Genomic DNA, 144,179 nt, shown 5'->3' on the forward strand with positions numbered 1-144,179 from the left:
TGAGCGAGCATGACTGTACCCATCCTGCTTCCCAAACAGACTCAAAAATCAAGGGTCTTACTCACTGCGGTTAGAAAGAATCTATTTTTTTCCTTTGGCAGCATCAAACCTCACAACCCCACTGAAAATAATATTGTACCTAATGTGTTCTACTTAAAGTCCAACAAATACATTAAGAGCAGAAAATTGTGGGATACAAGATTCTCAAATTTTCAGTAACACAGCTCAGTATCAGTACACAAGGTGAGGCCTTATGGACTGAATATTTGTGTCCACCCAAAATTCGTACGTTGAAGCCCTAACCCCCACTGTGATGGCAGGAGGAGGAGAAGCCCCTGGAAGATGATTAGGTCATGAGAGAGAAGCCCTTGTCAATGGGAGTAGTGACCTTGCCAAAGGGATCCTAAAGAGCTCTGGTGCCCTCCTTCCTCTTGTGAGTGCACAATTAGCTGGAAAGCCCGAAGAGGACCCTCATCAGAACCTAACATTGCTGCCTCCCGATCTCAGAATTCCAGTCTCCAAAATCGGAGAAATAAATTTCTATTGTTTATAAACTATGCAATCTGTGGTACTTTGTTATAGCAGCCGAAACTGACTAAGATGTGAGGTCAAAAAAGGTGCTTTCCCTATTCACAGCACAACTCTGCCTGTGCTTACAAAGAACTGTGGTTGAAATGGATTCAGCTTCACAACATCTGCAGAAGGCCAAGTGATGTGCGGCAGTAGTGGTAGAAATGTTGAACTAGGAACTGTATTAAGGGGTTGAAAATAAAGGGATGAGCCATAATTTATTCAGGAAAATGCAAATAAAAGTAGTAGAAATAGCAATCTTCATGAAAAGATAATATGGCATTTAATTTAAAACATCAGAGTGACTTGGTAATGATAAAAAAAAAAGCCATGAAAAAAATATTACAGTGATGAACCTTTAGGTACTAAATAGCATAGTGGTAAATATATATGACCAAAACTTTGGTCTGGCCTGGTGGCTCACGCCTGTAATCCTAGCACTTTGGGAGGCCGAGGCAGGTGGATCACTTGAGGACAGGAGTTTGAGAACAGCCTGGCCAATATAGTGAAACCCCATCTCTACTAAAAATCAGCCAGGGGTGGTGGCACACACCTGTAATCCCAGCTACTTGGGAGGTTGAGGTGGGAAAATCGCTTGAATCTGGGAGGCAGAGGTTGCAGTAAGCTGAGACCATGCCACTGCACTCCAGCCTGGGCAACAGAGTGAAACCATGTCTCAAAAAAAAAGAAAAAAAAAACCTCTAAGAATACACAGATAATTTAGTGTAACTGTGATCACTGCAGACTGGTAGTTCCTACTTTGAGCAATTTTGTCCTCCCATGAGACATTGGTGAAAACTGGAGACATTTTTGGTCATCACAAATTGGACAAGGTGGAGGAAGGTGCTACTGGCATCTGGTGAGTAGAAGCCAGGGATGCTGCTAAACACTTGCAATGCCAGGACAGCACCCGCAACAGAGAGATACATGGGGCAAAATGCCAACAGTGCCAAGACTGAGAAGCCCTGGTCTACAGTATTGTATTATATACTTCTCTCAAACTGACAGGTCAAGTAGACTAAGTAGACTCTCTGTATATATTTGTCTGTGTGTGTGTGTGTGTGTATACATCTATATATATGTTTGAATATATATTTGTGTGTGTGTATATATATATATGAAGCTGGACTTAGTATACAAAGATAACTTTCACCCTGCCCAAAATATCATTATAATATGTAAATGTATATAAACATCTATACACATGCACACATAAATATATATTCAAATATATATGAAGCTGGACTTGGTATACAAAGATAACTTTCTATTCTACGAAAGATATGTATTCTCTCTTATATTTAAAACTTTTATGATAATATTTAAGCTTGATAGCATGTTTTCACTTAAAATTTATTGTAAATCAAACACAACTTTATACTGATCAGCATAAATTGGCTAAAAGTTTTTTATTTCTTGAACAATATCAAATTTGATCATTTTGAGTAAGACGAAATGCCCATCTGAACTTTTAAAGGAGGAAACCTAATGAGATATAGGTTCCCATTTCTCCAGACCTGGCATTGTGGAATCTGTCAGGAGTTAAGAACTAGCGCAGGGATGATGGAATCGGTCAGGAGTTAAGAACTAGCGCAGGGATGATGGAATCGGTCAGGAGTTAAGAACTAGCGCAGGGATGATGGAATCTGTCAGAAGTTAAGAACTAGCGCAGGGATGATGGAATCTGTCAGGAGTTAAGAACTAGCGCAGGGATGATGGAATCTGTCAGGAGTTAAGAACTAGCGCAGGGATGATGGAATCTGTCAGGAGTTAAGAACTAGCGCAGGGATGATGGAATCGGTCAGGAGTTAAGAACTAGCGCAGGGATGATGGAATCTGTCAGGAGTTAAGAACTAGCGCAGGGATGATGGAATCTGTCAGGAGTTAAGAACTAGCGCAGGGATGATGGAATCTGTCAGGAGTTAAGAACTAGCGCAGGGATGATGGAATCGGTCAGGAGTTAAGAACTAGCGCAGGGATGATGGAATCGGTCAGGAGTTAAGAACTAGCGCAGGGATGATGGAATCGGTCAGGAGTTAAGAACTAGCGCAGGGATGATGGAATCTGTCAGGAGTTAAGAACTAGCGCAGGGATGATGGAATCGGTCAGGAGTTAAGAACTAGCGCAGGGATGATGGAATCTGTCAGGAGTTAAGAACTAGCGCAGGGATGATGGAATCGGTCAGGAGTTAAGAACTAGCGCAGGGATGATGGAATCTGTCAGGAGTTAAGAACTAGCGCAGGGATGATGGAATCTGTCAGGAGTTAAGAACTAGCGCAGGGATGATGGAATCGGTCAGGAGTTAAGAACTAGCGCAGGGATGATGGAATCTGTCAGGAGTTAAGAACTAGCGCAGGGATGATGGAATCTGTCAGGAGTTAAGAACTAGCGCAGGGATGATGGAATCTGTCAGGAGTTAAGAACTAGCGCAGGGATGATGGAATCGGTCAGGAGTTAAGAACTAGCGCAGGGATGATGGAATCGGTCAGGAGTTAAGAACTAGCGCAGGGATGATGGAATCGGTCAGGAGTTAAGAACTAGCGCAGGGATGATGGAATCTGTCAGGAGTTAAGAACTAGCGCAGGGATGATGGAATCGGTCAGGAGTTAAGAACTAGCGCAGGGATGATGGAATCTGTCAGGAGTTAGCCAAGTTCTCATAGCAGCAGAGGGAAAGGGGGAAATGTCACAGGGTGTGAGCTTAGCCGGGCGTGGTGGCAGGCGCCTGTAATCCCAGCTACTTTGGAGGCTGAGGCAGGATAATCGCTTGAACCCGAGAGGCGGGGGTTGCAGTGAGTCAAGACTGTGCCATTGTACTCCAGCCCAGACAACAAGAGTGAAACTCCATTTCAAAAAATAAATAAATAAATAAAAGGGTGTGAGCCTTGGTCACAGATGCTGTGGGATTGGGACAGTCATTTAACTTGGAGACCATCCTACTTCTTAAACACTGTCTGTTATCTGTTCTCTCCAGAATCGGGCTGACAGGGGCTACAACAGCTGTTCCCTGGATAAGGTGCTACTAACCTTTACATTCAGCTAAACACTTCCAAAGAGCACCGATGCCCAGACGTACATGCACTCAGGGAGCACTGGGGGTTGGAGCATGAAGGCGTGGATTGCTATGGACGTCTTATTGCTATGGCCTGAATGTCTGAATGTTTGGTTCTTCCCATACTGAAATCCTAACCCCCAAAGTGATGGTATTAGGAGGTAGGCCTTTGGGAGGTAATTAGGTCATGGGGGTGAAGCCTTTGTGAATGGGCTTAGCACCCTTATTATAACAGAGCCCCCAGAGAGCTCCTTGCTAGCACCACGTGAGGTTATAATGAAAAGGCACAGTCTATGAACCAGGAAGCAGGCCCTCACCAGGAGCCAGATCTGCCTTGATCTTGGACTTCCCAGCTTCCAGCATTGTGAAAAAAAAGCTTTTGTTGTTGTAAGCCTTCCAGTTTGTGGTACTTTGTTACAGCAGCCTAGTAAACTAACACATGTGGTGAAATCAATTCACCTCCAAGTTGACCTGGCTTGGTGCTTTCTAATCATGAATGGGATCTCTGATTTTCTCCAAACTCGAGGCTATTCTCACTCAGAAGCATTTCATCATGCATCTTCCAGGCTATAACTTAATTGATAGGTATAGATGTATTTCCACTAACAAAACTGCTAACCTTGTGGAAGAAAAATGCTACAGTCACCTTAAGCCTTATGCTTTTATCAGACAGACACATTTATCTGGGTCTGTGTACAAAAATTGCTTCCCAAACACGCTCTAGAGTCTCAGAGGACCAGGGAGGGAATTTGGCAGGAGACAAGCAAAAGGTGATCCACAGTCCACAAAGTGGCACGGGGGTTCTTCCGGCCCTGAGGCCTGTTGAACATTGATCATCCCTACACGCCAGGGCTCTGGCTGGCTATGGAGAATCCTCTGCGAGGGGGAGGATGTTTGCAGGAATAACTTTCCTTTTGAACTCTTTTGACATTAGGACCTTATTCCAGGCTGCCTCATTTACCAAACACTGAAAAGATCAGGACTGAAGCAGTAGAAGGGGCTTCAGTGGGAAGATGTGTCAGCCGCACCGTGCAGCTATGTTGCAGTGTAGTTACATGAGCTGTCTCTCATACCAAGTATGAAAGTTAAATAAATAAATAAATAAAAAGGAACAAATCAAAAGGAGTAGCTGTGGTGGGGAGTGGGGAAGAGCAAGCACATGGATCATGCACTTTGGGAAGAGAAAATAAAAGAGGAATGAGTTTTCTTTTATCAAGGAGATCTAAATGACATGTTCAAGACCGTAGCAACCATTCTAAGTGTTTCCATTCTCCAAACACACAGCTGGACCCGGGAGTGAGAGGGTGGAGACAGCAGTAAGTGTGTTTTTCTGTCCCATTGGAAATGTTTTTCCCGTTGATCTAGCAACACTGTTACATCAGTACAAATGCCCACAACCTTAGGAGAGTTAGGTTCAGGCCCAAAGTCCATTTTTTCGGTTAATCATTATCCAAGACTGTTTAAAACAGGCCATTAAGCTATAATATAACATGCAGCCACCTAATATGCTTGGATATCTGTGTAGTCTGAAGTGCTGTTTCCTTTGCATTTCCTTAAATACCGAATTCATTTGCCTTTAGAGAATGAATTTATATATTTAAGTCTATTTGATTGTTGGATTTTTACTTAAAAATAGTCTTCATTAGAATAGTTTTATGAAAAAACATAGTGGCAAAATTTCAAATTATTTCAAAACGTTTCGCCGGGCGCGGTGGCTCACGCTTGTAATCCCAGCACTTTGGGAGGCCGAGGCAGGTGGATCACCTGAGGTCGGGAGTTCAAGACCAGCCTGACCAACATGGAGAAACCCCGTCTCTACTAAAAATACAAAATTAGCCGGGGTGGTGGCACATGCCTGTAATCCCAGCTACTCGGGAGGCTGAGGCGGGAGAATCGCTTGAACCCGGCAGGCGGAGGTTGCGGTGAGCCGAGATCGCGCCACTGCACTCCAGCCTGGGCAAAAAGAGCGAAACTCTGTCTCAAAAAAAAAAAAAAAAACCAGTTTCATGCTCTACGTCTCTGTTCCCAGCTCTGCTCCAGTCACCTCAAAAAGACTCAATTTGACTTCACATTTTTTGTAGGCAGATGTATCCACCAGCTGACACTGGATAAAAGAGCCCTTTCAGTTACTGTCCCTCTGGGCCAAATGCTAAAGTCACCAGTCCCATGAACTGGTCACCTCCCTAGTGAAGCAGCTACGTTGTCTGGGGTCTATACCCTGAGGTTCGTCGTTGCACAACAGGAAAATTTAGGACATGGACACACACAAGGAGTTTAGAAGCAGATGTTTAAATAGGCAGAAGAGAAAGAAAACCAGATCTCTCCATAGCGAAGGCAGTCTCCCAGTGGAAAGGACCAGTCAGGTTTGAGGAAGCCATGTCTGATTTACATAGAGCTCACAGATTGGTTGGATCAGGTATGACGTTTAGATAGCGTGCGTGGAAGGCTGGTGGCCCCACCCTAATTTTATTATGTAAATGGTTTTTCCAGTTGATGGCTGCCATCTTATCTGCTCTTTACTGCGCCTGTGACTGACAAAGGGCAGGGAGGATGGCGCCGCCATCTTGAACATGTCTAGTCCTAGTTCCTGCAGGCATTCACTTGTCTATGTCTGCAGCTCGACTCTATAGGCTGCTCTTTGTTAGAAAATGAGCTGGGGCTGCTTTTCATGAAAAGAAAACAAAGCCTTACTGAGGACCTTTGTTACCTTTGTTACCTGCCTAAGTGATTTCTTCTTAACCCCTGTATCATTAGCAAGGAAAATGTCAGCAAAGAGGAAACAGAAATACGCAGCGGAGTGACAATTTGCACTGAGAGCAAAGTTTAACCAAATGGAAAAGCCAAATCATTGGTTACAACTTTACTTTACAGTGGAGATTACAAGTTCTTTTCATTTATCCAATTAACCAAGTGCCAAGAGGGTTTTCATAAAATTACGTTGAATTATTCTGAAGGGTACAGAGTTGTACTCTCCAGTACAACTTTTCCTAGATGCCTAGGTTTACAACCAATTTAGACTAAAACTAAATTTTTTTTTACTTGCCCTTTACTTGATTCAGCACCTAAATAGGATGTACATTTGCTACTTAAGAAATACCAGAGGTCAGACGTGGGGGCTCACACCTGTAATTCCAGCACTTTAGGAGACCAACGTGGGCAGATCACTGGAGGTCAGGAGTTTGAGACCAGCCTGACCAACATGGCGAAACCCCGTCTCTACTAAAAATACAAATATTAGCCAGGCATGGTGGCGCGTGCCTGTAATCTCAGCTACTGGGGAGGCTGAGGCAGAAGAATTCCTTGAACCTGGGAGGCAGAGGTTGCAGTGAGCCAAGATCACACCATTGCACTCCAGCCTGGGAGACAGAGCGAAACTCCATCACACACAAAAGGAAAGGTAAAATAAGATAAAATGGGTTGGGGAGGATATGGAATACTAGCTTCTCTAATAAACTTAAAACCTTTAGCTGGGCGCGGTGGCTCACGCCTGTAATCCCAGCACTTTTGGTCGGCTGGGCAGGCGGATCACGAGGTCAGGAAATCTAGACCACGGTGAAACCCCGTTTCTAATAAAAATACAAAAAAAAAAAATTGGCCGGGCGTGGTGGCGGGCGCCTGTAGTCCCAGCTACTCGGGAGGCTGAGGCAGGAGAATGGCGTGAACCCGGGAGGCGGAGCTTGCAGTGAGCCGAGATCGCGCCACTGCACTCCAGCCTGGGCCACAGAGTGAGACTCCGTCTCAAAAAAAAAAAAAAAAAAATTAAAACTTTTTTTTTTTTTTTAAATCATTGCCTCTGACCCCTGGAGAATTCCACTGTAAATTAGTATCTCCTTTTTACTTTTTCTGTTTTCAAGCAGAAAAAAAAAAGAAAATGTAAAACGAACTTATTGTTTTCATTGGTTTGATGTATGAACCCTGAATGTGTACAATTATTGATTATTTATAAATGTTTAAAGGAGAATAAAAATTACCCTCATAGCCCAAGCATAACAGTATTTTTATTTTCCATGTTTTCCCATCTTCTTGTCCATGGTTAGTTTCAAGAGTCATATAAATGCAAGTTTGTATTCTGCTTTTTTTCATTTGAAATCATAACAAATATTTTCACAAATATCCACAGATATAATTTTTACCTCTTGTATAATGGTTACTTATTTCTCTACTAGATATTTTGGTTACTCCTGAGGTTTTGGTATCGCACATGGGGCTGTAATTATTATAATCTCTTCATGCTTACAGAACAGAAATATTTTGTTGCATTTGCTGTTGTTTTTTCGAGATGGAGTCTTGTCTTGCTGGCACCCAGGCTGGAGTGCAGTGGCGTGATCTTGGCTCACTGCAACCTCTGCCTCCCAGGTTCAAGCGATTCTCCTGCCTCAGCCTCCATAATAGCTGGGATTACAGGCACGTGCCACCACACCCAGCTAATTTTTGTATTTTTAGTAGAAACAGGGTTTCACCATGTTGGCCAGGCTGGCCTCGAACTCCTGCCTCAGCCTCCCACTAAAGTGCTGGAATTACAGGCATGAGCCACCTCGCCTGGCCAGAACAGAAATGTTTAACTAGAGATTAACCTTTTCACAAAGCTGTCACTCCAGTAATTGCGTGTGTGTGTGTGTGTGTGTGTGTGTGTGTGTGTGATGTTACTCTGAAAAAAACTTTAATATCCCTTCCATCCTTAAATTCCATGATTCCCTGCATCATCAGAAAAACCTCAAGTGATCTCACTTAGGTACCAGTCAGACAACTGATGTTCAAGCCAGGGATATTTACAATAGAATTGTTCAAAATCAGGGATAGCAAGGATTTCAGGATCATGAAGACAAAATCAGAGCACAAGCTGCTCTCACTATCAAAAAAGACAGAAAAAAAAAAAAAAAAAGACACCTCTACTAGGCATTTAAGACAAAACATCATAGATGATGAATTAAGTTGATGTCTAAGCTTCATAGGTCCAATATTGACCTGCACTATCTCTGGGCAAAATAGGACATTTTGAAAAGGCCATCTTGATTGTTTATCTCCAGTGAATCAGGAAGAAAGAAGGAAAAGAAAAGCCTCAGTATCGGATGGAACTTAGGGTACTAAAGCTTCAAGGTGGATGAGTACATATACAAAAGTTCCTCTGGACGTCATTAGGGCGAGATTCTACTTTTCTGTGTGACCCAAACAGCACTGGGTTTGAATCTACCAGGAGGCAAAAACCAGGCTGTGTTTGTTCTACTGACCAACTGTCTTATTCTAGAGAAGCTATAAATAATAAAAGATATAATTTATAGAATCCCATTATGTTATCATGTCACTTCAATTTATTTAATCCTCGCAATTACCCTAACAAGGAGTTTGTTAACCTGTTTTTTGTGACATCCATCTACACTCATCATGTTGACAATGAACTAAATTCATCTTCTCTGATAAACCTGCAGCCTATCTGGATTAGGGGGAAAAGGAAAACAAGCTCAGGCTCATCCATACTGCGACTTGCAGGGAACTGCCAGTAATCCACCAAAGAAACGAAGCCAGATAGATTAGTACATGTTCTAGATAAACACAGGTGTCACCTGACCAGATTGGTGATTTACAAAGATGAGGCTGGAGGCAACATAGAGAATAAACTAGAAAGGAGAAGGAACTGTTAAGAGACTGCTATCTCCTCTATTCTCTCCCTTCCAATCTAGTTTCTTATTGCACAACGACCCCAGGCCATTTGTACTACCCACCTGAATTTCATACTTAACATATCTAGAAGCAAGCTTGTCATTATCCTCAGGGAATCATTTGTCCCTTGGACTTCCTAATCTGCATCAGTGGCCACATGTATCATGTTCTTAGTCACAAAGGCTCAAAACCTCAAAATCACTCTTGGCTCTCGGCTCTTCCTTGCTTCATCTTCTTTCAGTCTCTCGTCAAAGCCTGGCTGGCTGTTGTTTCATAATAAGGTTCTTTATTTCAACTCCTACTGTTACCAAAACTTCTCTAAGTTTTAAACAAATTTGAAGGGGTGGCTGCTTCTATATAATGACTCTGGAAGTCAGAAAGAGGCAATTATTGCAGAGAACTCCAAAATAGACACAGCTCACAACCCGGCCCTCGCCTTTGCACAGCCTCCTCTTTTGCTCATCTGAGTCTGCATTTTGCCTGATACTTATTTTAACTGGCTCCATGAGAAGACAAGGGGAGAAGAGGGAAGGAAAATGAGAGGGGGAAAATGAGAAAAACTCCCTTGTAAATTGACTGGGACCAAATTGATCCTGGAACTTTCTGTCTGAAGCAGGATAGTTTGTCTCCATCGTGCTTTTGCGCAACATAAATTGTCTTTTTTTAAGCAATTTTTTTTTAGTGTTTACAATGTGTTTGGCATTGTTCTAAATTTGTTATATATTAGCTCATTAATCCTCAAAAAGCCCCTATAAGGAAGGCACTGTTACTATTCTTATTTCACAGATGAGGAAACCAAGGAGCAAGAAGCTTAAAAGGGCACCTGTGATCACACAGCTGATAAAAATAAAACCAGAATTTGAGCCAGAAACCTGCAGTTCAACTCCTGAGCCCAGCACCCAAGTATCATTCTATTGTTGCACTAGTTCCTGAAATTTACATGACTCTCCTCCAGCCCCTTCTATTCCTTGTTAAATCAAGTTTAGCCTAAAGCTGCTTCCTTACATATTTTAAATTTGGCCTAAAGGTTTTTCTGTACATCGCAAACTGTAACAAGTGGAGGTGTAAACAGACAGACAGCTGGGCGCGGTGGCTCAAGCCTGTAATCCCAGCACTTTGTGAGGCCGAGACGGGTGGATCACGAGGTCAGGAGATGGAGACCATTCTGGCTAACACGGTGAAACCCCGTCTCTACTAAAAAAATACAAAAAAACTAGCCGGGCGAGGTGGCGAGCGCCTGTGGTCCCAGCTACTCGGGAGGCTGAGGCAGGAGAATGGCGTGAACCCGGGAGGCGGAGCTTGCAGCGAGCTGAGATCCGGCCACTGCACTCCAGCCTGGGCGACAAAGCGAGACTCCGTCTCAAAAAATAAAAAAATAGACAGACAGTAGCCTACTCTTGTGCCAATCTCCGAGTTTTGGCTAATCAAATGTGGCCAACTGTTGAAAACCATCTTCAAATAAGGCAAACATCAAGCTGTAACCAATCCCACTGTTTCTGTTCCTCACTTCCATTTTCTGTATGTCACTTTCCTTTTTCTGTCCCTAAGTCTTCTGCCATGTGGTTGTGCTGGAGACCCTGAGCCTACTCTGGCTCAGGAGGCTGCCTGATTTACAAATTGTTTTTTGCTCAATTAAACTCTGTTAAATTTAATTTGGCTGAAGGTTTTCTTTTCTTTTCTTTTCTTTTCTTTTTTTTTGAGACAAGAGTTTCACTCTTGTTGCCCAGGCTGCAGTGCAATGGCACAATCTCAGCTCACTGCAACCTCCGCCTCCCAGATTCAAGCAATTCTCCTGCCTCAGCCTCCTGAGTAGTTGGGATTACAGGCATGTGCCACCATGCTCAGCTAATTTTTTGTATTTTTAGTAAAGAAGGGGTTTCTCCATGTTGGTCAGGCTGGTCTCGAACTCCTGACCTCAGGGGATCCACCTGCCTCAGCCTCCCAAAATGCTGGGATTACGGGCGTGAGCCACTGCGCCCGGCTGAAGCTTTTATTTTTTTAACATCCTCCATCTCCCCTACTTCTGGGCTTCCTTGTTCACCTGCCTCCACATCCAGACATCATTCAGAAGTGATGACTCACTCTCTCTTTGATCATCTGAACTCCTGTAGCAATTTATCTCTTCGAGTGCTTCTTTCAGTCTGGTGTAACCTCCTATCCTCCAGCCCTGGAGGTACCTCCAGTTATTTCTAGGTGTTGCCAAAAAAGGAACCACTTGTACTTACAATGGAGCCTACTGTCAGCAGCTCCCTCAAGCAAGGCACCCCCTCCCCACCTAAAGCAGGACTCTGCTTGGCTCAGGGGTTCCCTGCTTTGTCCGCAGGCAGCTGCATCAAAGTGGCCAGAAGTAGCACTTCCCCTTTGATCCATGCATCCAGGGGCCAACCCTGTACCACTTGCTACTCTGGCCCTGGGGATATTTGTGATCACAACCAGAAGAAAATTCCTTCCTGAAGGTTTTCATTTAGTAAAGAGTCAGGTAATAAATATAAGAATAAAGAAAATACACAGTATGTTAAAAGATGTAAGTGCTGTGAAGAGTAGTAAACTAGGGTAAGAGGATGGAAATGCCTTTGGGGGTAGGGGGAGTTGCAATTTTAAGTGAGTGGTCAGGGTGAACCTCTCTGAGATATTTAAGCAAGAGTGGCAGGAAGTGAGAGAGCTGACCAAGTGGATATGCTCCATGGAAAGGGAAGAGCTGATGCCAAGCCCTGCAAGGGAGCCCCTGGGTGTGGTGGAGGCCAGGGACATAGGGAGAGTAGAGAACAAGTATGGCCATGCACGCCCTGTAAGAACTGCTGCTCCAAGTTAACTAGGTAGTCATTGTAGGGTTTCAAGGACAGGAGTAACAGGACCTAAGTTTTAAAAGGAATCCCAGCTCTTTGGGAGGCTGAGGAGGGTGGATCAGTTGAGGTCAGGAGTTCGAGACCAGCCCAGCCAACATGGTGAAACCCTGTTTCTACTAAAAATACAAAAAGTAGCTACGTGTGATGGCGGGTGCCTGTAATCCCATCTATTCAGGAGGCTGAGGCACAAGAATCACTTGAACCTGGGAGGCGGAGGTTTCACTGAGCTGAGATGGCGCCACTGCACTCCAGCCTGGGTGACAGAGTGAGACACTGTCTCCTAAATAAATAAATAAATAAATAAAAGGATGACTTTCCAGGCAGGAGTGCAATACCACTTTCAGTGTGTGCTCAAGAATGTTAAATAAGACCCATCAACTGGTTGCAGGTTTTTCTTCAGCCATGGCCAGCTGTAAAAGTGTAGGTAGAAGTAAGTGGAGGTTTGGATTTGCTAAGATGGAACAAAGAAGGGAGAGGAGTAAGGAGTTTGAGGGTGTTAAGATCCTGCAGAGCACTCAGAGAATATTTTTTGGACCCCAGTGTGGGCTGTTAGGGCAATAGTTCTTCCCACTTCTATTTTGATTCCTCTTTTTCCCCCTAGACCCCGACAAGTACCTTGACCCAGAGATGAAGTCTATCAGATTTCAAAGTGGTACTCAGAATCTCAATCTTCCTCTAATTATTAAATTTTGTTGCAGGTAATATGTTCACGTTTCTGCACATGATTAATTTTCCCTACAAGACTGCAGGTTTTAAAGGGAAGAAGCACTAATTCTTATTCATCTGTTTCTTCTCAGCAGAGGGTCTCTCTGCACTGGAATCACTTGGCAACTTTTACAAATCATGATGTCTGGGTCCACCCCTAGAGAATTGGCCTTGAGTGCAGCCTGGGGTACTGGGCTCTTAAGAAACCTCAGATGATTCTGATGGGCACCAAGGATGGAAGCCTCGAGACTATATTATAAAGCAATGTCTCACATATAGAAGGTAATTCATAAATAATTAATAATGTATTTAAAAAATAATTAATAAATAATGGTTGGGAAATATTAATGAACGGGCCCGGGAAACAGCTTTTCAGCTAGCCTCCTGAACTCAGGTATATTTTTCCCCAGTAAGTCATCTTAGACACTCCCTTCTGCAAAACTAAGCTTCTTGGAATTCACATTAAAACTTCTCCCTCAAAAACTTCCTGCATTTCTTTATCATCTGCAATAGTGGCTCCCACACTTTGGTCCACAGGCTGGACCAGCTGAAGAACTTTAAAATATGGCAGGTTCTAGGGCTTCAAACCTCATCGAGTTTCTGATGCAGTCATTGAAAAGCCCAGAAGTCTGCATTCCTATGGAGCTCCCTTCAGGATCCTCAGAAATACTACTAGGGTGAGAATTCTCCATCTACAAGATAAAACCCAATCTCCTTCCCCAGTTGTCAGATTTCTCCACCATACATTCCTATCCGATTTGCAATCCTTTATTTCTGTATCATTCCAACCCAAATCTTCTGCCACAGGAAAGAAAATTAACCCAATGTTCATTATGGTGCCACTACTTCCTAATTTTGTTCATGTTGTGCCTTCACCTCAGCTGACCCTTCATCCCTCTATGCCTGTCTCAAACTCATTCATTTTCCTGGACCTGGTTCAAATCCTACTACTTCCTCCACAAAGCCATCCAGTTCATTACAGCCCAGTGATGTAACCCGTCTTGCCTAACCAAAGCATCGCTTATTGGCGTAATTACTGCCTTTGATTTAACTTGTTATGAAATCATGTGCTGTGTGTCTAATGAAGCTATTAGCTTCTGTAAGATGAGGGTAATTCTTCCATACCTCTTGCAATCCTAACTATAGTAAGACAATGAATGGATGAAGGAGTCTATAGCATGTACAAAAATTTCCTTAGCATTTCCTCAAGTCTTTTTCTAACTGTCACAACTGAATTATCATAAAATGACTTCAGCTATCTTTTAGGAAAGGCATAGCTATCATAAAATGAAGCTGTGAAGATAAGTTGTGTTTTGTTTGTTGTGTTTTTAATGTCTCCCTTGTGATAATCACTATGTATGAAGTACCACAGATAAGCTAACACACCGTAGCTATTGCAATACAATTTTTTTAATAAACAGTAAATGTGCATTGGGTCACATATGCTTTCTGGAGCTTTTATTTTATATTCTCCTTGAGCAGTATTAGTCATTTTACATATTTTATTTCCACTAATTACACTTTCTGGTTCCTATAATCCAAAGAATGCTGCTAATATTTTTCATTTCTGATTCTATGAAAATTGTAAAATAATTGTAAGGTTTTTATTGACCTAATAACTCTGCAGGGTTCCACTGTAATAATAAACCCTCATTTAGGGGCTTAGCAGGATTTATACATGTCTAACTTTTTAGCTGTGATAGAATAAAAAACACCCATTTTAAAGGCTTTTAGTGTCATAATGGGAAAAACACACTCCACATCACTATTTTCCCAGGGGCTACTAGGGGACCAAATCTCTATTTTATAGGAAGAATTCTGGAGGAAGTTTTTATTGTATTAAAGGCTACTGTGCTCAAAATGCTGTACATGTTTCTATTCTAGTTTTACACAAAGGTGATACTTGTAATCTATTATACATTATTACCTATGTCGATGAAAAGAGTCAAACTCTGTAAAATGCCAGAAGAGATTTATTCTGAGCCAAATATAAGTGGCCATGGCCCCTGACATAGCCCTCAGGAGGTCCTGAGAACATGTGCCCAAGGTGGTTGGGGTGCAGCTTGGTTTTATACATTTGAGGGAGGCACGAGACATCAATCAAATACATTTGGGAAATACTCTGGTTTGGTCCAGAAAGGCAGAACAATTTGAGGGAAGTGGGGGCTCCCAGGCTATAGGTAAATTTAATAAATATTTTCTGGTTGACAATTGGTTGAGTTTGTCTAAAGACCTGGGATTAATGGAAAGGAAAAGTTCAGGTTAACATGGGGAGACAGGTTGGGCACGTTGGCTCACGCCTGTAATCCCAGCACTTTGGGAGGCTGAGGCAGGCAGATCATGAGGTCAGGAGTTCGAGACCAGCCTGGCCAACATGGTGAAACCCCATCTCTACTAAAAAAAATACAAAAACTAGCCGGGCGTGGTGGCAGGCGCCTGTAATCCCAGCTACTCAGGAGGCTGAGGCAGGAGAATCCCTTGAACCCAGGAGGCTGAGATCATTTCAACTATCTTTTAGGAAAGGCATAGCTATCATAAAATGAAGCTGTGAAGATAAGCTGTGTTTTGTTTGTTGTGTTTTTAATGACTCCCTTGTGATAATCACTATGTATGAAGTACCACAGATAAGCTAACACACCATAGCTATTGGCTATAGCCAATAGTGCAATATGACATTGCACTCCAGCCTGGGCAACACAGTAAGACTCCATCTCAAAACAAAACAAACAAAAAAAAAGATTGTGGAGATCAAGGTTCTTTTGAAGTCTCATAGTGGCTGCCCTTAGAGAACAGATGACAAAGATTTCCTAATCAGACCTTTAAAAGGTGTTAGAATCTCAGTTAATCTCTTCAGGATTGGAAGGGCCTGGAAGAAAAAGATCTAGCTATGTTAACAGAGATTCTTTACAGGTGCAAATTTTCCCTCACAAAGGATGGCTTTGCAGTACCATTTCAAAATATGGCAAAGCAACAGGTTTTGAGGTAAAATAATTTTGTTTTCTTCTTTGTCACATAATGTTATGCCAGAGACAGATTGAAAAGTTAAGTCATGATATATCGGGTTAAATAAAACCCATCTGATGAGAATTTATGGTTTGGAGGGCATGAGTCTCCAGACCCCTTAAATAGAAATTTGGGCAAAATAAAAAAATCAGAGTTTAGTCCTCACCTATAAACTTCCTGAAAACAGAAGTCATAATTTTCTTGTTTAGTGTTTTATCTTATTCAGTGCTGAACATAGGGCCTGGTCATAGTAGGTATGCGATGAACACTGGTTGGCTCACTGTTAGGCATTGGTGGGTAAGAGCCAGAGAAGAGAGGGACAAGACAAGGAGGCAGCGTGTGAGTGGAGACTGTGATTATCTCAAGTCCAGCTACTTGCATTTTACAGGCAACCAATTACAAATTGGCTTGACCATGGCAGCTGGAATGTACCTATATCTTTGTGTGAGCTTTGAAAGCAGAATATTACATGTAAATCAAGGAAGCTGGATTCTAAGCACTTACCAATTAGCTATACAATAAAGCAAACTCTGTGTGTGTGTGTATATATGTGCATGTGTATGTGTGTGTGCATGTGTCTGTGCATGTGTGCGTGTGTGTGTGTGTGTGTGAGAGAGAGAGACAGACAGAGAGAGACAGAGATAAATCACTAGTCACAGAGTACTATCTTTGCTGAATATAAACAAATTTAGGGTGTGAAAGGTGGGCCCAGATAGCTGGGTTAAAACAAAGAAAGAGAAACAAATGGGTAGCCAACTTGTTCTGCTCAAGAAAGAAAGAGGCATGTGGATAAATAGAAGAGAATGAGGACAGAGAAAGGAAGAGAGAGGAAAGTCTAGCCAACATGCGGGAGGCTGGAGGGAGCTTCCTGTGAGAAATTCCAAACAGCAGGAAGGCTGAAAGCCCTTGGAAAGAATGTCTACTATTCAGCTTTAATCCCCATGTTTTGCTGTGGCATAAGCCTCCCCCACTGCATCCCCAAACCTTCAGTGGTCAGCTGCAAAGAAATTTGCCTGCCTTGGGTCATATACCCTCAAGGAAATGAACTACCAAATGCAGGATGATGGAGTTAAAAAATAAATCAAAGAATACAGACAGGGGCTTAGTTCTATAGGTGGGGTGGTAGAAAAAGAGAACAGCCAAGGCATTGAAAAATGAGTCGTGAATGTAAAATAATCCACAATCAGGTGAGCAGGACCTGTGAGGCAGAGTGGTCTCGATAATGTAAACATCCAGGATTTGGCAGAAAACTTGGTCCTTTTAATAAATTGGGATATGGAATCTCAGCTTATTTTATCAACATCTGGAAGGCAGAGTGACCTCAAATGCCATCTGGGTTCCAATTCTTTAGCTTCCCCCTCAAATGCCTGGTTGCTGAGGATGTCCAAGTGCCAACCCTCAGAGCCCTGATTTTAGAAATAAAAGGCCAGTATTTCTCATGCATATGATGAGGCATAAATATTTAAGAGGGAGGTTTTTGTGATTTTGTGGAATGTTTTCAAGTTCTTTGCAACGCTGAACAAATGCTTTCCGCTCATTTTATATCCAGTTTGTTAGTGAACAAAATAGAAGGACTTCTCCGGAGTTTTAGATCTTTCTATCATAATCCTCAATATGCTAATGTTTCATTCATTTATTTAATAAGTACACATTTAGCATCCACTATGGACTGGAAATTGTTCTAGATATGAGTAATGAGCAGAAAACACTGCTTGCCCCAAGGGAGCTTAAGTCCAGAGCAATAGTTCCAGAACTTGGCTTCTCATCAGAATTGTCACAGAGCTTTACAAAAAGAAAGACTCCAAAGAATCCACACAGACATACTCTACCAGGAATCTCCTTTCCATCCTCATATCTTTTGGTTTTTCACCAAGCAAGAGTAGGTTGAGGAATGAAAACAGGCCAGATGGGGGAAACGGAACAGGAAGAATGCCATGACCAGTTTCCTGGAGCTGTGATTCCAGCACATTATCTGAGGATTGGCTGAGTTCAGGCTAGGTCTTCTCAAAATCCTGCCCATTAACCACAGCGAGATAACGTTTCATACCCACAGGATGGCCTAACTAACATGATGGATAATAATGGGTATTGGCAAAGATGTGGAGAAATTGGATACCTCAAACATTGGTAGTAGGGATGCAAAATAGTGTAGCTACTTTGGAAAACATTCTAGCAGTTCCTCAATAAGTTAAATACGGAGTTTTCTTTTTTTTTTTTTTTTTTTGAGACGGAGTCTCGCTCTGTCGCCCAGGCTGGAGTGCAGTGGCGCAATCTCGGCTCACTGCAAGCTCCGCCTCCCGGGTTCACGCCATTCTCCTGCCTCAGCCTCCCGAGTAGCTGGGACTACAGGCGCCCGCCACTGCGCCCGGCTAATTTTTTCTATTTTTAGTAGAGACGGAGTTTCACCATGGTCTTGATCTCCTGACCTTGTGATCTGCCCGCCTCGGCCTCCCAAAGTGCTGGGATTACAGGCGTGAGCCACCGTGCCCGGCCAAATACGGAGTTTTCATATGACCTAGCAATTCCACTCACAGCATACACCTAAGAAGAATAAAAACACATGTCCACACAAAACTTTGGTTATAAATGTTCATATCAGCATCATTCATAACCAAAAAGAGGAAAGAACTCAAGTGTTCCTCAACTGTTGAATCAGTCAAGAAAGTATTGGATATCCACGCAATGGAATATTATTCCACCATAAGAAGGTACCGATAGATGCTATAACATGGATGAACCTTGAAATACTACGTTAAGTAAAAGAAGAAAGTCACAAAAACCCACATATTAATGATTCCACTTATATGGAGTGTCCAGAAGGGGCAAATCCATTAGAAAAAAATGGAGATTAGTGGTTACTAGGGGTTGTGGGGAAGACAGAATGGGTAATGACTGCTCATAGCTATGAGGTTTCTTTTTGGGGTGATAAAAAGGTTTTAAAATTAGTGCATATGTTTGTACAATCTTATGATATACTAAAACCACTAAATTGTACACCTTGAAAGGGTAAATATTATGGCATGTGAACATCTCAATTAAACACATGTATTAAAAATTTTTAATGGCATGATAAAAATAATCCTGCCTGCCCATGCTATTGAGGAAGCATTGAATGGGGAAAAGAAAGTTCTTAAATTATGAACTCCTAGATTTTGAGGGCATGGATTATGTGTTATTTGTCTTTGTAGGAACAGTAATTATTATGCTTCCTAGCCCATATACTGCTTCTGTAAGGAAGCTTCATATTATCAATTAAGAAAAAGGAGACTCAGACTCACCTAACTAATAAAGGAATTATTTGGTCCATTTGACTGAAAAAGTGCAGATTTTACTTCAGGTAAAGATTGGTCTGCAAGGACCCAATTTCTTTTCATGCCTCAATTCTGTCCTTATAAAACTGACCCATGGCTTGATTTCTTCTTGTTCCTAAGATGATTTCCAGTAATTTCTAGAGCTACAAACTTCCTTATTTAAGTCCCTGGTAGCCTACTCAAAGTCCAGGAAGTGATAACTGATGACCTTTACTGTGCTGACTTTGGTCTTTCACCATAATAAGATGAATCACTGAATCCAGGAGGAGAATGTAAAACAAACAAACAAACAAAAAAAAGTAAAAGAGCAAAGCTGAATTTATTTTCTTGCCAGGAGAAAGAGAGTCCCTCATTCAAGCATGGCTAAAAGAAAAAAGAATGGATCTACAGAACCAGGCAAGGGGGTATTTACTCTACATTATAAAGGATTCTGGGGCCGGGCGCGGTGGCTCAAGCCTGTAATCCCAGCACTTTGGGAGGCCGAGACGGGCGGATCACGAGGTCAGGAGATCGAGACCATCCTGGCTAACACGGTGAAACCCCGTCTCTACTAAAAAAATACAAAAAACTAGCCGGGCATGGTGGCGGGCGCCTGTAGTCCCAGCTACTCGGGAGGCTGAGGCAGGAGAATGGCGGGAACCCGGGAGACGGAGCTTGCAGTGAGCTGAGATCCGTCCACTGCACCCCAGCCTGGGTGACAGAGCGAGACTCCGTCTCAAAAAAAAAAAAAAAAAAAAAAAAAGAAAGGATTCTGGGCTTTACGTACCAATCGTTTTTCGGAAGGGTAGAGGAGAAAATTGAAAACTCCTCTTTTTGATGTGATCCATTTTTAAAACTGATGTGACAAAGTGCCACATCAAAGAGACTGGTTTTCAGAGATCTCAGGTGAGACATTTCCGGCTCTGTTTGGCTCATGTGGCACTTTTCCATGTGCAAGCTTAGGGCTTAGCAGTTTTCTTTTTTAACAATGATAAACACATATTGTTCTAAACCAGTGAGGGTCCATCCCTGGGTACTGGGTGGGGCCAATCCCACCATCATGGCTCTCTGTGAGAAAAAAGAATGAAGAGATGATTGTTGGAGAGGTGGTCACGTGCACCGCACTCTCCGTGAGGGCTTTGCAGCATTTAGTCAGAAAGACAGTAAGACAATAAGGACCATCTTGACAACAGGTTCAAAGGAAGACAAGTACTAAAGATACTAGAAGTTTGTGAAAACCCCCAGATCTCTTGCAGAGGGTTTTCTTGGCAAAAGAAAACCATAAAATGTGCCAGGTTTTTTTTTTTTTTTTAAACTACTTCTTCTCTTTTTCCAGACAGTTTAGCTTTGTTGCCCAGGCTGGAGTGCAGTGGTATGATCTCTGCTCACTGCAACCTCTGCCTCCCGGGTTCAAGCCATTCTCCTGCCTCAGCCTCCTGAGTAGCTGGGATTACAGGCACCCGCCACCACGCCTAGCTAATTTTTGTACTTTTAGTAGAGATGGGGTTCCACCATGTTGGTCAGGCTGGCCTCGAACTCCTGATCTCAAGTGATCTGCCTGACTCGGCCTCCCAAAATGCTGGGATTACAGGCGTGAGCCACTGTGCCCAGCTAAAATGTGCCAGTTTTATCTGAAATAATTTATTCAGTAATATATTCACCCCCCCCCCCACCACAAGCACTTTACTTTTTACATGAACAGATCAGCAACTTAAAAAATATATATATTGAAATGCTGTCAAGTCAAGAAGAAATTCTTTATTTGTTAAATCAGGATAATCAGGAGTTCATTTTCTCAGGAAAAATTCTTTGTGTTGGCAACAGCATAAGACATCCTAAAGCAAGAGACTTTCTCAGGGAAAATTGTCCAGAGCAAATTCCAAATGAATAGAGTTTCACCACCAAAGAGAGTATTAACAACCCAAATTTTCTATCTCCAGATTCTACAACAGCTATCTTGCCTCCTGTTTCCAAATTGTTCCAAGTTTAAAACTGATTTCTCAATTATTAAATTTTTGTAGCATGTGGCAGACATGCTGAGAGTTAACAAGTATGTTCTCATACTGTGAGAGAAGGCCATTCATCAAGCTTCAGAATCAGATAACCAATCCTGTCTTTGCTGCTTATTGGCTATAAGGCTGGAGCTAACTGCCTAACTCTGTCCTGTTCCCTTAAAATGCTGGTGACAGGGCCAGGCACCGTGGCTCATGCCTGTAATCCCAGCACTTTGGGAGGCCGAGGCGGGCGGATCACGAGGTCAGGAGATCGAGACCATCCTGGCTAACATGGTGAAACCCCGTCTCTATTAAAAATAAAAAAAAAATTAGCCAGGCGTGGTGGCAGGTGCCTGTAATCCCACCTACTCAGGAGGCTGAGGCAGGAGAATGGCGTGAACCCGGGAGGTGGAGCTTGCAGTGAGCCGAGATCGCGCCACTGCACTCCAGCCTGGGCAACAGAGCAAGACTCTGTCTCAAAAAAAAAAAAAAAAAAAATTCTGGTGACAATATCTTCCTAAAAGGGTTCCCATGAAGATCAACTGAAATAGCAATACTGGTAACACACTTAGTCCAGTGTCTGGAAAAATCATTCAATAAATATTTGTTCCAGCTTGGCCAACATAGTGAAACCCCGTCTCTACTAAAAATACAAAAATTAGCCAGGCATGGTGGCACATGCCTGTAATCTCAGCTACTCAGGAGGCTGAGGCAGGAGAATTGCTTAAACCCAGGAGGTGAAGGCTGCAGTGAGCTGAGATCGCACCACTGTACTTCAGCCTGGGTGACAGAGTAAGACTCCATCTCAAAAAAAAAAAAAATGTTGCTATTGTTATAACAATTAATAGAAAATGTGTTCCAAATATTTGAAATGCAGCCATTAGCTATTGAATACCCCCACATGACTCTAAATGTACATAGCTGAGAACTGAGGTAGAACCTTCCTCCTTCAACAAATGCAAAAACTGAGGACCAAGGACAACATACCAAGAGAGAGAACACTATGGCAGAAGAAAATCCAAATTCCCGCCAGGCGCGGTGGCTCACGCCTATAATCCCAGCACTTAGGGAGGCTGAGGCGGGTGAATCACCTGAGGTCAGGAGTTCGAGACCAGCCTGGTCAACATGATGAAACCCTGTCTCTATTAAAAATATTTAAAAAATTAGACGGGCATGGGGGTGGGCTCCTGTAATCCCAGCTACTCTTCATAAAAGCAATAATAATAGCAAGCATGTATATACATTGAGAAACAAAAATATAATCCTAAGTCCCCTGACTTACTGAACAGACCCGTCTTGGACAATGGGACTCCAGAAAAAATTTAAAAACTGAGTTCTCATGCCTGTAATCCCACCATTTTGGGAGGCCGAGGTGGGCGGATCACAAGGTCAGGAGATCAAGACCATCCTGGCTAACAAGGTGAAACCCCGTCTCTACTAAAAATACAAAAATTAGCCGGGCGTGGTGGCAGGAGCCTGTAGTCCCAGCTACTCGGGAGGCTGAGGCAGGAGAATGGCGTGAACCTGGGAGGTGGAGCTTGCAGTGAGCCGAGATCGCGCCACTGCACTCCAGCCTGGGCAACAGAGCGAGATTCCATCTCAAAAAAAAAAAAAAAAACAAAAACAAACAAACAAAAAAAAACTGAGTTCCCAGCTATGACTGGGTAGGAGGTAGGACATGCCGCTATATCCAGTCCCTCACTAACTGCCATTATCCTTTCTTTCCTAAGGGTTAAACAGAAACCAGCCCTTTCTAAAGACTTCCTGAACTCTGGCCCAGCAAGTGACCAGCATTCTTTCCTGATCACAGACCAGTGAATGCACTAAGTGCCTTCATGTACCTGCTTCACCTTTGGACACATAGGGCCTAATCATAATACATTTAAGTGTTAAGTCTCCACCCCAAAGTGAACATGGGACGCATGTAACATGCATATTTGCTTACTACACATGTGTATACCCCCTTCATGAATATTCATAGCTTCCCCAGTAACCCGTTGAATATGTACACTTGGCCAGCCCATTCAGCATAAAGTCCTGTCTCATTTTTCCCTTCTTTAAAGTGCTCGCTTTTGGCTTCTGTGGGAGACTTCACTTCCCAGACTGTGGGATGGTCAGCCTGCAAGTTACAACACCTTATAAGAATAAAGCTCTCAGCTGGGTGCAGTGGCTCATGCCTGTAATCCCAGCACTTTGGGAGGCCAAGGCAGGTGGATCACCTGAGGTCAGGAGTTTGAGACCAGCCTGGCAAACATGGTGAAACCTCGTCTCTACTAAAATACAAAAATTAGCCAGGTATGGTGGCGCACGCCTGTAATCCCAGCTACTCAGAGGCTGAGGCAGGAGAATTGCTTGAACCCAGGAGGCGGAGGTTGCTGTAAGCTGAGATCACACCACTGCACCCCAGCCTGGGTGACAGAGTGAGACTCCGTCTCAAAAAAAAAGAAAAAAAGAAAAAAAGGTCTCCTTTCCAAATTTATAACTCTCATGATTCTTCAGTTGACAACATGTACATTATATATATATGTGTTTGTGTATATGTGTGTATATACATATATACACACACGTTAGGTTAGTGCACAAGTAATTGTGGGTTTTGCTACTTAAATGTGATTGCAATTTTTGCCATTAAAAGTTATATATATTTTCCAGGCACTGCTCTAAGTACTTTCCATATAGTGATTCTCTTTTCCGTGTATTTACTTATTCCACATATTGGCTCGATATATGAATTTCCATCTACAGACTCCATATATTGACTCATGGTATTGATGACAGCTGTTACAGAGGATGGCACCATGCAATGAGCAGTTAAGAGGAGCAACATGGAGTCCAGTCGCACCATGTTTGTGGTCTTCTACACCTAGCCAAAGCCAATAAACCCCAGAAGTAAACGGAAATCTTGATGACCATCAGTTTCTTTCCATCAGCATTTTATCTTTCTACTCCTCTTCTTTCCATCTTCCATTCTTCTATTTTGTTTCTTCTTTTTTTCTAACTTCATCATCATTTTAGACCTGAACATAGTACCATGATCTTTTCAGGATTCAAGCTTTTCATGATCTATTATGAAAATTAGGGAAAGTATTCTTCCTTTAACATTCCTTTCCTGGAGGCCGGGCGCGGTGGCTCAAGCCTGTAATCCCAGCACTTTGGGAGGCTGAGACGGGCGGATCACGAGGTCAGGAGATCGAGACCATCCTGGCGAACACAGTGAAACCCCGTCTCTACTAAAAAATACAAAAAACTAGCCGGGCGAGGTGGCTGGCCCTGTAGTCCCAGCTACTCGGGAGGCTGAGGCAGGAGAATAGCGTAAACCCGGGAGGCGGAGCTTGCAGTGAGCTGAGATCCGGCCACTGCACTCCAGTCTGGGCGACAGAGCGAGACTCCGTCTCAAAAAAAAAAAAAAAAAAATTCCTTTCCTGTCTCCTTCTCCACCTCCTTTTCCTATCTTATTAAGAGTAGCTACCATAATGGGAATGGGGAACTTACATGCTGCAGCATTATGTACTATGTTTTATTCTTATCATCTCATTCAATCTTAGAACAACTCAGCTGAATAGGATTATAAGACACTCAACAGTAATAATGTGAAAATATATTAACACTCAAGAAAAAAATGAAAAAAACAAGCAAGATTTTTCATTTATTTATTTTTTTGAGAAGGAGTCTTGCTCTGTCACCCAGGCTGGAGTGCAGTGGCACGATCTCTGCTCACAGCAACCTCCGCCTGCCAGGTTCAAGTGATTCTCTGACCTTAGCCTCCCAAGTAGGTGGGATTACAGGTGCGCTCCACCACACCCAGCTAATTTTTGTATTTTTAGTAGAGATGGGGTTTCAGCATGTTGGCTGGGCTGGTCTCCAACTCCTGACCTTAAGTGATCCACCCACCTCGGCCTCCCAAAGTGCTAGGATTACAAGCCTGAGCCACCACGCCCGGCCAAGCAAAAATATTCTGATGACTAATCTCGTAAATAGTTTCTGATGCAGCAGGCATAGTCATTCAACTTTTTTTTTTTTTTTTTTTTTTTTTTGAGACAGAGTCTTTCTCTGTCCCCTAGGCTGGAGTGCAGTGGCACAATCTCAGTTCACTGCAACCTCTGCCTCCCAGGTTCAAGCAATTCTCCTGCCTCAGTCTCCCGAGTAGCTGGGATTACAGGCATGCACCACCACACCCAGCTAATTTTTGTATTTTTAACAGAGATGGGGTTTCACCATGTTGGCCAGGCTGGTCTCAAACTCCTGACCTCAAGTGATCCGCCCACCTCGGCCTCCCAAAGTGCTGATATTACAAGCATGTGCCACCACACCCGGCCAAGCAAAGATATTCTGATGACTAATCTCTTAAATAGTTTCTGATGCAGCAGGCATATTCATTCAACTTTAACTTGCCTCATTTCACCTACAGGATTGACTTTCATCTGTGAATGAAGATGACTTCCACTGAATCTTTCAAAAAATCATATTATAAACACTGATTATTGTAGCTCTGTTAAGCTTAAACTTCCTACAGTTCTCCTTAAAAGTTTAATAATGTATTTTTAAAAGGTATGAGTAAATCCAGTCTCTATAACAATATCTACAAATGAACCTTTAGTATATCCATACTTCAGCTGCCTACAGTCCTTGGATGCTAACAGCCTCAGACAGAATCTGAGTCCCACCTATGTTTGCCAAACAATCCTGGTTTATAGGGTAATTGAGAAATCTCCGGAACTATTTTCATTTTTCCTTTGGACTAAATCTGTCCTCATGTAGGTAGTAAGGCTATAAATAGTTTAATTTTTTTTATTAGCTTAATCAAATGTGCCATATGAAAATTATTCCTGTGGGATGAACAGATATTTGATAAAGCACATATAGTAATATTTTAATTGTAGATCTAAGTGATAGGCATATGAATATTCACTGTACAGTTCTTTCAACTTTTTTAATATGAACGTTTTTAAAGTAAAATGTTTAAAGTCTCCTTTGTAAAATATTTATCATATATTCTACAGATATTTATTAACTCCTGCTATATATATACCAGGCACTGGTATATGATGGGAAAGGAGCTTACAGTCTAAGGCAACAAGCTTGCAGAATTGGCTTATGTTGGACTTGGAACCCAAAGCTGAGGACCAGATATTCTTTTTTTTTTTTTCTTTAAGATGGAGTTTTGCTCTTGTTGCCCAGGCTGGAGTGCAATGGCATGATCTTGGCTCACTGCAATCTCTGCTTCCCGGGTTCAAGCAATTCTCCTGCCTCCGCTTCCCGAGTAGCTGGGATTACAGGCATGCAACCCCGCACCTAGCTAATTTTGTATTTTTAGTAGAGATGGAGTTTCTCCAAGTTGGTCATGCTGGTCTCACACTCCCAACCTCAGGTGATCCGCCCACCTCGGCCTTCCAAAGTGCTGGGATTACAGGCGTGAGCCACTGCACCCAGCCCAGATATTGTTTTAGCTGAAACAGGAAAACCCCTCTTAGCCTACCCAGCTTAGGGGTTAGGGGGGTGAGGGTCTCCAGTCATGTGGAGATTGTTTCCAATCAAAGACTTTGAACAACTGATTGGAAAGCCAATCAGAAAGCTCCACTACCCACCCCCATATCCTCCACATCACTTCCGCATGCCACCCAATAGAACACTGACCAACCCAATATTGTCCTAAGACTTCCTCCTTTTATTCTGCAAAACCCACTGTCCTTTCAAATCCCTTTGAGTCTCTACCAGATTCCTTCCTTGAAATAGTAACTCACTTCTTTGCTATAGTAAGCTCTGAATTAAGTAGCCATTGATGAACTCAACAGGCATCTTCGTCCTTTTGATATTCCTCAACTATAGTCATCTACATGTTGAACTGAAATCAGTTGTGACAACTCTTCAAAAACAAATACAGTGCTTACATTTGTTTTCTCTATAATTCCACACTCCTTTGTACTGCAGTCTGCTTCTAAGAGAGAAGGGGATCAAGTTCCAGGTAGCTTGCCTAGAATGGCGTATAACCCACTGTGCCTCCTTGTTCAAGAAGGTCATCTATACTGTGATTTTCTGGGTGAAAAATGTTGAGGGCCACTAAGTATTCAACTTGACGCCATCTATGGGTTGGGGCCTATATTTGTGAGCAAAATAAAATCAATTGTTCTGCAATAAACTGAGTTTCTCCTGGAATCTAGTTAGTGAGATCAACAGATGAAACGAGAGAGCTGGATTTTACACCATTTGTCGGTTAACAATGACAGCAAATACATGAACTGTGCTTAATATATGCCACTGACACCTAACAAAAATAACTCACAAATTCAGAACAGCCCCATGCAAAGCGGGCACCATTATCCTCATTTTATAGATAGGAAAACAGAGGCACAAAGGTGAACTTCCCCCAAGGTCACAAAGACAAGTGACAGAACCAGGTTACAAACTCAAACAGTCTGCTTCCAAAATCTATGCTCTTATCCAATATGCTACATTTCCTCTATTTAGGGTTTTATATTATTTAGGGCATTTATTTCTATGAATGTCAGGGGAAAAACATTAGCATAAAAAATTACCAGCTACTCTCTCCTCAATGGGACTATTCTATAGCTTTAAAAAAAAAAAAAAAAAAGATACCCTACATAAGCAATGACAAGGTAACCATTTATGAATGCCTGACTGGTAGCCTGGCTGTGGGGCTTCATCTTTTATTGATATGGAAGGCGAACACTGTTTTCCTTTGTATGGCCTTATAAAGATTTACTTAAAAAGAAAACTGCTTCATATACTAATATGGGAATGAGATTTGGTAAAGTTCAATCATAACTCTTGGGAGACCGACTTCTCCACGATTGGCACAGAAGGAAAAGTGCCAATTCTGCTTTTTTGCTAATGTATTTGGTCAATTCCTCAGACAGCCATTGTGCTCTGTTTCACGAGGAGCAAAGGTTTTATGTTTTATAGCAGATCAAAGACTCTACCCTTTTCCTCTCACTTTCCTGCTCAGCCAATTATTTTCCACTTGCTCTCATTTAGTGGTAAGCACACGCTGAGCAGGAACGTCCTTCTAGAAGCAGGCCTAGCTGCACTAGATACACTGGATGTTCTGGCTTCTCGACCTACACCTAAAGGGGTAGAAAAGCTCACCTGTATTCATATGGCTAGTTGTTATAATGAATCTAAAGGAAATTTCCCTCCCCATTTCTATTCTGGAAAATGGCTGTTTATTTTATACCTAGCTCAACATCATTAAAACAGAAGAAATCATTTTATTAGGAACTTTGAAATAGATGTCTTAAGCCCTTACTAGCACATGTGATAGGCCTGGACAGCTTTAGGGAATTAGGGCAATTAAGGAAAACTGAAGGTATCTAACTACTACTTAAAATACCTTTTAATGTTTCTTATAATGCAAGTCTGAGGATAAATAAATTTTCTCGCCTTTTGTTTAGCTGTTTTACCCTCTTTTTGAAAGTTATTTTTAATGGATATAGAATTCTGGGTTGACTTTCTTTTTCTCTTTAAGCTCACTAAAGATAGTCCATTGTCAGCTGGGCACGGTGGCTCACGCCTGTAATCCCAGCACTTTGGGAGGCCGAGGCAGGAGGATCACCTGAGGTCAGGAGTTTGAGACCAGCCTGGCTAACATGGCGAAACCCCATCTCTACTAAAAATACAAAAATTAGCCAGGCCTGGTGGTGCCCACCTATAATTCCAGCTACTCGGGAGGCTGAGGCAGGAGAAGCTCTTAAACCAGGGAGGTGCAGGTTGCAGTGAGCCGATGTCATGCCATTGCATTCCAGCCTGGGCGACAAGAGTGAGACTCCATCCCAAAAAAAAAAAAAAAAAATATATAGTCCATCGTCTTTTGGACTCTATTGTTTCTGATGAGAAGTTAGCTGTCATTGTGTTGTTGTTCCTCTGGAAATTATGTGTCATCCTTTCATTCCCAGAAGCTTATAAGGTTTTTCTCCTTATTTTAAATAGTCTGATTACGATGTCCCTAGGTATAGTTCTCCTGCTTGGGGTTTGTTTGGTGTCTGGGATTTGTAAATTATGATTTCACCAATTGTAGGTAATTTTTAAAATCATTTCTTCAAATATTTTATCCTTTTCTTGCTCTCCTCCTCCTGTAGGACTCCAATTTCAGTTATGTTAGACTGATACCTTCCTAAGTATTACTGAGGCTACTAATTTTTTCCATCCATTTCTTCTCTAGGTCTTCAGAATATAATTTCTATTGATCTAGCTTCAAGTTGACCAACTCTGACAGTTTCAAGTCTCCAATTTGCTGTTATGCAATCAATTTTTAAATTTCAGATATAGTATTTTTTGGTTGTAGAGTTTCCACTTGATTCTTTTTGGGAGTTTCCATTTCTCAGCTGAGATTTCCCATCTGGGCACATTTCTAGTTTTTTTTTTTTTTTTTTTTTGGTTTTTTTTTTTTCCTACTGTCTGGCCTGGGGTCTCTTGTTCCAGCTTTTTAGCATGACTGATAATTTTTGACTGGATGCTGAACATTGTGGATGAAAAATTTTAGAAGCTCTGAACTATTATTGCCTTCCTTCAAAGAGGGTTAAGTTTTCTTGTTGAAGAAAGGCTAGGTAACGGATTCCTTTGAAACTTGGTCGTAGGCATTGTTAAGTCTGGCCTATTTAAGTTTTCCTTACTCTTCTGGCACAGCCACCCTGAGGTCTTGATTTAAAGCTTGAGTGCTTACCAAACCCACTCTACTTGAACTCCAGCAACTGTCTCCCCAGCATTTCATAGCTGCTAACATCTCTGTTTGGCTCTTCAGCCTCCCTGCTGTTGTTTTCTTCCAGGATTCTTTTTTTAGGCTTTTTTTCCTTCTAAGGTTCTTGAAGTTTTACTCTTTGCATGAACATTTTAAGCATCCAACAATTACAATAAAATACCACGGACTGGGCACCTTACATAACAGGAATTTATTTCTCACAGTTGCCAGCAGGGTTGGTGTCTGGTGAAGTCTCTCTCTTGGGTTCCAGATGACCGTCTTCTCGCCATGTCTTCACATGGCCTTTCCTTAGTGTATGCAGATAGAGAGAGAGAGAGAAAGCACGCGACAGAGAGAACACCCATGCACAAACATGAGTGCACTCTGGTGTCTTTTCTTATTACTATTATAATTATTATTATTATTTTTAAAGATAGGGTCTTGCTCTAAAACCCAGGCTGGAACACAGTGACATGACCATCGCTCACTGCAGCCTTGACCTCCTGGGCTCAAGCAATCCTCTCACCTCAGCCTCCCAAGTAGCTGGGACTACAGGCACACACTACTATGCCCGGCTATTTTTTTTTTTTTACTATTATTTTTAATAGAGATGGGGTCTCACTATGTTGCCCAGGCTGGTCTTGAACTCCTGGCCTCAAGTGATACTCCTGTCTTGGCCTGGGATCCCAAAGGGCTGGGATTACAAGTGTGAGCCACCGCACCCGGCCCGTGCCTCTTCTTGTAAGGGCACTAATCCTATTAGGGGGGCCCTACCCTCATGACCTCATCAAACCCTAATTACCCCCGAAAGGCCCCAGCCCCAAATACCAGACACATGGATGTGTTAGAGCTTCAATATATGAATTTTAGAGGGACACAAACATTCAGTTCATAACAGTGAGGGTGGCTCAGATCCCAGCTGGTGGTTGGGTGGGCCACCTCAGCTTTTTAACCTGAGGTCTCTTGTCCTATTTGTGTAGCCCCAGATTCCTCTCTTTCTTCCCATTCAGTTATATGTTTAGTTGTAATATTTCTGCATGGTGTATATGATGTTTTAGTGGTTTAAAAATTGTGCACACTTTCAGAGGCCAAGGTGGGCGGATTACCTAAGGTCAGGAGTTCAAGATTAGCCTGACCAACATGGTGAAACCCTATCTCTACTAAAAATACAAAAAATTAGTCAGGTGCCTTGGCACGCACCTGTAATCCCAGCTACTCAGGAGACTGAGGCAGGAGAATTGCTTGAACCCGGGAGACCGAGGTTGCAGTGAGCTGAGATTGTGTCACTGCACTCCAGCCTGGGGGACAGAGAAAGACTCTGTCTCATAAAAAAAAAAAAAAAAAAAAAAAAAAAAAAAGGAAGTTAGATCGCACCACTGTGCTCCAGTCTGGGCGACAGAGCGAGACTCCATCTCAACAACAACAACAACAACAAAATGTGCACAAACCCAACCATAACCAAGAGGGTTTTGGTTGTCTTTTATTATCTGAGCAGGCAGATTTACTCTGGAATGGAAAACATTCCTGCAGTTACCTTGTTTTTGCTCTGCTCTTGCCACCTTAACCTAGCACAGCATTTTTCTATCTCCAGAAATAGCATTTTTAACAATTCTGTGTTGCATTTGTTCAGGTTGTTCCAGTATCTAACAAAATTTTCTTTCATAAACAAGACTCTTGCAGTTGTTAAAGATTCAATTCCAACGTATTGCCTACAGCCATCACATTCAAATAGATTAAAAGTAAAAAATACATATAAGTTGCTGAAACAATTCTATTAAAGTTTAAAACCTACAAGCTCTTTTTCTTCCTCTGGTTCAGCAGTGCTTTTTCTTATGGGTTTCCAAATGAAGCCATTTTAATGAAAAAAATATGCCAGGGCACAAGGCAGAAATGTACACCAATACCTTGCTTTGCTGTGACCTTGGAGCTCTCAATAAGTGTGTCTGCATGTCCCTGAATAATTTACAAAATGGGTTTTTCATGGCTTTGATCACTGTCTAAGCTGGTCTCTTAATTGACCTAGGCAATGGCCTCTTTTTCACATGAGAATGCCTCTTCAGAAGGCAACAAGACTGTGAAGCCAAACTTTGATCTATATCTTTTGATTATGGGAAAAATATGAATGTAATTTACTTATTAGAAACCATTAATTTTTGAAGCCTCAGTTGGCAAGTACAGCTAAGGTGTGGTGTGTAGTTTATATTTATGCCTTCAGCATCCCACTCAAAGAGCTCTTATTTCCCAATCCTAAACATATTTCCCTAGTAATCATAGTTGATGGTTGGTTTGTGATTGCCTTAAAAAGTGATTTAATTTTCATCAGTTTTTTTTCCTTACTCCTAAGGAAGTAGTTTTTCCCTGTTTAGAATTTAAAGACAATTGGTGGATTCCAGAAATTCAGCAAATGTCAACTAGAAAGGGAAATTTGAACTTGAGCTTTAGAACAATTTGAACCAAATATTTTTTTCCTTTGTGACATATACTGAAATACCTACACATTTATATTGTTTCAAGTCATTTGTGACTTTTCAAGCTATCTACATTTGCCATGTAATGGGAAGATTAAGTGTGAAATCTGCATTTAATTTAATTAATATGTGTTATTAGCTCAAGGGCATGAAAGAGTTAATCTACAGACATCAAATATGTAATATTTATCAACTACTAAATTGTTATCCTTCATCATTAATTGATAGAGCCGTAAACTGTAACACTGTTGTTAAACTATTTGAGTTGAAAGGATTTCCCTCTCTATAGGAACTGGGTGGTAAGCCCTTAGCAGGGTGGGAATATATTTCTATTGTTCCCTACGGAAGTTAAAATGCAAGACATATAAAAGTTCACATAACTAAAATCTCTTAGGAAGCTCTGTGTAAAAGCAATAGATGTATTTTTTTTTAAAATTTCATTTCCATATTAGCCTTAGGGTGAAAATTCAATTTTAATATCTTAATGTTTACTTCTATTCAGAACTTGTGGTAGAAATGAATATGTCTGGACCCAGAAGTTGAGAATATAACTAAGGTAATTCTGAATTTTAGTATGAAATTTTCTATTGCATTTCTTACTACCTGATAGTTTATGATTTTCTTTTTAATCTAAATAGATTATAAAATAAAGTTCTGGGGCAAATTCCCTAACAGCCCTGGTCTTTCCTGATAGTGAATCGGAGATTATATCTTTCTAGCACTCATTTTGGCAATTAATCATAGACTGCTTAACTGTTCACTATATAACTGTCTTGCCTTCCCAAGAAGATTATAAAAATTTAGAGCATAAGGTTATAAGAATGCCATAATACCTAGTCTCTAGGACTTGATGACTTCCTTTAAAATGTTTCTAAAATTAATCATAATTTTTAGTATGATGTTAGCAGGCACATATGCCAAAATTGCTCACAATATACAGGTGATTAGAAAATTCTTGAAGTCTTTCTTTTCCTTCTTAACTTGAATCCTTAAAAATGATGTCTTTTGGCTGGGTGTGGTCGTTCACGCCTGTAATCCCAGCACTTTGGGAGGCCGAGGCGGATGGATCACCTGAGGTCAGGAGTTCAAGACCAGCCTGACCAACACGGCGAAACTCTGTCTCTACTAAAAATACAAAAAGTAGCCAGGCATGGTGGCACATGCCTGTAATCCCAGCTACTTGGGAGGCTGAGGCCGAATTGCTTGAACCCGGGAGGCAGAGGTTGCAGTGAACTGAGATTGTGCCATTGCACTCCAGGTTGGGTGACAAGAGCAAAACTGTCTCAAAAAAAAAAAAAAAAAAAAAAAAAAAAAAGATGTCTTTTTAAAAATCTAAAATGCATATATATCTTAAATTCATATCTTCCAAAGGGAACCATGCAAGTTTCTAATATAATTTTTTTTTTTTTTTGAGACAAGGTCTCGCTTTGTCACCCAGGCTGGAATGCAATGGTGTGATCTGGCTCACTGTAGCCTCAACCTCCCAGGCTCAAGCAATCCTCCCATCTCAGCCTCCCAAGCAGCTGGGACTACAGGCATGTACCACCAAACCTGGCTATTTTTTATATTTTTTTATGAAGTTGGGGTCTGGCCATATTGCCCAGGCTGGTCTCGAACTCCTGGGCTCAAGTGAACCTTCTGCCTCGGCCTCCCAAAGTACTGGGATTATAGGCATGAGCTACTGCACCCGACCTCTAATATAAATTTTAAAATGAAAAATAATAAAGGACAATTGTCATCACTGATGGCCATATTTGAGTATTCCGGATTCTATAATCTAGAGAAATTTAGGTTACTGAACATTAAAATCACAAAGAGGCCACCAAACCACTTTTACTGGTGTTCTATAGGGTGGAAAAAGGATGTGAAACAGAAGAAAGAAATAGCTAAAGCTCTTTGTCTCTGGTTTTGGGAGATAAGTAAAGAAGAGAGGCAGCCTGGTATTTATGTCTCTCTACCTGTTGGTTCCCACATTTCCAGGAAGATCTGATATTTTAGAATAGCAGTATGCAAACTGGGGTAAGTACATGAAAGTCTAGAGGTTAAGTACATGTAAACTTCTCTTCAGTAAGCAGGTATGGATAGTTTAAAAGAATTAGTTCCCAGATCCTCAAGTACCATGTCTATTCTCTTCTAAAAGTGATCTTCCTGAGAATGTGCTTGGGGAGACATCATTCTGGTTAATTCTCTCTTCACAAGTATCCTTCTCTGTCATTCCATTGCTATAAGATGCCATGTAGGCCACTGGCCACACCATACCCCCACAAATCTCAGCTTTGTTTTGGAGACAGAGGGAGACAGATTTCCAACCCAGAATACTACACAGAACCTAACCAGTAAACAAATAGACATACAAATGAGTGGAATAAAGAGATTTTAAGGCATTCAAACTAAAAAAGAAAAAACAATCATGTACTTTTTCTCAGGGAGCTATTGGAGGATGTCCTCCAACAAAAAGAGGGAGTAAACCCAGAGACAGGTGATCCCCAACAGAGAAGAAATATGAAGGGAATCCTGGGAGTGATAATAAGATAACTCAGTAGTATCACTGGGAGTGACATTAAACGTAGCTTAAGGATATCTTAAGGTTAGCAGCTATAGTAGACTAGAGAGCAATCCATCCAAGTTCAAGGGAAAAAGCATGAGGGCAAGTAGGGATGTTTCAAGAAGAAAGAAAAGTGGATAGATTATCTGTTGTGTTCCAATGTATTGAGAAATAATTTCCAATTCTGAGGAAAACTTCAAAGATGACCAACACATAGAAAATTAAGTGAATGAAAAAAATGTGACGAATAATGAGACTGCAGTTGTACAAGAAAAGTTATACAGGAAAAAATAATCATAGCACAATATATGTTTTAGTTATAAAAATATTTACTGGCTTATAATAATTTGAATACCTCCAAAAATTGGGATATAACACGTTTGGGAGAATGAGGAAAGAAACAATATGTATGTGTGTGAGTGTGTGGGTATATAAAAGAATTACAGCATTATATTTATGAAAGTAAGTCAACAGTTAATGCCCTAATGCTAAGGTCTAACCTAAACAAGAAAATCCAGAAACAGTAGTATACACTAGTAATAGAGCAAAAAGATTTTAGAAATCAGATGGGGAACTTTGAGTGTGATAGACAGAATAATGGCCCCCAAAGATATCCACATCTTAATCCCCAGAAACTGTGAGTATATTGCCTTTTGTAACAAAAGGAACTTTGCAGATGTGATTAAGTTAAGGATCTTGAGATGGGGAGATTATCCTGAATTTATCTAAATGCAGACAATCTAATCACCTGAATCTTTCACAGCAGGTTATCTTTTCTGGCTGAAGTCAGGAAGAGGGAGAAAGATGCAAAGCCTGACAAGAGTTGGACCTGCCATTGCTGGCTTTGAAGATGAAGGAGAGGCCCTGAGCCAAAGAATGTGGATGGCCTTTGGAACTTAGGAATGGGGAAATGAGGATCTCAGTTCTACAACCTCAAGTAACTAAATTCTGCCAGCAACCTAAATGAGCAAGTAAACAGATTCTCCGCAAGAGTCTCTAGGAAGGAACCCAGCCCCTTGAACACGTAGATTTAAGCTCAATGAGACCTATGCTGGACTTACCATCTCCAGCCTGTCAGATGATACATCTGTGTTATTTGAAGCCACTAAGTGTGTGATATTTGCCACAGCAGCCAACAGAAATCTGTTGAGGTACAGTAAAGAAGAGATATTTTAAATTCTGTGGTACTTTTTACATGAATACATTTGTTTTCAATATGTAACAATTTTAAAACTTTAGTAAACTAAGAATTTATGGATGTTTTCTTGATGTGATTAAAAATATTTAATTAAAACCATCAGCCTCCTTCTGGCTTCTCTTCCATTAGGTACATTTACACATGAATTCTGGTGGCTTATGAAGTCCACGAAATGGGAGAAAGGACCCTGATTCCCAGTTCATTTTGATGTTCCCCTAAGCTTATACTGACATAGCTGTGGTGGTTTAAAGTTGTGGCTGCAAAGTTTTTGGCCTCCCTACTACTAAGGGGGTTATGAACCCTTCCCTTTTATCTGGGCTGGCCTGTGACTGAGTTGACCAGTAAATAGTACCTGTGACAGTAGAGGACTTCTGGTGTGGGTTATAAAAGACCATGGTGCTCTGTCTCATTCACTCTTGGAGTCCTGAGCCACCATCTACAATGTCTGGTTGCACTGAGATCGTCATGCTGCACAAGCCACACGTAGGTGCCCTGATCAACCAACCCTGCTAAGCGGATTCTTCAGCCATCTTTGAACAGACACATGCACAAAGCCTTCCTGTGTAGGAAACTATCTTAGAGCCCTCCAGCCCAGCCCATCTGTCAGCTGAAAAACACTGAGTGCTGCCAACCCTTCTTAGGATAGAAGAACCACCCAGCTGATCCCTACCCAAATTCCAAACCCACGAAATCAGGAGCTGTAATAAATTGTTCTAAGTCAACAATTTAAAGTTTTGGGATAGTTTACTTTGTAACAATAGATGCCTACAATATAATTTTATTAGAAGACAGGTTCTGATCATGGCTTTCACACCCTTAACATCAAATATGGCCTTGGGGATCTTGGCTGAGCTCCAAAAGCCATGGTGTTTGGTTCTGTGTTGGATGACAGGAGCCAGTCCCCAACCAAGGTCCTGTACCTGAAGACACTCCCAACTCTTGGTCTCATAAAATCCAACTATCTCCCCAGGAAGGGCCACTTTGTTTTCGCACCCCCAGAACAAAACTTTTTTCCCCTAATGTGCCTCATAAAACAAAATGAGCTTTCCTCTAGGTCAGGGATATCCAGAACTCAAGGACTTCAAGACCAGCTATCTCGTTTAACAAAGAAAAAGGGGAAATTTCTCATGATTCCATGGTAGGAAAAATGCCACCACCTACAACCAACTTCTCACCCCTATAAAACAACATGCCTTATTCAGTGGTGGTGGGTTGAGGCAAAGAGGGAGTGTTTAAATGTTACCGTTAACAAAATAATTATTGGTTACTTATTGTAATGTAGTCAGACAATGTGGGTTTCATATTTTGTAATTTTTAGAATCTGCTGAGATATTCTTTCTTTTTGAGACAGAATTTCTCTCGTTGCCCAGGCTGGAGTGCAATGGTGCAATCTCGGCTCACTGCAACCTCTGCCTCCCAGGTTCAAGCAATTCTCCTGCCTCAGTCTCCCGAGTAGCTGGGATTACAGGCATGCGCCACCATGCCCGGCTAATTTTTTTGTATTTTTAGTAGATACTGGGTTTCTCCATGTTAGACAGGCTGGTCTTGAACTCCCGACCTCAGGTGATCTGCCCGCCTTGGCCTCCGAAAGTGCTGGGATTACAGGCGTGAGCCACCACACTCGGCCTGAGATATTCTTAAAGTCCTAAGATATGATCAGTTCTTTACATCTTCCAAATGTTTATATTAAATATATATATGAATATGTTTTAAAATACCTGTTAATTACATTATTCAATTCTTGTAATAATAAACGCTTGCATAGTATTCACTCTGGGCCAGGTGCTGTTTCAGAAATTTTAGATAAAGTAACTCTTAAGTGAGAGCCCTCTGAGGTTGGAGCTGTTATTACTACCGCAATAAACTTAATCAGTAAAGTTAAGGCAGGGAGAAGCTAAATGGCACTGCTAGTATGTGGCTAGGCAAGGGTTTCCACTCAGGCTGTGTTATTTATATTTTAAAGGTCATGTGGCTTATATAGACTTTATTTCAAGCCACTTATGTTATTTTGAAAGAGTTATAGCATGCCTTATTAATAAGCAAAAAGTTTTATTTGCTGACAACCCTAGTTAACTCTCAACACTTAACATATTTATATTTCTCTCACCTCTGTTACTTCTAGTTACTCCATTTTTGCTTACTTTGTAGAAGTTGTTTGACAATATTGCTGACATTTAAGTATTCTTGTATATTTCTTTATACTGGTGATTTCCTTATTTTTTTTTTCTCCTTGGCTGCTTTTTATTCTAAAGGTTTAAGAGTCAAAAAGTGACTAGGTGGCCTTACTTACAATGGTTTGAATGAGTTAGTTTGGTTTTCCTTTTTAATCTGCGTTCTCTTTATATCCTAGCCTAGTTTCTGGGAGGTGCAAGGCACTGAGTGACTCATTGGGACCTGCTGAGTCATTAGAGAGAGTGCCTGAGGGACAGAGGCCAGACTACAACTTAAGCTATCTGGAATCTTCCCTCTGCTGTCTTACTGGCTGTCTACATGGGGCTACATTTTAACTATGGCTTACAGGTAATCATTTCATGTCATGTTCTTTCTATCTTTTCCCCTCTAACGTGGTAGTAATCATCCTTTATCTCTCCATCTCCCCACCAGGATATTGCAAAGATTATTATTAAAAACAAAATGAAATTATCAATCCCTTCAGGAATATGTTTGCTGTATTAATATAAGAAACCATTCTCATGGTTTCCTTGATTTTTATAGCTGTGCTTATTGTATCCCTTCTCAATGAAGAAGATATGCCAAATTTCTCCCAGAGGCATCTGGCATTGATTTAAAATCGATTCAGTGGCTGAAGAACCCTGAAATTGTCCCAGCGGGTTCTTATCTCTGCCAGGTAAATATTTCTAAGAACTAACATGCTAAGTCTGAGACTGGTTATTCATGATTTAACTTTTAGAGTTGTATTGTTCTTGAGTTTCTTTGGGGTTACCTTTCTTGAACCCCTATGATTTTGTGCATCCCACTCGTCTGTGTCAGTGTATGTTCTTCAAGACTGAGGGATACTAGAGCTGGGAGGAACAACCTACTTGCTAAGAAAGGACATTCAATGTGTACTTAATAAGATGTTCAGAGATAGATTTTTCCCAGACTGGTCATGGGGTCCCATGCTCTTTCTTTCCTTCCACTCCAACAACTGCAGCATGTTTAGTTTTTGTCTTTAAGTGTGATGACTCACGGCCACCCAGTCATTGCCACACTTCCAGACAGCAAGTCTTTACTTGACCCTGTTCACGTCAGAAGTGGAGAGATCACAAAGATGGCAAGAGAAAACTCTTCTCCCAGGCCTGTCTCCTTTCATTCAGGAATGAAAGTCTTTCTCAACCTTACATCTATTGAATGTCATGGGCTCTCTGACTCTGCACGGGTGGCTGGAAAAATGAGTATCTTGCTTTTTCAGCATCTACATTGAGAGGCCGGCAAGGAAAAGTGGATGAAGAACAATTAACCGAAGTGTCTGTCACAACTAACACATTCTTTTTCTCTTTTGCTCTCTTCTACTCCACAGAAATCATTGCCTGTCAACAGTCCCCCCTGACCCCGCCACCCCACTCTTGGGAATGGACTCTGACAAACTCACCATCAGGAAAGTTGATGTTACCCATCTAGGATGGAAGAATGGGATTCTGAACTTTGTCACTGTTTCTGAAAGGTCATCAGCTCCTGTAATTGCATGGTTGGGACAGATCTATTTAAACTGCTTTGAAGTTTTCCCAGAAAATTCCCACAAAATTGTGCAACCCAAGGAAATGAGGTGGAAAAAATGGCACTGGCTTCAATTTGCTTCTCACCACGACCCTGTGAAGAAGGCACGTAGCCACTCATATTTGTGATTTAAAAAATGAGGGATCAACAATTAAAGGGTTAACAGTTCTAGGTGCTTGGACTATTAGTTTTGTCAAAAACACAGTCGGTATAGGTTCATTGATAGTTGGCATTCATCATCTGAAATTAGATCCCCCTTTTAAATTATTGTTTCTCTCATTTTCCTTGCTTTTACATAGAAGTTTTTTTTTCTGTAAATAGAGAATGGCATGGGATGACATTGCAAATAGGCAATATGCCATACGATCAATTCTATGTATTAATTCCAGAATAGTTTCCTCATTAATAGAAATACAGGATGCATTCTGGTATCATTATCGTTGACATTTCTCTGTTTTTATTATGTTCAACAAAATATTGTATTCAACAGCTTACCTCAGAAGAGAAGTTTGATGAGGTCTGATTGTCCTTTAGTTTTACCTTTATCACCAAGACAGGACCCAAACCTGTCTTCCTCCTAGTGTGGCAGGGCTGTTGCAATGAAGCATGCAAACAACAAACACATCTTTCTAAAGCTCTCCTTCATCTGAAAATAAAGAAGACAACTTGATATGAATAAAACCCATAGAATTTTGGAAAATTTTGATGTTTCTCAATCTGCACTCTCTAGTTGGGATTGATTTAACTGAGAGTAACAGAAACTTTGACACTGCTTAAACAAATAAGAGGTTTATTTGTCTTGCAAACAGTAGGAAAGTATTCATTTCAGGGCCCAGTGCAACTGCTCCAGGGCCAGCTCATTTGACCTTTCGGCTTTTCCATCCTGCATGTGTAACTGCTGAGCATCTGAGAGTTACATTAGCAAGCCAGGAGAAGAAGAAGAAAGATGAAGAAGGGAGGATAAGTGGCTATAGCAGGAAGTGGAACATTTCCAGAACCCCAATAAATGTATATCTTGCCTAAACTACGTCTCACAACCACCTTTAGCTGCAAGAGAGTCTGGTAACTGTAGTTTTTTCACTGGGCACACTGCCATTCCTGTAAAAATTAAAATTTTCTTAATGAGGATGAAATAGAGATATGATGTTGCCTCAGCAACTAGCAGTGTACACCACACCCATCATCGCCAGGCAAAGTGTAGTGTCTATGATTTCATTTGTTAGTTATCACTTTCAACATCTATTGAAATAGTAAACATAAGCCAAAATGGTATCAAAAACTGATCTACCATATTATTTTGTTTTTCCAATAAGTAATAGTAGCCTTACTCACCTTTGAGAAGTGTAGTTTATTTTATAGGCACAATTTTACATGTATTTCTATTTTGGGGTGTGGGAGTAAGTAAAGATTTGTATCTTGTTTGGGCTGCTGTAACCCAATGCCATACATTGGGTAGCTTATAAACAACAGAAATTTCTTTCTAATGGTTCTGGAGGCTGGGAAGTCCAAGATCAAGGCATCAGCAAATCTGGTGTCCATTGAGGACCCACTTCTTGCTTCATAGATAGCACCTTCTCCAGGGGCCAATGAGCTCTCAGGGGCCTCTTTCATAAGGGTGCTAATCCCATTCATGAAAGCAAAGCCCTCATGAACTGATTACTTCTCAAAGGCCCCATTTCCGAATACCATCACTTTGGGGATTAGGATTTCATCTTCTGAATTTTGGAAGGACCTAAACATTCAGTTCATTTGAATAGTAAAGTGAGCTTGAAAGGGACAAAATTCACTGGATTGTCAAAGGTGTCTGGGATTCATCTTGGGACTGCTGTTTCCCTGCTACACTGTTTGAGCACCTTGGCTTTACCCTTTAAAACCAGGGCCCCTCAACCCTGACTAAACCTGGAAACAATTTGAACTCAAGGCTGAAAAACAGCTTCTGAGTCAATGGGTGGCCCATTTTGGGCTGTGCCTGACCAAGCTGTCTGACTGGGTCTGTAGGAACACTCTTGATGGTGTCATGGGCAACAAGTCAATGGTGCATTTAAACAGAGAAGTGCTCCATGCACTGCCTGGTTACATCTTGACTCCAAGGATCTTATCCCAGGAACTTAAATGAAATGGGCATACCAAACTGATGGGCTCATTGTGGACTCAGCCTATTGCAACTATGTTACAAGTTTTTTTTTTTTCCTTTTAGCTTTTTTTTTTTCTCCAAATCTTTTATTCTTTTTCTCTATTTAGGTTTTGTCTTAGAAACCTTATTAGAAATTTCAAGTTGGAAAGACTTTAAAAAGTCACCTTATCCAGCTCCCTACCTGCAGGAATCCTAGAGCACCACATCCAAGTTTTTCAAATGCGGACACCTAAAGCTGAGACAATCATTATCTCACAAATCTGCCAGTTTTGAGTAACATGTAAGAAAGGTATTTCTTATTACTACACTGATAGCTTCAACTGGAAGATTTCATAATCTCATACCCACAGGGAAACTCTAAAATCTTATTTAACAAAATGACCAAAAAGCTGATGCACTGAGTGGCTGTTACATTGCTAGCTCATCCCTTTTGCATAAGCTTTGTTGATTCAGAATTACGTGATAGCTTAAGAGTCTCCATTAGAAAATTTGGAGAAGTATGAATGAAGCATAGCAACAATTCTGTGTAAAAGCTGAAGGTTTTGATGGGGTGTGAAAAAGAAAAAACTGAACAGTGTCATGTGCCATTCTGTCATCTTTAAAATTAAAATGTCATGTAAGGACATACACCCTTATAAGGATCATTGAACATATTCGTCTTCATTTTCAACAGTGAAACAGGTTGTATCTTCTCCCTTCCTTTTTTCTTTCTAAGGCTTAGGAGAGTTTCAAGGAGAAGAGGTTAATCAATTTGATTTGGGATAATGAGAGAAGACATTGTGAGATAAGGCTTGAATTACCTTTGGAGAATGAGTATTGATTGTCTGGTTGGGTGGGATGGGAAAGATTGAAATAAAGACAGATGAATAAATGCAATAATTTTTATTGACTCTGCTTGGGTGGCTAAGTCATTGGATTACTCAAGCCACTATTATGCCCACAGGCAGCCATTACTGTTCATACTTATCTCTTACTTTGGGGAAGGCAAAGCATTTGTTACTCTTGACCCTCTGTATCTGCTGGTTTGAATCCACAGAGCTAAAGGCCTTTTCAGGGGCTTGAACATTGGTAGATTTTGGTATCCACAGGTGGTGGAGGAGAGCGGGGAGGGTAGAGGGTGGTCCTAGAACCAATCCCATGCAGATACCCAGTGACACCTGTATATTCACCTTGTGACCTAGTGTAATTAAATCCTACTGTCCCTGGATGCCACCATTTTAGACCCATGAAACCAAGTGAGAGATCCGGAAAAACCCTTATATCCATATCTGTGCCTCCTAGGGCTTTCTTGGTGTGGGGAAATCCATTGCTTATGATTACAAAGGGAATTCTTCCTTTTCAATGTATACATATATATATTTTTTTGAGATGGAGTCTCGCTCTTTTGCCCAGGTTGGAGTGCAGTGGTGCAGTCTCAGCTCACTGCAACGTCTGCCTCCTGGGTTCAAGTGATTCTCCTGCCTCAGCCTCCTGAGTAGCTGGGATTACAGGTGCATGCCATCATGCCTGGCTAGTTTTTGTATTTTTAGTAGAGATGGGGTTTCATCATGTTGCTCAGGCTGGTCTCGAACTCCTGACCTTGTGATTTGCCCACCTCAGCCTCCCAAAGTGCTGGGATTACAGGCGTGAGCCACCATGCCCTGCTCAATTTAATATTTACCCTGTTTGTAAGCCAAAGTTAACCAAGGACAAGATTTGACAGCCCACAATTCTCTCTAGGCAAGACAGTTGGCCCTATTTATAAACCTTGATCTAGCCAGCTCTGCTTGGCTCTATGTAAGGGAGCCTTTCCCTCCTATGACTCCTCCAAAAGTGGTGGTGAGACTGCCTGCCTGGTATTGAGGAGGGAAGAATATAGGCTGGTACGAAAGCGTTCTAGGAATCTGGCTACAAAACTCAGCTGTGCCCCGAGATGAATGCCCGCCCAGATATTTATTGGTTCTTTGCCAGCGTCAGGCCTGGGACACTCCTGGGGTCTCTGGATTTGACTTCTGTAATCAGACCTTTTTTTTTTTTTTTGGAGACGGAGTCTCGCTCTGTCGCCCAGGCTGGAGTGCAGTGGCCGGATCTCAGCTCACTGCAAGCTCCGCCTCCCGGGTTCCCGCCATTTTCCAGCCTCAGCCTCCCGAGTAGCTGGGACTACAGGCGCCGCCACCAAGCCCGGCTAGTTTTTTGTATTTTTTGGTAGAGACGGGGTTTCACCGTGTTAGCCAGGATGGTCTCGATCTCCTGACCTCGTGATCCGCCCGTCTCAGCCTCCCAAAGTGCTGGGATGACAGGCGTGAGCCACCGCGCCCGGCCTGTAATCAAATCTTAACAAGCAAAAGGTACTTTTCACTCTCAGATCCATTGGTTTTTTCCTGGGGTTTATGACTGATCTTCCTACTAGGACTGAATTATGTCATAAACTGATACTTCTACTCCATCCAATCTGCCGTTTCCATAAAGGAACACAAAGACCCTATGGAACTGTAAAGTCTGACAGGGGAAGGTCTAGGAAAACTGTTCTGGAAAATTCCAACATGAGGGGGAGCCTGGCTAGAGCCGCAAGGGTCAAAGCAGCTGTAAATCCATCAACAAAACAAGCCATACACGAAGGGAAGGAAGACAAGAGTCACGTTTTGCTAAAAAGAGGATTCAAAAGGTTAGGTAACCCCAAAACTAGAAACTGAAATACAACAAAAGTTAAAAGAATTAAACAACCATTTAAAAAAAAAAAAAAACCAATGAATTGTAAACGAAGCTGAAGATCTGAAAGAAGAAAAGCCACTAGGCCAAAACAGCAGACATGAAAGCTAAATTCAACAGAAATAAGATTAAACTATTTTTGATCCAGAAAGTTGAAAGCCTAGGAAAAGCATAAGTAAAATCTGTGAGGCTTAAAAAAAAAAAAAAAAAAAAAAAAAAAGGAAAAATTTAGAGGTGGTAGTAAAAAAAATTGGCTATAACTAACAAAATGTTATTATGGAAGTTCTGACGCAGACACAGTATTTTCTGTGTTATCTGGCAGCCTAGCAGCAGGTCTTTCATCTTCTGAGAGCGTCCGCCTGCTCTCACCCTTGCCCTCCTCACAGGTGGCCTTTCAGGACAAGCACCTACAAGGAATGCAGCTTGGCCTCAACAAACTTCCCTGTTCCTCTATCTTATTAAATGAATAACCCTAGAGAAGAGGCAGATGAACATGAAAACACTCATTTTCTAAAACAGTTCAAAGTTTGTTTACCTGGTGACGGTGTACATTTGTGAAGTCTGTTCTTTTGCACAATTCTTGATCCCACGATAGTCTTTCGTTAGCACCATCATCAGCAAAGTATAACGTTAACATCAATGCTGTCAACCGACACCAGCTCTGGAAAATGGGGTTAGAGACCGCGCTATTTGTATTCCACTGAATCCAAATTGGGTTTCACTCAAGTGAAAATTTGTGATACATTCCAAACAAGATCAGTCGAAAATTCATCTTTGAATTAGCCATGGTTTTTTAAAAAAAGAATCTGTCTACGAAGTATTCAAACAAAATAAAGTGGGTGTTTAATCCCATGGTTAAGAACTCTGATACAATACAATACAGTGGATATAAGGAGAACTCTTTCTTATCTATGAAAAAATTTCTAAATGACCCCTATATGAACTTTAATGACCTGGTTCTATTTCAATGAAATATTAATAGTGACATGCTTTTTAATATGCCACAACCCAAACATTGTATCATTTAGCCTAGGCTTCTCTCAGTGAGATTTCATTACTGTGTCAGTTTTAATTTAGTCTTCTTGCTTAGTACAAGTTCTTCACTAGCTCCAGCCTTCACGTGGAAGGCTTTCGGAGATTAGCACCACTAGCTGACATCTTCCATTAGGGACATGATTCTGCTTTCCCATTTTTACTAAAATTTGCTGGTTCTCACCCTCCAGCCCCTGTGCAGTTCCTGGGACACCCAGAAGTTATCCAGTTAACCCCATACTAATTAAAATCAGGCACCTCTCAGGGTATTAAGTAGACTACAAGGCAGGTCTTGTGAACGAAATTTTTTATTTACACACTGTATCTAGAAGCAGATACATAAATTCTTATACAATTAATTTCCAAAAATGTGCAAGAAATTACTATAATTTGTTTACAAACCAAAACATGTATTAAAATCAATGGACTTTGGATAATTCATTCTGTGGTGTTCTCAGTACAAATGGTACACACCTGATTTGAAACATACAGAAAAAGTGTAAACTACCGCAATCTGAATTGCAAGTATTAATTTCATGGCACTCCAACAACTATGAAATTTCTTTAACCCAACATGTATATACTTATTACAAAATTCTATAAGAATTTTTCATAATCTCTGGATGTAGAGTTTGGATCACTTTTCAGAAACAGCAACTACACACTTTGCCATGTTATGACTGATTAATAAAAAGAATGTTTATAAAAAACCTTCTTTACAGGATTAAAAAAGTATTCAAAGAAACCAAATTTGTGATTGCTAGTGTACTAACACTTTTAGAATTTTAAAGTTATTCACGGAAGTGGCTATTGTTCCTTATTATTCAAGAGAACTGCCTATTGCTGGTAGTGAGTTCATTTTGAAATTAAGACTTCCTATTGGATGAAAAGCAATTAGGATTTAAATGAAAATGTATTATTCTGATTCATTCGTAAAGCAATATCTCCCATATACAATGTGAAATGTACAGTAGTTAAAATTGGCATTTCTGAAAGCATTGTTACAAGGATTATTTTAGACCTGTAGCACTAGCAGAGACATTGCATTAACCTATGTTAGATTTTAGTAACTTTTATCCTGTTTCAATAATACTGGCTCAAAAATTACAACGTATACTTTGGGTTTTGTTTCCTTTATGCCAATGATTTAGCCTTTTGGAATTTTATTTTCTTCAACAGCAAGATGGTTGCCCCGTGTAGCTGGTTTCCTTAAAAACTATTTTTAGTTCTATGATCATTTCCTGTGACATATTTTGACCTTCTAAATTTTCAGATTATTGCACCAAGTAGAAAGAGTTTTCCTCAGACAGACAGAGAATTAGATATTTTTCAAGTACTTTCTATAGCCTTCTTATTATTTATAAAAATGCATAATAGTGTTATAGTAAGCCTAAAAATAGCTTCTGGCCTCCATCATATTTTGTGATGAAATATTTAATAGAAAACAACTCTGATTCATCTATTATGGCAAATGGATACAGCTTTCCTGTTTTTTCTTGCCTTGAGCTCAGATTTTTAGAAGCACATATTTAAAAAGCACTCATAGGCTGTGTCCATGTCATATATGTTAACTGCCAATAGAATCCTAAAATTTAACCGAATTGTGTCTAGACCAAACTAAATGATGAGTTTTCTCTCTCTCTTTTCCCTGTTTCCACTTTTAACCGGACTGTGTTACTATCATATAAAGCCAATCTTTCACACTGCTGTGCTGCCTACCCCAAATGGTTATTTTTCTACACAAAAGTAGAAAATATCGCAAAACATCTTTCTGCTTGTAAATTTAACTTTTTGGCAAATAGTTTGACTTTATCATTATACTATCAGAATCTGACAATTTCAAACTAGATTAGAATACGGCATACTAAAGTATGTATTATGAACATATAAAAGCGCATCAAAATTTGGCTTTCTGAATTAGAACAGTATCAAGACTGTCCTCCACTAAAACACAAAATACAATTTTAAAAACATTTAGATGAAAATCTGAATAATCTTGACACTAAGCGGGTAGATCTTAAACACATGACATGATAAGAAAACGCAGGGAATAGGTTATGTCCACATAAGACGGGTTCAGGGCAGTCCAAAGACCTCTGTGCACCATGATCTCACAAGGAGGACATGTAAATGCTTCTGGAGACACGGAGAAGCCATTTCAACATTTATTATTAATACACAGTGACTCTGTGACAAAACCTGCCATCTAATATAGATGCACAGGGACTTTTAACTCACCCTAGATATACTTTAAGTTGTTTTAAAAATAAATAGTTTTGCAAAAAAATAGTTTAAATGTCTTGCATTAATTTGATAACAAGCTTACAACTCTGTAATAGTTCTTAATCCAAATAGCTTATAATGAACACTTAAATTATATTATTACAGTATACTCCATATTCCATCTTATTAGGAGAAAACATATGAGAAAATGAGTCTTTGTAACAAGGTACAATCAACATCCCACCAAAATTAAGTACCTTTTCCCCTTTAAGTCAAAATACCATAAGACCATAATATTATGGTATTGTGCCTTTTCTTGGTAATATCTCAGTTCTGACCCTAAAAAATAAAGAGAAAAAAGTGAGGATTCAGATATGTTTGAATGACAAAGCCAGTAAGTTTGACCTAAACCTTTACCCTCATGTTTAAAGTGGGTAAGAGACTTTTCCTATCTCTTCCTTTAAGTGACAAAGGAAGAACCATCCCAAATTACAAGTTTCATCTGAAATAGAAACCTTTTCCTTTAAAGGTGTGTAGCTGAAAATTTTCTGGACAGGGTAATCCCAAAATACTACATCCATTGCAGAACTGTGAAATGAATAAACACTCTGCATTTCAAAATAGCTAAAAATTATTGAATATAACATCCCTCCCCAACAACCGACTCAAGGAGATAAATTAGCAATGGCAAATTACTTAAGACTTAGCTAAATTTTAAAAACCTATTTTTAAATGGCAGTATACATGAAAGACAATATGACTTCCACATCATTATCTAATATGGTTTAAATAATTTCCACGATTTTTAAACTAAAGTCATCAAGGGTTCTCTTTATAGTGGGGGTAAGGATTGGTCAAATCCAGCACACTTTTATAGTAACTACATAGAAGAAAAATATAAGTCCAACTTTAAAACAATGTTTTCTTTCTATTCAAATCAATTTAAAACTTTTTATAAACATTAATGTTGCAAGAGAATCCAGTTCATTTATGAAAATTAGTTGACAATCAAGTTCACCCAAGAAAATGCTGACTAAGCTAAAGAAATCACAGATAAAACATTTTACCAAAAGTATAGGTAACACACAAAAAAATGCTATCACAGGAAGCTATGATCATCTAATATTTCTTTAATAATAATTCTAGTTCCATAGGTTTTCATGTTATACGCCAATTTGTACCCGAGTTCAATTACAGAAAAGGCAACAATTTCTAAATCGGTGGTATACATTTCTTTACAATTTTTTAATGTAAGGCCATTTATTAAAATAGACAAACTGTAAGATGAAAATGAAGGCAACAGAAAAATTCAACTTTTCACAACCAAAAGAATTAGCACAACCTTAGAAATAATTTAGAAAAAAGTGTTGTTAAAAGATAAGTTGCAGATCTCCGTTCCATTACCCAAGATTATGTCAATTCACGATTCTAAATAAATCTTTTTAAAGAGATTAAAAACTCATCTTCAGTGTATAGTAAATTCTGTGTTTTATCACACAGGTATGTTTATTCAACACTATCTTTTGAAAATGGGCCATTTAAAAAGACATAGCAATTTCCATTCTGTAAGTTTCATTCAGCTTTACTTAGGGTTGAATACACATGAAATGTGCTTTTAATGCATAAAAATCACAGTGGATAGCAGCAAAGGACTGGGGGGAGGGGCATTAGGAGAATTTGATAATTCACATTGTGATTATTCTGCACATTGATGAAAGATAATTCACACCTCTAAAACCTCAAGACTTCCCTTTTTAAAGAACCAAAATAAACCCAAGACACCTTGCTGACATTTCCCGACCCCTAAACAAACTGATGACTCTTTTACACATAAAACTGAAATAGTAATGGCAGCAAAATATTTTGATGGCAATGAAAGTCTGTAAACTGTATTTCAATCTTTTGTTCTTATTCCCAAAGTGCAAGATGCAGGGTTCTCATCTTTCAGTAGTGCTTCTCCTGTAAATAATCCTTCATTTTGTTTGGCAAAGGCAGTTTCTGAATTAAGTCTATTCTGGTGTACTGACGTATAACAAAACGACACAGGTACTGCAACGAGCGCACCTGCATGAACCGGGACACTGGGTTGGTCAGTCTGACGGGGTAAGTTGCAGATCCAGGCAGCCGAGACCTTGAATAACAAAAAGCTCCATTTTCAGAGTCCCTGATTGAATGCTCAATTAGATCAACTATGGACGTATGTCCTTCCACATCGGGCTGTTCATAAAAGCTAAACCTACCATTTGAGTGCTCAATTCTAGTGTGAAGTGTTTTACCATGAGAGCGAAAGCTCAAGCTTAAAAGATAACGGTCGTCAGAACTGTCCCGAACAAGAAAAGAACCATCTGGCACGTTTGCTAGCTTCCCTTCTGCCTCCCAACGTGTGATGGGTCCCCAGTACCATCCTTGTTTTGCAAGTTTTTTCAGCTCCTCTGTAAGGCTTGTCACGACCATGGGACCACTACTTTGCACTGAGTCGTACACTCTTGCAACCCCAGGAGCAGAGTTCGGATCAAAATTCAAATGACAGCGCATACTTTCAGCCACGTGGGCTTCTGTGCCAGTGAGTCCACTGAAGTTCCTTTGGATTTGATTATTCTGCATTGGAGGTAGCAATGGTGAGAGTGGAGGGACATCATCGTGACCCGCTCTCGGGCTCTGCAACATGACTCCCGTGGTGCCAATCAACAAGCCGTTCACGGACTGATCCACGAAGATCTCTGGGGCGACAACCAGGTCCTGGTCTACCTGACTCTCATCTTCGGGGAAAGCGCGCCCTCCCCCTGGAGGAGGAACCGCAGAGACTTCCATGGGAGAAGAGCTGTCCAGACAATAGCTCCGCGATCCTTCCAAAGGATACATCCCCTCATCTAAAGGCACAGTATACTGAATGTAGTCCTGAGGCATAAGTCCAATAACGACAGGCACATGTTCATCCAGGTGGAGATGCAGGTCTCCGTTATGAGAAGCCGAGCTCTTCAGTGAATTGGCTTGCTCTTGGCACGCGGTCTCGTTCTGGAGGTCGTGGAAATCCTTCCGCACGCCGTTCAGGGCTGGACTCGGGCTGGAAGAGTGAACCAAGGCCTTGACTCTCACCTCCATCTTGATGCAGGTCTCCTCGGAGTTCGTGGGCCGCAGAGGCCACGGCGTGGGGCTGTAGTGATGGCTGCGGAGCGAGGTGGACCTTATCGGCCTCTGGGCTCTCACGTCTTTAAAGACGATGGGTGCTGAGGAGGAGGAGAAGGTGTCCTCGTCGGCAGAGCTCCCAGAGGGCGTGCCCGCCTTGCCTTTTGGCTTCTGTTTTGCAGAAAGCCGCCTTTTGAGCGTACCCATCAGGCTCTCGCTTTTCGATCTGTTTTTTCCGCCTTTTTCCTCTTCACCGTTGATATCGCAGCTGGCCATATCTTTACCATAGCAGCTACCAAACAAGGAATCATCTTTTCCAAAGTCACTGGCTAGCGATGGTTGTTGTACTACCATGAAATCAGTTTCCTCTTTACTTTTATTCAAGTTAAAAGATTTCCGTAAGGTTTTAAGACTAATTTTCTTCATTATGACTAGTTACCTAATCCAAGGGATCAAAATTTCTATCTGGAATATTATCCCCAAACATCTGGAGAGGCTGCAAGGCTGCATCTATGTATTTTTCCTGCTTCATTTAACCTTTGGAGCCATTTTCTAAAAAATAAAAAGAAGAGTCATATTAAAAAATATTTCCACAAAAGTTTTATTTTAGTCAGTTTTAATCCTTTAGCTTCTGAACAACAATACCCCGGTCTTTCTTTTTTTTTTTTTTTTTTTTTGAGACGGAGTCTCGCTCTGTCACCCAGGCTGGAGTGCAGTGGCCAGATCTCAGCTCACTGCAAGCTCCGCCTGCCGGGTTTACGCCATTCTCCTGCCTCAGTCTCCCGAGTAGCTGGGACTACAGGCGCCGCCACCTCGCCCGGCTAGTTTTTTGTATTTTTAGTAGAGACGGGGTTTCACCGTGTTAGCCAGGATGGTCTCAATCTCCTGACCTTGTGATCCACCCGCCTCGGCCTCCCAAAGTGCTGGGATTACAGGTGTGAGCCACTGCGCCTGGCCCAATCTTTTCTTAATGTCAACTCTGTTAGGACCGGGATTTCTATTGCACCCAGCAGAGCAGATCACTGCCTACTACACATGAGCATTTGGCAAATATTTCATGATGTTTATAAAGAACAAGCCTGTATCTACCTTTATTTCTTTTGGCACCTTGCTTTTTGGTATAATCTCTAACGTGTGGGCCAGTGTTCACGTCCTTCCCAGCTGGGCTCTAGCGGAGTCCACTCCTTCAACACTGACCCCAGTTGCTCCTCTGCTGCCCGCCCATGTCCCAGGACGACAGTAAAGGCGTTCCCTAGAACTGCAGTAACAAGCCTAGTCAACTCAACAACTTATGCATATTTTAAATATTTAAGCATGTGTCAAAATAAACAAAAAGAATTTCATTATCTAGAGATGTTCTTCTATACTCGAGAGTTCCTTCAGAACAAGAATCATTCACCTTCAAGTTCCCAATGCACAGAGGAGGAAGATGCCCAACGCATGTGGGCTGCAAAGCTTCATCTCTTAAGTACACCCATGTGTCTAGCTTTGATCTATTTGGAAGATTATGAAACATATTTCCAGAATTATTCTTTCTTACTCTTCTTTTTTTGCAATTTCCCATGGCAAATTTTTACTTCTATATCCAGAAATATATTTTCTAAACTTTTTTTGTACATTGTTCTACACTGAAATGACAGGATTTCAATTCTGTAAAGGCTTTCTGAAAGTCATTTCACAGGAAAAACTCTTGGTTCCATAAACCACGTTAAGTGATCCTAACACTGCTTTGCAAAGGCCTTGTGTTTAAATCGTGTGGAATGTTTTCTTTCCTCCAAGGCCATGTTCTGCCTTCTCTGCAACCATCAGAGTATGCCTTGACAAGATGACTCGCTTGACTTGAGCGAAATGCTAATAAAGCCCAGAACAAGATTCTAGCCTCCCAAACCAGCAGTTTAGCACCACTCAGTTTCTTGGCACAAGACTAGGGCCCTAGCTTTGATCCCATTCATGAATTCACTCTGCATTTACTAAGCCCCTACTTGGCCTCCGCTGGGTCAGCTTGGCTTAGCCCTGTGTGGCAATACACAGATTAATAAATAACTGATGGTCGCCCAACCCAGTAGGAGAGACAGATGTATGAACAGATAAATTGTAGTATCAATCCTTCTGTAATATAATGGTATACAAGGTGGGAATTGACAGGACAGAGAGAACCCGACGATTGTCTCCTTTTAGTTACAGGTAAGATTTGGGTGGTCTGCAGATGGAATCATTCTTACTAAAAACCATTCAGATCAGAGAACCTATCAGGGGATCAGTAATACCATGTCCCCAAAAGGAAGAACCAATTTTTAAAAGTCTGCTGTCATGTACTACGTTTCGGAGTAAGTTGTAAAAAATAAAAACCAAAATATTTGAAGCACCAGTTACTTTTGAATAGTAAATGAAGTTGTATATTAGGTGAACTCAGTGTCTTAGTAGCATGTCTTCTACCCAAGCATAATGAAATATTATAACTGCTAGAATCAGTAACTGATTAACCCTACTAAATGTGAGATTCAAATAGTCCTGCTTCCCACGATCACGCCCATACCCCAAAACACGAGAGACTAGCAACCACGGTAAAAGCACCTGGCAATTACCTACTTGAAAATTACTCCTTTTTCAACTACCAATCCATATTTGTAAGCTATTAATCAATACTAATATTAAAGAAACAAAATGCAATCCTAGACATTACAAACTGTAAAAGTTCTATTAGGCCATATGGTCTTTTCTCTCTTCCCTTCATATTCTAGGCAAAGATTACTCTAAAATTTTTAAGAGTATCTGTTTTTCTGTTTGCACATCCAAAAATACATGCCATCTTTTTATAGGATTACCATCTGTCTCATGCCTAAGTAAATGTTCTGAATTAGTTTTACTGCTTTTCTAATTGTAAAATTTTAAGTTTACACATATACGTGAAAATGTATATAAAGTTTCAAGGGAAAAAGCTTTACACATTTAAATACTTTATCCATATGGGTAATGGATAACTTCTTCAAATAATTTCAACCTCTTCTTAAAGAAATGACTTGATGTAGTCGTGTCTGTCAGTCATCATAACACATAATGAAAAAATTAAAAAGATCAAACAACTACTTAACCTTCAATAAACAAAACAGCTTTATTAACCCCATTTTATAAAATGAGGAAACTGGTTATTAGAGAGATTGGAATTTGCCCAAAAAAGTTAAAATTTGCTACTAGAAACAGCAGATCCAGAATCTAAACCTGGCTATTTATTTGCAAAGCTCACATTCTTTCTCTACATCAAACTGTCCTACCTGTCATTCTACTGCTTACATCAGTGGTTCTCAAACATTCTGGTCTCAGAACCCCTTTATTCTCTTAAAAATTATTGGAAGACAAGCAGCAGCATTGTTTATGTGGGTTGTGTCTATTGAAATGTACTCTACTAGAAAATAAAACTGAGAGACCAGGCATGGTGGCTCATGTCTGTAATCCCACTCTGGGAGACCAAGGCGGATCACCTGAGGTCAGGAGTTTGAGACCAGCCTGGCCAACATGGTGAACTCCGTCTCTACTAAAAATACAAAAAAAAATTAGCCAGGCATGGTGGCGTGTGCCTGTAATCCCACCTACTCAGAAGGCTGAGGCAGGAGAATTGCTTGAGACTGGGAGGCGGAGGTTGCAGTGAGCCGATATCGCGCCACTGCACTCCAGCCTGGGCAACAAGACTGAAAATTGTCTCAAAAAAAAAAAAAAAGAAAAGAAAAGAAAAGAAAACCTTGAGAAAATTTGTTATTTATTTACTGAAGACACAGAATCAGTCTTGCTGTGTTGACCAGGCTAGAGTGCAGTGGTATGATCTCGGCTCACTGCAGCCTCAACCTCCTGGGTTCAAGAGGATCCTCCCACCTCAGCCTTCCGAGTAGTTGGTACTATAGGCACGCACCACCATGCCTGGCTAATCTTATCTATTTTTTGAAGAGATGAGGTCTAATTTTGTCTACTTTTTGTAGAGATGAGGTCTCTGTTGCCCGGGCTAGTCTTGAACTCCTGGCCTCAAGCAATCCTCCTACCTCTGCTTCCCAAAGTGCTGGGATTACAGTGTAAGCCACTGTGCCCAGCCTAATTTTATATGTATTTTAAAATGACAATATACTCTTTACTTGTTAACATAAATATCATTTTCATGAATAATAAAAATCAGTGAAAGTGGCACCACATGACATTACTGTAAATCTCTTCGGCCTGACTTAAAGGAAGACAGCTGGGCTCTCACGTCTGCTTCTGCACTGGATCTGTTACAGAGCAGTAGCCCTCTCTTATCTGCAGGGGATGCATCCCAAGATCCCCTGTGGATTCCTGAAACCACAGATAGTACAGAACCCTATATAAAGTAGACTTTGCTTTTTTCCTATACACACATACCTATGATAAAGTTTAATTTTTAAGTTAGGTACAGTAAGAGATTAACAACTATAAGTAATAATAAAATTGAACAATTATAGCAACATACTGTAATGAAAGCTATGAGAATGTGGACTCTCTCTCACAAAATATCTTACTGTAGTGCACTCAGCTGTCTTCAGATGACTATTGGCCGTGGGTAATTAAACTGTGCATGGGGGACTCTACCTGTAAGAAGAAAATTCAGCCTCCTCCAGATACGTAGTTGGAAAAAGGAAAAATATATTTTATTTAATAACCTTTTCATATAACTATGGATATCTTTCTTTGATACTATATCAAAGCTCAATGAATGAGTTTCTTAATGTTAAATTGCCCTGTAAAATCTGAAACCATAACATGAAATTTTTTTACTCTATAACATTCAAAGCCATTGGTCGTGCCTATAATGCCAGCACTCTGGGAGGCCAAGGTGGGTGGATCACTTGAGGTCAGGAGGTCGAGACCAGCCTGACCAACATGGTGAAACCCCGTCTCTACTAAAAATACAAAAATTAGCCAGGCATTATGGCTCACGCCTGTAATCCCAGCTACTCGGGAGGCTGAAGGAGAATCACTTGAGCCCAGGAAGCAGAGGCTGCAGTGAGCCGAGATCACAACATTGCACTCCAGCCTGGGCAACAGAGCGTGACTCCATCTCAAAAAAAAAAAAAAAGAAAGAAACTTTGAATTTTATCACTGGCAACAATACTGTCATTTGTTTTTATTGAAGTGACAGACTCATGTTGATCATTTATGGGAAAATATTAAAACTCACATGGAATAATCATGTGTGTCTGTCGATTGTTGTTTTTAGTAAAAATGGTTATTTCACAAAAGAAAGGAGCTAGTTAGCTAGTGTAGCCAGCAATTCAAACAACAAGCACTTCCCCTGGAGACACTCTTCCTTCTTCAGTATGTACTGTAGAGTATCTTTGAAATATTCACATTTCATAAAAAGGATTTTAGAAAGATGTATGCTCAGGGTAAAGATTTCATAAAATTAATAGTTTTTATAGCTTCATCAATGGCATCCATAAGTATAACCTTTTTTTTTTTTTAACTAAAGTGCTTGGTTCTTACTAAAGTAAAAAACATATGACTATTATTACATTTACTATTACAGTTTGGTGCCACTGCCTTGACTCATGGTGAGGCATCATCAGTTTTATCCATCATTGCTTTCAGTACCATCAGTGAAAAACGCAAATGATGTTTCAGCATTATGATGAAAGAGGATCCACAGACCAGAGCCACAGGCTTAAATTATCTGTGAAGGCAATTTAAAAGAATAAAGACTTTAACATAAAGCAAAGAATCCACATAAAAAGTTAATAGCGTTGTAAATATCTCTCTACACCCTAAGTTGCATTGTCAATTTCTGAACCTGCATGGTTCATGTACTTTCATCTCAGTTTCTTAGATTCTACTCCACTGCTCCTGAACCTGTGGGAACACTACTTGCCATTCACTTAGGAAAAAAAGGAAAAATAAGAGATACCAAAGTCTTCCCAGAAAGGGAGAACAGAAAAAGGAAGAACGGAACAGACCATATAATAAAAAAGAATTACAATACAAATATAACATGAAATATAAGATGTAGGCTCCAAAATGTTTGTTATACCAATATATATAAATGGAGTAAATTCAAGTATTAGACTTTTTTTTTTTTTTGTGAGATGGAATCTTGCTCTTGTTGCCCAGGCTGGAGTGCAATGGCACGAAATAGCACGATCTCGGCTCACTGCAACCTCCGTCTCTTGGTTTCAAGCGATTCTCCTGCCTCAGCCTCATGAGTAGTTGGGATGATAAGTGCCCACCACCACACCCGGCTAATTATTGTATTTTTAGTAGAGACAGGGTTTCACCATGTTGGCCAGGCTGGTCTCAAACTCCTGACCTCATGATCCACCCGCCTCGGCCTCCCGAAGTGCTGGGATTACAGGCGTGAGCCACCGTGCCCGGCCTAGAAGAAAAACATTTAAAGATCTGACTAAGAAAAAAAAAAAACAACAATCATATGTTATATATGGAAAGGACACACTAAAACAAATTATCTCAGAAAGTTTCAAAATATCATAAAATCTCTCCAGTATTTCCACTCTTTCCAACTATTCTCTTCTTCGCTGTGCCTGTGATTTTCTTATGCTACCAGCTAGTTGTACTAAGTGTGTTCTACTTGAGATCAGGAATGTTTTCAGTAGTGGTCACTGCTATATCTCCAATACCAAAGATAGTTCCTGGGCATGGCTGATACTCAGATGCAAACTTTTTTTGTATTTAAATTCATTATGCAATTTAAACACATGAACAAATAAGTACATTTTTGAAAATTATTTATATAAAAATAGTGCTAATTGATTTAGAAATAATAAATGCAAGTGGCTAAAAATGTTTTCTGCAGAATCAGGTACAGGCAAAAAGACTAGGGAAACATTCCTTTTTTTAAAAAAAAAAAAAAAACTATATTATAATAAATAATAGGCCAGGTACAGTAGCTCATACCTGTTATCCCAGCACTTTGGGATGCTGAGGCAGGTGGATCACTTGAGGTCAGGCATTCGAGGGCCAGTCCGGCCAACATGGTGAAACTCCGTCTCTACCAAAAATTACAAAACTTAGCGGGTCGTGATGGTGTGTGCTTGCAGTCGCAGCTACTCAGGAGGCTGAGGTGGGAGGATTGCTTGAACCCAGAGGCAGAGGTTGCAGTGAGCCAAGATCACACCATGCACACCCACACACCAACCTGGGCAACAGAGTAGGGTCCTGTCTCAAAAAACAAACAAACAAACAAATAAAAAGAATGTGGTAAAAAGGGAACACTTCTCCACTGTTAGTGGGAATGTAAACTAGAACCACTATGGAAAACAGTGTGGAAATTCCGTAAAGAACTAAAAGTAGATTTCCCATTTGATCCAGCAATCCCACTGCTAGGTATCTACCCAGAGGGAAAAAAAAAATTATATGAAAAAGATACTTGCACACACATAGCAGCACAACTCACAACTGCAAAAATATGGAAACAACCCAACGTCCATCAACCAATGAGTGGATAAAGAAAATGTGGGGGGGGTGTGTGTGTGTGTGTGTGTGTGTGTAATACTACTGAGCTATAAAAAGGAATGAAAGAATGGCATTCACAGCAACCCGGATGGAACTGGAGACCATTATTCTAAGTGAAGTAACTAACTCCGGAATGGAAAATCAAACATCGTAGGTTCTCACTTACAAGTGCGAGCTAAGTTATGAGGATGCAAAGGCATAAGAATGATACAATGGACTTTGCAGACTCAGGGGAAAGGGTGGGAGGGGGTGAGGGATAAAAGACTACGCATTAGGTACAATGTACACTGCTCAGGTGATGGGTATACCCAAATCTCAGAAATCACCACTGAAGAACTTATCCATGTAACTAAAAACCACCTGTTCCCCCAAAACTTACTGCAACCAAAAATACATTATAAAAAATACATTCCATTATGCTACCTTGAAAAAAATAACTGGGCCTTTGTACAAAAATTGTTTTGCAAAGGCAATTAAACTTCTAATTCTAATACTTAAAAGAAGTACTAAACTAGAAATCCTAGACACATTACGTGAGGATATAGATTGTATCATTTAGGCTGATACAGAGTTCGGTCAATAGATGTTTAAAGAAAACACATTGGTCCTACATTTAGAAATTAATGAAAGAGTGCATTTACTTGTTTTAATTTAAAATAAAATGTTTAAAGTACACGAGTCCTAGTTTAGTGAAGTTTTTCAATTAACTGACAAACACCAATTCTGAAAAATTTTGAAGAAAAAAAATAGTCCTCTTACAGAAAAGAATGGAAAAAGGCATAGGCAAGCAACGGGGAAGCTAGAGTAACAAGATGGCATTGCATTCAAGAAAAACTGGTCAAACAAAATGAAAAGGGGCACATTATGAAAAGTATAAGCCATAATACAATGATGAAAAAATCTGCCAAAAATTTTTGAACATAAAATGGAACAGCATTAAAATGTCTCTTTCAGCCGAGGAAAATGAAGTAAACAAAAATGAAGAATATAGCAAATTTAAATTACAAAATTAATTTTCCTTTTAGACATATGGGATTCTATACCCTAAAAAATGAGAACACATCTCCTTTTCAAGAACGTATGCAACAGTTACTAAAGGCCCCAATTAAAACCTTCATAAATTTTAAAAGTCCAAGACATCTCCTTAATTAACCACAAGGCAATAATAAAAGTAAATAGGACAAGCAAAAAAAAAAAAAAATTAAGTAAATTAAATTAAAATCGAACATCTTTAAATAAGTCAGAGACAAAATCTCAAAGTGAACAAAAATGGTATACGAACATAATGAAAACGCCACATATCAGCCGGGCGACGCGGTGGCTCATGCCTGTAATTCCAGCACTTTGGGAGGTTGAGGCAGGCGGATCACTTGAGGTTAGGAGTTCAAGAGCAGCCTGGCCAACATGCTGAAACCCTGTTTCTACTAAAAATACAAAAATTAGCTGGGCGTGGTGGCAGGTGCCTGTAATCCAAGCTACTCAAGAGGCTGAGGCAAGAGAATAGCTTAAACCCAGGAGACGGAGGTTGCAGTGCCTGGGCAACAAGAGCGAAACTCCATCTCAAAAAAAAAAAAAAAGCTACATATCAAAATCTATGTGATTCTGCAAGACCCTAAAACCGGGTCCACAGAAAATTCAAAGATTTAAACATTTACAAAACTACATGGTAAGGAATTAAAAGAAACAAATTACGCATTCAATTCAAGAAGTCAGTAATTATAAACCCCCAGCCAGCAAAAGAAAAATCAGAAAAAATAATGATAAAAGCACAAATTAATGAATTAGAAAATAAAAAGTAACAGCATTAAACATTACAAGACTTGATTCTTTGATTATACAAGAGAAAACTCAATTGGTAAACAACTAGCTGGCATAACCAAGACAGGGAAATGTGCTTATACATTAGAAACAGAGCAATAACCACACATTCGTGAGGAACCAAAATGTGTAAAACTACTTTGAAAATTCTATGAAAATGAATTTGAAACTCAGATGAAAAGGGTAATTTTATAGCAAAATATATATCATCAGACTTTGCAGTAGAAGACACAGGAATCCAAAAGAAGCTAACAATTGTCAAAGAAACTGAGAAAGTGATCAAGGAGCTACCACGGCTCTTTTTCCTTCAGGAGAAGAAAGGGAAGGACAATCAAGACAGGTCCAAAATTCAAAACACCACTTCAGAGCACAGAGAAAACACAAAGCTCCCAAATTTATTTTTGAGGTCAAAAGCATACTGATACCAAAATTTGACAAAGATGACAGGAAAAAAAAAAATCAAACTGATCTCACTTAGGAACACTGAAGTACAAACCTTAAATACCAGCAAACATTGGAAGTGGTGGGGGGAAAGCAATTCAACTAGATAAGGTATATCCAGGGATTGCTACCGTGGCTCTAATATGGAGGTTTATTAATATATATTACTTTAGATAAAAGGAGTAAAATAATATGATCATAGCTACGAGTCACAAAAAGGATCTGAAAAAATATTAAACATCAATTCTTGACACCCCAAACCCATTGCAAAACAGAAACAGATGGACATTTAATGATATACACACACACACACACACACACACACACACACACACCATCAGAGCTGTAATGAAGAAATGCTGAAAGCCAGCAACGAGGACATCAATTATCAATATTATTAATTAGCATTATTTCCAACATATTAGCCAGTGAATTAGACAAGAAATAAAAATAAATATTGGAAAGGAGAAGACAAAATTATCCTTATGAAATGATTAAACACCTGAAAATTCAATAGATGCAGCTGAACAACGGGGTGTGTTCTGAGAAATACGTCGTTAGGTGATTTTGTCATTGTGCACACATAGCATGGATTTACACAAATCGTGATTGTATAGCTTACCTAGGCTTTATGGTATAGCCTATTGCTTCTAGGCCACAAACCTGTAAAGCACGTTACTGTTCTAAATATTGTAGGCAATGTAACACAATGGTAAGTATTTGTGTATCTAAACATATCTAAAGAAAGAAAAGGTAGAGTAAAAATATGGTATTATAATCCTATAGGACCACATTACACACTCAATTCATCATAGACTAAACTGTCATTTTGCAGGGCATGACTGTATTGGGGAAAAAAAGGAACTCAGTCAAGTGACCAATTACAAAATTCATATGTAAAAATCACTAGTAATTCTATGACTTTTTTATTTTTAGTTTTGAGATGGGGTCTCGCTCTGTCGCCCAGGCTGGAGTGCAGTGGCGCCATCTCGGCCCACTGCAACCTCTGCCTCCCGGGTCCAAGCGGTTCTCCTGCCTCAGCCTCCTGAGTAGCTGGGATTACAGGCAAGTGCCACCACAACCGGCTAATTTTTGTAGATTCTATAATTTTAAGAAGCAGATAAGAAAACATAATAAAACACTAGATCCTATTTATAACAGCTTCAAAAAAAGTGAATAGGAAATGTAAAACTACATGAAACACTTTAAAACTCCTTAGAGAATCATAATAGATCAAATACACACAGACACATCTTATTCTCAGGTAAAACAATTCAATCCTGTCAAAATATTGACTCAAGATCCCAAGAAAACACCAATAATGCTTTTTCAAGAAAGTCAACAAAATGACAGTGAAGTTAACTTTGTTATGCAAACAACAAAAAGAGAAAACTTCTAAAAGACTAATTGAAGGAGGATGAGCTATATGACATATTAAAAACACGTGACAACAGCTTAACACTGGAGAAGGGGAAAGACAGAATAGAAAGTCAAGAAATAGACCAAGAGACATATGGGAAGAGTATGTCAGTCATTAAGAAGACATCTGAAGACCACCAGGGAAAGGTGAACTATCAATGAATGATGATGAGCAGGTGGGAGAAACTTTTGGGACTAGTGGGTCTAGCAGGGCTCTTACTTAATTTCCTATCTCAAAATGAATTCCAGTAAGATTGAATATGTAAATATTTATATTTTTAAAATATAAAAGTTGGAGAAAAATATTTTTTAAAGCCTTGCACTGCAGAAGTCCTTCTAATACGTAACATAAAACCTTGAATCCATAAAAGATGAATAAAGCTGACAGTGCAAAATGTATAAATTTCTTGATAACTAAAAAATGACATAAAGAAAGCAAAAAACAGAGAAAAACTGCAAACATATATGACAAAGGATTAATTTTATAACATAAACTGTGCTGTTAGAAATCAGTAAGAGAAAGTCTAACAATTCTAAAAGCAAGCAGGCAAAGCACAGAAACAACCCACACAAAAAGAATGATGGAAAGGAAGAAGAAAGGCAAGAATAAGAAAGAAATCATGAAAGCAAGAGGGAGAACACAAATTCAAGTGGCCAATCAATACCCTAAAATATCCTCAATTCATTCATCATTAAAAAATCCATGGGCCGGGCACAGTGGTTCACGCCTGTAATCCCAGCACTTTGGGAGGCCAAGGCAGGCGGATCACGAGGTCAAGAGTTCGAGACCAGTCTGGCCAACATGGTGAAAGCCTGTATCTACTAAGAATACAAAAATTAGCCAGGCATGGTGGTGCGTGGCACTTGCCTGTAATCCCAGCTACTCAGGAGGCTGAGGTAGGAGAATTGCTTGAACCCAGGAGGCAGAGGTTGCAGTGAGCCAAGATCATGCCACTGCCCTCCAGCCTGGGCAACAGAGTGAGACCCTGTCTCAAAAAAAAAAAAAAATCATTTATAAAAACTATATTTTAAAAAAAGGAATGAGGAGGCCAATAAATCTCCTTTCCAGCCGGGCGCGGTGGCTCAAGCCTGTAATCCCAGCACTTTGGGAGGCCGAGACGGGCGGATCACGAGGTCAGGAGATCGAGACCATCCTGGCTAACACGGTGAAACCCCGTCTCTACTAAAAAATACAAAAAACCAGCCGGGCGAGGTGGCGGCGCCTGTAGTCCCAGCTACTCGGGAGGCTGAGGCAAGAGAATGGCGTAAACCCAGGAGGCGGAGCTTGCAGTGAGCTGAGATCTGGCCACTGCACTCCAGCCTGGGCAAGAGTGAGACTCTGCCTCAAAAAAAAAAAAAAAAAAAAAAAAAAAAAATCTCCTTCCCTAAAAGTAAGTATGAAGCTGGACTAAACTGTCAATAGCAACCATTTCAGTACTTTGAATTCATCACATTTGGTGATGACTGGAAATGATAAGTGTGTAGGTTAATTTAAAATACTATATATTCTTTTCATTTCTTCTCTTCTTCAAAGGGCATGAGATTGTATAGGTTAATAACTATTAACAGTACTGTTGAGGTTATAACATACAACATATAGCAATTTATGTAAATAATAGCACAGGCTGGGCGTGGTGGCTCACGCCTGTAATCCCAACATTCTGGGAGGGTGAGGCAGGCAGATCACTTGAGGTCAGGAGTTCGAGACCAGCATGGCCAACATGGTGAAATCCTGTCTCTACTAAAAATACAAAACAATTAGCCTGGCGTGGTAGTACATGCCTGTAATCCCAGCTACTTGGGAGGCTGAGGTAGGAGAATCGCTTGAACCTGGGAGGTGGGAGTTGCGTTGAGCTGAGATCACGCCACTGCACTCCAGCCTCGGCAACAGAGCGAGACTCTGTCTCAAAAATAAAAATAATGGCATAAAGTCAGGGGAGGAAAAGAAGACATGAAGCCAAGTGTCTGTATTTTATCAGTATTAAGGTAGCATTATTTTGAAGTACATTGTGATAAGTAAAGATACATGGAGTGATTTGTGGAGAAACCATGAATAAAATTACGTAGACAATATGATTTAAAAAATAAAATGTCAACAAAGGAATTAAATTGGCACACCAAAAAATATGCACTTAACACAAAATAATGCAGTAACAGAGGAAAAAATAAACAAAAACAAAATTTAAAAAAATAGCAAAATGACGAACATAAATCTAATGGAATCAATAATCACATTAAGTGTGAATGGACTAATAAACCCTTACTCCAGGAGTCAGTAAACTTTAGTTCACAGGCAAAATTCTGCACATCATCCTTTTTGTGTATTTCAAAGCTAAAAAATGTGGGGGTTTTTAATTATTTAATGATAAAAAAACAAAAGTGACACAAAAATTACATGAAATTTGAATTTCAATGTTCATAAATAAAAGCTTGGAATAAAGCCACTCCTACTTTGTTACATATCTTTTCTGGCTGCTTTCTCACTGCAGTCATAAAGCTGCATTGTTAAGGGTTCATAAAGCATGCAAAGCCTAATATTTACAATCTGATCCTTACAGAAAAAGTTTGCTGATGTCACTCTACTCCAAAAGTAGAAATTGTCAGACTAAATCTTTTTTAAAAAAGAAACAACTATGTGCTGGCTACAACAGGCTCCCCTAACACAGAAAGACGCAAACCACTTAAAAAGGACAGGAAAAAGTTTCCATGTAAATAATAATCATGAGAGCTAGAATAGCTACATTAATATCAGACAAAATAGACTTTAAGTATTACTAGGGGCAAAAAGGGACATTTCAAAATGATAAAGGGGTCAATACATAATGAAGACACAGCAACTGTAAACACATATGCACTTAATAAAACCCCAAAATACATCAAGCAAAGCCTGAGAGAATTGAAAGCAGACACGGACAATTCAACAATAATACCTGAAGATTTCAAAAAGCCGATTTCATAAATGATGGAACAAATAAACATGAAATAGCAAGGTATATAATACTTCAACATTATCAACTAACTTGACCTAACTAATATTTTTTCAAGGCTTCATTTTTCAGGATAGATCAAAATAAGCCCCAATAGCCAGGTGTGGTGGCTCACACCTGTAATCCCAGAATTTTGGGAGGCAAAGGTGGGAGGATCACATGAGCCCAGGAATTCAAGACCAGCCTGGGCAGCACAGTGAGACCTAGTTACTGCAAAAAATTTAAAAACACATTAGCCAGGTATGGTGGCACACGCCTGTAGCCCCAGCTACATGGGAAGCTGGCGCAGGAGGATCACTGGAGCCCAGGAGTGTTGGGGCTGCGCCTTGTCCAGGATTAGGCCACTGCACTCCAGTCCGGGGGACAGAGCAAGACTGTCTCAAAAAGCCTCAATAAATGTGAAAAGACTGACACTATAATTACACCAGGTATGTTCTCTGACCACAATGGAAGCAAATTAATTATATATCTACAACAGAAATAAATCTGGAGAAACACCAAGTATTTCTGAATGAAACAAAACACTTCTAAACAACCAGTGGGCCAAAGACTAAAAATCAGAAGAGAAAGTTAAAAAATATTTTGAACAGGATGAAAACAAAACATACACAAATTTATGGGATGTGGCTAAAGCAGTGCTTAGAAAAAAATGTACAGCATTCAATGCCTATATCAGAAAAGGTCTCGAATCAATAACCTAAGCTTTCACCCTTAAGAAATTAGAAAAGAACTAAACCCAACGAAAGCAGAATAAAATAGTAAACGTTAGAGTAGAAATAAAATAGAAAACAGAAAAACAAGAAGGAATAAACAAAACCAAAAGTGGGTCATTTGAAAAGATACAAAACACACAAAGCTTTAGGCTAGACTGACAAAGAAATTAAGAGAGAAGACATAAATTAGCTAAATCAGAAATGAAAGAGAGGCTATCACTATCAAACCTACGGAAATTTAGAGGATTATATGGGAATACTATAAACCACCTTTTACCAACAAATTAGAAAACTTAAGAGAAAATGGACAAAATCCTAGAAAGACACAAATTACCAAATCTGACTCAAAAAGAAACAGAGAATCTAAATAGACTCATAATGAGTAAAGAATGAATTGATAATTAAAAACCTTCCTATAAAGAAAGGTCAGGCTCGGGTGGCTTCACTGGTAAATTCCACTGAAGATTAAAACAATTAATACAAATCTTCACAAATTCTTTCTGCTAATAGAGAAGAAAAGAACACTTCACAAGCCATTCTGTGAGGCCAGTATTACCCTGATACCAAATCCAAAGACATCACAAGAAAACTAAAAATCAATATCATGAACACTGATACAAAAATTCTTTATTATTTTTAGAGACAGGGTCTCACTCTGTTGCCCAGGCTGGAGTGCAGTGGTGCAATCATGGCTCGCTGCAGCCTCCATTTCCAGGCTCAAGTGACCCTCCCATCTTGGCCTCCCAAATAGCTGGGACCATAGGCATGCACCAGCACGACTGGCTAATTTTTTTATTTTTTGTAAAGACAGGGTCTCCCTATGTTGCCCAAGCTGGTCTAGAATTCCTGGCCTCAAACAATCCTCCTGCCTAGACCTCCCAAAGTGTTGGGATTACAGGCGTGAGCCACCATGCTTGGCCAAAACTTACCAGCAAACTGAATTCAGCAACATATAAAAAGCATTATATACTTCGACCAAATGAGATTTATCTAGGTGGGCTTAACATCAATAACCAATTAATGCACTATAGCATACTAACAAAGAAAGAAAAAAACACACATGATCATCTTAATAGTTGCAGAAAGGTGGCCAGGCGCGGTGGCTCACAAGGTCAGGAGATCAAGACCATCCTGGCTAACATGGTGAAACCCCGTCTCTACTAAAAATACAAAAAAAATCAGCTGGGCGTGGTGGCGGGCACCTGTAGTCCCAGCTACTCGGGAGGCTGAAGCAGGAGAATGGCATGAACCCGGAAGGCAGAGCCTGCAGTGAGCCGAGATAGTGCCACTGCACTGCAGCCTGGGTGACAGTGCGAGACTCCATTTCAAAAAAAAAAAAAAAAAAAAAAAAATAGCTGCAGGAAGGCACTGACAACACCTATTGAAGATAAAAACTTTATAAGCTAAGAATAGAAGGAAATTTGCACAAACTAATTACGGGCAACTATGAAAAACCTACAGCTAACATCACACTTAATGGTGAAGGGCTGAATGCTTTGCCACTAAGACTGGGAGAAAGACAAGGACATTTACGCTCACCCCCTCTACTCAATACTGTACTGAAGGTCTGAGCCAGTGGAACAAGAAAAAAAATGCATACAAATTGGAAAGGAAGAAATAAAACCACCTTTATTCATAGTTGATACAATCTTAGTTTTGCCTTTTTTTTTTGAGATGGCGTCTCGCTCTGTCAATAGGCTGGAGTGCAATGGTGTGATCTCGGCTCACTGCAATCTCTGCCTCCCGGGTTCAAGTGATTCTCCTGCCTCAGCCTCCCCAGTAGCTGGGATTACAAGCGCGCGCGCCACCACACCCAGCTAATCTTTTGCATTTTTAGTAGAGACAGGGTTTCACCATGTTGGCCAGGATGGTCTCAATCTCCTGACCTCGTGATCCGTCCACCTCAGCTGCTTTTTTGTGACAGGATCTCAGTCTGTCATCAGGCTGGAGTGCAGTGGCACGATCGCAGCTAACTGCAGCCTCGACCTCCTGAGCTCAACCAATCCTCTTGCCTCAGCCTTCCAAGGAGCTTGTACTACAGATGCATACCACCACAGTTAGCTAACTTTTAATAGAGACAGGGTCTCCCTATGTTTCCCAGGCTGGTCTTGAACTCCTAGGCTCAAGCAATCCTCCAGCCTTGGCCTCCCCAAGTGCTGAGATTATAGACATAAGCCCCTACGCCTGGCTAGCTGACAAAATCTTATACGTAGAAAAACCCAAGGAAATCTCACGCACACGCGCGCACACACACACACACACACACACCCCGCCCCCACAAGCCTACAACAATAAAACTACTGGCACACCAAAAGTCAATTAAGAAAACAATTCTGTTCACAAAATATAAAATTGCTGAGGAATAAATTTAACATGTAGTACAGGATTCATACAGTCAAAACTACAAAACACTGCTAAGAGAATGTAGAGATTCTAAGTAATTAGAGATTTCATGTTTTTGAACTGGAAGATTCATTATTATTAATACGGCAATTCTTCTAAAATTGATCTACAGATTCAAACAATCCCCATCAAAAGCTTAGTAAGCTCTTTTTTATATTAATTGATACAACATTCCTAAACTTTGTATTGAAATGCAATTTGAAAAAGAACAAAGTTATACTATCCGATTTCAAAAGTGCTTATAAAACTATAGGAATCAAGACAGTGTGCTGCTGACATAGAGACTGGCATACACATCAGAGAATAAAGGAGTCTGGAAATAAGTCTTTACACTTATAGTTGGTTGATTTTCAAGAAAAGTCCCAAGACAAGTCAATGAGGAAAGTCTTCTTGACAAATGGTGCTGGGACAACTGAATAACTAAAAACAGAAATGTAAACCCTCACACCACAGGTAAGAATTAAGTTAAAATGGATCATATACCTAAATGTATGAACCAAAACTATAAAACTTCTTTTTTTTTTTTTTTTTTTTGAGACGGAGTCTAGCTCTGTCACCCAGGCTGGAGTGCAGTGGGGCGATCTCAGCTCACTGCAACCTCCGCCTCCCGGGTTCAAGTAATTCTCCTGCCTCAGCCTCCCCAGTAGCTAGGATTACAGGCACATGCCACCATGCCCAGCGAATTTTTGTGTTTTTTAAGTAGAGACTGGGTTTCACCATGTTGGCCAGACTGGTCTCGAACTCCCAACCTTCTGATCCGCCCGCCTCGGCCTCACAGAGTGCTGGGAGTACAGGCGTGAGCCACTGCGCTCAGCCCTGAAACTATAAAACTTCTTTAAAAACGCTTTGTGCCCCTAGTTTGGACACAGAGTTCTTGGACACAATACCAAAAGCACAATATATAAGAGAAAAACTCTGCTAAGTCAGACATCATTAAAATCTAATAACTAAAATTTAAAATGTTTGTGTTTCAAAACAAACCACTAAAAGAAAGATAAGCCACAGGCTTATACAATACCTGTATCATATCTTCTAAGCCACAGGTTAGAATATCTGTGTATCATAACTGACAAGAGATTATACCAAGATACAAATAAAACCTAATTTTTTAAATGAGCAAAAGATGTGAACAGACCTTTGACCAAAGACAACACGCAAATGGCTAATAAGCACACGAAAAGGTGCTTCATAGTATTAATCATTCAAAATGTAAATTAAAGCCACAAAAAGATACCACTGCACAAACACTATCAAGACAATATCATGACAAAGGCAGGGGTGCAGAGCAACCAGAAACCTCACACATGGCTGGTGGAAATGTAAGACGGGTTGGCTTTTAAATCAAGTCTTTCTTTTCTCCCGATTTCGGCAAAGTGATGATTAAAGTGTGTGGCTAAATATAGAGAACAAAAAAATGTATCACAGGGCAGGTAAACTTCAGACCCCTAGAAATCACTCTGTATCAGTTCACACAAATCATCCTGTGTCTTTTCTCTTTTTTCTTTACTGTTGCATTGACCTTGTATCTTGACTTTTTAGTCTTTTTCTAGTACCTGATGATCAGAAGTTTCTCCATTTTATTTTAGTCAAATTTATCAGTTTACCTTTGCCTCTTCTATTGTCTTTAAAAAATTCATCTAACACTGAGATCATAAGTTCTTGTGAATTTGCTGTAAACAAGTTTTGGTTTTCATATTTAAGTCCCTGATTAATCTAGTACTGATTTATGTGTGAGGTAGGTAGGGATTTTTATTTTTCCACGCATATAACCAATTCAATCAACACATTTATGGAAAAATATTAACCTTTACAAGAATCAGAGACATACAAATTAAACTATTAACACTATGATTTTCCAAAAGTCAAATCAGCAAAGATTTTTTCTAAATGGTTGTACTGATTGCCTGAAAGTATCTTTTTTTAAAAATTTATTATTATTATTTATTTTGAGAGTCTCGTTCTGTCACCCAGGCTGGAGTACAGTAGTGCAATCTCAGCTCACAGCAACCTCTGCTTCCCAGGTTCAAGCGATTCTCCTGCCTCAGCCTGCTGTAGCTGGAACAGGAACATACCACCACTCCCAGCTAATTTTTGTATTTTTAGTAGACATGGGTTTCACCACGTTGGCCACACTGGTGTCAAACTCCTGACCTCAGATGATCCACCTGCTTCAGCCTCCCAAAGGGCTGGGATTACAAGCGTGAGCCACCGTGCCCGGCTGAAGGTATCTTAATACAGTCATAAAAATTAATTTGGCAATATGCAACTGAAAAACAATCATACTCCTTGACCCAATAATGCTGTTTTTATCAATCTTAAAAAAATAAGAAATAAAAATATTCCCTGGATCATTATTTATGACAAAAAGTAAATTTAAATTTAAAATATTGGAAACATCCTAATTTCCAACAGTATGAGTAAACAAAATCCTGGCACATTTACACAATGGAACTTTAGAGAACCACTGAAATTGATATTTATACAGAGTTATAAATAACATGAGGGGAAAATTCATATTGTTCATTTGTTAAGTGCAAAAACACAGGAAACAAAATTATATGTATGTGGTTCAATTACACAGAAAGAATAGGGAGGAAAACTGGACCACAAAGTACAGCAGAACTGTTAACTGGATAGCAGAATTTTTGTAAACATTATTTTCAAAACATCCTATAATGAACATGCAGTGTTTTTATAAGAATAAAACCTGTGAGCTTGTTTGTTCTTACTTTTTTAAAGGAAATGGTTGAGTAAATCCATTAAAAATGCAGGGGCTTTTCTTGGCTTTCAGTTATACCATGACTGCCAAACAAAAAATAAATCAAAAGATGAGACTATTGGGTTTTTTTGTAGCTTTTTGTTTTTACTGTTATTCTTTGGCTTTGGTAGAACTTAGACAGCCTCCTCCTCTTTACCTGCTCAAAATAACTTTTTGCAAATCTGACTTAAATTTTTTTTGTACTGGTGTATATATAGTTACGAACTGGCCTTGAATATTCAAAGTCTAAATGACAAGAGTGATACGCCTACCAGCTTTCAAGACCCTCTTCCCTTCCTACTCAGCTTATATTCCACAATCATTTCCTCGTGTACACTTTTTTTTTTTTTCTTTTTGAGACGGAGTCTCGCTCTGTCGCCCAGGCTGGAGTGCAGTGGCCGGATCTCAGCTCACTGCAAGCTCCGCCTCCCGAGTTCCCGCCATTCTCCTGCCTCAGCCTCCCGAGTAGCTGGGACTACAGGCGCCGCCACCACGCCCGGCTAATTTTTTGTATTTTTTTTAGTAGAGACGGGGTTTCACCGTGTTAGCCAGGATGGTCTCAATCTCCTGACCTCGTGATCCACCCGTCTCAGCCACCCAAAGTGCTGGGATTACAGGCGTGAGCCACCGCGCCCGGCCTCCTCGTGTATACTTCTATCCCCTTCTTCTACTCTCCTGAAAAACTCTCTCGGTAAAACCATATCAGCAAATTCAACTCCGCTTATGTCATGCCTGCACCCACAGATCTCAATAAGGCTGGAGGAAAAGAGAGCTGGTCTGACGGGTCTCATTTTGTAGTCAAGGCCAGGACCCTCAGGTGGGTCCTCACCACTGTCTGGAAATCAAACTACTTTTCCCTGGTCCATTCTTCTCCTTCCCTGCCTACCATTTCACACCTGCCCTCTCCTTTCTCCACCCCTGGAACACTCCCTCATTTAATATCTCAGCAGATGGCCCGACTTCCTATTTCACCTAGAAAAGGAACGACATCAGGAGACCTTGGCCTCGGTCCCCATCTACCCACTCAGCACCATGTTTCCATCTACTCTATCCTGCTGCCTTGCTCAAGGGCCCCCACGGTCAGCTGGCACACTTAATCTCCCAACAATTCCCCCACTCCACTGGATCACTCCTGAAAATGTTACTTCTCATATATAAACAAACTTGTGGGGACCCCACTTTCCTTACCAGCTGCAGCCCCATCTCTCTCATTCCCTTTGCAGCAAAACACCTTAGGAGAACTGTCTACCGATGCCTACTATTCCTCTCCAACCTTCTCTGACACCCACACCAAAGGCTTCTCTACCAACCAGCGCACGGAGCAGCTCTTGTCTAGCGTGAGTTCTCAGTCCTAATCTTAGAGGCACTGTGTGACCCTCCTTTTCCTTTCATATAATTTTACCTCTTTGCTAAGCACACCACACTCTCAAGGTCCCTCAGTCTGACTCCTTTGCTAGTTCCCCTCTGAAGTCTTAATAGGAGTGCCCCAACACTCAGACTTTGGTCCCCTCTTCTCCATCCATGATTTCATTCATGCTCGTGACACTGTATAGCATCGATGTGCCCTACACTCCCAAATTCTCTCTCTTCATTTACAGATTAGTTATATTCAGCTCCCTTCGGGACACTGCCACTTTGAAGTCTTGAAGATACCTGAAACTTCACAAGTTCAAAACTAAACTCTGGCTCTTTCCCACCCCACCCCCACACCCTCCCCACCTGCAGGTTTAAATCTTCTCTATCCTACTTCCATTTCCGGCTACTCCACATTCTTCCAATGATCAGATCAGAACATTCAGAATCACCCTTGGCTCCTTTCTTTCCCTCATACCTCATCCAGTATGTCATGAAATCCCAATTGCAGCTACCTCCAAAACATACGCAAAATCCAACTACATTTTGCCACTATACTAGTCCAAGCTACCATCCTCTTTCTCCTGCATTATGGCAATACCTCCTAATTCGTTTCCGTGCTTTCCTTCTCCTGCCCCATTCTGTTCTCAACATGTCTCAGCCAACTGGGACAGATGCTGACACTCTGGCTGCTACTGTAATAAGGTCCTTCATCTCTGACCCAAGAGTCTTATGTCTTCTGCCAGCATCCATGAAACTGCAGCAGGCTGGCTGGCGAGCCTGCCTTTGAGCTTGTGTTGAAGGCAAAAATCTCAGACATTTCACACTTCTTGGCAACTACATGCAAACATAATAAATATTTACAACTACATAAAAACACAATTATATTTACATAATAAATGTAATACAATTGCTTTGACTTCTTTCAGGGCCCTTAGCTCTTACCACACAATAAGCTCTAATTTAAATGCAACAGGAACACTACATGGCTACAAAGGTAGATTAAAAAAATTTAAATTTAGCCAAATTAAGAAAAATGAACTTAAAGTTGCCAAATAATTTAAACTTAAGAATAAACTTATATTTACAGCAAAAGTTCTAATAAATTCTCAAGTGATTCACTCCTACTTTATACGCTATTGACACAAAAATATGTGGTAGCACTAGCTTAAGTTTGCAGGGGGATACTGACTGAATCTCCATATAAAATAGGTGATAATCTCTAAATCATGTCCAGTTCTAACAGCATCTGACTCAATGAAAATAATAAAAATATGTACAGATTTAGATATCTAACCAGCAATGAACTTTCCCAAGAGCATTTCTAAGCATCCTTCATTGTAATTGCATTCAATGCATTCTTCTTCAATTATTAAACTGAGTATGAAACAAATATTCATAACGTCAATCATGTAAAACTGCTAATTGTGTTGGCTTATAAGAATTGATTAATGAGACTGGGCATGGTGGCTCACGCCTGTAATCCCAGCACTTTGGGAGGCTGAGGTGGGTGGATCACTTGAGGTCAGGAGTTCGAGACTAGCCTGGCCAACATGGTGAAACTTTGTCTCTACTAAAAAAAATACAAAAACTAGCCAGGTGTGGTGGTGGGTGCCTGTAGTCCCAGCTACTCGGGAGGCTGAGGCAGGAGAATCACCTGAACCCAGGAGGCAGAGGTTGCAGTGAGCTGAGATGGTGCCACCGCACTGCAGCTTGGGTGACAGAGAGACTTCGTCTCAAGGAAAAACACATAAAGAATTGATTAAATGACTGCACACCTCTCCTTAATTTTTTTTTTTTTTTTTTTTTTTTTTGAGACGCAGTCTCGCTCTGTCGCCCGGGCTGGAGTGCAGTGGCCGGATCTCAGCTCACTGCAAGCTCCGCCTCCTGGGTTTCAGCCATTCTCCTGCCTCAGCCTCCCGAGTAGCTGGGACTACAGGCGCCCGTCTCCTTAATTTTTTAATTCAGATTTTAACAGGTTACATTTAAAAAGTAGTACACCTATACGTCAATTCATCACTGTCTTTGTACATATACAGTCACCCCTCGGTATTCATGCGGGATTGGCTCCAGGACCCCCACCAATAACAAAAGCTATGAATGCTCAAGTCCCTTATGTATCATAGTATTTGCATATAACCTATGCACATCCTCCCTCTAAATCATCTCTAGGTTATTTATAATACCTAACACAAGTGTTATATAAATGGTTAAACTATATTATTTTTCATTGTCTTATTTGCACTTAACCAATTCAAAGAAATGTGATATAAGAAATATTGCATCTTTGTCCCTAGTTCCTGGCACAGTTCCTAAATCTTTGGGATTTCCTGAGATAGAAATGTTTTTTGTTGTTCAAAACAAGCCCCTTTCAATCACAACTGTTAATGCCAATGCTGTGATTAAAAGGAGCCCTCCTAGACAGCCTCAGGATGGGGCTGGTCACCCAGAGACCCAGGGCCTAGAGTGTGGAACTTTTAGCCCTGACCCTCAGTCCCTATCCTGAAGAGAAAAGGAAAGGATTAGAGATTGAGTTCTACAGAAACTCTAACCACGAGATTTGGGGACCTTGTGCACACAAGGGCGAGCTGGGCAGGAGGCCACCCTAGGAGGGCACAGAAGCTCCACGTCCCCCCGTGCTTGTTCCGTGCACCTCTTCTACTGGGCTGTTGCTGAGCTGTGCCCTTTATAATAATGTTTTCCTGAGTTTTATCCCAGCAAATTATCTAATCTGATGAGGTAGTGGGAACTGCTGATTTGTAACCAGTCAGTCAGAAATGTGAGAGGCCTGGGACTTGCGACTGGTATCTGAGGCCGGGGCAGTCTTATGGGACTCAGCCTGTTGCCTATGAGGACTGTACTTACTCTGGGTAGTGTCTGAATTAACTGAAACATTGGACACTCGGTTTTCTTTCTTTCTTTTTTTTTTTTTTTAAGACAAGTTTTGCTCTTGTTGTCCAGGCTGGAGTGCAATGGCATGATCTCGGCTCGCCGCAACCTCTGCCTCCCAGGTTCAAGCGATTCTCCTGCCTCAGCCTCCCAAGTAGGTGGGATTACAGCGTGTGCCACCATGCCCGTCTAATTTTTGTATTTTTAGGAGAGACAGGGTTTTGCCACATTGGTCAGGCTGGTCTTGAACTCCTGACCTCAAGTGATCCACCCACCTCGGCCTCCCAAAATGTTGGGATTATAGGCATGAGCCACCATACCCGGCCAGGACACTCGGTTTTCATGTTGAAAGAAGTCGTTGTTGGTGTTGGAAACACATCACAAGAAATAAATCGGCCTTTTATCTTTACCACTGTGTGTATCAGGCCTGGGTCTCCTATAAAATAACTATGACACTTTTCCACAAATTAATATAAGTATCTTAACTCTAAAATCAGTGGAGACCTGGGCAACACTGATAATGGAAATCATTTGCACACTGAAAATACAGCACCCCGACTTACTAATAGTAAGATCCTTAATAATGTCCACATCTGCAACCTTATTGGCTAAGGTATAATTACAGTTGGTGTTTTAGAAACAGCTATTGTAGGCCGGGCGCGGTGGCTCAAGCCTGTAATCCCAGCACTTTGGGAGGCCAAGACGGGCGGATCACGAGGTCAGGAGATCGAGACCATCCTGGCTAACACGGTGAAACCCCGTCTCTACTAAAAAATACAAAAAACTAGCCGGGCGAAGTGGCGGGCGCCTGTAGTCCCAGCTACTTGGGAGGCTGAGGCAGGAGAATGGCGTGAACCCGGGAGGCGGAGCTTGCAGTGAGCTGAGATCCGGCCACTGCACTCCAGCCTGGGCGACAGAGCATGACTCCGTCTCAAAAAAAAAAAAAAAAAAAGAAAAGAAACAGCTATTGTAATACATTCTGATATAATATATATGTAATACATCCTGACCTCCAGAATGATAAATGTAAAATACTATCTCATATATAGTTCTTTTAATTCCATTCACCTATATATGATCATAGCTGACAATGACAAATCAAAAAACAATTATTTAACATTTTAATGTCAACAAAATTATTTTAACTACAAATATAGCAAATTCCCTAAAAATCTCACCACATTCATTGCCTATGAAAAAGAATGACCTCATGAATTATAAACTACCAAGTAGGTAAGATTCTTTCAGAATTTGACAAACTATGAACAAAGATGTTTTGTTTTTATTCTGTACCGTAGCAAAGTGTTTTAATGAAGTTTCTTCATTGCTTTTTTATTTTTTCAAGATTAAAAGTAATTTGTTTATATATTACAATATCTTAAATGTAATGAACTACTAAAGCAAAAATATCTAACTTCTGAAAGGCAACATGCATATAAAAATAACTGAAAAGTAACACAACTGTTATAACTGCTCTCAGAGCCTTCAGAGCAACACAAAAGCTCTAATTTAAAGAGCAATTTGTCCATTATTCAAATGCTTTCACATAGAACATACAAGATTTTGTCATTCAATTTGCAGTAGAGAACATGAGTTTTCAGTTAAAATACTCTTTTCCTCATTTCTAAAGCACATCCAAATGAAGAATGGAATTTTAAATAGCAGATTTGGGGTACAAAAAGTAATCCACATGAAATTTGCTATTAAATGTACATTAAGAGCCAACGTAAACTTCATTCACTGATCATTAGAGCTGAAGGGAATCTTGGAAAGCAATAATTATTCAATTTAATAATATATCTCTATTAAGCAAATAATATAAAAATCTTACAAAATGAAAAGATTACTTCCATTGTAAAACAATAATTTGATTGCCACAAGTAACCATTTATTATGGGTTCCCAAAGATGTGATCTCTTGATGCTTTTAAAATAGTCCAAATTAAAATAATTATGTTACCCACTACAGATCAGCAAGCATTTCATCAACTAAGTTAATTGAACTCAGTGACACAGATGTGGCTTCATGACAGCACTAAATGAAAACACTACCTTTATTTAAAGAAAAAAATAGATGTGGTTTTTCCCCAAAAACGAAGAGTTTACTATTCATTGATGCTAGCAAAACAAACGAAAACTGTTTAAAAAAAGGAAAAAAAAAAAAAAACCCTCCTGATTAAACATACACTTCTTTATCTCCATCATTCCCCAAAAACACAGGAACGAAGAAAATCACAAAGGGAATTATGGCAGATGACAACAGTGTTAAGTGGCTAAAACAAACTGGGGTAAACCAAAATCTAAGACTGCTGGAAAGGAAGACAATGAAAAACCAGCCTGAGAAAAGGTTTCACAAATATGAACCCCGAGGCGGATGCTATTTGTTTAAAAAAGAAGGGGTGAGGAGAACGGTTAGAAAACAAAACTCCCACAGCCAAAAAGTAAATATCCAATAAAAGAAAAACTGAGGGAACTCGTCTCCAAAGAACAACAACGACAAAAACTGACAAGAAAAATGGAGAAAAAAGCTAAGAAAATAAATAGATGGATTTAGGAGTTCCTATGTCCAATGAAGAAGAGCTTAAGACAGGAAAAAAAAAAAAAGGAATGAGAAAAGGAAAGGGAAGACATTATAAAAGTCATTTAATAGTTTTCCTAGAACTGAAAAACACAAGTTTACAGACTGAAAAGCTCTGTGGAATGCTCGGCACATCCAAAGTAGAAAAGAACAATCACCAGACCCACCATGGTAAAATGTTAGTATTTAGGCGATAACACGAAACTCCCCCCAAAGCTTCCAGCGAGAAAAGAAATGGCTTACAAATGCCCGGCAAACTGGCGGCACGTGACTTAACAGTAACACTGAAAACCGGAAGACAACGGAGCAATGCCTGCAAAATTCCAAGAGGAAACACACTTACAACTGTGACCCCCACTGACAGTTCAATGACTCTCATTGTGCCCCTGCACGTGTCTGGCATTCTTGCAGGGACTAGGCCTGGTTCTGGCCTATGGTCACCAGCGTGCGACCTGCAGATACACCCACATCTGCCATGGGGGCAACAGACAGGAACTGTAGGTGAAAGCAGACTAGACCCAAAGGAAGAGGCCCAGGGAGGTGGCGCCCACCGCAGACTTTGCGAAAGCAAGACACAGACCTCTATTCATGCACTGAGATTTCAGAGTTAATTTGTCACTGCCAAATAACTTATTCTATCTGAACTAAAATATTAACCTGGAATTTTATACAGCCAGGCATACACCCGATACTTAGAACACAGACATTTTCTGACACACAAGGCTCAGAAAAACAGTATCATCCTCCCCATCACCTTTCACAGAAGTCACTAGGAGGATGAGCTTCATCGTATCAAGGAGGTAAACTAAGGAACAGAAAACAAGGAACCCCACTTGGGAAGGAGAGAAGAATTTCTAAGTTGATGGTAGAGTCTCCTGCGATTCGCCCTGTTTCAGATACTGTCCCTGCCTTCTGTATCTTTCTCCAATCACACACACGTCACCCTGCAAGAGCCAGCTCAACTGTAATATCCTCCATGAAGACACAAATCCAAATTCCCCAGCTCCCAGGATTAAATTAAAACCTTCAGCATCAACAGGAAGAAGGGCTGCACACACCAGAGTCCATTCTGAAATCGACTACTAATGTGGTGTGTGACTCTGGGCAGATGACACCCTGCTTAGACCCAATTTCCTCATCTGTGCAAGGACAAAGATAATCTATAATCAGAGGAGTTCCTTCTAGCTCTAAAATGCAGTAATTCTGCTGCAAATGTATAAAATCACTAAAACCCTACTGTAATTCTCTGCTTTGGTATTTGCTTACATTTTCTGCCAGTCTGTGATATTTGGCAATAATGTTATTCCCTAAATATGTCACTTTTTTTTAACTTCAAAAGCAATGTCAACAAACAAAAATGACTATTGTCTGAGGGATGGTAATATGTTACTTAAAACCAAAATTAAGCTTTAAAAACAAACACATTATAAACATCACAACAAACTTTAAACAAGTAACATACAGACACAGTAAAAATCTACCAGTAAGAATTCATCTGACTTTAAAAGCATGCTAACCCAGCTGCTTCAACCATCTAGCATATTACTGATATAGTCAGAACAACGTGTACCACAAAAATCACTAAGTGCCACCGTAAACAGCACCAAATAATTGGCTACCCAGATCGCTGAGTTAAAAACACCTTGTCTAGATAATTCTAAAGATTAACACTGAACTATTGAAATTGTTTCTGATGGAAATCTTATCTAATAGGAGCCATACAGTCCTCTAACTTCAAAAAGGTATTTTAAGCACAAGTGTGTATATTAAGTACAATCCCAGACTGTCACAAACTGCTGTATATAAATGGATGCCTCTCCAGATGACCAAATTTATCTGCTGGAAAATTTCAGGATGGCATAATGACACCATTAGGACTTACTGATGTTCAGGTCACTGCCTGCCTCCCAGGCCCTCAGATATATCCTGTCTTCTTTCTTTTCTTCTCTATATTCAAGAGTCCAATGCTATGGAAAGTGAGATAATGATCACTCCCCAGTCTCCAAGTGTGATGCCCTTTTAATAATTTTAAAGTATTTTAGTGTGTTGGCTGTTAAGAGTGATAAAACAGTATCAGAACAAACATAATCAGAGCAGAAGGCTCTGCAGAGAAGGCAAAGTGTGGCATCCTTTTTGTTCTCAGTCTCCCACCAATGAACTGCAGTGACCCCAGAGCCAAGCCAGGCAATTGCTGCTAACACTGTGACCACCTGTAATCCTTACCAGTCCAGCAGCCTGCACTAGCAATCCTTCGGAAGACGCCCATTCACTCCCTGCTTTCATTTCCATTTCTCTTGCTCCTTTGGTCTCAAACCTTTTTCTCACATTAGGCTTCCTTAACAAAAACACTCAAGTCTAACACAGGTGTGGCTGATTAATCAGAATACTACTTTTGACTAGTCAGATTATGTTTTAAATTGATAGTAAGAATTACTTTAGGAATTATTACTATCATAATATTATATATTATAAAAGAGGGGGTGATGAGAACAGTTAGAAAACAAAACTCCCACAGCCAAAAAAATATCCAATAAAAGAAAAATTGAGGGAATTCCCCTCCAAAGAACAACAATAACAACAACAACAACAAAAAACTGACAAGAAAAAGACTCAGTGGCCAGTCCCCCTGGGATATGTCAGGGACACAGAAAAGAATTAATAGTAATAATATTAATAGTAATAATTACTTTAAATAGGAATTATTACTATTATTTTAAAACACAATCTGACTAGTCAAAAGCAGTCAGATTAAGGAGCAGAATACTAGTGTTAAAGTATTAGCACTTGTTATATTTCAGGCACTTAATTAATACAATAACATGCATTATCTCATTCCATTTTCTTCTTCTTTCTTTCTTTTTTTTTTTTTTTAGACAGAGTCTCACTCTGTTGCCCAGGCTAGAGTGCAGTGGCACGATCTCGGCTCATCGCAACCTCCAACTCCCAGGTTCAAGCTCCTGCCTCAGCCTCCTGAGTAGCTGGGACTACAGGCGCGTGCCACCATGCCCGGCTAATTTTTGTATTTTTAGTAGACACGGGGTTTCACTATGTTGGCCAGGCTGGTCTCAAACTCCTGACCTCCTGATCTGCCCGCCTTGGCCCCCCAAAGTGCTGGGATTACAGGCATGAGCCACCGCGCCCAGCTATCTCATTCCATTATTACACCAGCTCTGAGAGAAACATCATCATTATTATATATGTAAAGGAACAAAAACTTTTAAGTTTGTTTTTTTTTTTAAAAATCTACCCTATAAAATTGAAGTGCTGAAATTCAAACCTAGATCTGCATCCCCATGAGAGACTGCATTCCTTAGCACGGAGGGCTTCTAAGTCTCCGGCTTTTCTAATTCCAAAGGAGTTTTTCCTTCTGGCTTAATTCTACACCAGAAAACTGAGGATACCAGGAGGTTCCAGATAACTGAGGTTTCACTTTACTAAGCTATGTAAGCAGGGGAAATGCGTTTTGGGATGGTGACTTTCTACACACTCTACATGACTATACTTTCAGAAGTGAAGGAGATCTGGGCGTCTACACTGCGAGTCAGTCTGGTACTCGAGTCACTCAGACACACATCATGCCTCTAAGGGCAGTGACAGTTCTCTCTGCAGGGCTGTTGGGGCCATGTAACGATAAGGACTTTGATTTTACTAGTGCTACGATTTCCTCAGCTAGGCAAGCAGTGCGGCTCAGAAAAGGACAAACGACATGAAACACCAACAACTTTCCAACACGCACACAGCGTGTCTCTGCCTTTAAGGTGTAGATCACAACATGAAAACTGCAAGTACTTTCTGTATACCCACAACCCTCCTACTCAGCGGCTAGGCCCCCTGGGATGTGTCAGGCACACAGAAAAGGGGACCGCAGTAGACATTCTGGCCTCATAGAACTTATTTGGGGTGGCAGGGGAACAGCAGAAACAAGTAAACCAAGTAATTACAGGTAACAGCAGAGGTCAGGAAGGAACCATACAATCAATTACTTGGGATTACTGAAGGAGCCGTAAGGTAGTCGAAGAAGCCTTCTCTGAGGTGGTGATGCTCTGAGGCGGTGACACTGGCATTAAGATCTGACAATGAACCCACCACAGGAGCCACCGAAGGACACTGGAGGCAAACAGAACGCCTGTGTCAAAGGTGGTGAAGCAGGAAGCAGCTCAGATTGCTGAGGAACAGAAAGGCTAGGGCAGAACCCTGGTTAAGGCAGAGATGGTTGTTCAAGATGAGAACTAGGGAGAAATGAAAACACATTTCAGAACTCGGCAGAAATGCTACAGTCGATGAGAAAGAGTTTGGATTTTTGGCTGGGCACAGTGGCTCACGTCTGCAATCCCAACAATTTGGGAGGCAAAGGTGGGAGGATCACCTGAGTCCATGACTTCAGGACCAACCTGGGCAACATAAGGAGACCCCCTCTCTACAAAAAATAAAAAAATCCGCTGGGCATGGAGGCATGCACTTGTGGTCCCAGTTACTGGCGGAGGGGGTGCTGAGGTGGGAAGATAGCTTGAACCTGGGAGGTTGAGGCTGTAGTGAGTCCTGATGGTGCCACCGCACTCCAGCCTGGGCATCCAGAGCGAGACCCCCGTCTCAAAACAAAGCAAAACAAGAGTTTGGATTTTACCATAAATACATATTCATTACAACATTGTGAGATAAATTATCCCCACTTTAGCCCCAGTTGAGGAATAAGACTCAGAGGGCATATACAACGTGTTCAAGGTCACAGAGCTGGTAAATGGATGCCCCCAACATGTCCAGAGTGTGCAAGGTGGGAACTGAAATCTTACGTGACTTTATCTAAGTATGTTTGTTCTCAAAACATCAAGACCAATGGCCACCTAAAAGTAACTGCCCCAACTAAGTAAAATTTAATGTTTGTATGGGTGGGTAAAGACCTGAAATCAGTTTAAGTAAACTGTGTTCTCAGTCCTAAAGCCATCACGACTTATTAGCTAAACCAACACGCCAAACAGCATACTTAATTACCCATAAAAACATTAATGACAATTTCACTTCAATATCAAACACGTCTTATGTTATTCCTCTTTTAACAGCTGAAGAATTATTACTATCAATCTATCCATATAAGAAAGTTTCTTTTTATGACATATACTAGTATTAGGAATTTCTCCCTTGTAAAATGAATAATTTTACAAAAGTACTTCGGCACCACAGATGAAAATATAATTTTCAGAATTGGAAGAGGTCAGGGATGAGGCCAGAGAACTATAATAGACAATTCTCACTTCCTACAAAGGATGAAATAAACAGAAAACAGCAAAAGGAGATCTTTTTAGTTTATTTGTTTATCTAACTTTATTAAGCATTAAAATAGAATGTATACACATCCATTAGCTATACTGGATTATAAATGAAGTATTTGACCTCACGCTTCCAAATACATATGCATTTATGTGTGTATTATCCTTTCTCATAGTGCATATTTTCAAGAGAATAACAGTAATTGCATCCCAATAAGCCCACGATAAATTGAAAGTATCTTAAAGTCAAAACTCACAGTGGATTTATCTGGATCTAAGTCGAGATGCATACTGAATGTGTATCGTTTTTGCTCCATCAAAAAGTCAAAAAGTTCAAAATTGGGGACCATCTATATGTTTGGACTTTTAAATGAGATCACATCTCTATGAGCAAAATAAAAGATATGATCAATAACCCAAAAGTTTCCTGAAAACTGGCCACAATGGAGAAAACTAGCAAGGAGTTTTCTGAGGAGTGTAATTACACAAGACAGGCTTAAGGGGACACTTGCAGGCTGGGTGTGGTGGTTCATGCCTGTAATCCCAGAGCTTTGGGAGGCTGAGGTGAGAGGATCTTGAGGCCTAGAGTTTGAGACCAGCCTTGGCAACATAGCAAGACCTCACCTCTCCAAAAAACAATCAGCCAAGTTCGGTGGCACATGTCTATAGCCCAAGTTACTCAGGAGGCTGAGGGAGGTGGATCACTTGAGCCCAGGAGTTCAACGCTGCAGTGAGCCATGATTGCACCACTGCACTCTACCCTGGGTGACAGAGATAAAACAAAAAACAAGATTCTTGCTTTCTGTTTCCTAAAAAAAAAAGGGCCATTAAAAAGAGCACCTTTTCCAGTTCTAATGCAAGAATGAAGAAAAACATTGGAAGGCAAAATGACTAGAAACGCAGTCAGTACAGCACCATTTTCCACCCTACGCCCAGTCAATGGCTCTCAAATTCCTTCCCTGCCACTCCCTGTGGGCAGGGGGTAGGGGGGCACCAAGAGAGGAGGTCATGGGATGACCTGAGGGTGTGCCCTTGGGTCGGAGGCCCTGCTGAAGAGAAAGGGGCAAGACTACCAATTTAGAGGGTAATTTAAAAGATAACGATAAAGGTAAGAGAGAAAAAGTGTTTCAAAAGAGATGCTGAATGGAGTTTTAAAAATATACATTCAGGTGAATACCTGGCTCATCCTTACCCAGGCACAAGCGGAAAGCAAGCTCGGGTCAAACTCCAGATAGAAGTTCTTCCAGGAATCCTTATCAAATCCACTGTCCACCAACCAGCTTCCTCCAAGGCACCAAGGCAGGCTTAGGGAGGGTGATGGAACCAAAGGGTTAAGGCCACATATTTAGTTTAGAGCTGAAAGGATCCTAGACCTTACCATATCCACGCGTGCACAAAATCCACTAGGAGGAGAAATTAGAAAGCCCACAGGAAAGTATTACAGACTTTTTTCCGGTTTTTGTGAAACCTGGTGAGCAATGCCACTCGTGTTTTTAAGTAAGGCTGACTGTCCACAACATTAAATATTCCACTTAAAATTCATTCATTCAAGTAAGCTAAATGGATTTAACGTTGTGGCAGTTGGTTAAAAAAAAGTCAAGATAAATTGCTACCTTCTGTGGCTGAAAAGATGTCAGATATTTCATCTTGAAGTAGACCGTTTACTTTTGTTTGATTCCAAATGTATCAAATGTAACCAAATGTATCCCAAGGAACACAGTAAATTTAAAACGTCTCTGGGAGACGTTCAGTGTGTGTAATTCACGTTATTTCTGTCATTACTGTGTTCTCTGTCCTCAAGCACAGTGCATGTTGTCTTATCCGGGCAGACGTTGTAGAAACATTTGTTGAAATGAATTCAACATTATTTCTTTTGCTACCGGAAGACTGAGTTCTGCCACATATTCCCACCTGGCCCTTCATTCCAAACAGTGGGGACGGGAACCCCAATTTCACATTCCAACTGAACGACAAGTTGGCGCACACATTACCGCATACATCCCAAGTTTTGTGCCAGGACCTGCCCCTGAGAAACGTCCATAATTCTGCTCCGTGAGCCTCAGGGGTGTACCTGAAGTTGCCAACTCCCGAAGCAAACTGAAAATTCAGGCCCGTGTCGGTCCCAGGAGCGGTTTAAATTCCACAATCGTCTCCTCCCTATACCCGGGTGAGTGCGCTGCCGGCCGGCGGCACCTTCAGCGGCAGAGCAGCCCCGGCCTGCACCTCCACCAGCGCCGGCGCGACCTCGCGGTGGGGCGGGGGCGTCCCCGAGTCCCAGCGCCGCGCCCCAGGCCCGCCCTCGCGTCTGCGGCCTCGCCGCGCCCCGACCCCGAGCCCCAGCCCGCGGAGGTCCGAGAAGGGACCCGGCCGGGGCGCAGAGCCGCGGAAGCCCCGCGCCGCCGCCCAGGCCTCGCGGAGCCCCGGCCTCACCCCGGCGAGCTGCGGGCAACAAAGGCGGCGGCCCGGGCCGGCGCGCCGCGGCCGAAGAGGCCGAGGGGTCGGGAAGAGCCGCCCGCGGCCGCGCAGGCCTCGGCCCTTCAGGGGCCGCCGCGCCCCGGCCCCGGCTCCCCGGTTCCCGCGTCCCCGCTCCCGGGCCTGGGCCCGGTCCCCGTTCCCTGTTCCCCGGCCCTGGCCCCCGCCCGCGCACCCGCCGAGACGGCGCAGGGCCTCGCGCTGCCCCAGACCCGCCGCTGCAGCCCCGCGCCTGGCGGCCTCCCCAGCCCGGCCCGCGCCAGATCCGCCCCCTGCGCCCCGAGGCGAAAACCAGCCCCGCGGCCGGTGCCCCGCACCGCGAACGAGCCGAAGGCGGACGGCGAAGCCCGGCCCCTGCCTCCCGCCCGGGCTACCCGGACGCTCACCCGGAGGCGGCCCGGCTCCGCTTCCTCGCCCAGCGCCGGCGCGACTGCCGCGCTCGCCTTCTCTCCGCAACTCCTCCTCCCGCCTCCTTCCTCCTCCTCCTCCTCCAGGAGGGGCGCGCAGCCGCGGCGCCTCGGCCGGAGCGGGGAGCGGGTGCGGAGGAGCCGAGCGGGCCGCCCCGCGCCCACTACTCCGGCCGGCGGCGCAGGCGGGGTGTCGGGGCGCGCGGGACTGAGGCCGGGGGCCGCGCGGGGTGGGGCGGGGGCCGGGCACTAAGTGGGGGTTGCAAGGGGTGGGGCGCCGGGCCGGGGTCGTGGGGCGGGCGGGGCGCAGATCCCGGATCCCTACCCCCCGCGCCCCTCCACTGGTGCCTGCAGGCGGGCGCTCCTCCCGCCCCCAGTGTCCCTGTCCTGGTTTTTCCTTTGGTGCCTTCCCTCTGGCGGGGGTGGCCCCGGCTAACGCGGAAAGGATAGTCTCCTTGACCCCCCGGCCCCGCGGATTTGGCGGCTGCTGTCCCTGTGCCCCTGCGGCCGGCGGCCGGACCCCTGCACTGCCCGGGTCCGCTGGGCTCGCGCAGGGACCCCGGCCTCGTCCCCGCAGGGAGGGGACCCCAGGACAGACGCGCGCGCACGCTGTGCAGAGCCACAAGTGGGGAAACCCTCCCCACATCTCGACTGAATTGTGAAAAACGCTTTTTAAAAAGACAAACTTATTCCTTTTTTCAAGCCATCTGCTTTTCCATTTAGTCGTTTTCAGGGAGATTTTGTACAAGTAATAGTTGTTTGTGCCGCCCAATTCCAAGGTACTGTGATATACAAGTTGCATGTTGGAAACATGACTAATTTCTTTTGAAACTGGCTGGACATACTACTAATGTATAGCGGTACCACAAAAACTTGATTTTTGTCCATAAGAATCAATAGGAAAATTTGTATTTCTCTTACGATGAAAAGTGGTTTAAAAATGAATATCATTAGTATTTCAATAAAGCTTGGGGGGAGATAAGTATTATTAAAATCTCACAAGAATTATTGTGGACTTTAAAAGTTGTGTTTCTTGAATAGTATAGACCTTTTTAAAAGAAAACTGAAAGTACAGAGAAAAAAGGGCTAGAAAAAAAAATCTAAAAAGTTGTTCAGGTATGAGTTTGTACCCAAATTATATCTCAATAAAGTTGTTAGTTACAAAAAAGTTCAAGTACAGTAATCTTAATTCCTACGTCCAATATACAATCTAGATTTCCGCAAGAATAACAGTGAAGTTGTATCTTTAGGTGATGCGAAGTTGATGTCATTTGTTATGTATCATACACTGTCATCTTCAGTTTTTACTTGAATTTATTAATAAAATACTACCATTATTGTTACCGTGATTGAAATGCAACACAATTCTCAAATATCTAATTACAGTGATTGGAGAATGTAGGTTGAAATAGAATTGTCAGAGAGGTTAGTGGGAAACACAACAAATAGTAATTAACAGTGGCTCATGCTTGTAATCCCAGCACTTTGGGAGGCCGAGGCGGGCAGATCACGAGATCAGGAGTTCGAGACCAGCCTGGCAAACACAGTGAAACCCCATCTCTACTAAAAATACAAAAAGTAGCTGGACGTGGTGGCAGCTGCCTGTAATCCCAGCTACTGGGGAGGCTGAAGCAGGAGAATCATTTGAACCCGGGAGGCGGAGGTTGCAGTGAGCTGAAATCGCACCACTGCACTCCAGCCTGAGTGACAGAGCTAGATGCCATCTCAAAAAAAAAAAAAAGAAGGAAAGAAAGAAAGAAAGGAAGCAAATCCTACTGCCTCGGGGTGCCAGTGTCTCCTCATTTTTTCTAAAAAGGACAACTGGCAGGAGCTGTGCAGCAGGGGATTAGTGAGCCTTTCACACAGCAATGGGGCTGTGCAGGATGGGGAAGAGTTGACTCTTCCAGGAGACACTTAAATGTATGGTTAAGACCCTGGGGTTCTGAGTCTGGCAGAGCTGGACCAGAAGCACAGTTTTGTCACACAGCTGTGTGACCTCAAACAAGTTTCTCAGTTGTAACCTCAGTTTCTATTTTTGTAAAGGGAGGTGAGGGAGCTTGATATTTATTATGTCAAATAGTTGTAAGATTACATGAAATAATGCACAAAAACCACTAGGGGCCTAATCTAGGTAATAAAATTTTATGAGTCAGGCCTTGCATTCAGCTCTTTTGAATATGTTATGGCCTTTAATTTTCGTATCAATCCTGTAAGGTCAGTATTAACATCATGCCCACATTACCGATGAGGAAACTGAGACTTGCAGTATGAAAGTAGTAATTTACTCTCCCAAAGTCACAGCTACTATGGGGCAGAGCTTAGAATTCAGGCTTAGGCCTCTGTGATTTCAGAATATGAGCCCTTTGCCACTAAATAGTGATAACAATAATATAGCAACAACTTCAGTGTAGAGATATTAGTGTCTAGATATACTATTAAAATCTCCGCTTGGCTGAATTCCAAACACTTCTTGGCCATAAACATGTGATATCTTCTTGGCTGTCCGCCACTGAACCCTTTTTTCCATCAGCCCTCACTCTCCCTTTGGAGGAAATCTTATCTTTGCCCTACCAACACCAGCACAGCTAAGATACATGCCAATGACTCACCTACTTAAACTCTTGCCCAGGCCAGACAGAGAGGCTTACACCTGTAATCGCAGCACTTTGGGAGGCCAAGGTGTGGAGGTTCACTTGAGGCCAGGGATTCAAGACCAGCCTGGGCAACATGGCCTGATGTCAGCTCTACAAAAAATTAAAATATTAGCAGAGCATGGTGGTATGGAGGTGGGAGGATCGCTTAAGCCCAGGAGTTCCAGGTTGCAGTGAGCTATGAACGTACCACTATACTCCAGCCTGGGCAATAGAGCAAGACTCTGTCTACAAAAAGAACCAGGCTGGGCGTGGTGGCTCACACCTGTAATCCCAGCAGTTTGGGAGGCCAAAGCTAGCTTGAGCCGGGGAATTTGAGACTAGCCTGGGCAACATGGCAAAACCCTGTCTCTACTTAAAATACAACAGTTAGCTGGGTGTGATGGCACATGCCTATAGTTCCAGCTGTTCAGGAAGCTGAGGCTGGAGGATTGCTTGAGCCCAGGAGGCAGAGGTTGCAGTGAGCCACTATCATGTCACTGCACTCCATTCTGAGCTACAGCGCGAAACTCTATCTCAATAAGTAAGCAAGAGAACGAGAGAAAGAGAGAGAGAAAGAAAGAAAGACCAACCTAAAAAGAAAAGAAAAGAAAAGAAAAAGAAACCAAAAAACTCTTGTCCAGATGCTTACTGTGGTGCAAGTGATATAATCATGGAAAGCTCCTAGAAGAGAATGGGATCACATCTACTGTAATAAGGTACCTGCACCAAATTGATCCTGGTGCCAGTCCCCAAAGCCTTCTAATAAATCCCTGTTTTGCTCAAATTAACCAATTTCTGTCGTTTACCATTACAAATGCTGTCCGATAGATATGCTTGTTAAAAAATGAGGATAGCCACCAGTCATATTGAAAATCTATCCTCTTAACAGTGACAGGGGAGCACAGTTCCACTGCTTCCTCCTAGAGCAATAGCCTATAGAGCCAGAAGCACCCGTACTGATCATCCTCAACATCCTCTTTTTTCAGACATGAAAACAATCCAACATCCTCATTTTAAGGAGGAGGAAACAGACTGAGAGATCAAATGATTTGCCCCAAGTGACAAAGTTGTGACATTTCCCAATTTTGAGTCTTGTTTGATTTCTAATATTAAACCTCTTTCCTTCATCTAAAAGGGGAAAAAGAGAAGTCTAGACTTGAGAGAACTGGATGGAAGCAGGGTGGGTTACAGTGTGCAGCCTTCCATCCTAGTCCTGGTGATTCAAGTACGGTCATACCTCACTTAACGACAGTGCTATGTTCTGAGAAAAGTGTTACTAGGTGATTTCTTGTGCTAACGTGATAGACTGTACTCACACAAACCTAGAGGTAGCCTACTACACACCTAGAATAGTAGGGCATAGCCTATTGCTTCTAGGCTTCAAACCTGTACTGCATGTTACTGTACTGACTTATGTAAGGCAATGGTAACCCAAAGGTATTTGTGTATCTAAACATATTTAAACATAGAAAAGGTTCAGTAAAGATACAGCATTATAATCTTACCATGGGATCACAATCATGTATGCAGTTGACCAAAACACTATTCGGTGCATGACTGTACATTCTCAGTGCTGAAAGCACTCTTGGGGCCCTGTGAAAAGCTGCAAAGCAAGCAAAATTTGCCACCCTCCACTTCCTTCCCTCCTTCCCATTGCCCTTCTGCTGTTCCTGCCTTCCTGTCTTGATGGTTTAGGCGCCATACTCCACTCACACAAATTTCCCTTGCATTGTACTTGTCCTGGGTTACGTAATGTCCCCCAAAGAGTCATGTCCTTTCGAGAACCTTAGAATGTGACTTCGTTGGAAGTGTGATCTCTGCCACTGTTAAGTTGAAATGAGGTCCTGCTGTGATAGAGTGGGCCCTTAAATCCAATGTGATTGGTGTCTTTATAAGAGGACAAGAGGCACAGAGACAGACACACAAGGAGGGGAGAGGAGGTAAAGGCACACAGAAAGAACTCTGGGGAGGCAGAGACTAGACCGATGCATATGCAACTCAAGGAACACCAAGAATTGCTGTCAACACCAGAAACTGGGAAGAGGAAAGGAAGGATTTCATCAGAGCCTTCAAAGGCAGCATGGCCCCAGTGTCACCTGGATTTTGTAGTTCCTACATCCAGAACTGTGAAACCATAAATTTCTACTGTGTTAAGCCACCTAGTTGGAGGTACTTTATTATTTTGTTATTTTATTTTATTTTATTTTAGAGACAGGCTCTCACTCTGTTGCCCAGTGGCAGGATCTCAGCTCACTGCAACCTCCGCGTCCTGGGCTCAAGTGATCCTCGCACCTCAGCCTCCCAAGTAGCTGGGACTACAGGCACACCACCATGCCTGTCTAGTTTTGTTTTTAATTTTTTTTAAGAGATGGGGTCTCACTGTGTTGCCCAGGCTGCTCTCAAACTCCTGAACTCAAGCGATCTGCCCGTCTGAACCTCCCAAAGTGCTGGGGTTACAAGTGTGAGCCACCATTCCCAGCTGAAGGTATTTTATTGTGGTAGCTCTAGGAAATGACCACAGTGCTCCTAGGCCTGCCTAACCTCAGTGCCTGTTCTCTGTAATGAACTCACTGCAGTCTGCTCCTGTCTTAGTCCCTTTTCTGTTGCTATAACAGAATACCTGAGACTGGGTAATTCCTAAATGAGAGGCAGCTGGGTGTAGTGGCTCATGCTTGTAATCCCAGCACTTTGGGAGGCTGAGATGGTTTGAGACCAGCCTGGCCAAGATGGTGAAACCCTGTCTCTACTAAAAATACAAAAATCAGCCAGGTGTGGTGGCACGTGCCTGTAATCCCAGCTACTCAGGAGGCTGAGGCAGGAGAATTGCTTGAACCTGGGAGAAAGAGGGTGCAGTGAGCCGAGATCACGTTGCTGCACTCCAGCCTGGGCTTCACAGCAAGACTCTGTCTTGGGAAAAGTAAAATAAAATAAAAACATAAATGAGAGGCCTATTTAGCCCATGATTCTGGAGGCTGACGGTCCAAAATCACGCAGCTGCATTTGGTCAGCTTCTGATAAGGACTTCATGCTGCATTGTAACATGGTGGAGAAGCAGAAGGGGAGGCCAGTGCATATCAGAGAGACCCAACACGATGGGAAGCCTCACTTTATCACTAGTCCAGTCCTCCCAGAGCGAGAACTTGCTGTCCCAACATGAGTGTTGGTGCAGAGAGACCATATTCGAGCCATGGCACTTCCCAATCAAAACTTTTCTTTGAAGAATTTCTCAATGATTGGGTGACCATAGATCCCAGTTTGTTCAGGACAATACCAGGTCGTCACTGTTGTTCTGGCACAACTGTTAATCATGCCACCCAGTTCATATAACATCAAAATCATCCCAGTTCATATCACAAATTCCACCTAAGGGTAAGATCATGACACATTGACCTGACATCCAAAGCTCTTGGAGAAGTGGCCCCCTCCTGCTTCTCCGGCCTCACAACTCACTGCTTCTTTCTGCTTCACTTTGCCGGGCCAAGATGGGTAACTCAATCTCTAAACAGATCCAGCCATGTACCTTAATTTATACTTTTCTGTCTGCCTAGAATTTTCTTCCTTCTCACTCCCTACCACCTAATTATTTTTATAAATAGAAAATCTTACTCACGATCAGTCAAGGTTCAGATTTGCCCCACCAGAAATGATGTAATCCCATTTGTGAACCTCACTTGGGTTCAGTCCTTTCTAGAGTCCACTTCACACTCTACCCTGAATTGCAATATTTCTCATCTCTCCTCCTTTGAATGCAGATGTTTTGTCTTATTTCTCTTTATATTATTTGTACTAGTACCTTGAAAGATAATTTTTCACACAATACTCAAGCAATATTTGGTGAATAAATATGAGTATACCATTCCTCTCTACATCTATTTAAGAGCATCCTTCTGAGAAACGGACTCTGAAATCCTTTTAAAACTCCACTTCAAGATATAGGTGTGGCTGGTGTGTCCTTCGAGCAGTGACAAATACCTGCTTTCCAGAGCATAATTATTGAGGGAAAGTGTCTTTGTTGTTTCAATTAGCTAGATTCTGCTAGGTGGGAACGAGCTAGAGTCAAACGAATGTCTACCACCCTCAACAGTGAGCTCTGAGGATTTTTAAGACCTGGCAGAAAATATGTGGTGCTGTTTGTGTGGATACCTGTTTGTGTACTCAGAAAGGTAAACAAAGATATTTAGCAAAATATTTTTCCCACTTAGTCCCTGGTACATTTAGCTGAGCTTAACATTATTCTCTATTTCAGATCAAAGACTCTCACTTGTAGATAAATTTATTTATTTATTATTATTTTTTGAGACAGAGTCTCTCTCTCTAGCCTAAGCTGGAGTGCAGTGGCACGATCTCATCTCACGGTACCCTCCACCTTCTGGGTTCCAGCGATTCCCCTGCCTTGGCTGCCTGAGTAGGTGGGATTATAGGCACCTGCCACCACAATGAGCTGATTTTTGTATTTTTAGTAGAGACAGGGTTTTACCACGTTGGCCAGGCTGGTTTTGAACTCCTGACTTCAAGCAATCCACCCACCCTGGCCTCCCAAAGTGCTTTACTTTACTCTTGCCTGCCCTCTTTGCTTCTAGGATTCAGGGTCCCCTCTGACTGCTTACTCAACCTTTCACTATAAGGTAACTGTATTAGTCTCTTCTCATGCTGCTGTGAAGAAATACTGGAGATTGGGTAATTTATAAAGGAAACAGGTTTGATTGACTCACAGTTCCGCAGGGCTGGGGAGGCCTCAGGAAACTTACAATTATGGAAGAAGGGGAAGCAAACATGTCCTTCTTCATGTGGCAGCAGGAGAGAGAAGTACAGAGTGAAGAGGATAAAAGCCCCTTATAAAACCATCAGGTCTCATGAGAACTGACTCTCTACTACAAGAACAGCATGGGGGAACTGCTCCCATGATCTAATCACCTCTCACAAGGTCCCTCCTTCAACACGTGGGGATTACGGGAACTACAATTCAAGATGAGATTTGGTTGGGGACACAGCCAAACCAAGACAGTAACCCGATAGATTTAGTGCAAAAATCTAGCAAATACTCATTATTATTATGAGTCAACAGCATGTATTTGCCACTTTAGAAAATGTAGGAGGTATGTCCTATGATAGAGAATAATATCATCTACAATTCCCCCTATTAACCCAGCAATGGAGGAAGGTGTTAGAATTCTTCTCTCCAATAACCAGACACAAGGGTTCCTATGACCAGTTCAGGGTCTTGAACTACCACCACTGCTTTCCCTCCCGGTGAGACTATCAGAGGCATTCAAACCAGTGTGACTCTATGTTGAATAGGGGCTAGGTGAAATAAGGCTGAGACCTACTGGGCTACATTCCAAGAGGTTAAGGTGTTCTTAGTCACAGGATGAGATAGGAGGTTGGCACAAGATACAGGTTATGAAGGCCTTGCTGATAAAATAGGTTGCAGTAAAGAAGCAGGCCAAAACTCACCAAAACCAAGATGGCAACAAAAGTGACTGCTGGTCGTTGTCACTGCTGATTATGCACTAATTATAACGTATTAGCATGCTAAGAGACACTCTCACCGGCACCATGACAATTTAAAAATGCTATGGCAAAGTCAGGAAGTTACCCTATATGGTCTAAAAAGGGAGAGGAACCCTTAGTTCCAGGAATTGCTCACCCATTTCCTGGAAAACTCATGAATAATCCACCCCTTGTTTAACATATGATCATCAAGAAGTAACAATAGGTGGACGAAGCTAAGCAGCCCAGAAGTTCTTTGACACCCTATATCCCTTTCCCTTGAATCTAGGATTACTGTTGTGACTCACTTTTAACCAATAAAATGCTGTAGAAGTGATACTCCATGACTTGTGAGGTTAGGTCATAAAAGGGGATGTGACCTCTACCTATTTTGCTTGATCACTCTTTCTGGAGCCCTAAACCGACATGTAAGCCATGCATCCAAGTGGCCTGAGGCTGCCATGGCCTGAGGCTGCCATAGACACCCAAACTGTACATCAAAAGACAAATGTGCGTGTGCACACACACACACACACACACAAAATACAAAAGACAAAAGACTTATTTAGGAAACCGGAAAATCACTTGAGTGGCAACTTATAGAAACTCAACATGATAAAAATCTTATAAGACTATCCTCGAGGTCAGGTGCAGTGGCTCACGCCTGTAATCCCAGCACTTTGGGAGGCCGAGGTGGGTGGATCACGAGGTCAGGAGATCAAGACCATCCTGGCTAACACGGTGAAACCCCGTCTCTACTAAAAATACAAAAAATTAGCTGGGCATGGTGGCGGGTGCCTGTAGTCCCAGCTACTCTGGAAGCTGAGGCAGGAGAATGGCGTGAACCCAGGAGGCGGAGCTTGCAGTGAGCTGAGATCACACCACTGCACTCCAGCCTGGGAGACAGAGCAAGACTGTCTCAAAAAAAAAAAAAAAAAAAAAAAAGAGAATATCCTTAACCTAACTAGGGAACTGGGAATAAAATTTATACAACCCAGAGTCAGACAATACCGAGTGTTTGTGAGGATGTCAGGAAAAGATGAGGCCTCATCTTAAAATTAGTGGTGGGATTACAACTTTAAAAATGCTGATGGAATTACAAAATGATTTAACCACTTTAGAGAGTAATCTTGAAATATTAGTAAATTTGAAGGTGTAAATACACTTTCACCAAGCACTGACACTTTTAGATGTATGCCATCAAGATCTGAAAACAAGAAATGAGTCAGGCATGGTGATTCATACCCGTCATCCCACCTGTAATCCCACTCCAAGGCAGGAGGATCATCTGAGCCCAGGAGTCCAAGACCTGCCTTAGCAACAGAGTGAGATCCCATCTCTATAAAACATTTAAAAATTAGCCAGGCATGGTGGTGCATACCTGTAGTCCCAGTTACTTGGGAGGCTCAGGCAGGAGTATTACTTTAGCCCAGGAATTAGAGGAATTGGAGGCTGCGATAAGCTATGGCCATGCCATTGCACTCCAGCCTGGTCAAAATAGAGAGACCCTGTTTTAAAAAAGATAATGAAGAAAACAAGAACTATTCATTGAAGCACTGTTTGTGGTAGTGAAAACCTCAAAACAACACAGTGGCGATAATGCAAATGTCTACAGCTGAGTAATGGGATAAATCAAATGAGTTCCATTTAAACAAAAACATGAGTAAACTAGATTACATGTATCAACATGTGTATATATTAAAGACATTATTTAGTGAAACAAAAAACTAGTTCTAGAAGAATACATACAGCATGAAACCATATATGTAAGGTTTGAAGCATTCAAACTAATAATATACATTTTTATGGGTACATGCATATATAGAAAAAGCACAAGTCCGAGCGTGGTGGTTCGTGCCTGTAATCCCAGCACTTTGGGAGGCTGAGGCAGGTGGATCACCTGGGGCGGGGAATTCGAGACCAGGCTGGCTAACATGGTGAACCTTCATCTCTACTAAAAATACAAAATTAGCTAGGTGTGGTGGCGGGTACCTGTAATTCCAGTCACTAGAAAGGCTGAGGCAGGAGAGTCTGTTGAACCCGGGAGGCATAGGTTGCAGTGAAACCAGATAGCGCCACTGCACTCCAGCCTGGGTGACAGAGTAAGACTCTGTCTAAAAAAAGCAAAAGTATATAAACATGAATTGGAAAGATACACACTTTAAGGTAGGTGTTATCCTTGGGGACAGAGACAGGAGAATCATCAGTGAGACATACAAAGGGGATTTTTCCTTAAAAAGGGAAGGACATATTCTTCCTTCAAGAAAAACCCAAAAGTAAACAAAGCGAAATGCGAACATTTGTTAAATTTCAGTGGTGGGTACATGGCTGTCCATTCTATTAGTCTGTGTTTTTTCAGCATGTTTGAAATTTTTAAAAAGAAATGTATGTGGGGATTCTGAAGTCAAACCCAAATTCAAACCCCTTCTCTACTGCTTCTAGTACTCAAATACCATTCTACTGCTAAAGAAGATACGCATTGGCAACCACATACATGTGAGCGAGCGGGAAAAGTCCTATTTCTTTCTTTCTTTTTTTTTTTTTTAGAAAGAGTATTGCTCTGTCGCCCAGGCTGGAGTGCAGTGGTGCAATCTCAGCTCATTGCAACCTCCGCCTCCCAGGTTCAAGTGATTTTTTTTTTGCCTCTGACTCCCAAGTTGCTGGGATTACAGGCATGTGCCACCACGCCCGGCTAATTTTTGTATTTTAGTAGAGACGGGGTTTCACCATGTTGGCCAGGCTGGTTTCAAACTCCTGACCTCAAATGATTTGCCCCCCTCGACTTCCCAAAGTGCTAGGATTATAGGCGTGAGCCATCATGCCTAGCCCTTTTTCTTTACTTGCCTTAAATCAGGTGAAATACAGCCCGGAGCTTTTATCTTACTGGCTTGGCGGAAACATTCAACATTTACCATTATTGAAAATGGGGTTTGAGCCAGGCGTGGTGGCTCATGGCTATAATCCCAGCACTTTGGGAGGCTGAAGCGGTTGGATCACGAGGTCAGGAGTTTGAGAGCAGCCTGGCCAACATGGTGAAACCCCGTCTCTACTAAAAATACAAAAATTAACTAGGCGTGGTGGTGGGCGCCTGTAATCCCAGCTACTTTCTGGAGGCTGAGGCAGGAGAATCGCTTGAACCTGGGAGGCGGAGGTTGCAGTGAGCTGAGATCCCGCCATCACACTCCAGCCTGGGCAACAAGAGCGAAACTCCATCTCAAAAAAAAAAAAAAAAAAAAAAAAAAAAAGGAAACAGGGTTTGTTTTCCTTCTCTAGGTTTACACGTGAATCTGCTAATGTGATTCCTGCAGACCCAGGGCCCTCTCCTCTCCCTCTCCTCGTGGTTCCCCTGACATCCTATTAATCAGATTTAAGTGGTCCCTAAAGAGCAGGCTTGGAGGTGGGATTCTTCGCTGTGTTGGGAGCTTGAGGTCCAGCCCACTCTTGTCTTGCCTTTTGAAGCACTGCACTTGTCTTTAGTCATTTCTGTCAGAACTGGGATTCAAACCCACACCTGCATTCAGAGACCAGAAGCCATTTCTGCATTTGATTATCTCTGTTTGTGATGCCAGAGGAGAGAAGGAACCTTTTCCCACAGGGAAGGTTCTAACTGGCTGACTTGAATAATAAATGTCGTCAGGGAAATGCGGTTCTCTGGCTGACCAGGCTGGGTCCTGTGTCTACACATATCTGTGGAATTAGGCATGAAGCGGCCCACTTAAACTCTAGGGAATGGGTTTCCCGTAAGGTAAAGATGGCAGTGGCACAGGGCAAGCCAAAAAAAAAAAAAAAAAAAATGGAAGCCAGTCACAGTTAAATAAAACCAGAAGCCAGTCACAGTTAAATAAAACCAGAGCAGGGCAGGAGTTAACGCTGTGAGTGCAGATTTTATTCAGGAACTATTGCAATAGGCGAAAGAGACCTCAGTATAGAACCAGGCTCAATTCTAAATACAGCATGGACAAGTGGCCATTTATAGTCACAAAGCAGGGTAGGGTCAGTGGTTGGAAAAGTACTGAGAGGAAACGTCAGAAGTAAGGGGGGATTGTGGCTAAACCAACTTGACAGGATTCTTGCTGAAGGCGGGCCAGGGTAATCAGACATCACCTGGGGGGTGGTGGGGATAAGGAATTCGACCAGATATTCAGGATGAACGTCCTTTGTAATCTGACTTAACAGGATTCTTGCTACCACTGACTGATGCAGACCGACAGAAACCAAGGGTGTCCACTGATTGTGGAGGGCTAGAGGGCTAAGAGAAGTCTGACTAGAGTTAGGTGGAGAGAGTATTTGTCAACAGTCATAACAGATCTTACCTCCAAGGGTTTCTCAGGCGATTACATGATTATATAATACCCTTAGCACAGAGGTGGGCTGAGAGTAAATCCTCAATAAATGGCAGCTGTTATTACTTTTCTTTCATGGGCCTTATTATGACTGTAATCATGTAATTCTTCACATGATTGTTTGTGAAAGTCTTTCTCTCATCGGAGACTTCAAAATCTGAAAGGACAGAGGTTTCCTCATTCACCACTGTATCTTCAGCACCTGACAGTGTGCTGGTACTCAGTAGGTGTTTAGTGAAACATTGTTGAATAAATGAAGGATTTAATGATGTCATCATATTTGGTTTTTAAAAAATATATGTGAAAACACTAATTTTGCATGGGACCATATGGATGATAGAAAAAAAGACTGACGATAAATTTATTCATAGTGTTTTTATTTCCGTTCACAAAATTTCCAGATGTGCTTAGTAAAATTATTGCCAGTTTGTGAATGAGAATCTGAATGAGTAATTTATTTGAAGATCATACATGGAACTAATTACATAAGAGTCACTAAGTTTGCCAAACTTTTCAGTTGCTTTTAATTTAGTCACTCTTTGACAAACTTTATAACACATGTTTTCAAATCAGAGTTTTGTTTATTTATCTCAAGCCGTATGTAAAGTCCCACTTAGAAAGATTTTTAGGTTCTAGATACAAAAAAGGTTTTAATTAGAACAAGATCATATGTTCAAGGTTAATGACTTACTTTTGTTTATTATTTATTTAGAGAGGGTCTTCCTCTGTCACGCAGGCTGGAATGCAGTGGCACAATCATAGCTCACTGTAGTCTCATATTCCTGGGCTCAAGTGATCCTCCTGCATCAGCCTCCCAAGTAGTGGGGCTATAGGTTGTGCCACCACACCAGGCTCAATATTTTTTGTGGAGACATGGTCTTGCAATGTTGCCCAGGCTGGCCTCAAACTCCTGGCCTCAAGTGATCTTCCCACCTCAGCCTTCCAAAGTGCCGACATTACAGGCATGAGCCACCACACATGGCCTAAGGTTAATGATGTTTACAAAGCCTAATTTCTTTTGTTAAAGAGAACTAGAAAGTGACAGTAGTTCAAGTAGTGTCTTTGTTCAGGCTGCTATAACAAAATACCACAAACTGGATAGTTTATAAACAATGGAAAGGTATTTCTTAGAGTTCTGAAGGATGAAAGTTGTTATTGTGGTGTCGGTGTAATTCAGTGTCTGGTTGGGTCCTCACTTACTGGTTTGTGAACAATCATCTCTTTGCTTTGTCCCCACGTGGCAGAAAAAGCGTGTCTTTTGTAGGTGCACAAATCCCATTCATGAAGGCTCCTTCTTGAGCTAATCGCCTGCCAAAGGCTCCACCTCCCAACATTGTGGGAGGATTTGAACATAAGAATTTTGTAATTCCCACATTGGGGATTAGGATTTGAATATATGAATTTTGAGAAGACACAAACATTCAGACCATAGCAAGTGATGAAACAGATTGTATTCAGGAGCTATTGCAATAGAGGACAAGAGACCTCAGTACAGAGCCAGGTTCAATTCCAAGCACAGCATGGATCAGCGGAGATTTATAGCAAAGAGCAGGGTGGGGTCAGTGGATAGAAAATTGCTAAGAGGAAACATAAGGGGTAAGGGGAGATTCTGGCTAAACAGACTTGATAGAATTCTTGCTGAAAACGGGCCAAGGTGATTGACATCACTTGCGGGATGGTGGGGATGAGGAAGTGGATTAGATATGGGAAGTGATCAGATATCAAGGGTGGGGATTCTCTCTAAATTGACTTAACAGGATTTTTAAAACTGGGATATGCAGGTTTGGCAAGGATGGGGCCTTGTCGAGAAGAGAATTTAGAGGAGCTCAACTAAAGTTTGGTCAAGATGAGAGTTTCCATCACTAACAAACCTTTTATTTTTCCACTGTTATTTTTCAGAAGGTATTAACCCAAAGTTAGAAATTGCTGGAATGGTGTAGGGAAAGAAAAATACTTTTTTCTTCAACCCTTATAGGTTTTTAGTTGGAATGGACCCCTGTAACAAAAGACAGGTTAGGAAGAAAAAAGCAGAAGTTTATTTACATGCATATTTCACATCTACATGGGAGAAACCCAGGGAGTGAGTACTTCTCAAAGAGGTGGCTTTGAATTCCAGCTCCATCAGCATCTTCACCAAAACACAGTAAATTTTGAGAGAAGTGACAGGACAAAGGAAAGCACTGTTAGTCTGTAGGGGTGGCAAATGGGGTTGAGTGCAAATAAATGATAGATAAAGGCTAGTTAGAAAAGCTTATTCATGTAGATTCCTCTTATACCATCTCCAGATGGTTGAGTTCAGTGGTTCATCTTCATTCTCCCTGGTAGAAAGGAAGGCGGGATACCTTTGTCCTCGTAAGCCTAAGTCCTGCATTTAGGTGAATATGGGGAGCATAGGGAGCTTTGCTACATGGGCTTCTTTTTAATGGCCTTTAGATCAACAATCTTTCATATTTTGGGGTGTCATATTCCACTCTCCCACATTGCTAATAATTATTTTAAAGTAGTTGTCCTACAATTTGCTATTCAGGCACATTCTTTTTTTTTTTTTTTCTTTTTTTTTCTTTTTTTTTGAGATAGAATCTCTCTCTGTTGCCCAGGCTGGAGTGCAGTGACATGATCTCGGCTCGCTGCAACCTCTGCTTCCTGGGTTCAAGTGATTCTCCTGCCTCAGCCTCCTGAGTAGCTGGGACTATAGGTGTGTGCCACCATGCCGGGCTAATTTTTTTGGTATTTTTAGTAAAGACGGGGTTTCACCGTGTTAGCCAGGATGGTCTCGATCTCCTGACCTCGTGATTTGCCCACCTTGGCCTCCCAAAGTGCTGGGATTGCAGGCATGAGCCACTGCACCCAGCCTCAGACACATTCTTGAGAATGAAACTAGTCAGTCATAGATTATGAAATACTTTAAATCCGATGAAAGTCAGATTTATTTCATTAAAGAAGAACTATTGAAAGGAGCAGATATTGAAAATGGAACAATGTGATGTTATTTCACTTTGTGAGCAACCCTGAATAAACATATAAGATGTAAGTAGTGATACACAGGCCAATCAATGATTACTGAGGCACTTAGATTAATAGTATAATTTATGTAGAAGTAACCTTACTCTCTTCAATTAATAGCATACATATCTAAGAAGTATGACATTTGTGCTAGGTCAGGCAAAAGTGCTGGTCATTTCAATGTCTTGTACAATAATAAACATACCTTAGAAATTGGTATGTGTAAATTTCCCATCCTGAGTCACATTTTACTAGTGGCTGACCAAATGACTTAAGATCAAAAGGTACTGTCTTTGAACTAAATACTGCACAAGTGGTTTCAGTGTGTGAGACTTTCCCCTGCCAGGACCCATTTTACTGTCAGAGTTGGCTCAGAGTTTTGGCTGAGGTTGGGCGTAATAGGTGCTAAGTACCTTTATATTAAGTGCTTGGCTATCTTTGCCAGATTTGCAGAAGGCTTGCTCCACAAGCTGTTCTGCTTGAATTGGCCCACCCACCTAACTTCCCATAGAAAACCGAAGTTGTGTGTCTCTTTCTGTAATGAGGGAGAGGTGGAACTGTGTCCTCCCCATTTTAAGGCAAGTGACAAGAAGGCTAGAGAGAAACAAATTTGATAGCTTGACCTATGCCCATAGTGTCTGAGTGGTGCAGAGACTGATGTCAGACATACAAATCCATTGTAATAGTTGGTCTCCCATGGTGCAGTAGTCACTCCCCCATTAGAGTAGGCAGATAGTTAGACATGAACAGGAAAGGAAGCCCGTGGGGGAGGAAGCTCTGGAAAATCTCAAGCCCCAGAGACCACCTGAAACCTGCATACTAAGTATGAGCAGAGATGAGGGGAGATATCTACAAAGAGAGAAACACCCTGAAACACCCCCTTAGGATGTCCAGTCAATGCTCATTCTGCAGATAAAATTGTCAGAATCTAGCTAGCTACATGTTGATAAGAAGGGCAAAAGGGCAAAAGAGAAATTAATGAGATACGTGGGCACAGTAAGTACAGACCTGACCACTATACGACCTTCCTGGGGTGGTGGTAATAAGCAATACCACCAGTAGGAGGATTAGTGTTGATCGCGTGGTCCCACACATGTGCATCAACTGACAGTAAGAGAGAATCCCACAAACCTGAGCAGGGAATTAGGCGGGGGTCAAAGGCGGAGACTTAACACAGAAGCAGGAAACTAGACAAAGACTTAAGACAGAGAGAAGACAGAGGCAGGAACTTAAGGGAAAAGTCTGACCTCATGAAAACTGCAACACAGAACTCTCAGGGTTGTTCCTGGGAAGGTTAGCCCACTTCTCTCTTGGAGTGTACTTTTTTTTCCTTAATACACCTTTTTGCTTACTTTACTAATTGGTCTCTTGGCTGAATTCTTTCCTTCAAGAAGGTAAGAATCAAAGATCCCCACACTTCCCAGTAATACCCCTACATTTGCAATAATGTTTTTGAATAAAGTCTTTCTTCACTAAGTCTGGATCTCTTTTTTATTTGCCAGGACTTGAAATAGCTGTATAAGATGGGGAGCAGTTCAGTGCATGTCTGGAAAGACAGGAGCTGATTGCAATTCTGAAGGTCAGTTGGTAGAGACACGCCCTGAGTGAATCAAGAGAACTGTAGACAAGTGAACCCAATTGAGTGAGGGAAGAGGAAGGAAGAAATATCTCTAAAGAACCACAAATGTAACCACCCAATGAGTTCATTTAACTTGCTGCCCAGATAGAGCCAATTTATCATGACAGAGTAATTGCAATAGAGAAAGAGTTTAATTCTTGCAGAGCCAGGTGAATGGGAGACTGGAGTTTTATTATTACTCAACTCAGTCTCCCCCAAAGTTGAAAATTTGGAGACTGGAGTTTTTTGAGGATAATTTGGGGGGGCAGGGGGACCAAGGAGTGGGGAGTGCTGATTGGTCAGGTCAGAGATGATCTTAGGAAGTTAAGTCTGTCCTCTTGTGTTGAGTTGGTTCCTGGTTGAGGGCTGTAAGACCAGATGAGCTAGTTTATCTATCTGGGTGGTGCCAGCTGATCCATCAGGTGCAGGGTCTCAAAAATATCTTAAGCACCAATCTTATTTTTACAATAGTGATGTTATCCCTAGGAGCAACTGGGGAGATTTAGAAACTTGTGGCCTCTGGCTGCATGACTTTTAAACCATAACGTTTAATCTTGTGGCTAGTTTGTTATTCCTACAAAGGCAGTCTGGTCCCCAGACAAGTAGGGGATTTATTTAGGGAAAGGGCCATTATCATGTTTGCTTCAAAATTAAACTTTAAACTAAGTTCCTCTCAAAGATAGTTTGGCCTATGCCCAGGAATGAACAAGGACGGCTTGGAGGTTAGAAGCAAGATGAAGGCAGTTCGATCAGATCTCTTTCATGGTCATAATTTTCTCATTGTCATAATTTTTGCAAAGGCAGTTTTACAAAGGTACCTCATGAGAAAAAAATCAGCACTGGGGATCTGCTACATTGAGCTCACTAATGGCAGGTGACAACTTTATCTCTGGCAAGACCTTTCTGTCAATAATAATAATAATTGTTATTTTTTCTTATACTAGTATGTCTCAAGACAGTAGCTAGAAAATGTGGGTTGACATGGAGGGAGGAAATTACCCAGAAGCTGACCACAATCCTGTCCTCCAAACCTGAAGCTCTGAGTGCTAGAGGAGTAGAGAGACATTTTACATTGGATAATGGTTCTGAGTTTTGATATTACCATGGACTGGATTTTTTTTTTTTTTAATCTAGAAGTGATTCGATAATTTTTTACTATCTGATAATGCCTGGAGTCAGGAGTGGGAACATTTATGTCCACTGAATGGTTTTGATGAGACAGCATTGGAAAAGAATAATGTCTTCTTTCTTAACAAATGCCTAAGTTTACATACAGGAATTCCTTAGTACCACACATTGTCAACTATGTTTTTTTGTGGTTAAAATGAGAAAAAAAGAAAAGTGAATGATCTGGTTTGGCTGTGTCCCCACCCAAATCTCATCTTGAATTGTAGCTGCCATAATTCCCACGTGCCATGAGAGGGACCTGATGGGAAGTAATTGAGTCATGGGGGCAGGTCTTTCCTGTGCTGTTCTCATGATAGTGAATAAGTATTACAAGATCTGATGGTTTTATAAAGGGGAGTTCCCCTGCACACTCTGTCTTGCCTGTCACCATGTAATATGTGACTTTGCTCTTCCTTCATATTCCACCATGATTGTGAAGGCCTCCTCAGCCATGTGGAACTGGGACTCCATTAAACCTCTTTCCTTTGTAAGTTACCCAGCCTTGGGTATGTCTTTATTAGCAGCATGAGAACAGACTAATACAATGAATATATTACAGATGATGAAAATAAAGCTTTCCCCCATTGATCAGATATGTATTGATGGTCTATTTTGTGTTAGGCACTGGGAATACACAGCCATGTTTTCCTGGACTTCATGGGAGATGACTGTGATGATTAATTGTATGTATCAACTTGTACTGGAACAAGTGGTGCAAACATTATTCTATGTCTGTGAAGGTGTTCCTGAGTGAGATGTACTTTTGACTTGGTTGGCTGAGTAAAGCAGATTGCTCTCTCTATGTGCGTAGGCATCATCCAACCAAGTGATGTATTAGTCAGGGTTCTCTTAGAGGGACAGAACATATATATATATATATATATATATATATATAAAGGTGAGTTTATTAGGTATGAACTTGCATGATCACAAGGTCCTACAATAAGCCATCTGCCTGCTGAGGAGTAAGGACAGCCAGTCCGAGTCCCAAAACTGAAGAACCTGGAGTCTGATGTTGGAGGGCAGGAGGTATCCAGCATGGGAGAAAGATGTAGGCTGGGAGACTAAGCCCACCTCTCCTTTTCATGTTTTTCTGCCTGCTTTATATTCGCTGGAAGCTAATTAGATTGTACCCACCAGATTAAGGGTGAATCTGCCTTCCCCAGCCCACTGACTCAAATGTTAATCTCTTTTGGCGACACCCTCACAGACACACCCAGGATTAATACTTTGTATCCCCTGATCCAATCAAGATGACACTCAGTAATAACCATCACAAGTGAAGACCTGCATAAAACAAAAAAGTTAAGACAACCACTATTGATGCCTGAACGCTTGAGCTAGGAGCTAGGATATCTTTTATTTTTTATTTATTTATTTATTTTTTTACTTTCTGACTTTAAAGTTGGACTCAAACTGAAACAGTGACTCCTTTTGGGTCTTGAGCCTGCCATCCTGGAACTTACACCATCAGCTCTCCTGGGTCTACTGATTGTGCATCTTGGGATTTTCTAGCCTCCGTAATTGTGTGAGTAAACTCTTTATAATACTCTTTACAAATATACACAAATATATGCACCTATGTACACATATCCTATTGGTTCTATTTCTCTGGAGAATCCTAACTAATAAAATGTCACTATCGTAGAAAAATCACACAAATAAATGTGGGTGGTAGGTACTATGAGAGCACATAATAAGCAGATTTAACCTAGTCAAGGAAAGCTAGAGTAAAGAAATATTGTGCTGCTTTCAGACTGAAAAATGGATTAAGAGGAGGCAAAAGCAGAAGCAGAAAGTTAAAAGTTACTGCATTAGTACAAATGAGATGATTATTACATGAACAAAGGGAGTTACGGGTTTGGAAGAAGATGGGTTACACATGTAACTGGGTAGATGGATGGTGGTCCCTTTTGCTGAGAAAGGAGACAACTGGCTTATCAGGGATAATATCATGATCTTCGTTTGGTTGAGTTTAAGTTCTTTTGCCATTTCTAGGTAAAATGTTAAATATGCAGTTGATTAGATGCGAATAAAATATATAAGGGTGTAGCATGCTCTTTTGTTCTAATAACACCAATTAATGGGAAAGATAGTTGATTTTCTCACTGAACAGGCTTAGTTACGAAAAAGGAAAAGCAAGAATGAAGGTTAAAATTATAATAATATATAATAGTTGCTGAGTGCTTTAGGTATTAGGTAAGCCCTAAATGCCTTACATACTAAATTAGTGAATATGTTACACATCACACTATGAGGTCTAAATACTATTATCCCCATTTGGTAGACTGACTTTAAGATAGATGATCCTCAATGATCCCCATCTTCTGGTATTTGTGCTCTTGTGGCATCCTCTCTCACAGTGAGGAGAGCTGACTTGTGTAACCAATAGGATACTGCAGAAGTGATTGAGTGTCCTGACTTCTGAGGCCAGATCATAAGAAACATTGTGGTTTCCATCTTGTTCTTTTGAATTACTTGCTCTGGAAGAAGCCAGTCACCATTTTGTGAGGAAACTCAAGCAGCTCATGGAATAGCTCGTGTGGATAGAAACTCACCACATGAGTGAGAGATTCACCACATGAGTTTTCACCACATAAAAGTTTGAAAAATTTGCAGCCTGACAATGTAGTAGAAAAGAAAACCCCATTTTCTGGGAAGAAATTCAAGCTGATAGCAGCCATCATGGAAACCCTGGCCCCAGACAAGGCTTTAAATGCCTGAAGCCCAGCCCACATTTTGACTGCAACCTCAGAAGAGAATCCAAATCAGAACTACCCAGATAAGACTCTTCTGAATTCATGACCCAAAGAAACTGTGGGACAATACATATATATTGTTTTTGACCACTGTTTTGGGATGATTTGTTATGCAGTAGTAGACAATACATTTCATTTTATAGATAAAGAAAATAAGTCACAGAGAGGTTAATTAACTTGCCCAGTATCATACAGCTAAAAGTGGCGAAACCAGGATTTGAACTCACATTGTCTGGTTTGGCTCCCCTCCTGAACCATCACACCCAATGCCTCTGACGCTTAAAGAGAGTGAGCAAGATGTTCAGCATGAGGAATGAAGAGGATTTCTAAGTGGCCAATAGGTACATAAGTATGCTCATTTGCAGAATTTTATTTTATTATTTTGTTTTCCAGAATTTTATATAGAGTTTATTCTTTAGAGCAGTTTTAGGCTCCTAGCAAAATTGGGCAGAATTTCCATATTATTTTTAGTCATCAAGTCTTTGTATATATTTGAATGTACACAGAAGCTGATAATAATTTTTTTTTTTTTTGAGTTGGAGTCTTGCTCTGTCACCCAGGCTGGAGTGCAGTGGTGGGATCTCGGCTCACTGCAACCTCCGCCTCCTGGATTCAAGTGATTCTCCTGCCCCAGCCTCCCAAGTAGCTGGGATTACAGGTGCTTGCCACCACGCCCAGCTAATTTTTATATTTTTAGTAGAGACGGGGTTTCAGCTTCACAGCAAAGGGGATGTTTTCTCTTTGCCCCTACATTCTAATCTATCTCCTTGGTTTTCTCTTTACTTCTGACATCAAAATAATCATCTTTCCATGTCCATATTTTGTAGGGAAGAAGTGACCCACCAATTACATGAGAAAGGGGAACTAAACCAGTTTTTACTGCTGTCTCATCCCTAAACTTTATGCCTCACAATCATGGAGGAAGGTGAAGGAGGAATGAGGCATGTCTTATATGGTGGCAGGCAAGAGAGTTTTAGAGTAGAATTAACTTTTAATTTTTTGTTAATAATTGTCACAACGATCAATGCTAAGTCAGCCACCTATGCACCTCCTCCTTCTCTCTTCATTATCCCTGCATTGTCATTATGAAAAAGTTGACTTCAGATAAGACCCAGACACAGAATAGGCTGTGCACCAACTTAAGAAAAGTACTTGGCAAAAGACAAGTCTTCATTTCCTAAGGGAATAAGTAAATACCTATTGGAAGATTATATTTTATTGGCATATAGTATATAGTTCATTATAATAGCAAATTAACATCTATCAAAAATGGCCAATGAGCAATTTTTGACCAGTACCTTCTGGAATAGTCTTCTAGAAGATTCCTCTTTAAAAATATTGCTGCATCTGCATAAACTCAGGAAAAATCTGGCAACCCCAGGATTTAACTCGAAAAGATAAAACAACAAAGAGAGACCTGGGGAGCTATTTAGGAAACATTAGTGTGATTCAGATTTCCTTCTGTCATTAGCTATTTGCAGATTCAATTTTGTGTGAAAACAATTTTAGGGTTGGGGCAGGGGGGATCTTGGAGGAAACAACTGTAGTCCAATTAGTTAACTTTTCAGAAGACTACCTCACTGGGTTTCAGACAGGTTATCTCTGTAAAGATACTGTCTCTCAACTGAGTTGCTGATAAGTATTGAGTGGCAGCCAGATAAATCCCTTGATTCCTGACAAATAGCTGGAATATAAAATATTTAGTCTTTATTGCTGGCTGATGCAGAGCAATAGGTTTAAATTTTAGGCAGGCCAAGGATAGGCCACCAAGTTTGTAGATGCTGAGGAACCAGACAAGGATAGATCTGAATAGAAGATTCTCAGCTTGTCCCAGGGTGTTTCTGAGAGCAAGGCTAAGATACCTTCAAACATTTTATTTCTGCTCTGTCATACCAACAAGTAACACGAGTCTCAAATTTCAAAGCCATGCTTGAATGTGCAAAAATGTTTACCCTCCAAATTTTAAAGCAGACGTAATATAAAACAGGGACGTTTTCTGTGAGATGAAATCAATTCCCTTTATGTTTTCTAGAACTTAATGCTTCTTAGTTAGTATACACTTTGGTTATTGTTATTTTGAAAGAAGAGATGAGGATTCATACAGTAAAATTAGTAAATAGAAAGCAGGTTTAAATTACAGTTAATCTTCAGAAATACTAGTATTAAACATTTTAATGTTAATACTACCGATTTAATCTCAACAAAAAGAGTCAAACTCTGTAAAATATTTGAAGAGATTTATTCTGAGCCACATACGAGTGACCAATGGCCTGTAACATAGTCCTCAGGAGATCCTGAGAACATGTGCCCAAGGCAGTTGAGCTACAACTTGGTTTTATACATTTTAGGGAGACATAACACATCAATCAATATATGTAAGATGTACATTGGTTCAGTCCAGAAAGCTGGGACAACTGAAAGTTGGGAGATTTTCCAAGTCATAAGCACATTCAAAGATTTTTCTTCTGGGTGCAATGACTGATACCTGTAATCCCAGCACTTTGGGAGACCAAGGCAGACAGATCACATGAGGCCAGGAGTTCAAGACCAGCCTGGCCAACATGGCGAAACCCCATCTCTAATAAAAATACAAAAATTAGCCAGGTGTGGTGGTGCACACCTGTAATCCTAGCTGCTTGGGTAGCTGAGGCAGGAGAATCATTTGAATGCAGGAGGCAGAGGTTGTAGTGAGCCAAGATAGCACCACTGCACTCCATCCTGGGCAACAGAGCAAGACTCCATCTCAAAAAAAAAAAAAGAAAAAAAAAGATTTTTCTGGTTGACAATTGGTTGAGTTATTGTCTAAAGACACAGAATCAATAAAAAGGAATGTCTGGGTTACCATAAGGGTTTGTGGAGACCAAGGTTTCATCATGCATATGAAGCTTCCAGGTAACATGCTTCAGAGAGACTAGATTATAAATGTTTCTTACCAGATTTAAAGAGTCTGTTCTATCAGTCTTAAGTTCTGTGTTGATGTTAATGCTGGTAAGCTGGGCCTGAGCTCTAAGAGGGAGAAAGGTATGATGAGGCATGCCCAACTCCTCCCGTTCCATCATGACCTGACCTAGTTTTTTCAGGTTAACTTTGGAATGCTGTTGGCTGAAAGGAGGGGTCCATTTGGATGACTGAGAGGCTTAGAATTTTATTTTTGGTTTACATCAGAATGACACATTGTCTCAAAATATTTTGGCTGAATTTTTGTTTTTATTTTTTTCCAATCAGGGAATAGAAGAATCTCAACATTATTTTCCTCCCAAATCGTATTTGTATCTTTCAGTTTCTCCTTTTAAGTCAATTACCTGATTAAAAAAAAAATCCATCTTGTAAATCAGGACTATTAAAAGAATGACGTATTTCCTAAGTAACTGCTCCAAGGGAAGAAAGACAATTTTCAAATTATTTTATGTTAGTTAATACTTTTAAGCCAAGATCAGAGCTTTCCTGTTAATTTTTAACTAACCAAAAATTTTTAAAAATTTTATTACCAGGCAAAATTTTGTTGACTTTCAGTTTGTCAAACCAATGGAAATAGACACATTCAAATTGACATTCAGTTCTAATTAAATTAATTGGTACCAATAGCTCAGCTATGAGAAACATAGGTAGGTTGTAAAAATGCTTATATGAGTTCTTCTACTTTTAATTTTTTTTTCTTTTTTTTATTATACTTTATGTTCTAGGGTACATGTGCACAAAGTACAGGTTTGTTACATATGTATACATGTGCCATGCTGGTGTGCTGCACCCATCAACTCATCATTTACATTAGGTATATCTCCTAATGCTATCCCTCCCCACTTCCCCCATCCCACAACAGGCCCCAGTGTGAGATGTTCCCCTTCCTGTGTCCAAGTGTTCTCATTGTTCAATTCCCACCTATTAGTGAGAACATGTGGTGTTTGGTTTTCTATTCTTGCAATAGTTTGCTGAGAATGATGGTTTCCAGCTTCATCCATGTCGCTACAAAGGACATGAACTCATCCTTTTTTATGGCTGCATAGTATCCCATGGTGTATATGTGCCACGTTTTCTTAATCCAGTCTGTCATTGATGGACATTGGGGTTGGTTCCAAGTCTTTGCTATTGTGAATAGTGCCGCAATTTTTTTTCTTCTTTTTAAAGATTGGCTCCACACGGTGGCTCACACCTAGAATACCAGCACTTTTTGGGAGACACAGGTGAGAAGATGGCTTGAGCCCAGTAGTTTGAGACTAGCCTGGGAAACATGGCAAGACCTCATCTTTACAAATAATAATAAAAAAAATTAACCGGGCATGGTAGTGCACACTTGTGGTCCCAGCTACTCAGGAGTCTCAAGTGGGAGGATTGCTTGAGCCTGGACAGTTGAGGCTGCAGGGAGCTGCGATGGCACCCCTGCACTCCAGCCTGGATAACAGAGCGAGACCCCATCCCTCCAAAAAAGGCAAGGGGAGTTAATATTTGTCTAAGATCAATTCACATTATCAGTGTCACAATAAAATTCCAAACCTTAACATCTGGAAACATGTGAAATAGTGGCTTTTTTAGAGAACAGGAATTAAAACTTTAACTCTATAAAATATCTTCCAACTTTTTATCAGAACCAGGTTTGGTTCACAAGAATCCTTGTCACCCTATGACAGTATTAGACGTATCTTGTTACTGGAAATATAGTCAGAAGAAAACATCATTTAATGCCTAATCAACAAATAGAAAATCCCGTCACCAAATTAGAGAAAAATAAAAGCAAACCAAAAACAATCCTTATCTCAAGGCCTATGACATTCAATAACTATGTTCCATTTCATGAATATTCACAAAAATTTCCAATAACAAGGGGTAGCATCTCTTCAGGAAGTTGACCTCATTTTACTTATGGTTAAAATCCCTGAGAGAATTTTTAGGAAAAAAAACAACAACAACAACTCTAAAGCCCTACCCTGGGCTGTCACAGTTGCCCATAGGCCCAACACCACATGTAAGCCGCCAAGGCTTGGGACTTGCACTCTCTGAAGCCATGGCCTGAGCTATACTTTGGCCTCTTTTAACCATGGATGGAGCTGAAACAGCTGGGATGCAGGGCACTATGTCCCAGGGCTGCACAGAGCAGGGGACCCTCGGACTATTGCATGAAACCATTTTTCCCTCCTAGGCCTGCAGGCCTGTGATGGGAGGGGCTGATGTGAAGGTCTCTGACATGTCCTGGAGACATTTTCCCCATTGTCTTGGTGATTTGCATTTGGTTTCTATTTACTTATGCAAATTTCTGCAGCTGGCTTGAATTTCTCCCGAGAAAATGGTTTTTCCTTTTCTTTTTTTTTTTTTTTTTGAGACAGAGTCTCGCTCTGTCACCCAGGCTGGAGTGCAGTGGCTGGATCTCAGCTCACTGCAAGCTCCGCCTCCCAGGTTCACGCTATTCTCCTGCCTCAGCCTCCCGAGTAGCTGGGACTATAGGCGCCCGCCACCTCACCCGGCTAGTTTTTTGTATTTTTTAGTAGAGACGGGGTTTCACCGTGTTAGCCAGGAGGGTCTCGATCTCCTGACCTCGTGATCCGCCCGTCTCGGCCTTCCAAAGTGCTGGGATTACAGGCGTGAGCCACCGCGCCCGGCCCGGTTTTTCCTTTTCTACTGAATCGTCAGGCTGCAAATTTTCCAAACTTTTATGCTCTCTCACCTCTTGAATGCTTTGCTGCTTAGAAATTTCTTCAAACAGATACCCTGAATAATCTCTTAAGTTCAAAGTTCCACATATCTCTGGGCAGAGTCAAAATGCTGCTAATCTTTTTGCACAGCAAGAGTGACTTTTATTCCAGTTCCCAACAAGTTCCTCAGCCTGAGACCACCTCAGCTGGGACTTTGTTGTCCATATCACTATCAGCATTTTAGTCAAAGTCATTCAATAAGTTTCGAGAAAGTTTCAAATTTTTCCACATCTTCCTGTTTCCTGAGCCTTCCAAATCTCTAGGAAGTTCCGAACTTTCTCACATTTTTCCATCTTCTGCTGAGCACTCCAAACTGTTCCACCCTCTGTCTGTTACACAGTTCCAAAGTTGCTTGTGCATTTTTAGGTATCTTTACAGCAATACCCCACTACCTAGTACCAATTTACTGTATGAGTCTGTTCCCATGCTGCTGATAAAGATATACCTGACACTGGGTAATTTATAAATGAAAGAGGTTTAATGGATTCACAATTCCACAAGGCTGGGAGGCCTCACAATCATGGCTAAAGGCAAATGAGGAGCAAAGTCATATCCTACATGGTGGCAGGCAAGAGCACATGTACAGGAGAGCTCCCCTTTATAAAACCATCAGATGTCATGAGATTTATTCACTATCATGAGAATAGCATGAGAAAGACCTGCCCTATGATGCAATTACCTCCCACTGGGTCCCTCCCATGACACATGGGAATTATGGGAGTTGCAATTCAAGATGAGATTTGGGTGGGGACACAGCCAAACCATATCGTGCCCCTATGTTGGACTGTCAGCCTCATGGTTCATTCATGGTGACAGGAGGGGAGGGAAGATCTGCCCACCCTCTTTCCAGGTATCTCGCTTGTTCCTGAATGGAAGTTGCAATAGCCTCGGGGATCACTGGTCTACTGTGGATTGTGTCACCAGGCCCGTGGGAAGAGGAGATGTTGCCTCAACTTAACATCATTAGCTAGGGCAGAGGCATTGGTTTGGTGGGTGGAGGACCAGAGAGTGGGAAAGGGAGCTGGGACCCTACAGCTGGTGAGTTGCAAGCCTATCAAGCAGTGGGGAGGGTGCACTTGTAGAGTCTGCACTTGCTCACAAGTATTATCCTGGTGCCTGAGAGAGAATGACATTAAACAGCAAAGAAAAAACAATGAAACTGGTGGAGTGCAGACACTTTGGAACAACACTTATTTTGAGTGAGTTAGTATTTCCTAGAAATTTGTCACCCTAAATAACGTTTACAAAATTGCATTATTGACTAGTAAGTTTTTCAGTAGAAGCAGCAAATGTCACTAAAAACTGTGTGTGCTTATGAAAGGAGGTCATTTTACTTGAGACCGATTGCCTGTGCTGCTTACTCTCAGTTTCTCACTCAAATCCACCCTTCACTCATCTCCACTCTACTCTGTGGTCTAGGAGGCTGCTGTCTATGGATGACATTGTCTGGGGCTTCCTTGCCTGCTGGCGTCTGTGTGGGTTTAGCAATGATGGTAAAAACAGTACGTGATGGAAGATCCAGAGCAGAAAGAATTTGGGGTGTTTGATTCCCTTTGCCCCCTCTTTGCTAGGTGTAGTTGGATAGAGACTGCCTTCCTCCGCTCTAGGCTTCGTTGAGATCTCCCTCTGTCACCCTCCATGGCTCACTGGAGCTGCTCTTTCCTCTTGTTGCCTGGAGCCTGTGGGTGGTAATGGCTTCCCACTGTTGCCAGTTCACGGGTGTTTTGTTATCCCTAGTTAGTTTCCTTATTTTGGCTCACCTCTGTGGTCGGCTGCTTTCCCAAGCTTTCTTTGGTTAAACACTTTGGGACTGCCTTCCATTTCTGCCAGCGATCTGATTGACACAGCACCTTTTCTTCTTACAGCACGCAAGTGGATGCAATGCAAGTCTGTAGCTTGGAGTCATTTAATTAGAGTTTACATCTTAGAACCATGCTGTCATCTCATTTCCTGCTTAATCCCTAAGCATACTCTGATGGCCTGGCAATATGCTAACTTGGCTAGGCTGGACGACATTTTCCAAAATTCTTGTCCCCGTATGTTTCTAGCTAGGGTGGGTCACGGAGATATTTGAAAAGGGGAAGTAGAATAACTTTTAGGCTCGAGGATCTGTGAAGAGGCACCAGATATTGTGGCAACTCGTGCCCATTGGCATTTGCCTGCTGGCTGCCCTCACTGGTGTGGGCAGTACCTGGGCATGCAGCTGTTGTGTCAACCCCAGATCCTCCCATAGCTTCTCTGATGCTTGGGCCACGTGTGTGTTCGGCTCCAAAACAAAAATGCCAGCTTCCCCTGCAGGACACCCACGTCATCGGCATTGGCAGAGACAAGACTCACCAGGCTCCAGTCTGTCTTTGTGGGCTCCAGCTTATGCCCATGGGTTCCAGTTTCCTTTATTCTTTTCCACTTTCCATCTGTTTTCCCTTCCTGCCTGTGGCCCCGCAGACTGAAGGTCAAACACCAGACAGAAAGACTATAGTCCTACAGCGACTGCCCAACCCTTTCCCATGTGTTATGAGGTCAATTCTTGTAACACACAATATTTGTATAATAAAGAATATGTAGAGTGGTTCTGTGTCTCCCATCAAACTCTGACATACTTACTTATACCATCATTCTTTTATCTTCCCATATGTTTTAATACTTTCTGCCATTGGTTTTTCTTCTTTATTAATGCCATTTGAGCTATAATTTCAGAGCCTCATTACCTTCTACAATATCTTAGAAATAACACTCTGAAATTATATTCCTTTGAGAACATAATTAACTAATTAACATCAATCTGGATGCCTGCTTTGAGGCCATTAGCATCCCACAGAGGCTATGATTTGTAAATTAAACTAAAATCAAATTGGCTTTTCTGTTATTTCTCAAACTATTGTATAATAATTACTAGGTTTCTGTGAAAATATTTAGAAAATATTTAAAAATCGTTTAACTTATAATTTTAAATGACCTGTACATTTCACTGATCCACATGAATTCCATTCTTTCTCTCCTTTTTTTTTCTAACTACCCTTTCTCTTTCTTCTTTTTTCTTTCTAGTTAAATGCATGTCTAAATTGGTCAGAAAACTTCTTCTCTTATCTATTCTTCTGATAAACTACTCCTAGTAAGCAACTTCCTTTCTTTCCGTTGTTTATCAGTGGAAAGTAATGACCTTCTTTCATTGGGCCAATAAAAATCCCCTCCACCTGACCCCATTTTTTATTGTAACATTTATTGCAAATAGAAATTTTTTCCGTATTGTCTTTATATAAATTTTTTCCATAATTTGAAATCCATTATTATGCCATTTATTGTACGTGTGTGTGTGTGTGTGTGTATGTGTATGTGAAAGGATACTAATTAATCTAAATGTTTTTATATTCCAGAAATGGCTACATTCCTATTTTCTTTCTTACTTTGGAATTTACTTGTCAAAGCTGAGACTGTAATTCATGGAGTACATGCATTATTTGATATCTATTTCTGATAGAAATTGTGACATAATGTTAGATGTTAACATTCAGAACAAATTATGTCAGGATTTTCTTTTCCAGAAATGTCTTTACTTTTATGGATCATTTAAAATTGTGAATTATACACAAATATGTTTATATTAAAAAGGGGGGAAGTTTATTTTTGTAAAGGTAAGTAAAATAAACATGACCAGCACATCTAAGAATCAAAGACCTTCTGTTTATCTAAAAACAGATTAGAAAAAAACTAGAATCTTAATTTGTGAAATTAATTTAGAACAAAATAATTATTTAGAGAGCAATTACATTTCAAAAGCCTTTTGTATTCACCAGCCCGAAAAATATTTTAACGTAACCATTACAATCTGACTTTCTGTACAATGTGAACTCCCTCATATAAGATAAATAAGGACATTCATATTAATAAGAACATGCATTACCTTATTTAATTAAATGCCATCCACAGTGGAACTCATCAATCTGAGGAAGATAATGGACTTGGATTGTTAGGGCATTATAAAAGCTAAGCCAAGATTTTCTTCTAATTTTACAAATCATTTTCTAAATCAAATGCACATATTAGCACAGTGTTCATTTTAAAAGAGGTTTATTTTAAAAGTAATTGGCATGGAAACTGGACAGTGTTCTATTCCACTAATTTTATAGTCCTGGGTAACTCACTACAAATAGATAAAAAGCAGGATCAGTAATTTACTGAGCCAGAGCTCAGTTTGTAATTAACATAGAGTTTATTTAGACGGAGTGAAAGAAGGGAGAAGAAATAAATAAATTCATAGGAAGGTCAACTGAAATTAATGTTAAACTCTCCATAATAAAATAGATTTTGTGTAGTTTACTATTAACCAATTGGTTTCATTTGTATAATATATATCCCATAATTCTCTAAAATATAGGTTAGCATGATAAACAATAATACTAAATTATCTTGATTTAAAAATATATAGTGATTATCTAGGTTTTTAAAAATCACTGAAAAGAAGCAGACAATTTATATTCTGTTTTCAATGTGAAGAGAAGGAAATCATTTGCCTTCTGAGTTTTATTTCTTGATTAATGTAACAATTACAGTATTGGACATTTTAGAAAAAAGATTGATATTTCAACATAAGATGAAAATTACCAAATAATATTTAGATTCTGAATCCCTCATGGAATTCCATGAAATAAATAAAAGGTAAAGTGCTCATTTCCTCTCGAGGAAACAAAGTAATTAAATTATCCTCTTTTAAATAGGGTTGAGGCTATTAGTTCTTGAATTGATGTAAGTTGATTTCAATGTTTTCTACTTTGTAACATTGAAATTATGCTTCTACATTTTGTGATAATACTAAGCATATTCTTTTTCTTGGATTAGATGCCTGACATTCTACTATTAAAGGATTATGTATTTTATATATATGATATATTACACTACTACGTGATTTACATAGTCACATTATGTCTCAAGATCCTTAAGCATGGGTGTTAGCTCTTTAACTGTCTTAACATCTTAAAATAAACAGAACAAACACTGAACTGCATCAGAATGAGGACATACACATGTCTCTAAAATTTTAATCACAAAACTTCTGTTGGTTTTCAGCAGCATTAACTCACCAGAGAAAACTGAGAATTGTGCTACAGACTGATTTTCCTATATAAATTCAAAGGCAAAGATAGTCTTGTCGTAGGTCTAGTAAAATGTATTGCCAAAAACACTTCTTTAGAGTTCTACGTTTATACAAAAATAGTCATCACACTTTTTCTCACTCGTATTTTAGTTTTATGAAATAATGCTACATAGATTCAACTGCATGAATTTCTCTCATAACCTCAATGCTAGAATTTTAACACAGATCAATCCATTTTCAGGATCGTCTGCCATAAAATTACTGATTGATCCCTTTGGTTGAACTCTGTTAACTGATTTCTCCTTTCTCTGTTTAGGTATATTTATAGGCCTATCACACATCACATAAAGTTAGTAATGTTGGAATGTTATTTAATGAGGCTTCATAGGTGGTGTTACAAACTAATGATGTAAAAATTTTAAAAGCAGGTTTGGAGAATAAAACTGACTTCAACACTTTATCCTTTGAAAAAAACTGTAAATCCTTTACAATAATGGGAATTTGTTCAAAATATATTAAAAAATTAAGACAGTGCATCAAAAACTTAAAGGAAAGATCTTCTTTTGGAATCAAGTAGGCATACTGCCATTTATTATATTTTCATAATTCTGTAACATTCATCCATGGTCAAAGCACAGTCGAAATTTAAAAAATTTTAAATAAGCAAGCATTATAAATTCATAGTTTATTCAAATTTTAAGGTAATTCTTCCTAAACATATTTCATTTTCACTTCTTGAAAACAGTTGCTTTTGTTGCCTTGATGAATGAGTTGGTTGATACTCAGCAGTTTGTGGGCTCCTTGAAAGTGAAGCGAGGATCACAAGGCTGTGGGATGGCTTCACCAAAACCATGTGACGCCACACTAGCCAGTGTGACTAAAGGGGTAATTAAGAGGCAAAGTATAGACTCAGGGTATTTGAACTTCAGCAAAGCATTTGACAAAGTCTCTCATATGATATCTTTAAGGATTAAAGGAAGAAATGTTAGCTGGAGGCAAGAACAGTGTGATAGACTGAGCCCTGGGTGAATGATTGTAATCAGGACATGTCAAAATGACCCTAATCAAGGGCAAGCTCTGTCCTTGGCCCTTTGCTGATCAAATTTATTAATGACTTAGATGACAATATGAAGCTCTGTAGATTTATAGCCAGCATAGAAAACTGACTAACAGAAAGATCTGCACAATTGGGTTGAATTTACTAAGATGAGATTTAACACAGTAAGTTCATGATATTTGGTCTTAAAAAAAAATGAACAAGTGAAATTGAAGGAAATGCAGCTCAGCAATCATAGTGAAAATATGAGTCAACAGCAAGACGTGACTCTTAGCAAAGCTACGCTGCCCTTGAGCTGCAAGACAAGAAGGGTAATGTCCAGGGTGAGAAAGGCAGTTTTCTCCATCCTTTCCATCAAATCCCATCTGAAAAATTTTATTGTCTAGGTGCTATCGGAGGTTACTCAAAATAAAGTGATCAGGACAGTGAAATGATTTTACAGCATGTGTTATGAGAAACAGTTAAAGAAATTGGGAGGCAAGAAGACTGAGGGAGTACAAAATCATGACTTTAAAACATTCGAAGGACAACCCCCAAAAGAAGGACTAGACTTGTGCCTAGTACAAAGGGTAATACTGAGATCATCCCCCATACGGAAGAGGAAAGACAGTCTGCAGACCAGTGTCAGCTTATAAATGTAGAAGGATTGATGGAATTAGAAAGTCACCATTTTGCAACTGCTACTGCAGTAATTGACTCGGACAGGGATAATCAATGGATGCTAAAACCAGTAAGAGAAAGGGTGGTGAGAAATAGGATATACATAGGGTGTCAAAGTATTAACCCACAGATTATGTTCTTCTACAGCTTGTTTTAAAACCACAGTTTACTTCTATATAAATATATTAGGGAACAATTTGAACACAATGCAGATTTTGCACTTGCTTATACCTGATTTAATCCAGAAGAGTCATCCTGTCACCTGCTTCTACATGCAAACTTCAGGTCTTTTCAGGGCAAAGTGCCCTATTCATATAGTTTACATGCATTTCTTTACCATTTTACATGTGTAAAACTGTACTGTCATTTTTACTGGGCTCCTGCTTTTTAAAAAAATGTGTCATTGATGAAGCTTTTGTGTGTTGTATCTTTAACCTGATTTTCCCCATAAACCCTGTGGTTTTTATTTTGCAATTTTTCATACCTGATGATTTTTAGTACCACATCTGCTAAATTATAGCTGACTCACTATATTTGCTAATCACAAAGTTTACAAGTACCCACAATAGAATGATCTTGCGGTCTCTGTCTTACATGAAATAATTGTCAATAATCTAACATTACAGCCTCTTGACGGGATGCAATATGATGTAGACACATAACCTATAAAATGGCCAGCAGTGTCTTAGTTGGATCTAATCAAGCCTTTATACATAAACAAAATAGGATATATATTTATATATTCACATAAAAGATTGGCTCAGAATTTTCACTTAGCACGAATATAACATTAAATTTTAAAAGAACTAAAATAAAACCGGCGATGAAAAAATTTGGCAGAAAATTAAGGAAATCTGAAAATAGATTGAGCATTAGATGATAATAGGGAATTATTGCTTATTTTCCTAGGTATGATAATGGTATCATCATTATACAGAAGAATATCCTTTTCTTAGGAGATGCTTACTAAAATCAAGGTAAAATATCCTAGTGTGTGCAATGGGGGTGCTCACAATACTGTTCTCTTTTAAAATTAAGTTTTAAAGATTTAGCAATAAATAGTTGAAAAATTAATTAAGATATCATTAAAAAGTGAATGAGAGGGTTGGGAAAGGGATATTAGTAATAATGACATTTTCAGGTTAAATGCAATTTTTGTGGTCTACTCCTACTTGAAATATCTGTGTAAATTTTGTATGAGATATATATCCAGATTTGTTCACTGGAAAAACAATAGACTAATTACTGACAACTCAACATTAAAATGCCTGGTATTAAAAAATATAGCACCGCTTCATTGGATAATGAACTTCAGGGAATTGTAATGGAAGACAATGAAGCAAAGAAATGATTTATTTATGTGTAACCTAAGATAATAAAATGACTTATAATGGTGAGAAGGGTATTCTGGGGAACCACAGCATTGCTGTGAAAAAGCGAGCAAATACTTTTTAAATTTTTTAATGTTATTATTTTTTTGAGATGAAGTCTTGCTCTGTTGCCCAGGCTTGAGTGCAGTGGTGCGATCTCGGCTCACTGCAACCTTCACCTCCTGGGTTCAAGCAATTCTCCTGCCTCAGCCTCCCAAGTAGCTTGGGATTACAGTTGTGCACCACCACGCGTGGCTAATTTTTGTATTTTTGGTAGAGACAGGGTTTCACCATGTTGGCCAGGCTGGTCTTCAACTCCTGACCTCGTGATCCACCTGCCTTGGCCTCCCAAAGTGCTGGGATTACAGGCATGAGCCACCACACTTGGCTGAGCAAATACTTTTTGATAGAATTTGTTAAAGTAGAACAACCACAAAATCTATAAATGTTTGTATGAAATATCAGTTCTAAGAGAAGCATTGGGAAGTCTTTATGGCTTCTGGTCTTTTCTTAAGTAATAGTATATTAACCTTACCCTTACTTCTTTGCTCCTTAGACACCCTCCTCTCAAATGATTATGTCAAAGAAACTACTCTCATAGAAGTTTAAGTAAAAACAATTTCAAGCTTTTAATTCAACATTATTTTTGACAGTAAAAAAGATGGCCTCATTAAGGAAAAATATCAGTAATGTGGCATCTATTATATGATTTTACATTCGTTTTAGCTTTAGAACCAAGTATGATAAACTGTAATCACACTGCGGCCGCTCATAGTTTTGTTAAACTCTTAACCACCTGTAGGGTTTTGCTTTTTCTCTGCTTTGGCTGTCCTTCAAATCACTAATCTTTTATGTTTCCTCTGTGAATGAAGAGCACATTTTATTTTCATCAATCTGAGATAATTTAAGTATGATTATCTCTCAAACTTGAGAATTGATGATCAATATATCAAAATTATAAGACAGTTTGTTACATTGAAATGTATTTATTAAGAGCAAAACTTTCATTTAATTCACTTGACCTGTGTTTCATAGAGCCACAGACCTGAGCAAAATGATATTGTTATGGAGAAGAATAATTTTTAAAAATGCGAATGAGGACTACCTCTAGATTCTCAGTACTGGTGATGGTGAATTGGGAAGTAGTAGGAAGCATGGTTGGATTTTAAAAAAGCACTCTCCAGAGAAAGGGCTATGACTGGGGCCTGACATGTGCTTGCTGTGTCCAGGGTGCTGAGGGTGAAGGGGGAGAAGGTTAGGAAAGAACATCAAAAAGCACACGAAAACAAGTGCATTTTGTGAATTGATGCTTGGAAACATCTTGGAATAATTCTTTTGAACATTGTTGATGGTCAAGATACATCTATTATTTGCAAATTACCAACTGACTGGTCTCTTGCTCCCTAAAATCTACAACTACCGGAACCCTGACATCTGTAAAAGATTACAGCTGGTCATACTTTACAGTTTCCTGATTTCATGTTTGAGGTCATCTCTAGACCATAGATGGCATCAGTCATTTGTCTTAGAGGGGCTTGTTGTTGGAGAAATGCAAGAGAAAATAAAGAGGTTTATTTGATTTTTTTTCTCTTCCTCTCCCTATTGGTTATTGCTACACTGGACAGCAATACCCTCACTCTACACTCTCTTCCCCAAATTTCTAAAGGAAATGAGGAGGCTATTCTTCCTTTGCCTTTTTGTGACCTTTCTTTTTTCCCCAGAGAGCCTTGGAAATTTATTTAACTAGATTTCAGCTGTATAAAATGGATGGTTAGGAAGAGAAGGAAGCATATAATGTGGTTATGTGTGCCCCAATACTTCCTAGAAATGACGCTGTGTGCCAAATTCCCCTCAGGAGATGCCTTGCTGTTTTATAATCCATGGAGCATCTTATAATTATACAACCATTAATTCCTTTTCCTGCTTCAGATTTCACTGATTTACTTATGTAACAGTGTCATTAAAACCCATATATCATTTTTCACCATTAATCCATTATTCATGAGTTTTATCCATCTCTGAAGTATGTTCATCAGGAAAAATAGCCTCAATTTGCATTTTAATTGACCAAATGTACAGTGGTATCTGATAATATAAATGGTCATTTCTGGTTAAGCAGAAGCTTATGTTTAGTGGGATTAAAGTGATCTTTATTTTACAGTTCTCTCTTCTGATGTGATTTTCATAAATGTGCTAAAGTAAATAAATAGAGATTGCTTGTATATTAACTGGTTTTACCAATAGCTATACAGCTAGAGTTGCCAGATAAAATATAAGAGGCCCCATTAAATTTGAACTTCAGATAAACTACTATTTTTCCTTAGTATAAATATTCTGCAAATATATGCATACTTATATATAACATTATATGTTTTTTTTTGAAATTCAAATGTAACTGTGTGCTCTGTGTTTTTATTTACTAAATCTGGCAACCATACCTACATAGTAACAAAGTCAAAACAGCTAGATAAATCCCTACTATCAACATAGGTCTCCTTTATTACCATGAATAATTTTAAAAAACATGTTTTTGATGATTTTGATACTCTTAAATAACTATATTGTTAGGTACCAGGAAACAATATTGATTTGTATTTTTGACCTTGTGTTGAGATAATCAGGTTATATCTATTCAAATTCCCACTGTATAAAAATGTGTAATATTTGCTGTCCAATTTTATTTCTACCAGATAGTATTTTACACAAAATTTTGCATAGACTAAGTCTTCAACAAATATTTATTTTGCAACTCCTTTCTTTCTTTTTTAATTTATTTTTAAATAAATTTTTAATTTACTTAAAATTAAACTCCTTTTTAATTTATTTTAAACTCCTTTTTAATTTATTTTGCAACTCTTTTCTTGGAAGAATTAAACACTAAAAATCCATTCAATCAATTTATGTCTCTACTTCAGAAAAAAAATAAATACTAGTAAATAAAGGTCATGAACATATTGTGCCCCAAAGCAGTCAGCAGGTCAACCATCTTGACTTTTACTTCTCATTTTCCTTGACTTCAAGGGAAATATATTCGTTTCCTATTGCTGTTTGTAACAAAGTACACAAACTTAGTGGCTTAAAAGAACACAAATTTATTCTCTTATAGTTCTAGATGTCAGAAGTCTTAAACGATTCGCTAAAATCAAAGTGTTGGCAGGGCTGGTTCTTTCTGGAGGTTTCTGGGAGAATTCATTTCTTGGCCTTTTTCACCTTGTAGAGGCCATTTGTATTCCTTGGCTCAAAGCCCCTTCCTCATTCCAATTCAACTTTTTTTGTTGTTGTTGTTTTGTTTTGTTTTGTTTTTTTTTTTTGAGACGGAGTCTCGCTCTGCCGCCCAGGCTGGAGTGCAGTGGCCGGATCTCAGCTCACTGCAAGCTCCGCCTCCCGGGTTCACGCCATTCTCCTGCCTCAGCCTCCCGAGTAGCTGGGACTACAGGCGCCGCCACTTCACCCGGCTAGTTTTTTGTATTTTTTAGTAGAGACGGGGTTTCACCGTGTTAGCCAGGATGGTCTCGATCTCCTGACCTCGTGATCCGCCCGTCTCGGCCTCCCAAAGTGCTGGGATTACAGGCATGAGCCACCGCGCCCGGCCTCCAATTCAACTTTGTGCTCCATCATCACGTCTACTACTACTTACTCTGATCACACTGTCTCCTTCCTACAGTGACCCCTGTGATTATATTGGATTCACCCAGATAATCCAGAGTAATCTCACCATCTCCTTTACCACACCTGAAAAGTTTCCTTTACTATATAAAGTGACGTACACTCAGGTTCTGGGAATTAGGATGTGAACCTTTGGGGAAACATTCAACCTACCATAGAAAGGGATTGGCAAAGTGAACCTCATAATACATGTCTACATCTGTATTAGAAATAAATTATATACGTACACACATACCTTACGTTTTTTTAAACAGCAGTGCTTTTCACTTCCAAGAACTAATTTGAGTATTACTCTTAGAGTAGATGGTAAGGCAGACATGAACAGGCCAGGAGACAGCCCCTCACCACCAAGGGTGTCAGGCAACCATCAGGAGATGGTCAGCAGGTTATTAAACTGTCTTTCTAGAATAATAATTGGTCACAGCTAGCGCCAGGGAAAGGCAATCTCCCAATAGCTAGAAAAAAACCTGAAACTGGTGGTCAGCAGCTTCTCGATCAGATCTTGGGCGAGTGGGCTCAAGCACACATAGTACCAGAAAAATGGCAGAGTTTAATTTGTATATAATCTTCCTCTAGGAACATTCGGTAAGAGAAGAACGCCTCAAGAGAGCATGTGCAAAGCTGCGCAAACACACTGCGCCTGTGGCCCCTCCCAAGGGTTGGCAGGTCACAGCGCATGTGGACAGCCTACCCCAAAGGAAGAATCAGGGGAGAAGGGATGCAACCCCCTGGAAGTACTCCAACCTATCAACCCCAGGTCAAAGGTCCAGCTGCACGCATTTTCTCAAGCTGCCTGCTTGGCCCTCTTCCAAGTGTGCTTCACTTCCTTTTGTTCCTGCTCTAAAGTGTGTTTATAAACTTTCACTCCTGCTCTGAAACTTGCCGAGGTCTCTCTCTCTGCCTTATGCGCCTCCGTCGAATTCTTTCTTCCGAGGAGGCAAGGACTGAGGTTGCTGCAGACCCGTATGGATTCGCCGCCTGTCACATCACAACACCACGGTGGTGTAGACCAGACGGGTATTATTTTGCTGCTTTTCTTTCTAAATTTTTTTTTTTTTTTAGACGGAGTTTTGGTCTTTCGCCCAGGCTGGAGTGCACTGGCAGAATCTCGGCTCACTGCAACCTCCGCCTCCTGGGTTCGCGCCATTCTCCTGCCTCAGCCTCCCGAGTAGCTGGGACTGCAGGCGCCCGCCACCACGCCTGGTTAATTTTTTTGTATTTTTAGTAGAGACGGGGTTTCACCATGTTAGCTAGGATGGTCTCGATCTCCTGACCTCGTGATCCGCCCGCCTCGGCCTCCCAAAGTGCTGGGATTACAGGCGTGAGCCACCGCGCCGGCCTTGTTTTGCTGCTTTTCATATGCTAATTAGTAATCACAACTGCAACATTTTGAGTGTTTACTATGCTGCAGTATGGGCTATAGGTATAATGCTGGGAATCTTTCATTTCCTTTAATTTTTGGAACCACCCTATGAGGTAGGTTTTATTATTATTCTCATTTCCAGGTGAAAATAATGGAGGATAGAGAGATTAAGTAAATGAGCAACAATTATTAAGACATTTTTAACATTTAGTGTTTACTCAGGCACTGTAGTACTTTACGTACATTTTCCCATTAAATCCTTTCAAAACTTCAACGAGTAGATAATGTTATTAATGCTCACAGTTCGGAAGAGGTTAAATAACGTGCCCAAGGTCACGCAGCTTGTAAGTGGCAGAGCCAGGATGCACACCGGGTTGATTGGATTCTGGGAATCATATTAACCAGTCCACTCTATTGAGCTTGTCTACCGTTGCATGGCTCATACACAGCAGAACTAAAGTTACAACAAATAATGCCCATTTCCTAGGGTGGTGTTCTTTCAATCACAAAGCCATCAGGATGGTGGTCTGTCTGGCATTCTAGTGCAGCCACAGCCCTCGGAGATACCAATTCTCTTAGTCTGAGGTGAGGCCCAAGCACTGGTATGCTTTAAAAGCTGCCTGGGTGATTAAAATGTGCAGGCGGGATTGTGACCCACTGCACAAAGGGTAGATCCTAAGCTTCCAGGAAGCAGCAGGCTACGATGCATAGAAAAAAAACAGAAAAAATATAAATTGTTTGGGCTGGGGTCGGTGGCTCATGCCTGTAATTCCAGCACTTTGGGAGGCTGAGGCAGTGGATCAGGTGAGGTCAGGAGTTCAAGACCAGCCTAGCCAACATGGTTGAAACCCTGTCTCTACTAAAAATACAAAAATTAGCCAGGCGTGGTCGTGCACGCCTGTAATCCCAGCTACTCAGGAGGCTGAGGCATGAGAATCGCCTTACCTGGGGAGGCGAAGGTTGCAGTGAGCCGAGATCATGCCACTGCACTCTCCCCTGGGTGACAGAGTGAGACCCTGTCTCAATAAATAAATATAATTTTTAAAAAAAACTTGTTCTGGAGGTCAATTACGTGCCCTTGTCACCAGCCTTCAGGAGGTTTGCTGCATCCTACAGCCTGCATGAGGTGACAGAGAGCCTGCAGAGAGCTATTAACCATTTCTTTGTTCCTACTTCTGCTGACAAATACAGTGAATGGGAACCTCTCAGAAGCCAGAATTACATCAATGTAATCATTAGTGATTCTGATAAAAGAATAGCCAGAAGTACCCCAAACTGTGAATGTGCTTTCAGTGAGCTCACATTTTAAAAGCATGAATATAAAACAAATTTAAAAAAAGGAAACCTAATCAAAAATAGATTTAGAAGGATAGCCCAGGCCTGTAAAAATATTGTTAGAAAGGCCAATATTCAGAATGTGCTAAATTGCAGTAAGTCTGAAAACAAAACAGAACAAAAAAACAAAAACATTTTTAGAGAGATGAGAAGCAAGGCCAGGCATGAGGCTCATGCCTGTAATCCCAGCACTTTGGGAGGCTGAAGCAGATGTATCGCCTCAGCCCAGGAGTTCGAGACCAGCCTGGGCAACATGGCAAAATCTCATCTCTACAAAAGAATACAAAAATTAGCCGTCGCGTTGGCACATGCCGGTGGCCCCTGTGGAGGTTACAGTGAGCCAAGATCACGCCACTGCATTCCAGCATGGGCGACAGAGAGAGACTCTGTCGCAAACAAACAAAAGCCCACTCCCCGCAAAAAAAAAAAAAAAAAAAAAAGAGAGAAAAGAGAGAGATACAAGGAGGAAGGATTTTAAATAGCATCGGCCAAGATATCAGGAAACCCTCCTTTAAAAAAATCCACTGAAGTTTGTATGTTTTCCCTATCATTTAGAATGATTCTCAGACTAGAAAAGATGAGACAAATATACCTTATTAAATCAGAATTTTAGAGCAAATTTAGAGAATCTAGCTTGTGCTCACTTCACAGCCCTTACCAAGCTGAAGTCTTTTTAAATTTCTTTTTTGAGAAGGAGTCCCGCTCTGTCGCCAGGCTGGAGTGCAGTGGCACGATCTCAGCTCCCCGCAACCTGCACCTCCTGGGTTCAAGCAATTCTCCTGCCTCAGCCTCCTGAGTAGAAGTCTTTTGAATATGTTATTAACTTGGCCGGTCAATAGACTTTTTTTTTTTCCTGTTTTCTTTCTTTCTTTCTTTCTTTCTCTCTCTCTCTCTCTCTCTCTCTTTCTTTCCTTATTTCCTTTTGAGACAGGATCTCGCTCTGTCACCCGGACTGGAGTGCAGTGGCGCGATCTCGGCTCACTGCAACCTCTGCCTCCCAGGTTCGAGTGATTCTTGTGCTTCAGCCTCCCAAGTAGCTGGGATTACAGGCATGCACCACCATGCCTGGCTAATTTTTGTATTTTTAGTAGAGACAGCGTTTCACCACGTTGGCCAGCCTGGTCTCCACCTCCTGGCCTCAAGCGATCCACCTGCCTCGGTCTCCCAAAGTGCTGAGATTACAGGCGTGAGCCACCACACCTGGCCCAAAAGGCGTTTTTTGAGTGGATGAGACTCCGTCCTGGGTTCCTGTGGAGCACTCTCCCCTTGCCACATCTTCCCGTCTCCTCTGGGGCTTGGTCTAGTCCTAATGAGTTTATATTTAAGCAGCAATGTTGAGTTACTATTGAGGCATCAGGAGAACAGAGAAATAGAAAGCTGGGCATGTATAAATATTCTCATCTCAAAAATGTAAGGTAACATCTATGAACTTCAGACTTGCAAAGTTGGTGTTGATCTCTAGATAGCTCACAGGGCCTTCTGAGATAAGATTTCTGCCATCCTTCTCAGCACATCAAGCAGAGCCTAAATCACACAGGGTTTTGCAATTCCAGGTGAGGTTGCAGTGAAAGCCTAGAGAACTCCAGGGGAAGAGTGCATTCAGCTTCTTTTCATTCCTAATTGAATTTCAGACTAGGTTTATATTTCTAGACTGGAAATAATTTGCCCTCAAAAGCATGAAAGCTTTGCCCCATTGTCTTCAAGGTATTTGAATTCTCCTTCTGGAAACATATGACCTATTTTTTCCTTGTAGAAACATTTAGAGTCTTCTTTTTTATCCCTGTTATTTTGAAACGTTATAAAGATATTCTTTGATATTTGCCTTTTCCTATTCATTGTGCTGTGCCCTCAACAGGAAATTTTTGCTCTGAAAATTCTTACCTTTCAGTTTGGAGAGATATTCTTACATTATGTCTTTGATATTTCTCTCTGTTTTCTCTGTTCCTTGTTTCTGGAACTCCTACCAGGAAATTCTTATCTCTTTTCTGACTTTATTTTTGTATCCTTTTTTTCCTATTTTGCATCTCTTTGCTTTTTAACCTTATTCTTTGAGAGATGTCCCCAACTTTATCTTCCAATCCTTCTATTGCATGTTTTATTTTTGCTATCATAACATTAATTTCCCAGAGTAGTTTTAGTTGTCTGAATGCTCCTATTTTTTTTAAGATCAGTTGTTTCATGGAGGAAATTCTTTTTGATAACTTTGAGAATATCTATCTATATATGTATATTTCCTTCTGCTTCCTGAGCTTTCTCTGTCCCTGTGAGTTTCTTTGTTTTGTTCTTTCATGTCTGGGTTTCTTCAAATGTTCAGTGATCCCGCGTGGTCTGTTCCTATTTTAAAATGAGGCTCTGAAAGACTAATTTGGAAGCTCTGTGTGTTCAGGCAGCGCTTGGTGTATTGTGAGTATCATGCGGGGATATTGTGACAGGGTCTATCTTTACATTTGCTTTTTCTTTTTTGGGTGGTCAGTTTCCTCAGAAAGGAGTGAATACATGGCTGTCTGTGTACTCGGGAGTGAAACTGGGACACATTTGTCATCATGAAGACTTCCAGTTTTCTCCCTCGTTGCAGTTTGAGGAAAGTGTGCCATCTGTTTCCTGCCAAGAACCTGCCTGATAAGCTTTTGGCTATGCCAGAAATCTCTTGTCCAGAGCGCCTCTGGTTCAGTGTATTCAACGAGTAAATCACCAAGTCTTTGCCACAGATTAAATGAGAAAACAAATGTTCCAAAAAAAGTTGCAGAACAGTATATGCATAATATGATTCACGGAATTTAAAATAGTGTGCATGCACTCCACTTCCACACGCCTCCTGTATGCTTTGTGAAATAAAGTTTATGGGACGTCATTGTTTTGGACTGAGCTTATGCACTAGACCCCAACAGACCAGACCAAACCAGAATGGGTCACTCGTGCCAAGTGCCATGTAATCAAACTAAACTTAGAAATGGGCGTTTCTGAAAAATCAGGAGAATAACAGCAGCCAATCCAAAGGGGCCCAGTCTGATGTCCAGCTGCTTCTCCTCTCTCTGTCGGTTGAGTGTGGGGTGGGCCATGCGTAGTTCAGGAAAAGGCAACATTTGAGCAGGAAAACAGGGATGCAAGTTTTCACTTTGGGCTGCGGTCTTAGGCTTTTTGGCTTGAGTGTGGGGCTTTGCCAGGGACTCACCTTTTTCTGCCTAGAATTTCTCTGCTGCCTGTCCCTATCTGAAGGAGTACACTCTAAAACAATAATAAAAAATACAGTATAGTAAATACATAAACCAGTAACGGTCATTTATTGTCATTATCAAGTATTATGTACCATTCATAATTGCACATGTTATACTTTTGTACAACCGACAGCACAGTAGGTTTACACCAGCATCACCGTAAACATGAGTAATGCATTGCACTATGACATTAGGACAGCTATGACATCATTAGGCTACAGGAATTTTTCAGCCCCATTATAATCTTATGGGACACCCCGTGCTACATCCATTGCTCACCGAAATGTGGTGATGTAATGCGTAACTGTACATTCAACTGTTAACAGGATTTAACTCTAGGAAATGGTTGTGGGGTAGAAGAAAGAAACAAAGAACTTCTCATTTTTAATTTTTACAATTCTCTACTCTTCCCCTGAATGACCGTATATAACTTTATAATGTTTTTCACAAACAGCTCCCGATGTAATTCTGATGCTCAGCTAGACTTGCAATCACTGGTTACTATCTATTTCTGTGTTCCCCTCCCAGCAGAATATTGGAATTAAAATGATAGCAAAGACTGAATGGCCAAATGATAGGAATTCTACAGAGGTCTTCCTGTATGAGGTTTGTGGGAATGTGGGTGGTACACAAAGAAAATGGTCAGCTTGGATTTTTTTTTTTTTTTTCATTTAATGCATTTTTGGTATAAAAATGTCTCAGCTTTTGTTGTTGTTGTTTGTTTGTTTGACATAGGGTCTCCCTCTGTCACCCAGGTTCAAGGACAGTGGCAGGATCACAGCTGACTGCACCCTTGAACACCTTGGCCCAAGCGATCCTCCAGCCTCAGCTTCCATAGTAGCTGGGAATACAAGTGCATGCTACCACACCCAGTTTATTTTTTAAATTATCAGTAGACACAGGCTGGTCTTGAATTCTTGGGCTCAAGTGATCCTTCTGCTTCAGCCTCCCAAAGTACTGGGATTACAGGCAAGAGCCACTGTGCCCAATTTGAGTATTTGCTTTATAGAGTACTATGGACATCTAATAGATATTGATAATTATATCAATACTTTACCTGTGATTCTAAACGAGTAGGACTACATATGGTGCAATATGGCTTTAAGTTAAATGAATGATATTGTCTTTTTTTTTTTTTTTTTTTTTTTTTGAGACAGAGTCTCGCTGTGTCTCCCAGGCTGGAGTGCAGTGGCGCGATCTCGGCTCACTGCAAGCTCCGCCTCCCGGGTTCACGCCATTCTCCCGCCTCAGCCTCCCAAGTAGCTGGGACTACAGGCGCCCGCCACCACGCCCAGCTAGTTTTTTTTTTTTTTTTGTATTTTTAGTAGAGACGGGGTTTCACCATGTTAGCCAGGATAGTCTCGATCTCCTGACCTCGTGATCCACCCGCCTCGGCCTCCCAAAGTGCTGGGATTACAGGCTTGAGCCACCGTGCCCGGCCGAATGATATTGTCTTAAATGCACTCCCATACTTAAAATATCCATATTAAAAATACTGATTTATATTGTTTCCTTTTCATGCACACACATACATTACAGAATTTGTTTGTAAAAGGAAAGCACTAATTACCTAACCACCTTAACACGATGACTATTAAAAATATTTCTTTACATTAGATTTCAAAAAAAATCTTCTATTGTTCATGTAAATAAATTTTCTTGAGTTTCTGATTTTTATAATTCTGAAAATGAGCAATACATTTCATTTTTCTGTACACAGATATTTCTATAAACTGCAATGTGTTTGAAAGTATTTTTTCCATTAAATAGAAAAGTAGTATTATGTTTCGAAGTGTCTGCTGTTACTGTTTCCACCCACTAAAAAAACATTCCATTGCTACTGAAAAAAATGTCACTTTTTCCCCGCAAAACATTGTCAGAAATTCATGTGATAGTGTTTTCTTTTCTTTTTATTTTATTTTATTTTATTTATTTTTTTTTAATTCTTTGCTAGGGCAAAGGGGAAGTAATTTTATGTTGTAGCTCATGGCCTTATGTACCCATAGAGTTAAATTTTGAGAAAAAATAGTTTTGAGTAAACAAAGAACTAAAGCACCAAATATTTTATTTGTAACCACAGTTTTAAATCGTGTGTGGATCTTTTGTTTCTGGCTATGGGAAAGGTAAATAGGGCAGTTCCTCTTACAATCATGAGCCAGATTCCATTACGTTTTCCTGCTTGCCCAAATTAGCGAACGATGTCATTTGTTGCTGTTCACTGCTAATTATCAGTCTTTCTACAAATTCAAGCAATTGTATTATTTGGAATTCCATACTCCTTTCAGCCCCCGCAATGTTTTGTCTTGTATTGTAGTGCTCTGCAAATCTGTGTAAAGCAATGTATCATTGTTAAATAGAGAGAGGAAAAAAAGACCTTTCAGAAAGAATTATCTCGAAACTTTTAATAAGACTATTTTTTGTTGTGTGTGCCTGGCTCCATTCTGAATATCAGTGTAAGCATCACACTGATTTGTGAGTTTTCCATTGTCTTTGAATGAGGTGCCCTCGGATGCTTGAGTTTTTCTAAGCCTTTGCTTTCACTCCAACTGTGGGTCCTGCCATGCCCTAGCCACATTTCAACAACAAAGGCACGCCTCTGAAAAGTATGCGGCATGCTCTGTCACTTTTTCCTCCTTGTACAATCTTACCATTATCTTATCGTTGAGCAAATGATGTACTTGTTGTTTAAGCAATTAGATAAAGCAATGGTGAGTAAACAATAATTTCTTGTTTATTCTAATGAAAGAGTAGTGTTGAAAATGCTAGAATATTCAAATAGGAGTTGTACGTAGCCAAATACCTTCATTTATTTACCGAATATGCCCTTCAAACAGATTTTTTTCTTCTTCTTCTTTTTATTATACTTAAGTTCTGGGATACATGTGCAGAACCTGCAGGTTTCTTACATAGGTATACATGTGCTACGGTGGTTTGCTGCACCCATTAGCCCATCATCTACATTAGGTATTTCTCCTGATGCTCTCCCTCCCTTTGTCCCCCACCCCCCGACAGGCCCCAGTGTGTGATGTTCCCCTCCCTGTGCCCATATGTTCTCACTGTTCAACTCCCAGTTATGAGTGAGAACATGCGGTGTTTGGTATTCTGTTCCTGTGTTAGTTTGCTGAGAATGATGGTTTCCAGCTTCATCCATGTCCCTGCAAAGGACATGAACTCATTCTTTTTTATGGCTGCGTAGTATTCCACGGTTTACATGTGCCACATTTTCTTTATTCAGTCTATCCTTGATGGGCATTTGCATTGGTTCCAAGACTTTGCTATTGTGAATAGTGCTGCAATAAACATACATGTGCATGTGTCTTTATAGTGGAATGATTTATAATCCTTTGGATATATACTCAGTAATGGGATGGCTGGGTCAAATGGTAATTTTAGTTCTAGATCCTTGAGGAATCGCCACACTGTCTTCCACAATGGTTGAACTCCCACCAACAGTGTAAAAGCGTTGCTGGAGTGCAATGGCGTGATCTCAGCTCACTGCAACCTCCGCCTTCTGGTTTCAAGTGATTCTCCTACCTCAGCCTCCCAAGTAGCTGGAATTACAGGTGTCTGCCACCACATCTGGCTAATTTTTGTATTTTTAGTAGAGACAGGGTTTCACCATGTTGGCCAGGCTGGTCTCAAACTCCTGACCTCGTGATCCACCCGCCTGGGCCTCCCAAAGTACTGGGATTACGGACATAAGCCATCATACCTGGCTGCTTTTTTGTGACAGGATCTCACTCTGTCACCAGGCTGGAATGCAATGGCATGATCACAGCTCACTGCAGTCTCGACCTCCTGAGCTCAACCAATCATTTTGCCTCAGCCTTCCAAGTAGCTTGGACTACAGATGCATACCACCGCACTTAGCTGACTTTTAATAGAGATAGGGTCTCCCTATGTTTCCCAGGCTTGTCTTGAACTCCTGGGCTCAAGCGCCCGGCCTGTATTCTGACTTTTTAAAGATCGCCATTCTAACTGGGGTGAGATGGTATCTCATTGTGGTTTTGATTTGCATTTCTCTAGTGACCAGTGATGATGAACTTTTTTTTCATATGTTTGTTGTCCACATAAAAGTCTTTCTTTGAAAAGTGTCTGTTCATATCCTTTGCCCACTTTTTGATGGGGTTGTTTTTTCCTTGCAAATTTGTTTAAGTTCCTTGTAGATTCTGGATATTAGCCCTTTGTCAGATGGACAGATTGCAAAAATTTTCTCCCATTCTGTAGGTTGCCTGTTCACTCTGATGATAGTTTCTTTTGCTGTGCAGAAGCTCTTTAGTTTAGTTAGATCCCATTTGTCAATTTTTGCTTTTGTTGCCATTGCTTTTGGTGTTTCAGTCATGAAGTCTTTGCCCATGCCTATGTCCTGAATGGTATTATAGCCTAGGTTTTCTTCTAGGGTTTTGATGGTTTTAGATCTTACATTTAAATCTTAAATTCATCTTGACTTAATTTTTGTATAAGGTGTAAGGAAGGTGTCCAGTTTTAATTTTCTGCATATGGTCAGTCAGTTTTCCCAACACCATTTATTTATTTATTTAATTTTTAAATTTTCTTTTTCTTTTTTTTATGATTATACTTTAAGCTCTAGGGTACATGTGCACAGTGTGCAGGTTTGTTACATATGGATACATGTGCCATGTTGGTGTGCTGCACCCATTAACTCGTCATTTACGTTAGGTATTTCTCCTAATGCTATCCCTCCCCCCTCCTCCCCACCCCATGACAGGCCCCGGTGTGTTACGTACCCTACCCTGTTTCCAAGTGTTCTCACTGTTCAGTTCCCACCTGAGTGAGAACATGTGGTGTTTGGTTTTCTGTCCTTGCGATAGTTCTCTCAGAATGATGGTTTCCAGCTTCATCCATGTCGCTACAAAGTACATGAACTCATCCTTTTTTATGGCTGCATAGTATTCCATGGTGTATATGTGCCACATTTTCTTAATCCAGTCTATCACTGATGGACATTTGGGTTGGTTCCAAGTCTTTGCTATTGTGAATACTGCCGCAATAAACAGAGGTGTGCATGTGTCTTTATAGTAGCATGATTTATAATCCTTTGGGTATATACCCAGTAATGGGATCGCTGGGTCAAATGGTATTTCTAGTTCTAGACCCTTGAGGAATCGCCACACTGTCTTCCACAATGGTTGAACTAGTTTACAGTCCCACCAACAGTGTAAAAGCGTTCCTATTTCTCCACATCCTCTCCAGCACCTGTTGTTTCCTGACTTTTTAATGATCACCATTCTAACTGGCCCAACACCATTTATTAAATAGGGAATCATTTCCCCATTGCTTGTTTTTGTCAGGTTTTTCAAAGATCAGATGGTTGCAGATGTGTGGTGTCATTTGTGAGGCCTCTGTTCTGTTCCATTGGTGTATATAACTGTTTTGGTATCAGTACCAAGCTGTTTTGGATACTATAGCCTTGTAGTATAGTTTGAAGTCAGGTAACATGATGCCTCCAACTTCAATCTTTTTGCTTAGGATTGTCTTGGCTATACGGGCTCTTTTTTGCTTCCATAGGAAATTTAAAGTAGTTTTTTCTAATTCTGTGAAGAAAGTCAGTGGTAGCTTTATGGGAATAGCATTGAATCTAAAAATTACTTTGGGCAATATGGCCATTTTTGCAATATTGATTCTTCCTATCCATGAGCATGGAATGTTTTTCCATTTGCTTGCGTCCTCTCTTATTTCCTTGAGTGGTGGTTTGTAGTTCTCCTTGAAGAGGTCCTTCACTTCCCTTGTAAGTTGTATTCCTAGGTATTTTATTCTCTTCGTAGTAATTGTGAACGGGAGTTCACTCGTGATTTGTCTCTCTGTTTGTCTATTATTGGTGTATGGGAATGCTTGTGATTTCTGCACATTAATTTTGTATCCTGAGACTTTGCTAAGGGTGCTTTATCAGCTTAAGGAGTTTTGGGGCTGAGACGATGGGGTTTTCTAAATACACAATCATATCATCTGCGAAGAGAGATAATTTGACTTCCTCTCTTCCTATTTGAACGTGCTTTTTTTTTTATCTTGCCTGATTGCCCTGCCAGAACTTCCAACACTATGATGAATAGGAGTGATGACAGAGGGCCAGCTTTGTCTTCGGCCGGTTTTCAAAGGGAATGCTTCCAGCTTTTGCCCATTCGGTATGATATTGTCTGTGGATTTGTCATAAATAGCTCTTATAATTTTGAGATATGTTCCATCAATACCTGGTTTACTGAAAGTTTGTAGAATGAAGACGTGTTGAATTTTATTGAAGGCCTTTTCTGCATCTGTTGAGCTAATCATCTGGTTTTTGTCATTGGTTCTGTTTATGTGATGGATTACATTTATTGATTTGTGTATGTTGAACCAGCCTTGTATTTCAGGGACGAAGCCAACTTGATCATGGTGGATAAGCTTTTTACTGTGCTGCTGGATTTGGCTTGCCAGTATTTTACTGAGGATTTTCGCATCGACGTTCATTGGGGATACTGGCCTGAAATTTTCTTTTCTTTGTTGTGTCTCTGCCAGGTTTTGGTATCAGGATGATGCTGGCCTCATAAAATGAGTTAGGGAGGAGTTCCTCTTTTTCCAGTGTTTGGAATAGTTTCTGCAGGAGTGATACCAACTCCCCTTTGTACCTCTGGTAGAATTCAGCTGTGAACTCGTCTGGTCCTGGGCTTTTATTAGTTGGTAGGCTATTAATTACTGCCTCAATTTCAGAACTTGTTATTAGATTCTTCAGGGATTCAACGTCTTCCTGGTTTAGTCTTGGGAGGGTGTATGTGTCCAGGAATGTATCCGTTTCTTCTAGATTTTTGTAGAGGTGTTTATAGTATTCTCTGATGGTAGTTTATATTTCTGTGGGATCAGTGATGATCTCAGTGATTATCATTTTTTATTGTGTCCATTTGATTCTTCTCTGTTTTCTTCATTAGTCTGGCTAGCAATCTATCTATTTTGTTAATATTTCCAAAGAAACCAGCTCCTGGATTCATTGATTTTTTTGAAGGAGTTTTGGTGTCTCTATCTCCTTCAGTTCTGCTCTGATCTTAGTTATTTCTTGTCTTCTGCTAGTTTTTGAATTTGTTTGCTCTTGCTTCTCCAGTTCTTTTAATTGTGATGTTATGATGTCAATTTTAGATCTTTCTTGCTTTCTCCTGTGGGCATTTAGTGAGATAAATTTCCCTCCAAACGCTGCTTTAGTTGTGTCCCAGAGATTCTGGTATGACGTGTCTTTGTTCTCATTGGTTTCAAAGAACTTATTTATTTCTGCCTTAATTTCATTATTTACCCAGTAGTCATGCAGGAGCAGGTTATTCAGTTTCCATGTAGTTGTGTGGTTTTAACTGAGTTTCTTAATCCTGAGTTCTAATTTGATTGCACTGTGGTCTGAGAGACTGTTTTTATGATTTCCATTCTTTTGCATTTGCTGAGGAGTGCTTTACTTCCAATTATGTGGTCAATTTTAGAAAAAGTGCAATATGGTGCTGAGAAGAATGTATATGCTGTTGATTTGGGGTGGAGAGTTCTGTAGATGCCTATTAGGACTGCTTGGTCCAGAGCTGAGTTCAAGTCCTGAATATCCTTGTCAATTTTCTGTCTCATTGTTCTGTCTGATATTGACAGTGGGGCGCTAAAGTTTCCACTATTACTGTGTGGAAGTCTAAGTCTCTTTGTAGGTCTCTAAGAACTTGCTTTATGAATCTGGGTGCTCCTGTATTGGGTGCATATATATTTAGGATTGTTAGCTCTTCTTGTTGAATTGATCCCTTTACCATTATGTAATGCTTTTCTTTGTCTTTTTTGATCTTTGTTGGTTTAAAGTCTGTTTTATCAGAGACTAAGATTGCAACCCCTGCCTTTTTTTGCTTTCCATTTGCTTGGTAAATCTTCCTCCAGCTATTTGTTTTGAGCCTATGTGTGTCTTTGCACGTGAGATGTGTCTCCTGAATACAGCACACCAATAGGTCTTGACTCTTTATCTTATTTGTCCGTCTGTGTCTTTTAATGGGGGCATTTAACCCATTTACATTTAAGGCTAATATTGTTATGTATGAATTTGAGCCTGTCATTATGATGCTAGCTGGTTATTTTGCCCATTAGTTGATGCAGTTTCTTCATAGTGTCAATGGTCTTTACATTTTGGTATGTTTTTGCAGTGGCTGGTACCAGTTTTTCCTTTCCATGTTTAGTGCTTCCTTCAGGAGCTCTTGTATGGCAGGCCTGGTGTTGACAAAATCCCTCAGTATTTGCTTGTCTGTAATAGATTTTATTTTTCCTTCACTTATGAAGCTTAGTTTGACTGGATATGAAATTCTGGGCTGAAAATTCTTTCCTTTAAGAATGTTGGATGTTGGTCCCCACTCTCTTCTGGCTTGCAGGGTTTCTGCAGAGAGATCCATTGTTAGTCTGATGGGCGTCACTTTGTGGGTAACCCAACCTTTTCTCTCTGGCTGCCCTTAACAGTTTTCCCTTCATTTTAACCTTGGTAAATTTGATGATTATGTGTCCTGGGGTTGCTCTTGTCGAGGAGCATCTTTGTGGTGTTCTCTGAATTTATTTCAGTGATGCCCTGCCCAGAGAGAAGGAATTTCCTGAATTGGAATGTTGGCCTGTCTTCCTAGGTTGGGGAAGTTCTCCTGGATAATGTCCTGAAGAGTGTTTTCCAGCTTGATTCCATTCTCCCCATGACTTGCTGGTACACCAATCAAACATAGGTTTGGTCTCTTCACATTGTCCCATATTTCTTGGAGGCTTTGTTTGTTCCTTTTCATTCTTTTTTCTATAATCTTGTCTTCATGCTTTATTTTATTAAGTTGATTTTCAGTCTCTGATATCCTTTCTTCTGCTTGATCAATTTGGCTATTGGTACTTGTTTATGCTTCACAAAGTTCTTGTGCTGTGTTTTTCAGCTCCATCAGGTCATTTATGTTCTTGTTTAAACTGATTATTGTAGTTAGCATTTCCTGTAACCTTTTATCAAGGTTCTTAGCTTCCTTGCATTGGGTTAGAACATGCTTCTTTAGCTTGGAGGAGTTTATTACCCATCTTCTGAAGCCTATTTCTGTCACTTCATCAAACTCATTCTCCATCCAGTTTTGCTCCCTTGCTGGCAAGGAGCTGTGAGCCTTTGGAGGAGAAGAGTTGTTCTGCTTTTTGGAATTTTCAGCCTTTTTCTGCTAGTTTTTCCTCATCTTCATGGATTTGTCTACCTTTGGTCTTTGATGTTGGTGACTTTCAGATGGAGTTTTTGAGTGGTAATCCTTTTTGTTGATATCGATGCTATTGCTTCCTGTTTGTTAGTTTGCCTTCTAACAGTCAGGCCCCTCTTCTTCAGGTCTGCTGGAGTTTGCAGGTGGTCCACTCCAGACCCTGTTTGCCTGGGTATCACCAGCAGAGCCTGCATAACAGCAAAGATTGCTGCCTGCTCCTTCCTCTGAAAGCTTCATCACAGAGAGGCACCTGCCAGATGCCAGCTGGAGTGCTCCTGTAGGGTGTGTCTGTCAACCCCTGCTGGGAGGTGTCTCCCCATCAGGAGGCACAGGGGTCAGGGATCCACTTGAGGAGGCAGTCTGTCCCTTAGCAGAGCTCAGGCACTGTGCTGGGAGATCTGCTGCTGTCTTCAGAGCCAGCAGGAGGAAACGTTTAAGTCTGCTGAAGCTGTGCCCACAGCTGCCCCTTCCCCCAAGTGTTCTGTCCTAGAGAGATGGGACTTCTATCTATAAGCCCCTAACTGGAGCTACTGCCTTTATTTCAGTGATGCCCTGCCCAGAGAGAAGGAATCTAGAGAAGCAGTCTGGCTACAGCGGTTTTGTGGCCCTGCAGTGAGCTCTGCCCAATCTGAACTTCCAGGAGGCTTTGTTTACACTGTGAGGGGAAAACTGCCTACTCAAGCCTCAGTAATGGTGGACACCCCTCCCCACACCGAGCTAGAGTGTCCCAGGACAACTTCAGACTGCTGTGCTGGCAGCGAGAATTTTGAGCCAGTGGATCTTAGCTTGTTGAGCTCCATAGGGGTGGGATCCACTGAGCAAGACCACTTGGCTCCCTGGCTTCAGCCCCCTTTTCAGGGGAGCCAACGGTTCTGTCTCTCTGGCATTCCAGGTGCCACTGGGGTACGAAAAAAAACTCCTGCAACTAGCTGGGTGTCTACCCAAACGGCCGCCCAGCTTTGTACTTGAAACCCAGGGCCCTGTTGGTGTAGGCACCCAAGGGAATCTCCTGGTCTTCGAGTTGCGAAGACCATGGGAAAAGCACAGTATCTGGGCTGGAATGCACCGTCTCTCATGGCTCAGTCCCTTGTGGCTTCCCTTGGCTAGGGGAGGGAGTTCCCTGTCTCCTGCACTTCCAGGATGAGGTGGCGGCCCGCCTTGCTTCTGCTCATGCCCTGTGGACTGCACCCACTGTCTAACCAGTCCCAACGAGACGAGCCAGGTACCTCAGTTGGAAATGCAGAAATCACATGTCTTCTGCATTGATCTCGCTGGGAGCTGCAGATTGGAGCTGTTCCTATTCAGCCATCTTGCCCAGGAATCCTGAGATATATTTTTTAAATCTCAGATTCAGTTTTGTTTCTCATGAACTAACAAGTTGGGGTTATTTAAGATGGCCAAGTTGAATGGTTTAAAATTAAACTTACAAAGTTTTACCCTCTTTTAGATTTTGAGAAATGTGCTACACTGTCGTTCCTTTAACCTGGAGAGGGCAGGCAGGATACATGCTGTTGCCCATTGGGAGACATCTCAGGATTCAGGTGGTTCCCTCGCACCAGCAAAATACCCACTCACCTAAGATTCAGGCAGAGAGAGCCACCCCCTAGTTCTCCTTCATCATTTTATGAATTCCACCCAAAGGCCATTGTCACTTACACACAAACACACAGCAGAAGAAAGACAAAGCTACCCTCGAAGACAGTTTCCACAATTGGGAAAAATTAATGAGACAACTACTAACTGGATGACCCAGCTGGGATCAGGAGTTTCTCTAGGATTTGCTTCTGAATTAAACTGTACTCTTCATCAGGAAGTCATGCCTTTTTTGATCACTGCTGGTATGTTTTTTCCTTTCAACTAATTTTCCCACTCACTTTTTATTGGGAATTCTGTGATTTGGTTTCCTTCCTCTGCCTACACTTCCTTTTCATCCCCATGTGGCCTAAATGGGGACTGTGAGTGAAAGGCATTCTGTAATTTTGCCCAGGTTACTACTGCTGGTGTGCTCTAGCGTGAGCATTTGATTTGACCCTGGTGTGATTGCCCAGGCCTTGTTGCCACGGGGAGTCAGAAACTCCAAGGCACGGAGGCCCTGGTCAGGTAAAGGATGGAAGCAGCTGGCTGGGGAATGCAGAGCCCTGGAAATCAACGGCTCCTCTGGGCTGGGTCTCCTGTTGAAAACCACCAGTGGCTTTTCACTCCATTAAGATTAAACCCAAACTCCTTCACCTACATCGGTAGGTCCAGTTATCAGGGTCAGAACGGAAAGCCAATCCAGATAAAGGAGGTGAAACTGGAGAGTGAAAACTGTGTGTCCACCAGATGCTAGGCGAGCCAGGATTCCCACTGGAAACAGACAAAGGTGAATCAAAACGTCAGGACTAGCGCTGTGAGGTGTGTGCCTGGGGAGTCCACACCCAGCAGGAGGCCTCACTCAGGGGACAGAGGCCTGCAGTTCCCCTTCTCTAGGACTGGGGCTATCAGTAGCACATCAGTTGCCCAATTACCTGCATGAAGGACTGACGTGGTTTGGAGGGGATACCTGGCAGGCTACGGAAGAGAAACACCCATTTCTACTTCCACTGCGTGGTAAAGGTTCCTGGTCTGTCTGTCTAGACTAGGTTCCGGAAAGAAGAAGATAACATGCATAATGTCAGTTTGATGTTGTTAGAACTCAGACTGGCATAAGGTAATGATTTATCATTAAATTTGACTCTGAGCATTCTAGCAGTCAACTCCAAAAATCATGGCAGTCAACTCCAAAAATCCATCAACTAATTGTGGTCTGTGTCAGTTATCAGCGATGATACTTTAGCTTGAAAATAACAGAACACGCAGCTTGAAAGTTCGGGGGAAACTCTTCTACAACAACCAGTCCGGAAGGGAGGTTGATTCTGTGGGTCATTAAGTCAGAGGCTCAAGACATTATCAGGGGAAAAGATTTCCCATTCTTTCTGCTCCACCTCTCTCAGAGCATGTGAGCCACCTCCTTCCTCCTCCCTATGGTCACAAGTTGACTGTGGCAGCTTCAGACATCATGTGCTCACACGAAAATATCCAGAGGCAGGATGGACAGTGAGGAGCACATTCCTGCTCATGCCCCAGTTTTAGAATCAGTGCCCTATGGATTCCTTCCTCCTCCTGTCTCATGGGCTGCAGCTGCATGCACATCCCACCAGTCTCCGGCCAGTAGAATGACTACCAAGGTTCAAGCCCCACTCACCTAGGACCGTGGAGGACTCATCTCACTGAGAACCAAACATAACCCCAGGACGGGCAGCAAGATGTGAATGGGGGAGGGGGCAGCCTGAACACCATTTGCCACAGTGGTTTATGCAATTCTTCTATCCAGTAAAAAGAATATATCAATATTTTTAACAGAGACTAATCAGCGTTGATATTCATTCAACAAATGTATATGGGATATGTCCTTTTAGGTAAGCACTGTAGTGCTAAGGTCCCACAGTAGACAAAATATACCAGGTCATTAAAATATACAGTTATTAAGTCTTATACAGCATGCATATCTGCTTGCGAAGTATACTAATTTCCAGTTTTGAGAATTAATCGTCACAGAAAAGATGAGCAAAATATGATATATGTGTCTGAGTCTACGATCAGCTCCACACAATGGGCTTACTTTATTTTTACCATGTGTTCCCAAATTTAGCTTACTACTGCAAAAAGGTTAACAATTTCCAAGTGAAAAATGTGTTTTCCTGCAGTAAAATAAACACACTACCACAAAAGTTTCCCCGCCCAAACTGATAAATATTTCCAAGTGGAAAATCTGCTTTAGTGAAACAAATAGAATCACTGAAACTTAAAAAAGAAGATCATTACCCATCAACAAATACTTACTTGCAATTGAATTCAATACTGTTTTGAGAGACTTTTCAATTAAGAATAACACTTGTTCATTACCTTATGACTCTGTGTGCAGAAATGTGAATAAGCCAGGAAATGCTTATCTGAAAATAGCCACAGGATTTTAGTGACTGTGAGTAGAAAATGCATGGGTTTCAGTTCTTTAATGTAAAATGACGCTGAGCAAACTATAGATGTTGCCATGAAAAAATTTATGCATTATTCAGTACATATTTACTCAGAGTTTAAAAAATGTTAAAGTCAATTTTTCTTTCTTGAGATATTTTCTGTGATTTAAAAAAAATCTAAAACTATAATATTGTGGAGAAAGCAGTAAATTAATCACATTGTCAAAACAATGCAATTTTTCATAAACTTATTTTCTTAAGATCTTTGCGAAGTCCAGAAGCATCTAAGAAGGTTACAACCATTTACCTATATATGACAAAATCAGAATGAATCGGTCTAATGTTGATCGTAGACTCAGACACATAGATCATATTTTGCTCATCTTTTCTGTGACGATGAATTCTCAAAACTGGAAATTAGTATACTTCACAAGCAGATTATCAACAAAACTGTCTTGACTTATTCTTTCTACTGGTCTATTTTAAACATATTACTCTTCCTCTGTGGAAGATATATTGATAAATACTGAAGCACTATGTTTACCAGGCCTATTCTCATACATCAGCCCTTTTGAGTACTGGAAAGCAAGGGGAGTTTGTTTTCATATCATTTTCACTCTACAGATG

At 40.9% G+C, this 144,179-nt stretch overlaps 1 protein-coding gene and 3 long non-coding RNA genes across 8 annotated transcripts; 2 read left to right on the forward strand and 2 right to left on the reverse strand.

Annotated features, from left to right (window-relative positions):
* Window positions 1-33,788: 33,788 nt before the first annotated feature.
* On the reverse strand, window positions 33,789-40,649 carry LOC126940992 (uncharacterized). Its single transcript, XR_007721031.1, has 3 exons — window positions 40,233-40,649; window positions 39,613-39,695; window positions 33,789-35,965 (listed from the first exon to the last, which is right to left on the reverse strand). It is a non-coding gene; the product is annotated as an uncharacterized LOC126940992 (long non-coding RNA).
* A 5,232-nt stretch (window positions 40,650-45,881) lies between these two features.
* Window positions 45,882-86,069, reverse strand: SOCS6 (suppressor of cytokine signaling 6). 5 transcript variants are annotated; one of them, XM_050767162.1, is made up of 4 exons: window positions 85,098-85,275; window positions 84,219-84,330; window positions 52,030-52,198; window positions 45,882-51,492 (listed from the first exon to the last, which is right to left on the reverse strand). In XM_050767162.1, the coding sequence occupies exon 4, from the start codon at window positions 51,364-51,366 to the stop codon at window positions 49,759-49,761; it is 1,608 nt and encodes a 535-aa protein (XP_050623119.1). In that variant the 5' UTR covers window positions 51,367-51,492; window positions 52,030-52,198; window positions 84,219-84,330; window positions 85,098-85,275; the 3' UTR covers window positions 45,882-49,758. The 5 variants fall into 5 exon arrangements, with proteins under 5 accessions (XP_050623119.1, XP_050623120.1, XP_050623116.1 ...); XM_050767163.1 differs by lacking the exons at window positions 84,219-84,330; window positions 85,098-85,275 and adding an exon at window positions 85,885-86,067; XM_050767159.1 differs by lacking the exons at window positions 52,030-52,198; window positions 84,219-84,330; window positions 85,098-85,275 and adding an exon at window positions 85,885-86,069.
* LOC126940991 (uncharacterized) lies at window positions 85,115-106,939 on the forward strand. The gene is made up of 3 exons (XR_007721030.1): window positions 85,115-85,193; window positions 105,565-105,687; window positions 106,523-106,939. It is a non-coding gene; the product is annotated as an uncharacterized LOC126940991 (long non-coding RNA).
* A 13,376-nt stretch (window positions 106,940-120,315) lies between these two features.
* On the forward strand, window positions 120,316-129,632 carry LOC126940993 (uncharacterized). Its single transcript, XR_007721032.1, has 3 exons — window positions 120,316-120,388; window positions 125,024-125,464; window positions 129,619-129,632. It is a non-coding gene; the product is annotated as an uncharacterized LOC126940993 (long non-coding RNA).
* The last annotated feature ends 14,547 nt before the right edge of the window (window positions 129,633-144,179 follow it).

This window comes from Macaca thibetana, chromosome 18, assembly GCF_024542745.1.
Source record: "Macaca thibetana thibetana isolate TM-01 chromosome 18, ASM2454274v1, whole genome shotgun sequence".
NCBI classification, from domain to species: domain Eukaryota; kingdom Metazoa; phylum Chordata; class Mammalia; order Primates; family Cercopithecidae; genus Macaca; species Macaca thibetana.

Excerpts from the sequence above, each read along its gene's own strand:
- SOCS6 (XM_050767159.1), bottom strand. The coding sequence starts at position 51,366 with ATGAAGAAAATTAGTCTTAAAACCTTACGGAAATCTTTTAACTTGAAT.